The 144,179-nt window shown below is 41.9% G+C and overlaps 5 protein-coding genes and 1 long non-coding RNA gene across 8 annotated transcripts in view; 2 read left to right on the plus strand and 4 right to left on the minus strand.

The window, feature by feature from the left end:
• Window positions 1-738: 738 nt before the first annotated feature.
• CYBB (cytochrome b-245 beta chain) lies at window positions 739-21,775 on the minus strand. 2 transcript variants are annotated; one of them, XM_083438944.1, is made up of 13 exons: window positions 20,735-21,775; window positions 19,066-19,161; window positions 16,751-16,861; window positions 13,646-13,730; window positions 11,407-11,552; window positions 9,332-9,522; window positions 7,831-7,960; window positions 7,245-7,337; window positions 5,410-5,663; window positions 4,486-4,648; window positions 2,743-2,889; window positions 1,552-1,676; window positions 739-1,470 (listed from the first exon to the last, which is right to left on the minus strand). In XM_083438944.1, the coding sequence occupies exons 3-13, from the start codon at window positions 16,808-16,810 to the stop codon at window positions 1,344-1,346; spliced, it is 1,521 nt and encodes a 506-aa protein (XP_083295070.1). In that variant the 5' UTR covers window positions 16,811-16,861; window positions 19,066-19,161; window positions 20,735-21,775; the 3' UTR covers window positions 739-1,343. The 2 variants fall into 2 exon arrangements, with proteins under 2 accessions (XP_083295070.1, XP_083295069.1); XM_083438943.1 differs by having other exon boundaries at window positions 20,829-21,247.
• A 5,679-nt stretch (window positions 21,776-27,454) lies between these two features.
• On the minus strand, window positions 27,455-39,116 carry XK (X-linked Kx blood group antigen, Kell and VPS13A binding protein). The gene is made up of 3 exons (XM_083438945.1): window positions 38,696-39,116; window positions 36,079-36,341; window positions 27,455-30,374 (listed from the first exon to the last, which is right to left on the minus strand). Exons 1-3 carry the CDS (start codon window positions 38,938-38,940, stop codon window positions 29,545-29,547), a joined length of 1,338 nt encoding a protein of 445 aa, XP_083295071.1. The 5' UTR covers window positions 38,941-39,116; the 3' UTR covers window positions 27,455-29,544.
• A 1,011-nt stretch (window positions 39,117-40,127) lies between these two features.
• On the plus strand, window positions 40,128-52,270 carry LOC310676795. Its single transcript, XR_014510753.1, has 3 exons — window positions 40,128-40,373; window positions 49,594-49,700; window positions 52,008-52,270. It is a non-coding gene; the product is annotated as an uncharacterized lncRNA (long non-coding RNA).
• LANCL3 (LanC like family member 3) lies at window positions 41,468-70,799 on the minus strand. 2 transcript variants are annotated; one of them, XM_083438946.1, is made up of 5 exons: window positions 69,740-70,799; window positions 53,319-53,442; window positions 52,015-52,224; window positions 50,515-50,722; window positions 41,468-46,870 (listed from the first exon to the last, which is right to left on the minus strand). In XM_083438946.1, the coding sequence occupies exons 1-5, from the start codon at window positions 70,301-70,303 to the stop codon at window positions 46,711-46,713; spliced, it is 1,266 nt and encodes a 421-aa protein (XP_083295072.1). In that variant the 5' UTR covers window positions 70,304-70,799; the 3' UTR covers window positions 41,468-46,710. The 2 variants fall into 2 exon arrangements, with proteins under 2 accessions (XP_083295072.1, XP_083295073.1); XM_083438947.1 differs by having other exon boundaries at window positions 52,027-52,224; window positions 69,740-70,792.
• A 24,171-nt stretch (window positions 70,800-94,970) lies between these two features.
• On the minus strand, window positions 94,971-111,883 carry PRRG1 (proline rich and Gla domain 1). Its single transcript, XM_083438953.1, has 6 exons — window positions 111,862-111,883; window positions 110,928-110,998; window positions 103,777-103,814; window positions 101,116-101,276; window positions 99,032-99,645; window positions 94,971-98,707 (listed from the first exon to the last, which is right to left on the minus strand). The coding sequence occupies exons 3-5, from the start codon at window positions 103,793-103,795 to the stop codon at window positions 99,145-99,147; spliced, it is 681 nt and encodes a 226-aa protein (XP_083295079.1). The 5' UTR covers window positions 103,796-103,814; window positions 110,928-110,998; window positions 111,862-111,883; the 3' UTR covers window positions 94,971-98,707; window positions 99,032-99,144.
• Window positions 111,884-128,545: 16,662 nt separating this feature from the next.
• Window positions 128,546-144,179, plus strand: part of CFAP47 (cilia and flagella associated protein 47) — a 178,948-nt gene continuing 163,314 nt past the window's right edge. Inside the window, exons 1-11 of the mRNA XM_083438942.1 lie at window positions 128,546-129,181; window positions 129,694-129,845; window positions 132,374-132,489; window positions 133,825-133,963; window positions 134,286-134,514; window positions 137,043-137,203; window positions 138,003-138,139; window positions 139,391-139,626; window positions 141,011-141,203; window positions 142,412-142,622; window positions 143,989-144,141. Of these exons, the coding sequence (XP_083295068.1) occupies window positions 128,957-129,181; window positions 129,694-129,845; window positions 132,374-132,489; window positions 133,825-133,963; window positions 134,286-134,514; window positions 137,043-137,203; window positions 138,003-138,139; window positions 139,391-139,626; window positions 141,011-141,203; window positions 142,412-142,622; window positions 143,989-144,141 (1,952 nt within the window). The 5' untranslated portion in view covers window positions 128,546-128,956. The remainder of the gene's footprint in view (window positions 129,182-129,693; window positions 129,846-132,373; window positions 132,490-133,824; window positions 133,964-134,285; window positions 134,515-137,042; window positions 137,204-138,002; window positions 138,140-139,390; window positions 139,627-141,010; window positions 141,204-142,411; window positions 142,623-143,988; window positions 144,142-144,179) is intronic.

Raw genomic sequence — 144,179 nt, forward strand, 5'->3', positions numbered from 1 at the left:
TATTAATGTACTGTCTACATCAGGTGTGTGGCATGTAAAAATCATAATAATCTGGCAGAGCCAAAAGGGGATTTGCAAGCACCGCTGATCAGTGATACCCACAAAGCCCTGTTCAATAACATCAAGTGACCTTTGTAGCTGGTAGTCTGATGTTGCTAAGACCCCCATGAAGCACTCTGCAAAGCAGCACATTGAAAGGGGCTTCACAAGACCAGACAATCAACTGAACAGGTCACTTGATGTCATTGTGATGGTCACTGTGATGTCAGGTGACTGACTGGTGGGTGACCCCGCTCACATGTCAAATTTGGGGTATGGAAGAACAAGTCACTTTTCACTTGCTCTCTAAAATCTGAAAGGGAGATGGGACTGGACAAGGCTCTTGGGGAGATAGCTGCAGAACCTAGTAAAAGATGAACTGAGTAATAATAAGCATCCTGTTTGACATATGCAGGACCCAAAAAACTATAAGTCATGAGCAACATGAACATAATTAACAGTTGCAGATGCTTGAAAGTAAGAGATGATTGTACCACATAAATCGCCTGCCACACTGTGATAGGGTCAAACAAATAAGGTGTGCCTGAGAGAATATGGGATTAAGCATGACACTATATAACAAACTTGTATCATTGTAGAATTTCTCCATGATGTAGAAATGAGAGGAAATCTGTGAAACGTAATGTTTATTTTCATTTAAATTTGTTCACATCAAATCAGAAGGCTAAGAGACAGAAGGAAGTTGCAGGAATGTTTATTTATGTGGCTTGCCAAAAATAAACTTTAGTCAAGTGGAACTCTTGCCACTTTCAAAAATATGCAATGTCTCAGTTGAGCAATATGTTTGACACTAGACACCACATCATGCCTCCATTTTAATGATTAAGGGTGATGGTTAAATAATAAAAACAAAAGTGGAATGTCTCTTGAAACTAAGACCTGAGGAGCACCTTTATGAAGTTTAAAACATAACCGTGACAAATACTTAAAATGTTCTAGTTCTTTGCAATTCAAACTTTTTTATACAAAATAAATGAGAACAGAAATATAAAACCTGCAATGCAGTCCTATGAATGCCTACCCATTACAAAGTCCCATTAAGTTAACTGGAGCTTACTTTCAAATAAGTATGTATAGGATTATAACCTAAGGCAGTCTAATATGCAATATTTGGTTTCTGCCAAATTATACAGAATGCAAAAGCCAAGGCAAGCAGATGTGGAACTTTTGGGGAAATTCCAGAGAGACAAGAGCTCAATGTAGCAAAATTAAGATCCATAGTGCCCAAATACAGAGGATAAGATGTAGCTTTTCGTTGGAAACAAACAAACATTTGAGTGTGTTTAAAAATTCTCTTTGTTGAATATGAAATGTATTCCTCGTGGGTCAGCTTCCGAATTGCTAATACACATCTTATTTAAGGTGTCAGCCAAGGCTTCAGGTCCACACAGAAAAACACCAACCCTGGAACTGAAAGCAAGAGGAATTATCAGATAAAGTATAGCAGCAAAAGTGAGGCCATAGTCTGCAGGCACTATGGAACAAATTTACCTTGGATGCTGACTTGCAATTGTTTTGAACTCATTCTCCCAATTTGGTCTCCCATATAAGGTTTTCTGTTTCAAGCCTGTGATCACATCTTTCTCTTCATCATGATGCACCATGAAATGAGCAGCCTGGAAAAAGGAAGGCAAAGAATGTCCTTATTAGATAGTTGTAGGGTCCAGAGGGTAATAGCAAGTGTGTGTGTGTGTGTGTGTGTGTGTGTGTGTGAGAGAGAGAGAGAGAGAGAGAGAGAGAGACTGATAAAAGATAGAGACAGAAACAGAGACAGACACACACACCCCCCCATACTCCTAAAACAGCAGAGTGAAGTTCAACACTGGAACAACACAGCTCTAGCAGATGAACTAATATGAAATTGGAATAACTGAGTGGGGGGGGGGCTAATATGACTTGCAATATTTTGCATTTCCAACCATATACTTTGAGTGGAATTCAATGTAGCACTAAGGAGATTGTTCCATCAGGCAACCCTCCAGAGCAGATTTCAGGGAGATGTGGAGCCACATGCAGTGGGGAGAGGCTGGAAAACCGCAAATCTCCACTGGGAGTCCTTGCACTATTTCCTGCTAGTGGAATGGGGTACTTGAATCTGGCCCATGCATTTCCTCCTTCAATTACCACCAGGCAGCTCTTTTTCAGGAACTAACTGCATGTCATGTTAACTGTGTCCTGGCTCATTATATGACTTTCTTTTTTCTTTTTCTTTTTGTTTATTTAATATTGAGTGTACCCACCCCTATTTTTTTTGTGGCTGCATGCAGAGAGCTGTGATTACACACCTGAGATTGCAACAAAATCACCCCATGCTGCAATTACTGATGGGATGGGGAAGAAATCCCACTGGTGCCACAAATGAATGTTAAGAAAAGGCAGTTAATTTTGGTTCCCAGTCAAATGGGCAAGCAGGCCACATGACCATTCCATACACGATTCTGCTTTTGGTGCGCCATTGCAAATGCCCCCTTCAAAGATTTGTGGTGGCATCTCATAACTAGAATCCAGCATGTGGCAGCCAGTAAAAGTGGAGTTAGATCTGACATCACTGTGAGAATAAGGTTTGCAGAAGTGTGTCCATGGGGTTTTTACTTTGGGGTGGGTGTAGGCAGAAGGATTGCTGTAACTACATTGTCTTCCCAAGAATCTAACTACTTGGAAAGGACTACAGCAGGAAGTTACCTGAAATTCATCCCAACCAGTCAGATAAATGTTGTAGCTGAGAAAGTCTGGATTATTCTTCTCCTGCAGTTGAGTCTCCACTGATTGCAAGAGGTCAGCAAACCATTCAAAGGCGTGAGTGTCCCTGCAGAGCCAGTAAAAATAAATCTGGAAGGGACAAGATGGAACTGGTTAGCATATTAGATTATGTGTTTAATTAGGCAATTTCATTCTCTTCCTTTTCCCCCGCTCCAAAACTCCGAAGACATAAATGTAATTCTCTGGATTACCTCTGATGATCACATTGGTCAACAGTAAAGTATTATTGTAAGGCTACAATAATGACCACCTTTCATTGTCTAGGAAGAAGTAGAAGAAGCCCTACAAAATGAACTGATTCCATGTGCACAGTGCAACTATGATGAGTAGACGTCCTTTCTTCTGCAGCATGAAGGATGACCTTCAGGCAAGGTGAGGGCAAAACTCAGACCTGACTCCAATGAGTAGCAAGGGGTAGTAGGCATTCTTCAAAATATTTTCTGCTGCTCTCGTAGCTTTCAGTCATAGTATATTAAGGTCCTATAAAGCATTAATTAAATACTAGCTCAACCAAGAATGGTCTTTGCCACCATAAGTTTTTCTGGAATTACCCTTAGCTAAGTAATTCTACTGCTTTATGGGAAAGACAAATGGGAACTGCAATAGTTATTAAAGTTGAATTTGGGGCTGTCATTCTATGATCTGAAGTATTTGATAACAGATATGTAACTATGATCCTAGGTTTTTTACCCCTGTTAAGATACTCTTGTTTATAAATGCCTCCCAAGGCATTTATATACCAGCAACATATATTATTGGTCACTGTAGGAAGTAGCTAGCCATATTTCTGTTACTTTATTGATATTATGACATTTTATTTACTGTCTTTTGTATGGGGCATGTTTTAATATTTTGTGCACTTACTATTTTTGAATGTAAGTGATATACACACATTTTAAAAATAAACATGTTGATACTCATCCCAAAACAGCACTCTGGTTGCCTGCTCCAATAGATCTTGTAATTGCAGAGATTAGATTTAAAATGATAGAGGATGTCACTGTGCATATAAAGAGGGACCCACTGTGGATTGGGACTGGGGTAGAGATGCTGCTGAATCTCTGCTGTTAGTTCTCCATGCTTGGATGTAGAAATGAAAGTGCATCTACATGAACTAAGAGTAGGGAGAGGGTTGAGTGTCATACTTTAATGCAAATTCACCTAAAACATACACGAGCTGAAATGCACCTGTCCTTTGAAATTCACTCGTCTTTGAATTTTGCAATACCATACTTCCAGACAAATAATGTACCCAAAAATATGTATATTTGGGGAAAGTATTGTAAATATGTATGAATTAGTAAAAACAGAAAATGCATAATTTTAGTGAAAGTTGATTGCAAAAAAGTGTACATTGGACAAAATTACATACAAAAATGTGCATATTGGGAGAAAAGTGCACCAAAATGCTGATAATTTTTTGAGACTGAAAAAAAGAAGCAAGCTGATGCAGGAGTATGGAGAAATGGACTTAAGAATGGGAAAGGGGCCAGATTTGTTTATATGGACATAAAACTAATAATTTATAGTGTTTCACAGCACTATTTTCACACATAAAGATCTGAATCAACACTTGTCTTTATATACTTCCCAATCTCTGTTTCCATGCACTTTTCAGCACTAGGAAACAAGTGTCACGTGCTTTGGTATATGTCAGGAACAAACCTTTTTGAGCTTTAGGTTTAAGGCATCATTGCAGTATTTGTACCACACAGACTTGAGGACTGATGCAAAAGGGGTGACCCCAATGCCAGCTCCAACCAACACCACGGTTTCATAACTGAATACATCTTCACTGGCAGTGCCAAAGGGGCCATCGACAGCTATCCTAGAACAGTGAGAACACAGTTAACAACAGCAACTGGGACTGGCCCATGCATACTCTAATGATCCAATGGTTGCACAGGTCAGAGTCAAGCCAATCTTGCAGTGGCACTGTTCAGGGACTAGTTCCATTTGGTAGTCCTGGCCCATGAATGCAGAGACAGGGAGTAGCCTATGAACTAGGAGTTAGAGCAGCTACAAAAATAGCCCAAGGCATGCACAGGAGTAGGTTGCATGCACACTTATGCCAGAGTGAACCCATCTTGTAACAGTGCCGTTTTAGAAAACTGGTTTTTATGAACAGGCAAGGACCAAAAGTGACTGTGGTGTGTGGATCTAAGGTTAACAGACCACTAAGCCTAGCAACTGATAGCTCTCTCTGCTTGGTTTCTGTGCTGGCAGGTTATAAAATCTGGTGTAAGAACAAGGGCATTGTTGTGCTCATCTCCCTGAGTCAGTCTGAGGCCTCAACCTCAGCACCAGGACTAACTGACCTTGTACAGTGTAACTGAGCCACTTGAGGGAGATTATGCCATACTGACAATGGTGGGCAGCTAGTAGGAACGGTGCAAGATCCCCTTCCACCCCATTGTGTTGCATCCTATGGACCTTTTGTGTCCCTAGGAGCTTTATGGGCCAGCACAAACACACACTGGCTATTCCCTATAGTGAAGGTGATGCCACTACTTGCAGCACATCAGCAGCTTGAGCCAATCCACATAGAGGGTTGCAAACATTTTCACAGAATGTTTATTCTGCACATACTTGGGCAGTTTCCAAGCATCCTGAAATTCTTGCTTGTCACATCCACAGACTTGAAACAAACGTTCTGTCCAGTCCCCAACGACCCGTATGTGGATGCTGAAGTAATCCTCTTCGGGGGCAGAAGTCAATGTGAAAGGGTGCCACTCCAGCATGGACACTGCAGGACATTGGACAAAAATGTACTGCCCAACTTCCATCTTGAAGCCCTTCTTCTTCATCTGGAGCTCATAGGTTTGGAAAGGATGCGTGACAACCTAGGAGGCAGGAAGTAAAGCTCTCAGAACACCGGAAGGATGGGATGGTCTGAGCTTGCATTAAGTAATCAGGATGGGTTGGCCGATGGAATTGTGAAAAATGGTCGCAAAATCCTAAGCCCATTTACTCTCTAAAAATAATTATCTGAGTGAAGAATTTAAGACAAACACTTTCCAAGTCTTGCGCTACATATATGATTAACTGTAGAGCTTTAGATATAGTAAATAATTTATAAGCAAGTTATATCGATGGTTTGTAACATTTTGAGGTATTTTTCTAGCATTGGAACATAGCAGGCTCCCTCAGACTGTATGATGTGCATTGACCTGTAGTAGCTCTCCAGGGTCTCAGACGGGGAGCTTCCCAGCCCTACCAGGCAATGAACCCGGGACCTCTGGCATGCAAAGCAGAGGGTTTCCCACTGACCTATGGCCCTTCCCCCAAGATGGGATTCATTTTCTCCAGAGGATAAATAGGGATTTTTTCTTCTTTCAGATATTAGTATCAGGCTGTGTCCAGGTGTCAGCTGCATGTTTGAAATTCATTCTGATTTATTTGCAGGTTGGCTATATGACATCCTCTCAAGCATATTTCTAAATGCAGAAAGGCCAGGGGTTTTTGTTGCTGTGCAAATCTTCTCTAGTTAAAGAACCCACATTTGCCAGTATGCAAAAAAACCCCACCCACGAAATAGCAAAAGTCTGGAAGTGCCTTTGGTCCCAACTATTTATTTTTCATGCCTACCCTTTCTCCCATAGGAGTTCAGGACAGCTGACAAGAAATAGAAAAATGCAGCCAACAGCATTAACAGTTAAAACAGCATCAACAATAAAATACTGCACTGCAGGCAAAACTCGGCAATATCTATATATATTAATTTTTTAATATAATTATTCTATCATTGCATTAAATACTTGGGGAGTAGAGGAACAAAAATAATTGCTCTACTATAGTTTTCTATGGAATTTACTTTAAGGCTTGCCTGGAAACAGTGGAGACTGAAAATGCCCTCCATTAGCTGACAGCACTGTGACATCACAGTTTAGTTTCCCCAGTGATTACTGACCAAACTGCAGCCATTCTGCTGGGGTCTCCTTTCTGCCTTTTTTGATACGTGCAAACTTTTAAAGAAATAACTAATTGGTGATGCCATAATCCTGTTAGCCAATAGGGAAGTTTTTTCTTTGTCTCCCATACCCTCGAACATTTCTTTGATAAAAATATGGACGTCCTTAGGAAAAACTGGACATTCCGGGATCAAGTCAGAAACTGGGATGTGTTCTATAAATCCAGGACTGTCGCTGGAAAATAGGGACACTTGGAGGGGCTAGTCTCTCACCAAGACTGTAACTTTCAGATAAATTTAATGAACATTTTAATGAAAACTATAATAGAGCAGTGGTTCTTTTTTCTACAGATATTGACTGCGTAAATGCAGATAACAAATTCTGAAATTTAGGAGACATTCCTATCAACTTTGGGTGACATTCCTATCATCCTGGAGTTACTCTATGGTAACTCCAGGATGAATAACACTTTAAGTGAAGTGAAACATGCAAGCTGATTTATATCACTCTTACCTTTGTGATAACAACTTTTTGTTGGGATCGCCAAAACCGTACCAACCGTTCAAAGACGTATAGAATCATGGGGCCTATTACCCATTTCCAAGTCTGTCAACAGAACAGGAAGAATTAAGGAAGCAAGGACAGGAAGGAATGTATGAAATTCTGTTAAATAAATATAAGGTTGCATTATGCATGCAGGAACTGGTTTCAGCAATTAACTCGGAGGGCTCATTGCACCACAGTCAATGTTCACAAGAACTTCTGCAAGTGCTTTTTCTCTTTAGAAAGTTACTTCGTTCACAATGGGCTGATTTCTAAAATCTATTCCTGTTAAGACAGTTCTTACCCTTCATCTAATGTTTAGAGTTACTCTTGAAAGTGCCCATCTATTATATCTTTCCTTTTCATCAGTAAATACATACAAATTTACTGAATGTGTGAGAATGACTAATTCTTGACCTGGCTGGTCCCTGATTTATTGACATTACTCTTGCCCTTTCTGGTGGTAATCTGACTGCTAAACATTCCCATTAAGATCTTCAATGGTCTCAATGCCTAGATTTTTACAACAAGCAAGCAAGCAAACAACAGATCATACCATAGGAGGATTTCCAGAAAACTGTGGTTTAGGACATGAAGGTATTTCCCCCCAGAGGGTGTAATTCTTGGCACAGGTATCTGGATCATGGACACTCAAACTATCGGGAGTCTGTTTACGTACAATTTTTCTGGGAACAACAGCAAAAATCAACATGAGCAATGTTGATAATGGATAATGACCAAAATTAAAAGTAATTACTTTCATATCATAACATAAAATATATTCAGTTTTATTTTGTCGGCATGGCATGTACGTTCTGCTTTTTGTAATGTGTAATTTTAGGAAGGTTAATTCTGAGACACAAATCCTAGTTCAAATCACCTGCAGTGTGGATGCATTCTTTGATTGATGAAGAATATAGACTGAAGAAGTTCATTGGTAGTAGACGATGGAATATATCAACACTGAAAGATGAGCAAATGAATGGACCTCTGAGGTTGTGGATGACATTATTACATTCTCCTTCCACTCTGGCCTTTGAGACCTGAGGCAGGGGTTTTCAGAGCCCACCCTGTTCCTATTATCAGAATATGTTTTGATTTCTTTATAATATTGAATTTTTGAACTGCTGGAACCCATCCTGAAACCCTTTGATGAAGGGTGAGGGAAATAATGATAATAAATAAATAAATAAATAAATAAATAAATAAAATTTCCTGTAATGATATCCCCAAGTCTACTCTGGCAACACTATTACAGGACTTAATAATGTCACCCACGAGTTAAGAGGTTCATTTGCTTGCTCATCTGCCAGTGTCATATATGCCATTATCTGCCAACAATGCTCTCTTGCATTCTAAATAGGACAAACAGGTCATTCTCTATGCAAAACAATAAATTGACCCAAATCTGAAATCAGAAATGGCAATATCAAAAAACCAGCAGTGGGAACATTTCCACCTCCCAGGACACTGCATCCTGAACAAAGAAACTTCGGAGGGGTTCTATCATTTGTGGATTAAGTCAAGGCAAATAATTTATCTTTCTACACGTGTTGTCTAACTTGTATCAGAATGTCAATGGCTGTTTTTTGTGTGCCTGTGAATTGCCACTGTTAGTAGCAGAATAAAGATCACTATGTGTGCTTTCTGCATTTCATTTCCTTCTGATCTACTGCAACCATGTGTATATGTCTGATGAACTGGACAGCTCCTTATGTGCCAACTAGAATAAAATATTGGGGGGCCCAAGCAAACCCCACCTGCATAATCAAAAGACACAGCACGCCACCCCATTTGAATGGCAATGCCCATCAACTTGGGGTGTGTGTGTGCCCTCCTCAAATATTTTGTAGGAGAGACCGAAGGGACCTTAGCCCCTAGGAGTTGGTTCCTATGTCTGGTTGTTAACATTTAGCTGGAAGAAGAGTTCTCTGACTGAATCCTGAGAACAAGATCATTGTTCTGTGATCTTTAGCTACTCCTAATAAAGGTATTCTGACTCCATCTCCATCTAGTTATTTAGTGGAGTATCAAAATAAATATTGGTAAATACTTACCCAACTCCATGGATGACAAGACCAGCAAAAAAGAAAATGAACAGATGATGGGTGAACCAAAATACTTCAAAGTATGACCTTCGAATGGTTTTAGTAGATGATGTGATAATTAAGATTAGACACAGTGTAATGATAACACCAGTGAGGCCGGCCAGGGTTGTGAATGCTACATAGAGACAACCCACAGGGCTCTGTGAACAGAAAAGTATGGGAACGTAAGCAAATATTTCACCACTGAATTGTGCAGCATCTCTTTCTTCAAGACAGCTGAGGGAATAAAGTTCTACATGAAAAACAATTGATTATGCTTATTTATTACATATATTTCCCGCTGTTCCTCCCAAAGGAGTGCAGAGCAGCAAACATATCCACAATCGTTTAAAATAAAAAGTATTCCAAAAAGCTACAGTTAAGATATCTGAAAATGGGTACACTTTAAAACATTCTCTCATCCAGTAATCTCAGGGATGCCTAGACAAACAGGAATGTTTTCAAATTCCTCCTGAATGTTGGTGACAGATACACTTCACTAGGGAGGGCATTCCACAAATGGGGAGCCACCACTGAAAAGTCCTTGTCATTTGTCAGTGCCGTGTGGGGAGCCCTTGGAGGCAGTACCATCAACAAGGCCCCACCTTCTAACTGTAGGGTCCAAGATGACTGATATCAGTGGAGGCGCTTTCTTAGCTACTTGGGTCTCATGCTATTTAGGGCTTTATATGCTAACACCTTGAATTGGCCCCAGTGCACTGGTAACCAATGTGGTGTTTTCAGAACCAGTGACACATGCTCCCATTGAGCTGCCCCACTTATCAACCTAGCAGCTGCATTCTGCACTAGCTGTAGCCCCCATACAGTCTTCAAGGGCAGCCCCATGTAGTGTGCATTACCATAGTCCAAACAAGGAGGTCACTAGAGTACGGATACCTGAGGCCAGGCTATCCGGCGACAGCCACAGCTAGAGACCCAGCCTAAGCTTAGCATAAGCACTCCCTAGCCACTGAAGGCACTTGAAACTGACAAGTGACAAGTTAGAATCCAGGATTACTCCCAGATTTCAAACCTGTTCTTTCAGGGAGGTGCAGAACAGACATCTAATTCCCAGATATGCCCACAACACTTGCATCTTATCAGGATTCAGTTCCAGGTTATTGCCCCCATATGTCACTGCTTCCAGACACTCGCTCAACATCTTCACAGACTCTCCTGGGGTCTGGAAATCAAGCCTTATGAGGAGTGGTTGAAGGAATTGGGTATGTTTAGCCTGGTAAAGAGATGACTGAGAGAAGATATGATAGCCATCTTCAAATATGAAAAGGGCTATCACATGGAAGACGGAGCAAGCTTCTTTTCTCCTGTGCCTGAGACTATAACCCAATGGATTCAAGTTACAATAAAGGAGATTCCGACTAAACATTGGAAAGAAATTTCTGACTGTAAGAGCTGTTTGATAGTGGAACAGACTCCCACAAGAGGTGGTGGACTCTCCTTCCTTGAAGGTTTCAAAGCAGAGGTTGGATGGCCATCTGTCAAGGATGCTTTAATTGAGATTCCTGCATTGCAGGGGGTTGGACTAGAAAACCTCTGTATCCCTTCCAACTCTACAATTCTATGATTCCAGTGGAAAGGAAAGATACAGCAGTGTGCCACCAAAATACTGATGACAGTGCTCAAAATGCCTGGGTGACAGCTCCCAATGATTTCATAGATGGTAACTAGCAGATGAGACAGAAGGAAACCTTGTGGGACCCCACAGTCCCCAAGCCATGGTGCTGATCAATGGTCTCCTAGTGCTACTTTCTGGTAGCAACCCTGCAGAACCAGTGTAATAAAGTACACCAAACTCCCATTCCTTGAGTCGTTCCAGAAGAACATCATGGTCATCAGCATCAAAAGCTGCTAAGAAGGAAGACCAACAGGGTCACATTCCCCTGATGGTCATCAATCAGAGTGACCAAGTCTGTTTTGATGCAAACAGCATTATAATGGAACAGAAGTAGTTGCAGAAGGGAAAAAAAGTTATCTCTCTGCAACCACCACTAATTAATTGTTTCTCTAGAAATGTGATTGCTTACCGGAAATTTAGATCGTGCAAAATTCAGGTAAGAGTCTCCAGGAATATCCCCCAAATCAGACAGCGCAGTCTTAAGGGTTCTTTGCTCTTCAGTGCGAGCATCCACCAACCGTTCAACATTAAATAAATGTGCAATTGTATGGATTGCTTAAAAATAAAAACATAAAGACATATCCAAAAGGTGTTAGAATAATGTGGTACAGGGATAGCCAAAGTGCTGCTCTCCAGATGTTGTGGTCTACAATTCAAATTCATTTGTTTGTATCTGGCCATCAGACAATCACAAAACATAAATTTATAGCAATATGAAACAAACAAGGTGACATCAACAGAAGTTTAATCAGATCTAAATAAACCACAAGACAGTAAACGTCAAATACCTATTTTTCCTGACAGAAGTTATGACATGCCCCTTTCAAAAGGAAAGATTGCTCCTATTTTAAATGATTTTTTAAGTAAAATGGGAGGAGATGAAATAAATTCATGCAAATCTGATTAAACTTATACAAAACTTAAATGAATGGAAGCATTAAAACCCCTCAAAATTCTGACAAGGCACAGCATTCTCTTTTAAGAATTTTCTCCTCTTATCAGTTACTGCAGGTAGAAAATGTGCAGCCTTTTATCTTGTCCACAAAGTAGATGCGTTCCATGAGTTTGTAATTTAATTCCTCCATCCCTGACTGCTGGCGATGCTGACTGTGGCCCTTCAACAGATTAATTAGTTAAACCCTGTGCTGCAGTGGCGTTGCGTGGGTTGTCAGCACCCGGGGCAAGGCAAGTAATTTGCGACCCCCGCTGCACTGTCCCTCCCCCAGATAGTCCCTCGCTCTCTCTCCGCACCGCACCGCATGCCTGGCACCCGCCCCCCACAGTGGGCGGCGACCCGGCGGCTCGGATCGGATTTGCACAGCCAGCACTGCAGTGAGAGAGAGTGAGTGAGCCAGGTAGGGGCAGAGAGCTGCAAGTGCGAGCGTGCCCCCCCCCAGATGTTGCGCCTGGTGCGGCCAGCCCCCCCTGCACCCCCCACGCTACGCCACTGCTGTGCTGTAAGGATTGAGGGACAGCCCAAAGACCATTTGGGCAGAATAAGAATATTTGGTGTTAACTTAGTCCTTAGTTCTGGAAAAAGTACAAGTGACAAACCTTGGTATTCTTAGGTTGCATTCACATGGCTGTTTATTCCGTTTTCACAATGTTTCCCTAACTGTGCATTTCCACATTATATTTAAGTTTTTGCACAACCATAAAGCCACTTCCAGCAAGTTTAGCACCCATTTCGATACTATTTGCAAACAAGATTTTTTTTTTCCTGGAACAAAGTAGCACAGAAATGAGCACTAAACTTGCACTATCTTTCAAAATAGTTCCATAAGTGGCTTTTACATCATGTGATGGTCCATCATGTGGAATTTAACAGGGAGAAGTTATGAAAACAGAATAAACAGACATGTGATTACAGCCATTGGTTCTTAAACTGTTTCTGCTCTACCCCTCCCCTCCACATCTGCTGCCCACCACAACTGCCAGCAACAGCTTTAATTAGACCTCAGCACTTAATAATATTCAGTGGGACTTTCAGGAGTCTGTCTTAGGCAGAAGTGAAAGGAAGTAAGAATAAGAACTTTCAGAGACAACAAGTGCACTTACTGTGCAGGGAATATGACATGACAAAGGTAGGGGAACTGATTTTACCAGTTTAGTGCTAAAGTACTGAACCCGCTGAACTGTAAGTGTGAGAGTACGGCCTAGTGGGCTTGTATCTGGGTCCCTACCCTCTCCCTCCCCCCTTCATTTTGTATTTCTAAATGTGATGGACAGTGGCGTAGCGTGGGTTGTCAGCACCCGGGGCAAGGCAAATAATTTGCGCCCCCTAACCCGTGGATTTACGCCCCCTAACCCTAACCCCCAGATGTTGCGCCCGGTGCGGCCGGCCCCCCCTGCACCCCCCCACGCTACGCCACTGGTGATGGAAATAGCTATGGAGGGTCAGGATTCCTATGTTTTTAAAGGTTTAAATCAAGCTCTGGTGACTTGCAGCACTTAATAAATAAATGTCCTTATTATTTAGAAAACACTTACTTTCTTCCCAGCCCCAATATTTTCTAGAAACGATTCCACTGACACCTTCCTTCACCTTCTGACCCTTCACTTTCTGAACCCTTCCTGCAAAATGCTACACTCATAGGAGTCACTAAAACCAACCGTGCTTCTTCCTAATTCAGTTTCAGAACACTTACTGGTATGGAGCGCAATCGCCCAGGCCACCAGCTTGTGAAATGTCAGGTTCCTGTCCAACTGTCTTCTGACACGTACTGAGCAGCACTAGCGATTTAAAAGAGGAAGTGTGAAGAGATTAACCTAAGCCTGGAACATTCTGATGAGATGCTTATTGGGGGAAAAGGCTACAAACCATTTGTTTACCTGCCTTTAACCGATTACATACATTTATTTGCATATTACCAAGTTTCAGCAGAGATCCCGTTGGCGAAAGAAGTGTGAACGTACAATTTGATAAACAAAGCTATTTCTTGCTAGAATAATAACAACAAAGTGGCTAAAAACCAGCTTGGTATGTTAACAATGTAATATGGAGATGAAGTTGTTGCAAGAGAGCATGCTTGCTTATTCTGGATTCCAAGCTGGGGGTTCAGAAAAAACTGCATTCACCAAGCCAGAGAAGCTAACAAGTGTTCCCTTGTCCTCTGACTCAAATTTTTACTATAAAAACAGTGAAGAAGCAGTACATTCCCACCTTTTCAGAATAAATTATTCTGCCTTGGCGGGGCAGGGGGAGTGAAGTAACCAATACATACCAGCGACGTTATATCTTAATTAAAAGAAGATGCTTTGTAAAATCAAATACTGAAGTAAGAAAATGAAAGCCTATATTCATACACTATTATTCAGTCTTGAATTAGATTATATTTTTTCCTAATGAGCTCCAATGGGGATTTTCATCACAATGTAGAATCATCCCTTGCTGGGAAACATAACAAACTGATATTTCACTCATAGCTGATAATTGTTTTAAAGTGCATGTTTGCATTAAAGGAGTGCCTTCTCCCATATGAACCTGCTAATGGACAAAGACCATCCTCCAGGTCTCCTTGCCTCCCGGTCTGAGGCTGGAGACAGAGGTTGAATAGACATCTGTCATGGATGCTTTCATTGAGATTCCTGCATTGCAGGGGGTTGGACTAGATGATCCTTGGGTCCCTTCCAACTCTATGATTCTGTGATTTTATATATCAGCCAATTTCTTGGTGTTTTACTGTCTGAACTGTATTTTATGGTTTTGCATGTAATGGTTTTTGTATTTCTCTCTGTAAACTAGCCTAGAACCTTTTGTTGATGGGTGGTATCAAAATCTAGTAAACAAACAGACAGGGAGCTGAATGAACGGCCACAATTTGTCAACCCATGCATTGTAAGGACTGAGCAACAAATGAGAATCTGAGAGGGTGGATATTTGGTGTTAATGTAGCCATTGTTTCTGCTTTTGTCTCATTCAGTAAAGAAAATCTTATTGGAAAATTTAGAAGTTACTTGTGAAAGTAGAAGTGAAATTAATCCCTAAGATTGGGAAAAGAGCTATTTTCCCCATAGTTCTGCCAGTAAAGGAAGTTCCTTGTTCCCTGATTTAGCTTGGACAGATATTGAGTAATACGGCTGTTATGGTCAATGGTATTAGAAGCTGCTTTGCTAAAACTAAGAAGAATCTTATTCCATGCAACCCTGTTAAGTTGAATGCATACTGTGTCTTTTTGAATTCAAGATGTCGCTGGAAAAATGAAGGCTTAAAACAAACAAACAAACAAAAAAACCACACACAGTGCATGACTATCTCTTTCTTTGCTACGCTATCTTATAAAGAATGGACATATTTGATCCAATCCAGTAATTTGTTGTAGCCAGATCCTAAATTTGCTAAGTGTGTTCCTCTGTATGCAGAGCTGATATCACCACTTAAGTGAATGAGGAAGCCCACTTATGGGGGGCAGTGGAGCTTGCATTACCAGTAGCTGATACAACTAGTATGGTCTTGCTGATCTGACTACTGTATTTGCTTTTGTAATGAAGACATCATTGTTGATGAACTGAGCATGTGTGCTTTCTTATATATGATTTCTTAATTTATGTGTGTCAGTCCTGGGTTAATGATAGATTTAACAAGCTCAAAAGTAATCAAAACAATTGGGGGGGGGAATAAAGTGAAGAAAGAGTGATGAGGCAGGAATACTATTTCCTATAAGAACCACAGTGGCTGGACTCCCATGAGATACTGGGTGCTTATTACATTACAGTGCAAGTTACAGGCAAATGTTGCCTAATTATCAGGCAGAGAATTTCTTTTTGCCCAAGAGAAGAATCCATCAAAGCACACCACTCTTCTGGAAAGCACTGTAATCAAAACAGTCCAATGTATTTTCCTTACCTGTTTCATATTTCTGACTTTAAGGTCACCCTTGGCATTCCAAAATAATGTGACAGAGAATTCTCACTCTAACATTTAAAGGTATGTATATAAGTTGTTGTTTTTAAAAAACTTTGCATCCAAAAACATAACTTGTGAATTCAAAAGTTTATTATCAGTAGTGGATGGCACACTGGGGCAGCGGGGCTCATGTGACCTCTGATTTGCACTGCACCAGCCTCATTGCTGCTTCACCACTCCCTCTCTGCTTCTCAGTAAGGTTGAGTGATGCAATCTACTGAAAGTCAGGTGAAGATTGGGCCACCACCCCACCTTTGACTTCTGCTAATGTTTAACATGCTGGTGCACTTGCCAGCAAAGTGTGATTGCAGCTTCCCTTTGCATACATGCTGGCTGCAGGGCAATGCACAGCTCGTAATAGGCCCAGGGCAGATGGGAAATGTAGGTCCCATTTCAATAATCTTTACTAAAGGGTCCCCCTTTGCCTCTAACCAGGAGGACTCATAGAATCATAGAGTTGGAAGAGACCACAAGGGCCATCGAGTCCAACCCCCTGCCAAGCAGGAAACACCATCAGACTCAGAGTAGGTCTTCTCAAAATTGTAACCCCCCTGCCCCCATTCTGCCCTGGCTGGCTGTCAGTGTGTGAAGCCAACTGTCTAAAAGCAGTAATATCTGGAGTTTTTCTTGACAAGGAACAAACATATTTTGAAAGCTCTCCTGCATTTTGTGTCAACAGGACAGAAAAAAATATGAATCAACACTGAATGTTCTCTTCATCACAGAAACAGATCAGGTGAATATGTTCACAGATAGTTCATTCATTGTAACAAAAGTTGCACTGAACAAGCACAATTTTGTAGGTTGCTTACTATCACTAACAATGGAAAATACTTCTCCATCTTACCGCACTGGAGCCTCTGAGGAAGGAAAGCAGATTTCTACAGACGGGAAGCAGGATCAGCATGCAGTTGAAATTCAGGCATGCTGCAGGTGCCCGAGCCAGGGCCAGGAAAGGCTAAAATGGAAGACAACAGGATTCAAATTAACTAAGCAGCATTATCTGAAGAATGTATGGGAAGACAGGTAGAAAACTAATCTGAACCTTTATGTTCCAGGTGCACCAACGTTAAGGATGCCAGACCAGTATATATGAACGTGAAGAAAACAAGAATTGGACTAAATGGAAGGACAGATCGTCTATTGTAAAATGGTTTATAGAAAGCTAATTTACATGATCAGATTTAGCAGAAGATAACACATATCTAGTCAACTGGCTACCACAGGTGAATTCCATACCTCTAATGGAGGCAAGAATATTACCTGGTAAATTGCCACCTTAACTGGTGGGGTGAATTCATTTTAAGTGAGCCCAGAATGAAACATTTCTTACAGTATTCACCTCAAAAGAAAAGTTACCTTTCTTTTGAGATGGGAAGGGAAATAACTAAAAACACATGCTTAAGCAGAAGGAAGGGTCTTACCAGGCTCCCCCCAAAATCCATTCTCTTCTTTGCACTCCATTTTGATGTACCTTGAAGTTCACCCCATTGAGGTAGTCCAATACATTTTGCTACCTGAGGCAGAAATGCTCCTCCTGACACCCAGGCCCCAAGTCAAGGTATACAGTACCCAAGGCAGGCGAAGTTACTTTTGGCACTTGAGGCATAAAATTCCAAAAGTTACTCTCACTGTGAGTGAATACATAATACAGTGGTACCGCGGGTTAAGAACTTAATTCATTATGGAGGTCCGTTCTTAACCTGAAACTGTTCATAACCTGAGGTACCACTTTAGCTAATGGGGCCTCCCGCTGCCGCCACACGATTTCTGTTCTCATCCTGAGCAAAGCTCTTAACCCAAGGTACTATTTCTGGGTTAGTGGAGTCTCTAACCTGAAGCGTCTGTAACCCAAGGTACCACTGTAATAATAAAATAATTAATAATTTGCTTCCCTTTCATATTGCCCCAAATAAGCAACTTCACTCTGCTTACCAGTGGGGCCAACCCTGCTCTCTCTACACACACACACACACACACAAAACACACACACACTTTAAAATATAACTTGCGTTGCAAGCTTGGAATGAGTGACTACGTGAAGGAATTTTATTCTCTCTGTGCTTGGTTTCTTTTTGTCCCACTGGGGAACTTAAACCTGTTGTAATGGCATAGACACTTGGACAGGAAATATTTTCATATGCTAAGCATGATATTTCTTTTTGTTTAGTTGTTAATTAAAAACTGTTTTGAAAGATGATAAAATTGAAAAATACTGTCTCCACACCAAGGATGGGGAACCTGTGGCCCTCCAGATATTGTGAGACTACAACTCCTATAATCTTTGACCACTGGCCATGCTAGCTGAGTCTGATAAGAGTTGCCTAGACCAACAACATCTAATTTGATCTTAGAAGAATCATGAAGGCGAACCTTTGCATAATGTTCCTACAACTGATCTCTGGAGGCCTTGCCAAATCACCACAGTCATTTCCAAATAACAAACATCTTTTTGAGAGTCATAGCTGACTTGGTAGTTGATTCTGACAAGAAGTGAGAGAAGAAAATGGGAAATGGAGGCAAGGAAGGGAAGTGGCCATACTGGAACTTCTATGATTGCTTAAAGTGAATGGGTGGGAACATACCAGACTGCTGTATTTTTGAATAGTCAAGTTGAAACCAAGATTGCTCTAGGATTACCTGTTTATTGGTCATTTATCCCAATTTGTTTACAGGGAGGTTATATGATGTCATGTCAATCAATTTTTCCTCACATTTCCCATGCATTCTCAGAGTTGCTTGGAAACCAACTACAGTTAGGGGTGGGGGAGCCATTACTATTTTAAAAAGTATGATACTGCTTCATATGTCTAGTGTGGATGGGGTCTGTGTCTAACTCAGCAGTAGGTCCTATTGAATTCAATGGGGCTTACTTACTCCCAGTTAAGGAGGCCTGAGATGCAGCATAAATTAACATTCTTTTGACAGAGGTACAGTAAATATACATCAGTGTACAGTAAATACACAGCATTTCCGTGCGCTGCTCTGGTTAGCCAGAAGCGGCTTAGTCATGCTGGCCACATGACCCGGAAGCTGTACGCCGGCTCCCTTGGCCAATAAAGCGAGATGAGCGCTGCAACCCCAGAGTCGGCCACGACTGGACCTAATGGTCAGGGGTCCCTTTAACTTTACCTTTACAGTAAATACGCATCTAGTACTTACCCCAAGAAGTTCTCTTGTATAGATGTATTCCCTTCCAAGGTCATATACCAAGTAGTACCACCAGAAGAGGAAGATGTTTATAGCCAGCCACACAATCTGAAGGAAAAAAATGTATGATCTTAATTTATTTTCAGTTGCTGAGAAATCAAGAGTTTAAACTGGAACACTTTTGAGTCCGTTCTTCCTAGGAAACAGAGTGTTTTATTATAATTATTATTTATTATTTATTATTTTTTTATTTTTTATTTAATAATAATAATAATAATAATAATAACAATAATAATAATAATAAACCACCCACTCTTTAAAAAAAGAAATCATGGCAACTTACAATAAAATAATTGAAACAACATAAAATACAGAACAAATGATCAGAACTGGATCAAATTAATTTTCTAAAATTATTTGGCAAAGGGAAATGCTCACAATACCCTTGGGAATCATCTAGGATCTCAACTGCACTGACAACTGCCCTAGGAGCTGGGACAGGGGGTGGTGGTGGTAGCCATTTGCATTTTCAACAATGCCCAATGACACAGCATCGCCACATCAAGGGTGTTATTAAATGCTGGTGCCAACTTTCCTGGCATGGAAGGCCACCCTGCTGCCACCCTAGGAAGCCCATTGATGCAGAAATTTGTTTCTCCAGAGAAAACTTTACAGAAGTCTTGTTAAATGTGGAACTAGCCCTGAAACACTCATGGTTATGAGGAAATCTTCCATGTTCTGGTAAATATCCCTTTCTCCAGTCATAAATCATACCAGTTTTTAACATGAGACGAGCACAACTTTTCAAAGATTTGTCAAAACTAGTTTGAACATCTCAGGAATTTTGATCAACTTTTGATCAATTCTTGTTCAACTTAATCTAAACAGTCTGATAATTATCAGTTCCATGTGATCACTGTGCATATTAAACAATGAGATTGTTATTTAATAACATTTTTTTAAATGTAAGTGGTAAATTGCAAATTAGGGATAGTATATATTTCATGTGCAGTGTAGCCCCCCCCCATTTATTTATCACCTTTGTAAGATTTTTTTTATTAGATGTTCAGTTCCAGAACATAGACAAAGGTTACTTATATTTAAAACCAAGTGCATAAAGAAAATACTGTACAATAACATAAAAATTGTATTTAAAGCTACTCATCCGTGTACAACACAGATTCTAAAAGTTCATACATAATTCTACTTTCTGAGACTCTGAGACGCTTCTATTACCCATGGCTAGATTAATCGCATTAATGGATTTTTGGTTGGAAGGTAGCATCAAGAACATCGTCAGAAAGGTGGAAAACTTCTGTAAGACTTCTGTAAGCTGTGGTTTCCATGCCTGACATAGTTTACCGCCCCTTCCAATTGAATATTTTGTTATTTATTGATTGCCTTCGATCAAGCTAAACTGACTAAATATTTTTAAAAGCTACAATATTTTCTTACATTTCATTCAATGTTGTTGTTTTTTCACAGACCAAACATTCTTATGCAAGCCTTTTGATGAATCTCCTCGTTCTGAATGCTTGCTTTCCATCACATTAAGGATGTGTATCTGATGCTGGTCACGAACAGAATAGATCCACTGAGGTACATTAATTTCAGAGTGGAATGTAGTTGGATACAACCCAATGCCTTTATTTTAATTTTTTATATATATTAAAAAAAACACCTTTTATTGATGAAGAGGTCTGCATGAAAATAAACCAATGGCAATCACTGAAAGAAAGGAAAATAGTCTTATTAAAAATTATTATTGTACTTACAATGACAAATATGGAAAGTCCCTCATTTTCTATCCAGTTGCCCATTCTGATCGCTGCTTGAGAGACACTGAACAGATCGTTCTGAGGTATGCGAGTTTTGGGGACTTTCCCCCCACAGGAAGTGAAAGCTTACAGGCTTGCCACAGCCTATTTCCCTATTTCGGTTTGCATGCAATTAGCTAATCATTTGTACATCATACATGTTTCTAATGTCCAGCCTTTTCACATTAGTAAAATGAATGAAAGGAATTGTTGAATGAAAGGAATTGTACGAATTAATGTGCTTGTTTCTTCCTATAGTCAATGGCTTGGATTGTGTTGCTCATTTGGTGTGGGGCAGGGGAGAGGATTTCCACCAACTCCACCCTCCATCTGCAGCCTTATGCACACCATCCAACACCATCCAACCCCTGCGCTAGCCCCAAGCAGATTTTGATATAAACGTTTGAGTACAACACTGGGAACTGCTGTCACCTGATAATTTGTTAAATCAGGCAAGTTCACTGCTTAATTCCCTGTCTCCCTCCACCCTGAGCTTCAGAACAATGGTGAGATACAAGATAACTTAATCTCCTGAATTCTGCTTTTGTTGCACCTTCAAAGGAATTTTTCTTAGTGTTTACTTCCCAGAAATTTGAAGTAGCCTCCTGCAATACACACACCCATATAAATTCAGCATCAGCAGTTGTGGAGCCTGAATTGCCCTAGGTGCCAGGTCTGGGCCTCCAAGACATCCCATCCCACCCACCCCCACCCCCCGCATCCAGACAACTGCCCCAGCCAGTGCTGTGATGGACAGGAAAATGCAATGCCTAATTCCTCTGCTGATCTGGAAGCATCAGCTGAGGAGCAGGTTAAGGGGACTCTGCGCCTGCCTGTGTATCTGCTGTGATGTGTCTGTCAGCAAGATATCAGATCTCTACCCCTTTCTGCTTTGAAAAAGACATTAAAAACAAAACAAAACAACAAAACAAAAACAAAACAAAACAAAACATGGCCTTTAGTGGCTAATTATGACTTTGGCTGCAGGAATGTATTGTAGTCTGGCTCTGAAATATTATAATTATGCTGATCATTATGATTGTATGACTCACACTGTCTTTTAATAGTGCTGTGGAGGAAATGGGTGTATAAAATAGCTTTAATATTATATTGTATCGTGCATGTGTTAACAAATAATATGGAAACCGCTTCGGGGGGCATATTTTGCCTGAGAAGCAGTCTAAAGATCTACTGCACATTATAGTCTGCCTGTAGAAAAGCTGGCACACAGATGCAATTTTGAGATCCCATGTAACACTTGTACAGTGTTTGTCCTGAGCGTGCAAAACCCCCCCCCAAAACCTGCAAGAGAGCAAGCATAATGGTTAACAGCATGAGGCAGAAGATGTTACAATTTTCAACTGGGCCGTAAACTTACTGCATCCAACAACCACTATCCTCGCTCCTTCCACCCCAGGGTTTATTAGTGAAGAATTTTGCAGCACATTAAAGAGTGAACAAATGTATTATTATTGCATAAGCTCCCACTGACCGCAATCTGCTTCATCAGATGCATTATCTGACAATATCATGTAGTTTATTTGATACACTATATAACTGGCCTAAGTACATAGGTGCATTGTATGGATTACAAAGATAATGCATGTGAGGCACACAGGGTAGTATTCAACTAAGTTTTACTCAGAATAGACCCATTGAAATGAACAGACCTAATTTTGACATGTTCATTAAATCCAGTGGGTCTACTTACTATGAGAAAAAGACAACTGAATACCGGCCATGGAGTGTTAAGGAACAGCACTATAAAACAGTGAAATTAATGTAAGATGCTGATCTAGCAGCTCATTAAATGATTCGCTTCCTATCCTCATTTTGCTGCATGGTTCTACTCTGCACTGCCCTCCACTGGTCTACATGGATGGTTGGAACTACAGGGTATTCAACGGGAACCAAAGTTTCAGGGCAGTGGGCAGGGGATGGGAGGCAGCAGAGCACACTGCCTGTCTCCAGGACAGCTCCCCTTGTTTCTAGCTGTATGTTACTGTGTTCATCAGGGAGTCACCATCACATTGACTGTTGTGTTTCTCTCTCTCTCAGACAAGAAGACAGCAGAACAGAGTCACACACCACAGAGCTGGAAAAAGAAAGCCAGATGGCAGAAACTAAGCCGCCAACTAAAAATATCACTCTCGTTTCAGACAATGCTTGAAATGCTTTCTCGTGTCAATTTAACATTCGTTATTATTAGAGCACCTAAAATTGATAGGCACCGTACAAATGTTAGGGGCAACACATAAGCCCCATAAGCTTGTGGTCTTAAATCCAAAGCCTGCCCATTAAAATATTGTTTTCAACTTCAGTATGGAATAAAATTGAAATCATGAAATTATTAATTTATACTAGACTGGTTGTCAAAAGAGTGCTTCTGAAATAAACAGGCTCTATGCTACTGTTCAGAAGTTAGTTCTAGTAAAATCAATGGAATTTGCTTCAAATAAATATATTTTTAATTTACTGCATTTCCATCCTAGGGAGATTGAGGTGGTCTACATGGTTCTCCTTGTTTTATCCTACAACAACCCAGTGAGGTAGGTTAGACTGGCCCAAGGCCACCCAGCAAGCTTCATGACTGAATCGGGTTTTAAACTCTCCTCTCCCAGGTCCTAGTCCAACACTAACCACTACACCACACTGACTCTTCATTGGGATGCAATGATCAAGTTTGATGTATGTCAAAGAATGTGCTTATTTCTTGTTCCCACCTCTTTCCAGCTCTGTCTGAATGGCAGCCACTCCCTCATAGTCCAGAGAGCAGCATATCATGTGTAACAGTCATAAACCTATTCATCAGAAGGTTTCCCCATCTAACAAATGAGATGTGGTGATTGAAAGTTTTGTGTAACAAATGGAAAATTCACATTGATTTTGCAACACTTTGATCATATGAAAATGCCTGTCAGAGGGGTATTGCCAAGATTTTAGTTCATTTAGAATTTCCCCTCCTTTTCTTTTTCTGGTTATGTAAAACCAGAGTTTTCCTGTATCCACAGACAATCTTTTCAGACTTGACTCCAGCTCCTCCTGGCCTCTATCTACACTAGGGATAAGGAGAAATAGGATTCAGTTTGCATTCAAAAGCAAATCTACATAATATTCCAAAAGATTATTTGCGCTTTCCTGAATTTTGCAATGCAATTCTCTGACCAAGTAATGTGTGCAAAAATGCAGATATTAAAACAGCACACAACAGTGCATTCCATTTGGGAAAACTGCTTTGCAAAGATGCACATATTGAGCTTTGCAAAGAGCACATATGTGTATATTAGAAGAAAGTCACACTAAAACTCGTGAATTTTCATGAGGTCTCTACAAATATATATAAAAAACTGATGCGAAAATGCAGAGAACTGAGCTCCAGAGTGGGAAAATGAGAAACTAAGAAAAACTGAAATTGACAAATTCACTCACCCCTAGTCCACACAGAGAGGTCAGTCTTCACTATCACACCTCCTTGAATCCAGATTATGTTAAAGGAGAATACTGAAGAAAATACACATTTCAGAGGTAAAATGTGTGCCATGTATTTGTGTTTGCATTTAGTAAAAAAAAGTTGAATACAGCCTGACCTAGAAAAGAAGTAGAGTTTTAAGGTACATCATGCATAAATAAAGTACATGATCAGAAGCAGTCAAGAAGAACAGTTTGACAATTGGTGAGGTTTTGGCAATAGGCTGCATGAGTTTAAGCAAACCCAGCACTGAAATTTACAATGCTGCTGATCAGATGTATATCGTGTAATGTCTTACCATTTCCCCTCTCTCCTGCTCTCCCTACTAATTCATACAATGTGTCCCCTTTTTGTTTGCTTTTAGAATTTCAAGCACGCCCTGCTACCTCAATAAGACACACAGGAAGAAAGCAGTGAGCCCTCAATCTTTAACCTGGCTGAGTTCCCATAAATGATTTATAAGAAACCAAATGGCTAGAGCGGGGAGGAGGTGGGGAGGAACACAAAAGAAAAGGAAACAGGACCTACAAATTGCAGGAGGAGATTGTAATGTGTTTCCACACCAGGCATGAAGAAAGAGTGCCATTGGTGAACAGCAAGATAGGGACAGGGGCTGCACACATTTTAAACATGAAACGGAGATTGCTTTCCCCCACTTATTAAAGGCACAAATGCCAACCAAACATATTGGAATATCTGGAGGATCAAGGACAAGTCTGGCAGCCAGATTCTACAGATCATACTTGGGAGGTATGCAAGATTGTGTGCCAGAATTGGGTCTGAACTTCAGTTTGCACAAATGAAGACAATAGTGCCCACTATGCTGAAATATGCAGAAAGGAAACGATACTCGCTGAAGCATACCTGAGAGCTCAAGTTAGCGGGGGTGGGGGGGGGGGGCAAATGAACCGATTAAGGAGACAGAACAACATTCAGGAGATCCTGATGGCAGCTTTATGAGCTCTAACACTGGGACTTATGGGGGAAAGCAGATTTTAAACATTTTGAATAAAGCATATAGTATATTTTTTGTTTCCAGGCTCAGAGCAGAACTCACAGTTGCCATGTGACAGCAACAGTCCATCGGCAGGGAAACCTTATTTGTGTAAAGTTACCTTGGACTTTGCTTTACAAGGTTCTGTTGTTTGTATAACTGAATGTCACATTTAGTTGGAGTTCTGTGCACTGGAGATTATTATACCTGTTCTTGTGATGTTGCTGTAAAGACACTAACCCCCCCCCCCCAAAAAAAAAACCCATTAAGATGGTGCAGTGCCTAAATTTGAACTCCTGTAAAGCAATTATTCTTCAATTAATCTTTATTATAGTCATCTGGAAGCTTGAAACTGCATTTTGATTACTGAGGAGTGTGTTTCTCGTTGGCCTTTAGCGCCTTAAATTCAATTTGTTTCTGTCAGCCTAGGAGATTGAGGTATGAGAGGCACAGATGTAACACATAACCTTTGGATTTTTGTTTTTGTAGTGTTAACATTATGAAAAGCTATATGGAGAAGTCAGGCTTAATATTTACCATCACTCTTCATGATAATGTCACTCCCTGAATAAAGCACTGATTTTTAACTCTTGTGCTTTATAACTTGGAATTTCTATTTATTTATATGATACTTGAATCCTAAGAGGAGGCCTGTGATAGGTTTTAATGGGCAAGTACAACCCACAGTATGCTGGCATGAATATGATGCCAAATGATGGATTGCTGAAAACCAGTTAGTAACCAGTTAATCAGTAGGGGAGGGAAGGACGGAGCACACAAGTCTGAGACTTCATCCAGGCTTGACCTCATAGAACCAACTTATGGTTTGGTATTATGTTCAAATCTTGGTGTCAGATTGAACCAGTAAAAAAAATCTGACCAATGCAACAGCACATTGGCCAAACACATCTTGACATGTATGACTCACCTGTTTGACCCTCAGTACCTCCTATTTGAGAGACTTGAGCATTTCATATGCCACAGTTTTTCTACTTAAAGATGATCCAAGCATAGGAAAATCCCCATTTATGAAGCAGACCTAACTGAAATTGAGGTACATAACTTGTGTGTATGATACTCTTGCTTACAAATGCTCTTGGTTTCTAATGTGAAGGTAAAATATGTGCTAGCCAGAATTCTTACAAATTTATCTCTTTTACTTTCCCTTCGATTTTAACAACTATCAGATATTCACTTAAATAGCAGCACAGAGGCATGAAGATTATTTAAGCCTTCTAACACGGTTAAATATTCTCAGAGATGCGTTCTCAGGTGTTATGTTTGATAAATTAATTTCTTGGCCAAAAATATAATAAAATTGAATTAACTGTGCCACAGTCATATGGTGCTTAAAGTATGCTTCAGATTAGTGCTAAAACAAATCCATAGTAAAATGAGATCTAAGACAAATGTGATAAGCACTAGAAATCTCTAAACCCATTGCTTCCCAGCCAATCCTTGTTCCTTTCTCCTTCTCCAACTGACAAAATTCATTGCCAATTTGCTATCAAGGTCTGAATACTGCTGTATAAAGCCCTAAACAACTGGGGGGGGGGGCAAATATCTGAAGGAGCACCTCCTCCTCCATCACCCTGCCTAGGGAGAACCGGAGGGGATAGCTGGTAGTGCTGCCACCCTCTGCGATTGGCTGGGCAGCAGAGCATGAGACAGCCTTCTTTGTGATGGTCCCCCAAGTAGAAGAATACATGCTCTCCAAGGTGTATCTTGTGCCATCATTGTATGCCTTTCAACTATTGGTCAAGGCACATCCCATTACTCAGGCCTTTTGGTTTAGTGGATATATTCCCTCCTACTGTATTGCTGTTCTGTGCTGCTGTTTTGATATTGGTTAGTTTACTGGTTTTCTGGCTTTGAGCTTGTTTTAATTGTGACATTTTTGTAACCCACTCCCGGATCATTTGACAATGGGCAGGCTATAAGGCCAGTATAGGAATACTTGTATAAATAAATAAAATAAGGAAGTGAAAATAATAAATAAAATCACCAACAGCTCAACTAACTTCTCCTACTGACTATAGCATTCTGTGTTCCAAGTGATGTGCTGCCCTCCCCTCACAACTCAAAACTCAAAGAAGGTAAATTACAAACACCCATACATCATTTTCTCTTCAGAGACTAATCATTTTATTCTGGGAACAAATCAGCTTTCCAGATATAAAACAATAACCACCAGGTGTTATTTCTTTTTCTTTTTTAAAAATAAGAATATCAAGGAGGGGGAGTTTGCTACATGTGCACAGATAAGGTGACCGTATTATATTTTGTATAAAAAGATAAAGATACACATTTGTCATGCTAATTCACGCTAAAACTTGCCCCCTGATCCTGCTGTTACATGGCTGCACTGTTCAAACACACTTAATTCATTTTATAAAATTTATATACTGCTTGGTTGTAGAACTGGGCAAAAGGCAGCACTTTTTTATGTGTGTTTCAATAAAAACCAGAAGCAAGAAACCATGACTCCACCTTGCACCAGCTAATTGCACCATGGATTTCAGCTACCATGGTGCCAGCTATTGTCGGCACTGCAGTGGCAAAGGTCATTTTAAATATTATTTATATTTCTATAGAACTGGTTCGGTGTATTAAGTTGCTTTACAATTCTTAATTTATCCTCACAGTAACCTTGTGGGGTAAGTAGAGTGTTGATCTTGGGAGTGGGAATGATCCTGGCCAGCACTGATGTGGCCTTGGAAAAGATACTCTTGACCAGTCAAAATTATTGGGAGGTTAAGACTTCAGTTCTTTCTTGGGAGTACACTTTCCTGGGAATAAGCCTCATTGAACAAAGTAAGACTTACTTCCAAGTAAACATGCATAGGACCAGCCTGCAAATCATCACTTTGAGAAATTTTGAAGAAAGGCAAGATGCAAACCCAGTAAACAGTTAAATATAATTATTTGTTCAAAACTCGCCCAATGGCTTTTGCAGCTCACTGGCTTTTGGATCAGGTCCTCCCATTCTCAACGTCCAAATCCACTCTGCCAACCAGGCCATTGTTTTGGAGACCTAATCACTTTAATGTAATAATTCTAGCAAATAGTCCCCCCTCCCCCGCATTTTCAGTAATATCAGTAGGTTTGACTTAATGGAAACATTTGGAAATATTCATGTAAAAGAGTGGATATCAACTGCAAGACATTGCTAAAATTTTCATTGACTAAATGCTTCCTTAACTACTGCTACATTCACCAAAGCTTTCTTAGCATCATACAAAGCAGAAATGTAATTGACCAAGACAATCAGAATCCAACAACAGAAGCAACCTAAAAACCAAGTGTTTAAGCTGTTTGGAGAGAATCAACACTTGTGGCACTTTGAAGGAAAAATTGACAGGACGGGGCCAAGGCCTGAATCAACAGCAAGTTATTTTATCACTTTCCATTGTGGATTCAGAAGCTCCCAGTTCCAATGCACGCAGTCAGGATGAGATCATGTCATACGTAACCCAGATAAATTCGGCACTCAATGGCAGGTGAAGGAGCCCAGTTTGTATAAAGCTTTAAAGCACATTGTTAACCTGTGAGGTTTTGAACGCTCCTTTTCACTAATCGATTTCGGTCCTTGCATGAAATAAGAAGTTCCTTGAGTCAGCCACTTTGTCATTGCCTTGCCTTTTGTTTCATGGCTTGCAGAGGTCCACCTGGACAAAGGTTACAAATACCTGATCTAAAGTCAAGGTGCAGTGAAGCATCCTATCCATAAGGGGGTGCTGTCTGTTTCCAACAGTTAAAATCCCAATTATCTTCACACACTGAACTACCATACCAGCACTGCAATGCTAGGACTTAAATGTGCCTCCTGCCATGGCGGTCAGAGGGATAATCAGAGTGCATCCTTCTTTCTAAACCACCCAAACTAGGGGTGGCAACCTGAGGCTCCAATATGTGGCCCTGCAGACCTCCCCAATCCACATCCCCACCCAAGTCACACCCACCTTGAATGTTTTTGCTTGGCAGGAATGTGCCCTTGAACTCTGATTATGCCTCTTGCTTGCCTGGATTTAGGAAGGAGAGAGGAGTATGTGAAGAAACTAGCCTTCTGTACAAAGGAAAAATTTACATTTGCTGCTCCGCCCACTTTTTCCTCTGGACCCGCCCACCATTGGGATGTTTCCCATAAAGGTTTCCAGACCCAGGGGCTAAAATAAGCATGTCTTGAGAGTGGTGGCTCCTTGACAGCAGTTCTAGGCATTGGACGAAACACTTTGGTGGGCATTTCCATTATAGGATTCATTTGCCTTGCAGCTGTCCTGGGCATCGTCAACAGTATCGTCTGGGGTCTTCAAGTCTGCCTTTTCCCCAGAGTTGCTGGGTGCAAGAGGTTTGCATACATAGCAAAACAACTTGAAACACAGTGCCAATCCTTCTGAAATATTGGAGGAGAAAAGTTTTTTGCACGGGTGGCAAAACTGGTAGAAGACGAGCATAAAAAGAACAGCTATGCAATAGCCAATCAGCAACTGTAAGACCAGCAAAGGGGCACATACATACGTGTAGACATCAGTCTTGTACATATACCACATCAGCAAGAGGAAAGCATTCTCAAGGAACCTCACAATGTAATATAAAGCCAGCCTGTACCAGTTTTGGGATTTGTCAATTAAGTCGGAATCATTCAACTTCAGCTGCACAGCTGACCAGCAAAACATATTAATACCGGCATACAGGAAAGTGAGAAGGCACAAGACAATGGCAGTGCCCACTTTGCTCAAAGCCTTCTCTATATTTTCCGGCAAAGTGCACTTACTTTGCCAGAAGAGAATCCACGGGTGAAAGAAAAAAGCAAAGAAATTCACTAGCACCACTGGGAGGATCCAGATTTGAAGGACAGAGCTGAAGAGGACCAGGACTATCACCCTAGTGGCAATCTCAAAGCTTCTCCAGAGGAAGATGCAGAGGTAGGCAGCAGGCTTCACACTGATGTCGTAATCGTCATACTTAATCTTAATGGCCAGGATGTTGCATCGCAGTGCTCCATAGACAATCGACAGGAGAGAAAGGACCATGAAGATGCCTGAGGAAAGAGAAGGCAATCAACGTTTCTGAAAGCAGCCAGAGAGCATCGTACGGCAGGAACATGTGGCTGACTCAAGTGGCCTAAACTGATGTGGCTTATATTATCTTCTTAAGCACTATCCCAGTACGCACTTTTCCTAGTCCATGTGCCTAAACCATGTAGAAACAATGAGTAATGAACTGGGGCCCTCAAATGCATGCATGTTCCATGGCAGCTCGAGGACAATATTTTAGCATGTTGGGGCTTGAGAGAAACATCATTCTCATCAGCGTCAGGTACAAACCACAAAGCTATTCAAGTCTCAGCAGCTGTACTGAATTTGCTGCAAGAGCAAACTCAAGGCTTTCAGTCACTGAGCTTTAAGTGTGCAAAGTGCTAACTAGCAGCATTTCACTATTCCTCATTCAATAATACTGTGTTATCCCCGTTTTGCCCACTTGGGGGAGGGGCCACAGCTAAAAACGAAATGATAACAACTTCCTAACTCTGTGGTTGAGATAGGCGTTGAGCCAGGACCTTCTGGGATGCTTCTCATCTTAATAAACAGAGGGTTACTGTCTTAACTCAGTTCCCCTTCCACAGTCACAAATGTTTTTACTTCAATGAGTAATACAGGCTTCCTCAACCTCAGCCCTCCAGATGTTTTGAGACTACAATTCCCACCATCCCTGACCACTGGTCCTGCTAGCTAGGGATCATGGGAGTTGTAGGCAAAAACATCTGGAGGGCCGAGGTTGAGGAAGCCTGGAGTAATACATGCCAGTTGCTTCCTGGGATTCAAACTGTGGGCAACACTCAGGTGCCCAATTCCCTCAGGGTTTTATTTTAAATTCAGTCAGGGTGTTGCAATCAAGAGGGGTGTCTCTGCCACATCCTCTGGTTCTCCACATCTTAATTACATCCTTTGAGGTGCTTTGCACTGAATGGGCAAACAGGGTGGCAGGGAGAGAGATGAATGACACAGTACTAACCATCACAGTATTTGGGGTGCCTCTGTGTGGGTAGAGCTTTGAATGATGACCCACACTCATGAAATCTGTTACCAAGCCTTGCAAGTTCAATACAATCTAATATAGTGTTCCGCATACACTGTAGTCTTGAATCTACTCTCTTTGGATTATCCTGTTGCAATGTGAATGAAATTAGATCAACATGTTGAGTCTAGCCATTCATATCTAATGCTTGCTTTCTCCTAAAATATGGGTCCTTGACTTGTTATGGGAAAAAATGTGCAAGTGCTTTCACAGAATAACAAGACCTTACAAGAATGTATTTCATTTGTCATTCAGGTGCTCCAAATATATCTACATACAGCAATTATCTTTCAGTGGAGTGAAGAGCATGGATATTATTTTGATGAAGTCTTAATGCTTGGATTTTATGTTTTTTTTTAATTGTTGCTTTGCAGGTATTTGGGTTTTTGTTATTTTTGAAAGTCACACATTTGAAGGTCATTTTTTAAAAATACAAGTACTGGATTTCTTTTGCCACTCAAACTGGTTTTTCAATGTATTTTTAAACCAATACTGGACTTGTTCCAGACCATTCATTTCAGCGATATCCTGCCAGAAACTGCTTTGTTACCTTCCCATAGCTATGTCAGGTGGAGATTATTTCAGATTACAACTCCCATTATTACTCAAACCGTACATCAAAGGAGCAACCAAGCAAGGCAGCAGCACAGGGCTGTCACTTGGTTGGGTCGGCTGTGCCAAGGCTTTGTAGGCAGGGTGATAGGAGACACACTAGAACAGCCTGAGGGCCAAATCTGGGAGTGGAAATTGTATGGCGAGTTGCAAATCCTCAAGAAGCAAACTATACCATCATAATGATGCATTACAATAACGAAACCAAACGTGCCTCCTTTTTAAGGTACAGGAGGGGAGTGAAACTTGGCCCCTCCACCTGCCACTAAAGCTGCAGGAATAGGCAAATCACTCCTTCAGTCCTCCCTACACTCCTAGCCAAGGCTCAGACAGGAAGCAGGGGCTTACGGGACCCCATTCCTCAGCCTCTTTCCAGCAAATCCTCCACCAGTGGCTGGGAGAGAAAGAGGAGATGCTGCTTTCTCCTCAGCCTGCCGCTCTGGCAAGGGCCACAGAAGGGAGGGTTCCCGTCCCCTCAGCGGCTCTTCCGTTGAGGGAGTCTTGGCAGGTGCAGGTTCCCGCCCTTGTCCCATTGCTGCAGCCCTGTGACAGCCTCTCCACCACAGAGGCCGGTCAACCTGACTGACTTGCACAAAGGAATCCTGAATTTCTGCACGTCCTGCTAAGTTACCTTCTTTCGACTGTGTCAGTGAAAATTTCACACTTTGCTCCATACTTGCTAAAGACTGGCAACTGACCACACACTCAAAACTAAACGGAACAAATGACATAAATTATGAGTATAGCAGAAGAGCCAAATTATCAGAAGAGGCACAATTCTGAAGCCCTTCTGAATTTAGGACCTTAAATTCTTAACCTTAAAAAATAATTTGTGTGTGTGTGTGTGTGTGTGTGTGTGATGAGAGATTTAGGAGGGTGGCAAGATTTAACCTCCCTCTCGCTCTCTCTATATATATACACAATAAACAGTATCATTAAAACAAACATAAAACAGTAGTATAAAATAATATTAAAACAGGAATTCCGTAGATTTAAACAAATAAAAACAGGGTCTCACGGGGTCACAGAGGGAACTCAGGACTCAGCAATCTTTTTCTATTATTTTGTTTCTGTTTTGACTATTTATTTGTGCTTTTATCTTGTATTTTTATCTTGTGAACCACCTTGAAGGGTGGTACATAAATCTAATAGATAAAAATAAATAATAAAATAATGCCAGCATCCTAAAGCATTTCACTGTTTTGTAGCAAGACCAAAGTCTCAACTGGATCACATTGCATTTCTAGCCCACCTCAGCTCCATGACAGAACTCAAGATAGCATACATTGGTTCCTGGGTGATTTCCCATCCAGAGACCCCAAACTGCTTACCTACAGCTAGCTTCCCATATCATACGTTTTCTGACCATAACCACTCAAGGGGGAGGAAAGGAGTAAATGGAGGGGAGGTTGCAGTGGGGAGAAGGAAGGCAGGGCATGTCTCTGCAGAGCTACATACAATCTGGGTTGGTGGGCCAGTGAAGAAAGAAACAGTAGCTGGGGATGCAAATTATGTGCCCCCCCCCCAGTGCCTGCTCTCTGAGGTACCGCAGTTGTCTCATTTTATGCAATGCATGTATGGGGAACTTCAGGCCTAGAACCCTCAGCAATTTTCAATGGAAAAAAAGAAATTGGATCTAGTCATTTAATCTTAGTTTCGGAAAGGAAAGTGTTTGCTAGATGCTCAATTGGTTGCCCTGCGGAGAATGAAAATGCCAATTTACACATTATGCGGCAGCCCAAATCCATTTTGCACAATAACTGGAAGTTCCAAAGAAGTGGGTATGTGAGTGATCCACACTCTTGGTTTCTGATTTTTTACATTGCCCATGAAGAGGATACTTGCACTGCAAGATATGCAGGCTCCAAATGTATGTATGAGAATTTATGCATCTCGAGGAAATGGCTGGCACATGTAGAAGGTCCCAGGTTCTTCAGTCCCTGGCATCTTTGGGTAGGCTTGGGAAAGACTTCCTGTCTGAAACCCTGCTGCCAGACAGTGTGGGCAATGCTGAGTTAGATGGACCAAAGGCTGACACAGAACAGATGTACACGATTGGCTATTACAATAGGGCATGAGTCACCTGCACATCAACTTTATGTTGATGTTATGTTAAGCTTTATGTTAAGCTTTATCTAAATCTACTTACACTGCCTGGGGGAGGGGGGGGGAATGCAAGATCAGTCAAGTGACTAGCTCATCACAACTGCTCCATTTATTTTAATTTAATACTTAGCAACCATCCACTTGTCTGCGGTCATCAGGATTTTTGGTTTATTAATCTTTCAGGGCCACATTCACTGCTATTTCAATGTACTCCTGAAACTTGTTTAACTTTAAAGCAATTAATCTCTGGACATGAGTCTGAAAGTGCTAAAGTTAATTTCAGACCTCTAGTAGGATTTCCCACACATATACTCTTGTAACTCTGGGTGTCTTCAAGCTGCTCCTTTGAATTAATTTTCACATAGAATGTGTTGCAAGAAGTTGTCTCTATATCCAGATTCCCCAATGTAGATCTGGAACAGTTTACTATATTATATGTATTTCTGATGCGAGACAAAATTACGCTCTTTGCTTGTTTGCAACATCAGCATTCTTAGTGACTCCTCCCCAAGCATCACTGCAAGCAAATATTTTAAACATAGTTTTAAAAATCAAGTAGCCAGCTGTCTGTGTCCATAGAAGTTTGTTAATGTTTGAAAAAGGCTAAGACAGGGGTTGGCAACCTAAGGCCCATGGGCCACAAGCAGCCCACGGGGGTCATTTAAACACCCCATGAGCCACCCCAAAACCGAGCCACCCGCTCAGCAAGTGTTCCCCCCCCCCCCCAGCACGGGGACTCACTTCCATGACACTGAAAATTGCATCTGCACGGACGCAGATGCCGGAAATCATGGGTGTGTGTGCAGTCCGGCCCACGGAGAGATCTCCTCTGGAGTGAACTGGCCCAGGTGAGGTAAACCTTGCCTACCCCTGGGCTAAGTGTGGTGTAGTGGTTAAGAGCGGTGGACTCATAATCTGGTGAACCGGGTTTGATTCCTCGCTCCTTCACATGTAGCTGCTGGGTGACCTTGGGCTAGTCACACTTCTCTGAAGTCTCTCAGCCCCACTCACCTCACAGAGTGTTTGTTGTGGGGGAGGAAGGGAAAGGAGAATGTTAGCCACTTTGAGACTCCTTTGGGTAGTGATAAAGTGGGATATCAAAGCCAAACTCTTCCTCTTCTTTTTCTAAGCTGTCCTGTTAGTATGCTCCAAGCAGCTAAGATTAGGGATGAGATATTACAGAGTGGGGAGTCTTGGTCTCATTGTTTCTACTTTTATGAATTAAGCACTGGGGGGGGTGCATCCCTAGGGATGGGGAACCTGTTATCTCCGGGTGTTCCTGGACCACAGTTCCCTCATCTCTGACCTTTGCCCATGCTGGCTGGGGCTGACAGAAGTTGGGAATTCTCCCTGCTATAATTTGTAGAAGGGCTTTCCGCTTCTTATAACCTAGTCTGTAACTCTTAGTAGAGAAACAGTCTGCTTAATTTATTTGCTATATTTATGTAAAGCTACTCAATACGGGCCTCTTGAGTGAGATGGGCGCACAACCCTAGAGTCTGTCAAGACTGGCCCGTACGGGCAGGGGTACCTTTACCTTTACCTTTTACTCAATAACATTTTTCTCTGGCTGGCTTTCAGCACAAAAATGACAGTAGTACAATCAAAAACGTAATAGCCTACATTAAATAACAAATTGCATCCTAAAGATTTCTGGCGCACACATTTCCAACAAGGAGTAGAGTAAAAGCAAATAAATATATATTTACAGCACATACACAGAGATTCAGAAAGCTAAAAGCACGGGTTTTCAAAAGGGTTGGGGGAATTTTAATAACTCTTCACCCGGTGCCAAAACAACCATAAAGTAGGTCATTAACCATTTCCACCTGCATCTGGTTTCCTAAATAGCACATTAAGTGAGAGGATATAGCTATTACTTACCCATAATCCCTATCTCTAAACAATCACCAAAATGGAGTACTGAAAAATGTACCAATTATACATACTTCTGGCTGCCGTCATCTCCTGCTGGAGGACACATATGTACAGCTGAAGCGTCAGCTGCGGTGCAGAGCCTAGGAAAGCTTGGATCACCGATGCCCGACTAAACGCAGATCTGTGTGTAAACAGCTTGCCCTCAGCTTGGCCCACTTCCTTCTCAACTTCTTCCGAATGTCCATCTTTTGGCATCTGCCTCTTCTTGGTGATGCTGACATAAGGCTCCTCTATTCTGCCTGCATGAAAGTAAATATAGAAAACCTCCACGCACCTGTGGGGCGAAATGGACAAGAGTAGATGTTGCTTTAACATAACTTTTCTGAAGTTCACAATTGCTTTTAAGTAGGATGTCCGATTAGAAAGAAGTTAAGGTGGGCATGAGAAACACCCCTTTAGCCCATTCTTAAGATTCTGAAAATCATGGGTGGAATTCAACCACCATGCCTCACCAGCACAAGGGTGTCCACTTGCAAAGGGAGAAGAGGGGAAGAGCATTCCATTACGCAGGTAGAGATCCTTTTGCTGATGGAATATTTGTGTTGCACTAAGCTCTACACAACTCCACATAATCCTATGGAGAACACATTCTTGACAGGTCCCTGCTCAAATTGTTCTTGAGAACATTTAAGGAATGACATTCTTCAGCCTGCTTAGGAAGTTAATATGTATTATTGTTGTACAATAACATTTCAATCATTATTATTGTGCATCAGAAACACATAGTATAATAGTGTATAAACAAGATGTGTAAACTTGATGGCTAATTCACTTAACTGGCTTTCCCTATGTCAAGAGTTCCTACAATCACCATGGCCAGTTGAGAAACCATGGAATGATTGCTCTGATGCACTACTACCAAATGCTTCTGGTTCAGGCTCCTTATGTGCAGCTGTGTATATGGACTTACTCTCTGAAGTTACTTTATTGAAACATGGTAACTTTTAGGTCAACAGCAGAATACCTTGGGAGACTGAAATGTTTTTCCAGAGCTTAATATTTATTAATTAACATTGCATTTATACCCCACCTTTTATTTAGAAAGCAAGGAGGGGATTGCTGGCAGGTGATGGCATACATCCAATAATATTAGAAAAGTTTTGGATAACAGTATTAGGCCCTTTAAAACATTGCTATGTTATCCCTCCCTCTGCTTTCCCCCCAATTTGGTGTTTGATTTGCATGTACAATTTTGCTTCAGGAACAAACTGATAAGAAACTTGATACTGCTCATGCTTCTTTGCTTGAAGGGATAACTGCCACAATAGTTAATGATTTATCAAATTTATTTATTTCTGTTAAAGTGCATAACCTGCCTTTCTAGGCAAAAAATTCCATTCTGGGTTGCTTACAATGTCGTCAAAGTTGAGATATGATATATTCAGAGAGCAATAAAGGGTAACAAAAGCAATAAAGGGTAACAAAAGTTTAAGTCTTAAGGCACCCTAAAGACTAAGACATTTTTATTACGCCATGAGCTTTTCTCTCTTTTTTTGCTGCAACCGACCATCACAGTTACCTCCCTGAAATTAAAAACAACAAAAACAGAAAGGAAACCGATAGAATAATTTGTTAGGAAAATACTTGCTGAAACAATACATGCTGAAGCATCACAATTTACCTCTGGGTGGTGAGAGAAAGAGAGAGAGACTTGAAAATGGCAAATTGCTTCCAGGATGATGACGTGTGTGGGTGGATATTTTAAATAATAATAATAAAATCAAAGCAGTTTGATTTTGGCATTACTACGTTATTATTCTGTTAACAAAAAACAAGGTGCCTGAAGAGGAGGTTATAAATATTTTCAGTAGATAAAAATAGGTTTGAAATATCCACAGTTTCTTCTGCTTCAATTTTCAAAGAGCAATTGTGTGTGGTCCACAAGAAACTCAGCCTCCTTCCTCTTTATTTAGTCTTACTCACAAGCTGAAATATTTTCACTCAACCCAAAAGGTAGAGACTACTCAAGATGTGTGAACCTGTTATATTCTCAAGACCAGCTCTCTCACCACTGCCTCCCTTATTCCAAATCCATAAGCACACTCTACAGATGGGCGTGCCTGTGACCAAACGCAGGCATGCTTCTCTGCCAGTTATTGCTCACAGGCAAAACTGGAGCAGGCAGCTGTGCAGCTAGGAAGCATCACAGACCCTTAACCGCACACAGTACAGACCCATTAACAAGCATGGGGAGGGAGGGAGATTTCCAAGCATATAAAAGGAGACCACGTCCTGATGGATGCAGCAAACAGCTTAACACACACAAAACCCCAGGACCTTTAATTCACTATAAACAAAGTGGTCCATTATCTTGCACATCTGACCCAACAGAGAGCCCTTGCGCTATCTTAATGGTCACAATTCCCTATCCAGATCTCTCGGCATAGAATCCACCATTGAAGCGATCAGCTTTCTTTAATTAATAATAAGGCTGGAACTGGTCCCCAATTCAGACACTCGAGTGTGTGTCCAGCATTCCGAGATGTCTGACAGCCATTGTGGGGCGTTGCTCTTCCAGCGCAACTGGGGCGGCGACCCCCTTTCCGCCCCCGGCCAGCCCTCCCCGCTTGGGCGGTCCCTCCCCTGCAGGAGCACCTGCGGGGATCGGGGCCCACGCCCCCCACCCACCTGACGAGGGGTCCCAGCTGCAGGATGTGCAGGAGCAGCACGAGCGGCCTGTCTTTGCTGAGGTCTCGGTGGATGAAGACGAGGCTGAACTGGACCAGCACGCAGGGCAGCAGCGCGAAGAGCAGCGTCAGCGACTGCCAGATGCGGTCGCCCGCCGAGCGGTAGGTGCTGCTCAGGTACAGCGCCAGCGCCGTCTCGGCCACGAAGAGGAAGAGCGACACCAGCACCGAGCCCGGGAATTTCATCGCCGCCGGCGGGGAAGCCAGCCGGGCCGCGGCTCAGTCAGCGGGCAGCAGCAGGGCAGGGCTGGCCACGCGCGGAGCTCCGCAGCCGAGGCCGCCAGCTGCCCATCTCCCGGAGCCCAGCGAGGAGCCAAGCTGCTTGGCAGGAGACGCCCGAGCCGCGCCTTCGCCAAGCGCCCGCTAGGGGGCAGGCCTGGGCGAGATGCTGCTGCGGCGCCGGCCGCCCAATTGGACGAGGCTCGCTGTCTTCGGCGCCGCTCGAGGGGATGGCGGAGGAGGATCCACGAAAGAATCCGAAGTGCCGGGCCTGGAGTTGCGAACGCTGCCGTTGTCTCCTAGACCCGGATCCCTGGGGGATGGCTGGCTGCTTGCTTGCGGCTCCCTCCCCAGCTGAATAGGCCGCTCTGTACATGCGCAGGTGCGCTCTTGTTCACCTGGCTTCTTAGATTCCAAGGCCTGGGCCTGGCTCAGGTTAAGATCAGGGGTAGCCCATCCTAGTCTGTACCAGCAGCAGGACAAATTTGAGTAAAATGTCGGGTGAGGGGGCAGGTGAGCCCTGCCACACATAATCATTCACAAGTCACAGCACATGCTCAGCATTCGAATGGCAATGCCCATCGACCTTGTGGGTGGCAGCCCCCTGAAATATTTTATTGGGGACTTGGACCCTTAGGAGTTGCCTGGTATGTTTGCTACTAGGATCGCCATCCTCCCACCAAACCAGAGACATATTAAATATGCTTTTAACTTATGCCTGACAGGCAGAAATTCAATGGGTGGCCATTGCCTGTATTTTCCTAGAGATAAGATACTCCACCTGGTGTATTTTTTAAACACCAGATGAGCCTCGTCAGAAAACAAGCTGGCAACACCACTTACCAGGAGAAGATCCAGGTTCAGGTATCTGCCCAGGTATGAGGCACACTGGACAGTCTCTCAGGCTTGGCCCCACATGGCTGGCGTGGGGATAAAATGGGTGGGGTGAGGTCCATGCACACTGTTCCAATTTGAGGAAAGGCGAGATAAAAGTGAAGCATCTGGTGGGCCACACTTGAGAACAGGGAGCTGGACTAAATGGTTCATTGGTCTGATTCCACAAGGCTCCTGTATACAAATCTTAAATATGCGGTCTATTACAGAGCACAAAGGTAAGTCCCTCTGAGTTCAGTAGGACTTAATCTCTAATAAATGCTAAGGTTTGGAATTGTTCACTAAACATTCCAATAAGGTGTTTTTAGTGGACATGACTCTCCACTGTTTCCTTGTTCTGCATTACAGAAGGTTTGCTCACTCCCTGGTCCTATTAACATATTTGAACAACTACCACCTTCCTCACAGCTTGTATTTGAACTTTATGACCAGCATTTGGGTGGAGCTCTCTGTGCCAAGGAATTACCTTCTTATAGTGGCCTGACAGCTCAGGCTGTAGTACAAAGGTAAGCCAAAGGTAATTGTTTAGTTTCGACTTTTTAATACAAAGAAATGACACCAATCAGGAGCCCTATGTATAGTCACCTCCCACGCCAGAACAAATAGTTCAACCACATATACAGACTTACAAAAGAAAAGCAAACACTCAAACTACAAAAGACAGGTTTTGTTTTTTAGGTATAGAACAGCTGGTTTTTAAAAACATTTTTTGTAAAGAAGAGGAGAAATGTAGTTGACATTCCACAAGCACCTACCTTGGGTGAGATTCAACATTGTGCCAGAGTGGAAACAGCAGGGCTCTCCTACTTCACCTCCCCCTGCAAGCTCCCCAAGCTCTCAATCTGCTCTGGAGGAGTCCCAACCCCCTGGAAGAGATTTTAGGGGGTACAGCAGGTTCTGGGAGAAGCAGAAGACCCATTTGTACAAGCAGGAGTCCATTGCACAAGGGATGTCTGGATATCATCACCCATCAGTGTCACTGGAAACCCATTTCCTTCCACTCTGAGAATTGTTTGAAGTGTATGAAACTGTAAGCTGCACAGGTGTGCATTCCCCATTGTCACCAGTGGCAAATGGTCAGTGGACTAGAGGGGAATAGATAGGCTAGTCCCTTAAATGATCCTGGTAAATTAAGAGTATTAAAGCATTAAAGCCTGGTGCTTCCTTCCCAAAGCCCGGGAAGCTTCTGCCCAGCTTAGGGAGGGAGGTGCAATGCTCACACATAGGACATCATCCCCCCCACCCCCACATCACCTTCGCAAGCTGGTGCCTCTGGTCCAAACTGTTCCCCTACAAAAAAATTCACTGCATGACACCCTGCTGACAGCACTTCTGCCTGCCTCACTCTGTTGGTGCATTACTTTATCCACAAAGTGGCTTGCAAACAGGTCACGGTGGACTTCCAAAGTGTCTAAAAATTCATTCCCTGGAGCAGCTAGTGTTATGCAAATCTCACCATCCCTCTTCTCTGACCTTGCTGGCTGGAGCTGATGAGAGTTTGAGTCCAACAACATCTGGAGGGAGAGAGGTGCCCCTCTCCCAAACCACAGTTTAGCATTGTATCTGTACTGGCCCGTTGTTCCAATAAATACAAAATAGCCACAATACAGTTATACTTTATTTGAATTAAGGCAAAATATCACATAGGTTAAATATAAATAGCATGGATACATGGAGTTCTTCTCTCATTGCTAAGCCAATATTCTGATCACTGCTTTTAAAAGCTAAAAAACAACCCTATTTTAACTATCCCTCCAGTGTACAATACAAAACGAGTACAAGAGACACGCTTTGAAATATCACAGTGTTTAAAACATAGCATGGACTTTTATTTAAGGTGCGATTCTACAAGAATAAATCAAGTTTGTTTGGTAAAGAGACGATATATGACACTGAGCAGGTATCAAAGCAGAGGGTTTTCAATACTAATGAAATGACTACCATGTGCTGAAAGACATGGACAGAGGTAACTAATAAAGGGTACATATCAGCAACATGAAAACATTTCTTCTTGCTCTTTGCTGGTTCTCAGATATACACATTACTTTAAGACTACCTCATGCGCATTGCCACCAGCTTGTGGCTTTGCCAGCACATGAACTTGTTAATGGACATTTGCGAGCAGACCTCTGGTCTTTACTAATATTTTGAGCTTGAATCTACTTCAGTCAATGCCAACATTTATAGTGATAATGCTGCGACGTCTGTTTATTGAATTCCTTCCCTCTACAGGTGCATTGATACCCTTATTTTGTCACTAACTGAAGTCACTACTTATTCACCCAGGCTTTTGGTTGATACTGAGGTATGGTCAGGGTCATTGTGTGCGCTGGTTCTGTGGTCTGCAGTACTCATGTGGGGAGCTGCAATCCTCTGATTTTAGTTACTTTAGTATTTTTTTGTATCCAGTGGTTATTCTTAAGTTATTCTGTTCTTTTATTGTTGTATTATGAACCCCTTGTCATCCTATTTGGATGATGGGCGCTCTAAAACAAACAAATGACAAAATCATCCTCAAAGGCATGGTTTTCTCTAGTCAGGGAATATTCATTGATAGGAAGCTGTATAAATGTAATCATCTTCATCTTTACAGTGATGTGCTTAATTCCAAGTAAGTGTTCCCTGACACATCACCTTTTAGGATTGAAGACCCCCTCTGCACTACATATTTAAAACAGCATTATACCACTTTCACTGTCATGGCTTTCCCCTAAAGAATCCTGGGAACTGTAGTTTGGGGAAAACAGTGATGGTTTAAAGTGGTATGATACTGCTGTAGAAGAAGAAGAAGAGGATGGATTTGATATCCTACCCTAAGGAGTCTCAAAGCGGCTAACATTCTCCTTTCCCTTCCTCCCCCACATCAAACACTCTGTGAGGTGAGTGAGGCTGAGAGACTTCAGAGAAGTGTGACTGGCCCAAGGTCACCCAGCAGCTGCATGTGGAGGAGCAGGGATGTGAACCCGGTTCACCAGATTACGAGTCTACCGCTCTTAACCACTATGTGTAGTGCAGATGAGGCCTAAGTGATTTTGTGGAAGTCTTTGTTTGTATTTCTGAGCTCCTGCCAAAAATAGCCCCAAATAGAGGCTCAAGCCCACTATCACTGTATTCTTTCCCCTCCATCAGGGAAATGGCAACAAGGATTAAACACTGAATGTAATGGTTGAGATTAGTTTCTTTCTACATGTAACAGAGGGATTTAAGAATATTATCCCCACTGTATATATTATACAAATATTGTATAGAAAATATTTTTGGTCTATCACTATATAACCTTACTACATTATAAATATTTTTGATCAGCAAGCAGCACTCTGCTTTGTAAAATAAATATTAAATATCATGGTCTGCTATACCATATTGCTTTAGTTAAACTTAACTGATAACCAATTACTATCAGGGTTAACATGTGAAAACTACAATTTTCAAAACATGCCAAAATGTGAGGAGCATGCACAGAGACCTAAAAGCAATAATAACTTTGATAAACTTCATCCAGAAGTATAATAACAGCTCTCTTCAAATAACATAGCTATGTTATCTACAGTTTGTAAACACAAGAATATATTTTTTTATCACAATATTGTTCACTGAAAATATGCACTTAAGTATATATACAAATTGATAGCACGAGGGACTACTAGCAAAGTCTGTATGAACAGAAATTATTCACCAGTACACACAAATTATGATAAAATCCTGCTATAATTGAAGTTGATATTCAAGGCAATTCAACTCTTTAAGTGCAGTATATGGGGAATAAATAGTTGTATGATGAAACAAGATTTGTGCTGTTTTGTTGGAATACGCCTAGCCACATCCCTAAAAATGCTGTATTGTTTCATGGGCCCTGAGTATTGCTGGCTTATGGCTTTGCAGTATGTATGCTTTTCTCTCAGCAGTATAAGACTTTTTTTGGTTATTTTCTAAGGCCGCGATCTTAAACACATTAAACTTTGAGAGATTCGCTTCTGAGAAAACACTCTAAGGATTGCGCTTTAAGGCTGTGATCCTATGCATACTTACTTGGGTTGGGAATAAGTCCCACTGAACTCGCTGGAACTTGCTCCTGAGGAAATGTGCACGGGATTGCACTGTAAGTTTCTTGCCTTGAAATTACCTTCGCGCTGGTAGCTACTTAGCCAATTGTATTGTTGCAAGAGCAAGACAGCGTCAAGGGCTGCGATATCAGACTGAGACAGATATTTGTTAGACTTATGTATTTCTTTGCTGAAATTTTATTTTCTGTATACCCAACAGATCCTGACCAAGGTATGCATTCTATATTCATGTCACAGAGGTGGGAAGCTCACACTCTACTGAATACACCTGGGGCAATACAGTTGTACCTTGGAAGTCGAATGCAATCTGTTCCACAAGTCCGTTTGACTTCCAAAACATTCGAAAACCAAAGCGCGGCTTCTGATTGGCTGCAGGAAGCTCCTGCAGCCAGTCGGAAGCTGAAGAAGCCCCATTGGACGTTTGGCTTCCAAAAGAACATTCAAAAACTGGAACACTCACTTCCAGGTTTTGATCATTCGGGAGCCGATTTGTTTGGGTGCCAAGGTGTTCGAGATCCACGGTATGGCTGACTTCAGAAAGTAAGAAGTGGAAGCATAATATGTAATTCTTCTAAGAGCCTTCCTTTTTAATAAAGACAAATCCATACAATGATTTTACATCTTCGTCATCTATATTTTTTTAATGTGCACTTGGGCCTCCTTTACTTGACCACGTGGGATTGCCTTAGGAGATAAGCTGCTGGACTGGACACATTCCCTGTAAATTCTATTTTCTCCTCCAGTCAACAATTTGAATATAATATAGTATAGTGGTGGCTGTTTGCCTTGGCTGAGGAATAAGAGTTCATACACAGACTAGTACTGAAATAATATTATGTAAAGAGGCGGAAAGTGGCACTTCTCCCTGAAATAAGTTACATGGCACAACATCAAAATGCAGAGAGATCAAGGGGGAGAAGCTGCTTTCCCAGCCCCCCCAGAATATTTGTAACATTTAAAAACAAAGTGTCAGGGGAGGACATTATAAGCAAAGCTAGGACCACAGTATTCCTAGCAAATTTTAAATCTGTAGAAAAGCAATAGGTATTTACTAACATGGACATATTTGGTACTAAAACAATAGCTCAGCTCTAATAAAAAATGCTTGTACAATATTTCATACTTTTACTCAATAATTCTACATTTAGTTAAAATAGCTGGCTTTACTATGATCTGAAGATTGTTCCTCATGAGTCACAAATGGCCATAGCGCCTTAGGGGATGATTAACACACCAGGGTGCAGGAATTTTACATCACAAATAGGCACACAATATATGGCAAAGACTAATAACCCATTTTCTTTAAGAAAGCATAATTAAAACACATTATATTACTTAAACTTCTATTTAACTACACAGAGAAGCAACCTAGTACATTTAAGAATTTAACCTGGGCTGAAATCCTAAACACGCTTTATTGACAGCGAGTCCTACTGAACACAAGGGACTTCTAAACAAATGTGTAGGCTTGGATTCCTACAAGATCTTGCGTTGTTTCAGTCTGTTTATGCAATTTTAGGTAGCTGTTACCCATTCCTGAAAAAACTGTACAATATATAGTTGTTTTATAATTAATGGTGGCGGTGGGGGCGGGGCACAATTTGCACCAGTTCTACTTCGCTCCCTTAGCATCCTGAGAGCAGAACATCACCCACAGGGAGCCTTAGATTCAACCCAAGGGGATATTGTTTAATATATTTTATGAAACCAAATGTAGCTCATCAGCAAAGATTATTTTCTTATCCGATGAGGACCCGTGCAATAAGAAGCACCCATCTCTGTTGCAGGATTTTGCAATTTTACTGTAGCTGAGGATTAGAATGAGGGGAGAAAACCTGTTGCCAAAGAGGTAAGCAAAGGCAACAATTTCACCTGCCTACACTGGGAAACAGTGACCTAGAACTGAAGTGGGGAACCTCTGGCCCTGCAGGTGTTGATGGACTAGCACCTTTCATCCCCAGCCAACAATGGCAGAGTTCCCATCTCTTAAGGGCACTATGCCATTATGAGTTAGTCCTTGCCAGGAGGCTACAATGGAGCTTGATTCCTGCAAGGTACATAAAATGGGCTTTATTTTAATGTCTGCTACCTCCTACAACCATCTTAAGACTCTTGCTGGGCAGCTTTCTCCCAGGTTGTTGCCTCATGACCTAACCTAACCTCATGAAGAATTCTGGGGAGCTCAAAACCTGGCATGCTCTTTTGTGGCATTTTGGTTGGCCTAATAAAGACATTGCCCTAATATGAATTTCTGGAATATGTCAAACATGTTTGACAGTTTTACTTTTCTTATTGCCTGCCTTCCCCAAAGGAATGTGCCAATGTACCATAAAAATATACTTTTCGTGTGCTTTTAAATAATGCATTGTTCACATTTCTCCCCCACTTGCACTTCTCTGAAATCCAAATTTGCATTTTTCCTTTAACCAATCTACCTTGTGGAAGACAGAACGCTGTCAGTTTTTGTGAACTTCATTTAACTTCCCTTAATTCATCTGAATTTTGATTCCTTTTCAGTTTTGTAAAAATGCCAGACCCTTTTCTAACCTTCGAATAAAATTGCTACCTATTATTTATAAACCACATGCTTCCCTTCCCAAGCCCCAGAATATATATGTGTGTGTGTGTGTTAAACTTGCTCTCCCCACCCCGCACCCGGCAACGTTAAGGCTATCTCATTAGTGGCAATGCAGAAATGGACATATTCTAAAATCGCTTTCCTTGATAGTGAACTGAAACAGTGCCTTTATCCTGTCCCGGCAGTGGAACATGTTCCATTTTACACAAAGACACTGAAGAGGGGGAATTCAGCTTGGTTAGGCTGTAGCAAGTCAACCAGGAAGCAAACTGTCCCTGAGAAACCTTCATACAGACTGTAAACACTTTCCAGTTCCCGGGATCCAGCCTTAAATTCTTCAGTAAACAAGAATTCAGCAAACCTAAGGGAAAGAAGAAACCAAGACAAAAAAGAGAGAGTTACTCTGTACAGTAACGTCAACATGTTGCTATTTCAAGCCGGATTCAAAATTGTCCTCAGTTTGGAACCAGATTTAATCAAATATGTTCTTATGTGTTATGGACAGATTCATTTCCTGGCTGTGTGGTCGGCGGCATCCAGACCATTTTTAAACCACCCCTGACCTCACACATGGAGCGAACACTGGCACTGCTGCATTGTTGCAAACTCCTCAGCCCACCAGAACCCACTAACTTCAATGAAAGAGTATGGCAGCAATATAACTGCTAGCACATTTACAAAGCTAAGCTATGTCTTGGTATGGTTTCAAATTGGATGGGGGACCACGTGTTGCAATGTGGAAGTTGGACTAGGTGACCTTCTGGATCCCAACTTGAGCTCCATAGATCTGGGCGGGAGGGGGGAATCACAAAAATCCATTAAGGATAGTGGTGTCTTGGTTCCCATGGGAAAAAACCTCAGGTTGCAGTTTCTACCAAAACCTTTACTACTCATATCTCTATAATACAAAAGCAAAGTAACACACATCCCCACCCACGATGAACCAGCAAATGTGTGATTTGTTTTTAGGGTTTTTGGTTTTTTTGCAATTATCATGAAATGCATCCAAGACCAAGCCTTCAAAGGATGACTCTCTTTGGGATGAAAAGCTGTCCTAGCTTCCACAGCTGTGGTGCAACCTTCAAAAGCATCCTTATGTGTCCTTCCAGCCTTAATTTGATGCAGAAATTAAGAAGGTGCTCTTGGCTGATCGTAGAGATAGCAAGAAATAAGAGTCAAGGTTTTCTGTGGTAAAAAGAAGCCTATGTCTTCATATGTTTATTAATACTCATAGCTACTTTCCAAAGCCAAACTACAAAATACTACTTCAGAAACTTTAAAATACCAAGATGTAGATAACAATCCATCTCTCTCTCTCTATATATATATATGTATATGTATATATAATTTTCCAGTGTCATTCCAATAGCCTCATTATAACAATATCAATTTTATCCAGTTAATACAATTATTAATACCAATTAATCAAGTGTCAAATTATATAATTTAATTAAACTGGCCCCCTCGCATGCTAGAGTTAATGAGTTCATTCTTCTACATTTCTTCTGCATTCCAAAGTTTTGATAATTTCCATCACATTCCATTCAGATATAATAATCTCTTATATAGCAGCTTCAACCTTGTGATTTCTATTCATGTTGGTATAACAGATAATTTGTAAAGTTTCAAGTGAGGAACTATAGCTATAATCCTTCTTCTTTCCTGTGTGTGAAAGTTTTTGCCATGAGGTTTCCCCATCCATATATGGTGTTGTATTGTTCATTTCTGCAACTGTTGATGGTTCCCATCATGCCCCAGGAGAAGCTGTTATCTCACAGTTTCTAAAAGTCACTGCATCGCTTCATCCCGTGATTCGACTTCCATAAACAAGCCAACTTCACCATTTTTCCAGCCTAGGAAGAAGGGTCTGAATCCAGACTGCAGATAGTTAATCCAAAAACATCTATAGTGGTACCTCGGTTTAAGAACAGTGTGGTTTAAGAACGATTTGGTTTACAAACTCCGCAAAACCGGAAATAGTGTCTTGGTTTGAGAACTTTACCTTGGTCTAAGAACAGAATCCAAACAGTGGAAGGGCACCGGCAACAGGAGGCCTCAGTTTAAGAATGGTTTTGGTTTAAGAACGGACTTCCGGAACGGATTAAGTGCGTAAACCAAGGTACCACTGTATTCCCATAGCTGGTAGACTCCTTTCCTCCCTGTCGCTGATTTATGGCCAATTATCATGATCTCGAATACATTCCTTTGTGGATAATGGAGGTTAGGGAGGACTTTGCTCTATAGTTTCAAAGCATATCGTTTCTCTCCCCCTTCCCTCTCAGTTCCTTTCTCTCACACACAGTTCCAGTTTTGTTAAATTCCATATTATATTTCAATTTCTTCCATCCTCACTTGTGCGGATATTTTTAATAAAACTTGCATTCTGGGGAGGATTGCCATATCATAAATGTAGAAAAAAGCTTTACATAAGCAAACCGTGGGCTCCCCTGCCTCTTTCACCGAATGAAATCCGCTCTCAGTCCAAACCTTTTACATCCTTGGAGCTGGGTTGTTTTCGCTGTTTTTAATTTCATCATCTCTGGCACATGTCTGTAGTGTACTCCAATTAAAATCCAATTAGCAGGAAAACCTGTGCTTCCAGGAACAGGATGGGGGTGGGGGTGGTCACGGCAGCCAGAGTGCTCCATGCACTCAGTGCCTTTGCTTGCCCTCGCATTCCATGGGGAAGCAAATGCCAGACCACCAGGCAAACTGCGGGTGAGAGCCTGGTTCCTCTTCCATTCAAAGAGGAATGCAGATAATGAAATTTCCCCATCCATTTCTGATTATCTCTGTCTGTCTGTCTCCCATGGTGTTGGGGAAGACTCCATTCGTAGCGCACCAGAAACAGGAAGCTGTAGATAACAATCCTTTGTCCTGTTTCTTCCGGCTTATCTGGCTTCCTAGTCCGTTGGAGTCAGAGGGCTCTAAAAGCCTCATGGAGGAGCTATTGTGCTATTCTGAATGACACCAGTAATTGGGTCTATCACTTTAGTTTTGCTTAAAGTGACAACTGATAGGAGTCAGCACCTTTGGCAAAAGAATGTTAATGTTGTTTAATAGCCGTGAATGTTTCCTGAATAGGCAATTCACCTTCAGAGGAGGAAACAGAGAGAGCTGTGAATTGGCAGTTTTGAAGAGACCACAGAGACAGAGGCTGAGATGGAGAATGAGCTGTGAGTTGGCCCAAGGTGAAGTACTTTGGGGTGCAGGGTGAGGGATCTGGTGTGGTGACGTGGATCTACTGACTTGGAGGAGTGCCTGTTTGCTTCCATGTGTATGCTCTGCTTTTATATTTTTGAATAACGAAAATATCACAGAAATGCCGTAACACCCTAGTGCTCTCTCATTCAAAAGAAACTAAACAGTTGCTCCTCACTGCTTGGAGTATTAGGGCCAAGCCACAGATGACATTAAAACTGTGTTATTGCATTTTATTCGCATGATTTTTCTTTATTTAAAAAATGGAAATAGCTGCCGTGCATGTATGTGTGGGGGGAGGGGGGAGAGCAATATCACTACCTCAGAAAGTGATCCTACAAATTGTCTTCTGCTGTGATCCCAATGAAAAACATGTTCTTCTACCTCCCATGTTGCTATTTGCATTGGGAGGAAAAGCTCCTATTGATGCCAATTCAAAATAGCAGTGCCCAGGGTTTTTTTTATTTAAAAAATAGTATTACAGCTGGGGGGGGGGAGTTTATACTCTTTCCCCACCTCTGCTGCTAGGAGACCCCTACAGCAGCTATTTCCATGTTTTAAAAAATTCACAAGTCCATTAAATGGAAAAATGCTTTTAATGGTACATCTAACTTGGTCCTTAGGGAGGCATTTTAGGTCTCTTCTCTTCACTGCAGAGAAATCAGTCTGAATACAACAGGGACGTTGTTACCTCCAAGAAGCTTAAACTTAAAGGAGCATTAAAAAGCAATATGATCTACAACAAAAAAGTGTGCCGAGCAAGGATTACACCAATATTCAAAGAGGTTCTGTTAAAGAACAAACCTTTGTGCTCTGTAGATGTACTTAGAATTTCCAGTTAGCCTGTATAGGAGCAGGAACACGTAAGCACTGCCAGCCACTCCATGACATATTCCAGGTCCTTTCTTCAGTAGTCCCTTCTGCCAAGTTAGTTCTCCACAGCGGATACAACTGTCTAGATATTGGGGCTTCTTAGAAACTAAGTATGCTTTTGCAAACATGTATGCAATGCCTAGGAAAATAGCAAACCAAAGAAATGTTGTAAGTACCAGTGAAGAAATGAATAATGGAACAATTACTACATAAGATCATATGTATTCTCTCCTTCATATTTATAGGTGTGAAGTGCAGGTTAGTTGACTGGTAACAGGAATAATCACTGTTTTTCAGTTTTAAAAGCCCACCCCTGCCCACTCAGGTATCTTATTTTATGACTGAATGATATAATTCATAGTAGGATGGATAGATAGATAAGATATATTCTGAAGACATGAGAAGAGCCAAGCAGGTCTAGCCAGTTACTGCCTGGGAACCATGATTCCACAAGAAAAGAAAAGCTGAATATAAATGTAAGAACATAATTAAAATTAAATCAAATCCCCAGCTATCCTCACTAAAGTACTCTACTTCACTAACCTGCTTCCCTATTGCAGCCCTCCAAGTGATGCTGAACTACAATGCCCATCATCCTTGGCCATTGGCCATTCTTGCTGTGGCAGTTGGGAGTTGCAGTTCAGCAACATCCACAGGGCGAAATGTTCTCCACACCTTCCCTATTGCCTACTGCAATTAAGGGGGCGGGGGGAACACCTGCCAAGATGCTTGTTTGCAATCTAAATTATGGGCAGGAAAAGGTGGGATGATAAGGAGGGGCTGGTAGCATAGATGATAGCAAAGATCACTGGTGGGCTTTTAAAATAAATAAAAAAGGCTTGGGGGGGAGACACTTTGCAGAAGGTGGGATTTAAAGAATGTATGTGTTGCTTACATTGCTGCAAATCCACTAGACATGCAGCAGTGCACAATTAAGCAGTTTATCAGGCTGGTATTACATTCTGAGCTGCATTACTATATACAGAGGGGATGTTGTAAAAGAATGAATAGGGCTGATCACAAATGTGATTGACCCTGTTTGATTCTTCATGAGTAGGTTTTAGTCCCAGAAGGACCATGATGCTCTCTGCATCAATTTCCACCAGAAAGAAGTCCCTCAAAGGATGCTCCGGATTCTGGTAATGCAAGTAAACTGTCATAGTCACATGAACAAGTTACGCTGCACTGCATTCAGATTTCTAATGGCTGCAGTAGCAAAGGAATCTCCATGTGTTTTGAGAGCTCCCTCCATTGTCTGATCTTCTAGTCACTTCAGTAATACAAAATATTTAAGTAAGAGCGTAACGTTAAAAATGTGGCAGCCTCACATCAAATGTTACGAATAGAATTTGGCCTGTTTCTCAGCAAAACAGCACTGGGTGAAATTGTGTTTTAATGACTAATTTCTGGCATCTACTTCACAGCATCTACATTGAGAAGAACCTGGAGCGCCATGACACCAGTGCACAAGCTCATTCTCCCGTTCAATCATCTCTCCTAGTTCTGGAGGCCAGTTGCAATTCTGCTCTTGATCCATAAGAAAGTCAACACTCTGCCATACTAGTTCCTGATCAGCAGGCGGAATATATTCATAGTAGGAAAGCAGCATCTGTAGGATGGATGAAAGGCCGTGAGCAGCTCCTGTGAAGAACAGAAACAGTTACAATAAAGTAGGTAGCGGTGCACTGAATTTTTGCAGGGTTTTGCATCTTGGAGGAAACCTGCTGTTGGGTGGCTCAAGCTCCACTCAAAGGCAAGCCACCTCTTGCAAAAGAAAAGGTACATTTTGTGTCAGACACTGCACAGTGTGAACCCTCTCCCTCCTTTGACAAATGATTTAAACAAGAGAATGGAAGGGACACGGATCAGCTCCTGGCAAAGGGCTTTCCAACAGAGATGAGGAGGATCCTTCAGAGTATCGTGCAGCGAGTAACCTTCAAAGTGGCTTTTGTTATTTTAAAAAAGAGCTCAACATTTTCACCCCTGTCCTCGCAAGACTGCTGATATGGTGCCCTTTTTTGTAAGGGTGAAAAGCTTTGCCTAACAGAATTTACCCTGTTCTGGCTCACCACTAAAGACAAGATTTCTGCTTGCATATATATCAATTTTTATACAATATTTCCTAGTATGTCTTTCAGGACAAAACCCCCCCCAGTTGAATGTTTCTAGATCTGACTATTTTCGAGCCTCATCCTCACCTATTGCTCATGTAGACCACTTCATAGCCAGGTTTGTTGTTTTGACTCCCTAGTATAAAATAATTCTTACTGGTGATCCATCTGAACACTTGACAGTGAAAACAAAGGATGTGCATTTGGTCCATACAGTACTTTTTTCTGGGGGGATGCAGGGGTACGCATACTCCTAAACATTTTGTGAATCTAAGTTTGGCCTCATTGAGGAGCAGTATTTCAATATGAGTAGGAAAATGAGAGTACCCTTAAACATTTTTAAGGGAAAAAAGCACTGGGTCCTCATAGATAGATGATAGATAGATGATAGATAGATAGATGATAGATAGATAGATAGTCTGTATATTATATTTCTTGGGTGCACAGATTTGATATCTCATAGTGGAATTCTATGCATGTCTCCTCTGAATCAAGCCCTGTTTAGGTCAATGGGACTTACTCAGGCTTACTCTTAGATCCTGCACCATTAAAAATGCAATGGAAATTTGCTAGAAAATCAGCAGGAATACACCTAGAAGCTTTAATTTTAAGGTCTCTACTCACCAAGGTATTCTGTTCCATAGTAAGAGTACATGAGTGGAACTGGTTTTCTCTTCCTCAGAGCATACTGTTTCCCAGACTCTAACATTGCTTGGCAAATTGACTTGATTTGTGGTGGAGTCAACACCTAAAGGGAGAAAAACCCATCAGACGTGGTAGGCGTGAAATGTAATTTCTAACATTTCATCCTGAGGTATCCTTTGAAAGGTGAAAGATCCCCCAAATCCTTAAAGAAGGTTGATGAAACTATGGCCTTCTAGATGTTGCTGAACTCCAGCTTCCATCAGTCCCATGTGTGAGGGTGGCAGCCTGTCTGAGGGGGTGAAGGGAAGGCTGTACAACATTCAAAGAGAACTCTGCTCTCCAGCACCTTGCCGCTGCTCCTTACTTCCCAGTAAACACAGCCTACGGGTGTTCCTTATCACTTAGAACAATGCTAGAAAAATGGTAAACAAGATTGGTGGATTTTGTGTGCTGCTAGAGATAGATCACTGCAAACAGGGTAGAGATGTTTTGTGGCAACAGGATGCATCATGGGAGTTCCATGTTTCATCCAGAAGGATGAAATGAAATACACAAAAGGTACATTTGAAGGAGCCACCAGTTTCTTTGTTTGAAATGGGCTTTATACAATGATGGAGAACATGCGTACAAAATGAGTGAATAATATCCTTTGCATATTCTTAATTAGACTCCTAACGATATGCACTTCAGTTAATTAAACCATTTCCTCAGTACCTATCCAATCTATTTTTCTTCATTGGTAGGCTTCATATCATTTAGGAAGAATTTAGAGGGGGAATTTACAGCAGAGAAAAGGTCTCTTGTGTGAGGGGAAGGCATTTCTGCTCACGCAATTGCCTACCAATGATTTCTGCTGATTCCTCTCCTGCTGCAGCTGCCCGCAACCTCCCATTCCACAGCAATCCACAGGCTCTCCCTCAGGAGAAGCTTTTCAGGGCATGCAATAATGCGCAGCAGGAAAGCCTGTTGCATGGGTGGAGTCCCACTCATGCTTCATTGGTCCAAGCCTATAAAAAAACCCCTCACATGATTATATAAACAGCAATATAAAGCCCCAAATGTTACAAAATACTTTTATATAACATGGAAACCCAGGTGGAATCAACCTTCAGTGTCCTTCATCACAGCTGAGTGGGCTGTCAAGCAATATCCCATGTCTGATGCTTTCCCCTAAATAGTTAGAACACTCATAACTTTGGGTTATTGCACTACATCATTATAGGGCAGGATACTGATTTATTTATGTTCTATTAAAAGACAGTTACTGCTTTCATTCTCACTGTCACACTCCAGCATGGCCAAGAAATGTCACCCAAGGCATGGCTATACACGTAAGAGTGGGCTTGATTCTCAAGTCTTCTTATTGAAGTTCAATGGAGCATAAGAAACAGGCTGCATTCAGGAAGACGAAACCTGCTCCCTTCCACCAAAGTAATTGGAGCAACACCTGAATAGTGTTCCTACCTTCACTCCTTCACTTTTGCATATACAGTGGTACCTCAGGTTAAGAACTTAATTCGTTCTGGAGGTCTGTTCTTAACCTGAAAATGTTCTTAACCTGAAGCACCACTTTAGCTAATGGGGCCTCCTGCTGCCGCTGCGCGATTTCTGTTCTCATCCTGAAGCAAAGTTCTTAACCCGAGGTAATATTTCTGGGTTAGTGGAGCCTGTAACCTGAAGTGTATGTAACCCGAGGTACCACTGTATGAAGTAAATATTCCCCTAAAGAGCTCTGAATAGTTTTGGAGAACTTGAAAGCTTGCCACAATTTTGTGGTACATATTTGGGTTGGTCCTAACAAAGGTATTCCCCAACTCTGAATTTTGGAGTTTCATATATACTGCCATAAAAGAAAAGAAAAATGCACACACACACACACAAACAACAACCCACAAGAGCTTATAATCTGTAGGATGAAGAATTAACAAGCTGAATTTATTAGTCGGCTATGTAGATTTGATTTATTTCTTATGATACTTGTTTGTAAGGACATCAACACAAGGCATTCATTTTATATCTCACAACTGTGGAGAACGAACAGCAGAGGGAGCTTTTGCAGCAGCTGCGGTATACACAAAGAATGCTATGAAATGAAGAACACAGTTTGTATTCAACAGGCTAACTTAACTTCAGCATTCAGAGGGTTTTGGCCCAGTAGAATAGGCTTCTAAAGCTGTGCTGCAATGCAGCACATCAAAAACTGGTCTTGAATGCCATCAGGTCAGTTTCTTTTTTCCTGATGGAGCCTATAGGAGCAGTGATTTACTCCAAGTCTTTGTCATGGAAGGTGATGCTTTGTATGTTTTTTGTTTCTGAATTTTGCCAGTGATCTCAAGGAGCAGGGATTTAACAAGCAAGCTAACTACTTTTCATGATTCAGGACTACTTTTTCTTTTTCTTTAGCACATTTACCCTCTGCATCAAAACACACAAAATGATTCTCCAACTCTCATTCTTAAAGATCTATTTGAGGGTTTGGTGGGGAGATGCCAAAAAAGGCAAAAGACACAATAGAATACTTTTGCAAAAAACAAAACAAAATAAGAAGTGAGGCCGATATACTATTACTATAACTATTTCACAGCCAATGCAGCTATAGAAATACCAGGTATAGGAATTGGGTTACTGGACACTACTTACAATTTGGCCCCAACGTTTGGGGGCTGCCCCATTTCCAGTGCAAATTGTATTGCTGCATTTAATACAGTAAAAGTGTTCACCCAGTCTTCCCACCAAACCATAAATATATAAATTAGGGAAAGACAATCAAAAGCCTACACTCATCACAAGTTAGGCAGCAATGGTTTCATTTTAATTTGTACCTGATGCCAACAAATCATAATATGTTAATCTAAAGACAATCGTTCCTCACCCCTTAAGATGATGAAGATAAATCACAACGGCTATTAATCTAACCTAAGATCAAAAAATATATTGCACTACGCCATCGTTACAATGTCATGCACGGAAAATCCCCCACATCTGTTGTATCTATGTGTAGCCTCTTTATATGGAGAAGCAGGTTACCCCAGAAACACACTATCATTAAAGCACTACGGTCACCCAAAATAATCTTTCTTATACTGTAGCAATGGTATGACTTGCAGGACTGTGGGACAAAGTCACCATGTCCTGCTCTGGAAACTGTCACAACAATATATTTTTAAAAAATAAACTGGAACAGCTATCTGCAACTCTTGGTATCAAACAGCAAATCATCTATCCATTTATGGGTGTTATTTTGCCAAGTGGGAAAAGAGAGAAAGAGGGAGAGAGATGGCACACTGTTACAGAGTAGTGGCTGGAGATAGACTTTGAGTTTCTAAGAGTGTTGAGGTTTTGTCGCTCTTGTTGTATGCACTCATTTCTGGTCTCTCCGCTGTTGTCTCTGTTCACAATTATTTTGGAACCCTGAAAAAAATCTGTTTACCACTTTTATTTTGCTCCATTATTTGTAATTTATGCCTCATAAACAGCCCCTAAAATGGAAGCATCAACTCATACTACAGAAGAATGCTCATAGCTAAAAGAGAAAACACACAGCAGGCGATGATGGCTCTCTCATCCTTTTTCACAACTCACTGTAAAACAGAACAGAATTAAAGGTAAAGGTAAAGGGACCCCTGACCATTAGGTCCAGTCATGGCCGACTCTGGGGCTGCGGCGCTCATCTTGCTTTATTGGCCAAGGGAGCCAGCGTACAGCTTCTGGGTCATGTGGCCAGCATGACTAAGCCGCTTCTGGCGAACCAGAGCAGCACACGGAAACGCCGTTTACCTACCTGCTGGAGCGGTACCTATTTATCTACTTGGACTTTGACGTGCTTTCGAACTGCTTGGTTGGCAGGAGCAGGGACCGAGCAACAGGAGCTCACCCCGTCGTGGGGATTCGAACCGCCGACCTTCTGATCAGCAAGTCCTAGGCTCTGTGGTTTAACCCACAGCGCCACCCGTGTCAGGCGACCTCTAAAAGTGTATTTGACTGGTGGAAGAGTCAGCTAATTAAAATGTATATCTAGAAGAGCTATGATTAAATAAAGCAAGCCACAAGAAATGCTCACTCCAAAAAAACACCTTGTCTGTTTTTCTTTAGTGGCTCATTTTCATATGCTCTCAGCATTCCTAATATTCCACTGGTGCTAACAAGCAAGCACAAGAGAAGAGAACTCCACATTGGCAAAGAGCCACTTTTATTTTGCCTGCTGATTTGCAATTTGTGCTGCATTAACAACCCAATGAATGGAAACATTAGCTTAGGCTACAGAGGAATGCTGATCTGTAAAAGAGAGGAAGATCAAATGAAGGTTGTGAAGTCTCAAGACACTTTAACTTTACAGTATTCTATGCCCTCCCCCATAAATGAGTGGTTATGATTTTGACCCTGTAGCCTCCATGCCAGATCCATTTTCATTTCTTATATAAGACACACACTCTCTCTGACACACACACACACACACACACACACACACACACACCATAGACAACTACAAAAGGACAACTAGAGAAACTCCTGTGGCATAAAGAGACAGCTGTTGCCATTGCCTGGAACCAAGCACATGAATCCAAGCACAACTGAAGTCACATTCTGAATGCAGACATCACATAAGGCTCGATATTGCTCTGTTTCAAGAACAGAGAGAGAGAGAGAGACAGAGAGAAAGAGAGAGAAAGCAAAAACGAATTGGAAGAACAACGGAAGTAAGAAGCACATTCTCCCCATTCAATCTGCAGTAGCAAAAGAGCAGGAAGGTAAATTCTCCTCATTAAACATTTAGCATTTGAGTCTTGGATACAGGCAAGGTTAAAGCTATGTTAGTCTTGCCTTCCTGTGCCTCCTTCTCAGCTGTCACTGCATATAAAATAAGCATTCCTTGGGGGAGGAAAAGACTGTTTTGTCAGAAAATGTGATTCAGTCAGTATAAAAATATTCCCAGTAGGTAGAAAGAAAAAATATTTCTTCAAGACAAAGACAAGCAAGAGCACCACTAGAAACCAAAACAGTATGTCCTTAGTATGCAAGGTGGGTTTTTTGCAAGGCACTGTTTTTTGATGGAAGCAGCTCATTACATGGTTAAAGATTTTCTAATATTCAAATACTTAATGGTGATGCTTTCATCCCACCTGCATTCAAATGCTAAATGCTAAGCACTAAAATTGTTCTAGGAAGGGCAGATAGATTCTTTTCACACATTACAGTGTAAAGAAGACTCCCTTTTCCCTCAATGTGAGTCTATTACATATTTTCTCTAATCTTTAATAGACATTTTGTGTCTGAAACATGATCACACAGGTGCCTCTTCAGTTGAGTCGCAATTGCCTAGGGTGTGTTCACGGTGTGTTTTCAGCCACAGGAATGGCTTTCAAATATTAGGTAAAAGCTGACTATAACAAGCCCAGCACAGGTCCACCACCATTTTGTGACTGGCTCCACCCTGTGCCACCATTTTGTGAGAACCCATGATGTAACACACAAAGTCACCCTCAGGCACAAAAAAGATGTAGAGAAATAACATGGCATTAGGAGATAAAAAACCCATAAACTCCTGATCCAAGAGTTATTGCTTGAAAATAATCAACAGGACTTAAGTTGCAACTATTGTATTTAGATTCAGAGTGCTATTAGTTATTTTGAGAAGTAACTACAGCAAGGGTAGTCAATGTAGTGACCTCCAGATGTCGTTGAGCTCCAATTCCCATCAGTTCCAGGCAGCATGGCCAATGGCAACGGATGATGCCAGCTGCAATCCAACATCTGGAAGGCAACATGCTGGCTACCCATGAACTAGCAGTAGTGTGCACTGTTATCTGCTGTATATTCAACTAACAACCCAACGGAAATAACCCTCAGCCAATGTAGCTACCTTATACTGAATCAGATCATTGGTCCATCTAGCTCAGCACTGTACTAGCAGTAGATCTCCAGGAATTTAGAAAAGAGACTCTCCTATCATCCCTACCTGGAGATACAAGTGATTGAACCTTGGACCTTCTGTATGCAAAGCACATGCATTTCCACTGACCTACAGCCTTCTGGAAATGAGGTGTAATGTAATCACACAGGAAGGCAATTCTGGAGTAAGTGCCGGAAGCCCCACTCACCCCAATTTCACTTTGCAGAAGATGGCACATGAGTTACTCAGAAGAAGAAAACTCCAGCGACCAACTGGCTGGCTGTTTAGCTCCCTTCTTTAGCATGCACGTCATTGTGTCTGCAAAGGGACGCTTACAAAAATAGTCTGCTGAATTTCAATTTGCAGGTCTGCTCCCCTGTGCCAGCACAACATATTGGAGCAGCTCAGGAAAACAGAATGTGAAAATAGATTGCAAATGAAAAGGAGGCACTCTGAGGAGACAGCAGATGCCTGGTGATGCCTGGGAGACTGGACAAACAAAGCCAGAAGAGAAGGGCCAGAAGGACAGATGCAGGCAGCATGTGGCAAAAAGAATGAGCGTAGTAAGCAATACAGTAGACAAGATAGAGCAGAACCAAAAGAAGAACCAGAAGGCGAATGCTGCTCCAGATTGGGTAGAAAAGGCAGAGGAATGCAATTCTGGGCTTTTCAGCTGAATAGCTGCCAAAATATTAAACAGAAAAATCTTTAGGAAGTCCAGGCTCAAATAGAAAATCAACATGCAGGGAGCTAAAAGGGGAAGAAAGGCATATCTGAAATGTCACTTCTTGAGTTTATGGGAAATTGCTATTATTATAATTTTAGGGTCATCTGGTTACAAGAGCCTTAAAAGGACACAGTGAAACAATTCATATAATTATTTTATACCACATAGCCATGGTCATTATTTGAAGTGCTACAAGCAAGCAACATGGCAACCTTACTAGAAATTGACTTGTCAATTGTTTGTGTCAATTATCACTGTTCTTTTGCTGCTGCCTGAGTGCTGGAAGAAAGACCTGCTCCCTGGGTTGGGGCAACTGGCTAAAATGTTTTAAATGGTTCTAATTTTGGTTCCTCTGTTTCATTTTTTATCGGGTTGTTGTTGGTTAAATATTAAATTGGGGTTGGCGGTTACTTCCATTTGGATATAACTGTAAACTATTTATTATTGTTGTTGTTATTGTTATTGGTTTTTGTTGATTTATTGGTTTGTTTGTTGCTTGTATAGGTTATCTTATTTTTTTAATGTTTGATGGTTTGTTGTGTTTTATATGTTGCAAGCCGCCCAGAGTAGATGGGGAAACCTAGATGGGCAGGATAAATAATAATAATAATAATAATAATAATAATAATAATAATAATAATATTAATAATAATACATTTCCATCTAGTCTTGCTCCTCTCCACCACCCACGTGTGTATATAATCCTGCCAGTTTATGGTTATACTTCAATCATCTGGGGAACTGGAATTTGGCCCATGAAAGCCTATGCCACTTTAACTTTCTGGAATTGCCAGAAGTCTCTTCCTTGTTTTAGCTGAAACAGCTAAAAGAAAGAAAGAAGAATTCCTGGAAGGAGTGCATGCCTCCTTCCGCAATTCTTGTAGCCAAGCTGGTGCCAAACATATTGCTTTCCTTTCCTTTGGGCCACATCAGTGAGGCCAGGGTGGTGGTGGGAGTATCTTGTCATCTGGGCAGGTAAAGGTGAAGGGATCCCTGACCATTAGGTCCAGTTGCGAATGACTCTGGGGTTGTGGCGCTCATCTCGCTTTATTAGCCGAGGGAGCTGGCGTCCAGGTCATGTGGCCAGTATGACTAAGCCGCTTCTGGCGAACCAGAGCAGCGCACGGAAATGCCGTTTACCTTCCCACTGGAATGGGACCTATTTATCTACTTGCACTTTGACGTGCTTTCGAACTGCTAGGTTGGCAGGAGCAGGGGCCGAACAACGGGAGCTCATCCCGTCGTGGGGATTCGAACCGCTGACCTTCTGATCAGCAAGCCCTAGGCTCTAAATACACACTGCCCAGGCTTGCACCCTGGGGAGGTCACTTCAGTGCTGCTAGCGCAGCAGTTTGACTTTGCCCCTGGAGGCGCACTCCATTGTCTCTTGATGCCTACTCTGTTGATAAGATTAGGATAAGTCGTTCTTTCAGATACAATTAGTATGTGTGAATCGAGAAATGGAATTTATTTCATAAAATTTGTTGTGTGGCGTTCACAATCAGGGAGAGAGGGGCAACAGTACAGACTTCTGTCCTATGTGGGAAAATTTGTAGATCTGGCACTGGCTGATCTTCAACAACTTCCTGCATATGTAAGTATGGAAAACCTTCGTTTGAGTGGTAAATCTACTCTACCCTTTTCTCAGGTGAAGAGCTATAGGGTATGGATGTTACCGCAGCTCTACTCCCAGGAAACTATAAAGGCCTCACCATGAGCTACTCTCTTGTTTCCTCCTAGGGGTATGTGGTTAGAGGGTTGTTCTGTGCAGAGGGAGATATGGGTTTGCCTCTGGCTGTGCATTCCATTTTGTATATAAAATTACCTTTTCCAAGTTGTCCCCTTCCAAGACAGAGCTCAAACTAATGCAAGAGTCAAGCAATGTGGGACTCATTGTTCAAAGCAGCAACATACTGGTGGATCATCAGCATAACCAGAAATTAGAGATGGTTTTCTATTATGAATTATAACTTTGCATCTTCATTCTGGGGCCCTTGGTTGATGCTGTTTTACTGAAGCAGGGTGACTTTTAAGCTCAGCAGCGAAGTGAAATGGTTTCCCACTGCTTTCTGAATACTGCTGTTTTTAATTTCTAATTTGTTTCAGTTTACTGTTTTGCGTAGAGAGTGACCTATTTGGCTTACATAAATAGCAGAAGGATACTGTTGACAGGTGATGGCATAGATCACATTGGAGAATGTACAGCTGGATGAACACTTCATAGTAGGCTGATGTTATGTAGTCCAATTTGTTGCCAGAATATATGTTGTAAGACTATACAGTACATGTTCAAGGGAATGAAAGCAGCTTGCCATATTGTGTGTGCAGGCTCCCAAAATTTTTGTATTCCTTAGCTCAGAATATTTTTGTATATGAAATTAGAATTGTAATTCTTCGACAGATTAGCATCCCTGAATTCACTAAGTTAATGTAAGATTATATTTTGCTCAGGCAGAATACAGTGTGCATAAGATTAACTGAATGTCAGCAAGCATTTGGATGACTAGAAACAATGAATGGCGTTTAATTATGGCTGAATTTTAAATATACCTCCAAGCTACTGAAGACATTTGCCTGATTTTTCTTTTTTAAAAAACTTTTCATCTTTCACAAGCACAGTAGATTTGCATTAAGTAATTGTAGCTTGTGGCTTATATTCTCAAGGAGAATTATGCTGGCCTCCCACAGTCCCTAGTACACAAGAGTCAGGAAGCACAAGCATGGGTGCACATCAGTATCCATGAATGCAGAATAAAAGCTATTCAGAATAATTTTGGCCTGGGGTAGAAGAAGCATGAGGGATTGAATGGATTCCTAATATTTCAGTCTTCTGTCTAATCAGCGCACAAAATGCTGGACATTGGCTTCATTTTCTGCATGTACTAGTAGTGTACCAGTGTGTGTGTGTGTGCGTGTGTTAGTTATATATATGTGTACACACAACATTGGTGTGGGGCAGAAATAGGTTGATCAATGCATCCCTAGTCCTTGCAGGGCCTCAACTTGGCAACCACGCAGGTGGATCAATCTTCCAATAGGTATTCAAGCTTCCAACAAGGAGGGTTGTACAGGTACATGTAATATTTAATTAATTTAAATGTTTGCCCTCTGTCTCAAAAGGCATAATATTTTAGTTTACAACAGCAATGCTACCAAGCAGTACTACGTATACAATTTTTGAAGCGGCTTAGTTCTTTAGGGGGTATTATAATTTTAGAATCTGCATGCCACACTTGCACATTCTTAAGGAAAATAAATTGTGCTCTTGACACTTCATGAGCTCTGGTACTTAATCTTCTATCCTGGAAAAAAAAATCCTGACAGCAGCACTATATCAGCACTTCTGTGATAAAGTGACATTGTATAATGGTGCTTCTGTAGCAGCCATATGGCTCAGGGGGAGTGCTAGGTTTGAAGTGCTCTCTGTATGCAGAATAGAATCAGCATGGAAATCTGTACTCCTCTCTTCATGCTGTTCTCTTGTGATGCAGAGCAAGATTGCTGAGGTTACCTCCTTCGAGGACTGTCAGTCTTTCATTCTGGGGCTGAAACTAACAAGTGGCAAAGTAGAACCTAAAGGTGCTTTATGGGAAGGTGGCTGCAAATAGGTGTGCAGAGACTGGGCTTTGTGCCTTGCATGCCATTATGAAACTTTCAAATGTTAATACAGTATTTTAAACTCTGCAATATCTCCCGCAGAGTTGCTAAAATTAGAGCGTTTGTCCATGATCAGCTTTTGTCCTGGGATACCAGTCCTTCATTTTGATAACAAGCCATCTGTTAAGATTAGCTTTTCGAATTCCTTGTTCTTTCTCAACTGGTCTCAGTGCAGGATCTAAGAGCGGGAAAGGGGACATGTTCCTCAGGCAGCAGGTTAGGTGGGCAGCAAAATTACAATATTGCTAAAAATTGAAATTATTGTTTCATATACTAACTGTCCTACCTTAAATAGTGTCAAACAGAATTCAGTTTAAGTGACCCAAATTTCAATTAACATTTCTTCTAGTTTTTAGGAAATGGGTTTTATCATATGCTATAAAAATATTTACAACATAGTTTTTAGGAAATGAGGAATCCCATAACATTAATTTAACCAACTCTCATTATGAATTTTGATAGAATTAACATGCAGCCACAGGATTGGTCATAATTACAATAACATGTAAAAGCCAACATGTCACATTTGTACCACCGAACTGGGCTCACAACATTGTTAAAATATAGAATTTGCTCCCACAATAAGTCAGTGATGGCCACCAACATAGCTCCAAAGGAAAGGGTGATGGGGGGGGGGGCGATAAGTCAGGCAGCGCTGTCAACATTAGGAGCCTCACTCCCACTGAGAACCTCTACATTTGAGGATTAAGCCTAGAAAACCACACTTTCATTATTCCAAAATGAACTGTGTTGATGGATAATCACTTACAGATATTCCTCACTGGAAATTTAGTAGGCATGCAAGGAGATACAACGTATCCAAAAGACAGAGGCATGGGGAAAGAGATGCATACTTTTTGGCTTTAGGTAACAGGCCCCTGCAGACCCTTTCAAGCATCCCTATTTTTGAGAGACAGCCCCGGATTTACAGAAGGACTCCCGGTTTCTGACTGGATCCCAGAATGTCCCACTTTTCCTTAGGACGTCCCTTTTTTCCTAGGAGAAATGTTGGAAGGTATGGAATGGGATGTCCCTATTTTTATCAGAGAAATGTTGGAGGGTAGATCTGTACAGACATGGCCAAACCACGCATGATAGACTGGTGCCAACAGCAGCTTTCCTCCCATTGTGAATGGTAGGTTCAAAAGGCCTCTATTACAATATGGACTATAGCAGGGGCAAAGGGTTAACACCCTCTTCCTCTTGCACCGCCAGTGTCAATCCATCTTGAGGCTCCAATGCCAGCTATGCAATTAAGTGCAGGGGCAGCGGCAGAGGAGAGCAGCTATGCAAATGTCACACCTAGTTTGACCCATTGTTAAAAAAAAAAAGGAGCATTTGCCTTTTACACATGATGGAGAACATACTATGTACCTACTGATACTGTAAGGAAGCTGTCCAGAGATGGGCAGCCAACATAGCATCCTTCTGGAGTTGGTGGACAAAAGTTCCAATCAGCCCTAGCGAACATGGTCTGTAGTCAGGAATGACAAGAGCTGTAGCTCAACAACAAATGGAGGTCACCACATTGGCTACCCACCCTGCAGAGAAATCTGAGCCAGATAATGTTGTAGATACATGTCTTTATAGTGCTCAAAGCACTTAAGGCACATTATTTCAGTCATCTTTACCCTCTAAGATAGGTACCGTAAGTAACACTATCCTAACAGTTGGAGGGGAGCAGGGCTGAAGGAAAGAGACACAGCCTTATCTAAAGGTTATCTAGTGAATTAATGGCTAATGTGAGTTTAAGCTCAGACTGCCCCAAACCAAGCTCCCCTCCTGAGCCACTGCACTGCTCATGCCCCCGACTAGCTCAAGGGCAAAATGGCTCTCTACACTGGGCTTAATGATGTACACTGCCAATAATAAACCACTGAGCTCCTGCTGCTTAAAATTTACAGATGCAAAATGCTGCAGTTATAAAATATATTATGCTGTTAATGCTATAAGCAGTACAGTAACTTAAACCAGTCATAAATGTTAGAAAGTTATTTTTCATGCTGCCCTAGACCGGAGATTTTATGCTGTCAAAATTGAAGCAGTTCTGCTGGTGCAATTCCCTGGTGTGAATGCAATTATATTGGTATTAAAAAGTCTATTATGGCATATGGGATGTCTAATTTAGATGAATAAAATATAAATTCTCATGTTCAGCCTTCTCACAATGTAAAATCAAATCCCCTGCAGACCACATTCTTAGGGCTGTGTGTCCTAAGTGGAAGTAACGGTTCTTAACAATATGTGGGTTAAACTGCAATTTCCATTTAAAATTAATGCAGTTATGTGGCTGGAAAATGGGGAAAATCTTAGTAAGCAGCTCACACATCCTAGTCTAAGGTCTAGTCACAGAACATCATATATTTTTTGGGGGGGGAACATATGCAAACATTTCTTGCAATGTTGTCAGTGAATAGTTTGGTTAATATAGTCATGCACACCACATACCAAAGACAAAACCTAAACCTATTTATGTGTGTTAAATCTGCCTTTGTAATGATTTCCATGGTCTGCAACTTCCACTGTTTATTTCTTCCTCTAAAGCAACAAGTTGGGAGGAATTGATTAATCAGCACCCAACATGCAAGTGGCTGTGTTGATACAAACTGTTAAAGTAAAGGGCAATGCTTTTATTAAATTCTATGCTCACAGTTATTTATTAGTCACTTTTTAAAGAATTAAACTCAAAGTGGTTTATGAAAACAATCTATATGAACTAGAAGAACACTATTATTATTAGTTTTGCTAGACTGCAGCCTCCTGAAGTCATTCCTTTGTTTTGACAAAGGTTGATATAAACTGAATAAAGTGCCCAATGAATTATTTGATTTATTTATAACCAAGCCTCCTATAAAATAGAATCCAAGGAGAGGGAGCAGGGTATAGTAAACAGGAATACTGATGATGACTTGGAGACACACAATCTTAATCATTATCATGGAAACCAATAACCAACTTTATGCAGAATCTGTAGTTAACTGTTGTGAAGTCGCTCATCCCTAAACCACTTTCATCCAAAACCAAAATCTGAACCTAAACTGATCTACACTTAGCTTTAGAATATATAGCACAAGTGTACACCTATTTTAAACCTAGTGTTCATTCACTTTCTATCAGTTTTTTTATGGTGGTGGGAGAGGACTTAAAAGTACATTTAAACAAGAAAGATTTGAAGATGTTGTGTAAGTAAACTTTGTTGATTCTTATATAACTAATTGACTTTTACAATAGTAGCTGAATTACTGATTGAGTGCTTCTCAAACTAGGAATATTTCATCCTGCACACACTAACATCAGGAAGCAAGACAAGATGAATTTCCAATCAAACATGTGTGTCACAACACAGTGTCTTGTATCTTGTAATTTCAGCATGTGATATCAAGAGGGTGATTCTCACATCACTTATACCACAACTACACTTGAATATGGATATCCCATATTTCAAGGGCTACCTCTAAATTTATAGCAATGTCCCATATTTCAGAAAAGCACTGCTCCGAGACCAAAAACCAGGTGTCCTTAATTTCACATCCTGTTCTCTCCATGACCTGTCAGTTCTACTTATATATGAAACTTCCATCGTTGTAACACTAGGTTTCTGCTAAAATTGAGCCCCTGAGATGAAGAAAAGTGAAAGTGATCAGCGAGTCACCATTTCTACATCCAAAAAAAGGGTTAGCCAAGTGTTCCCAGTATAATCAATCTCCCCTCAAGAATGGGGTAGAAGAATAGGCTACCTGGTACAGTTGAGAAACACATACCAGCCCAAGCCAACAGAACAGAGATGGGGGACCTGTGACTCTCCAGATGTGGTTCAGCTTTCCTCAGCACCAACCAGTATGTCCAACCATGAAGGGTTATGTGAGTTGCAGTCCAAGACTTGGAGGGAGACAGATTCCCCATCTCTGCAACAGAGGCTAAAGAGTTGCTGCCCTAGCACAGATGGAAAAAGTCCATGGGTGTAGCCAGGCTTTATGTCAGGGGTGCAGAACCTCAGATAGTTAAGTATTTAACTGCCCCCCCTTATACCAACGAAAAAGTCCAGGGGCTGCTTAGGTGAGCTGGAAGAGAAGTAGCCCCAAGCATTTTTCAAGAAGCATTGAAAGACACTTCCCTGATAAATATCTGGAACCAATTCACTGTGCAGCTTTTTCCTTTCTGTTTGAAGCACTCTTCACTGCTTGCCTCCAGACAAACCCTTCAGATAACAGATTTTGAGGCTTTAGAGCAATTGTGCCTCTTGGCTTTTCTGAATGAAGCCCCTTGCACCTTACCCCATATTAGGTCAGAATATCCATCCACCTGTTTGTGGAGCAAGGAAATAAGAGGTTGCAAATGCAAAATTGCTTAAGAGATCACAATTCCTTCCCTGTCCCAGATGTTGTCACCTTGAGGAGGAAACAACTGCACCCTTGCGTTCAAGATATTAGGGAGGGGAAGCAAGATTAAGGCAACAAAATTAAGGCTGGAAGACACCAAATTATTTATTCTGGAGAACCTCTAATAAGAAGGAAAAGTCTTTTCAGGCACTCATCATCATATAGAAATGGGCATGTAGAGTGGAAGAGTTGAATCATGCCCACCATTCCTGTCGCCAACTACCATGGGGTCTCTTGAACCTGTGCACAAAACCTACATAAGTTCAACCTGTACACATATAGACACTATCCACAAGCCCTTTAAAGGATCCAGATGTGGGGATTCCAACTCCCATCAATCCTAGTCAGCATGACCAATGGTCAGGGATGAAGAGGGCTGTGGCACGGCAACATCTGGAGGGTCGCAGGTTCCCTATCCCTGCTTCACAGGCATGCTGCAGTACAGAACAAATGCGTGTGTGTGTGCATGGAAGGGGGTGTAGTAGCAAGTTCTGCTACCAACCTACGTGCCTATGAACATCAGCATGTCTATAAATCAATTGGAAGTGCATAGAGCTTGGAATAATAGAATAATAGAGATGGAAGGGACCACAAGGGTCATCTAGTCCAACTCCCTGCAATGCAGGAATCTCAACTAGATCATACATGGCCATCCAATCTCTGCTTAAAAACCTCCATGGAAGGAGAGTCCACCACCTTCCAAATGAGTCTGTTTCATTGTTGTACAGCTCTTACTGTCAGAAAGATCTTCCTGATGTTCAGTTGGAATTCCCTTTCATGTGATTTGAATCCATTGCTGCTGATGTTCAGACAAACACACCTGTTTCAAGGTAGCATCTGCCTTCTACAAGGTTAGAAAATCTTTAAAGAGCTACAAGTTTGGCCACCTCATGAGAAGAGAAGACTCACTGGAAAAGACCCTGATGTTGGGAAAGATGGAGGGCACAAGGAGAAGGGGACGACAGAGGACGAGATGGTTAGACAGTGTTCTCAAAGCTACAAACATGAATCTGACCAAACTGCGGGTGGCAGTGGAAGACAGGAGTGCCTGGCGTGCTCTGGTCCATGGGGTCACGAAGAGTCGGACACGACTGAACGACTAAACAACAACAACAAAGTTTGGGTAAATATGGGAAAGTCAAGAACAGAGCATGATCTTGCACGCACCTTGCACACCTTCCATTTCTACAAGGCTAAACGCATGAACCAAGTTTCAGTGGTTTGTAAAGACAAAAAGATCAAATATCACATCCAGAACTGTGAAGGCAGGAGCAAAGAACATCCCAAAAGAGTGGGATGACCTGTGTGGAAACAAGCCAATACCTTCTCTCTTGCGTCCAGGAAAGTCATTTTACCCTTCACCAAAGCTCAACAGAGAACCTTGGTGCAGCTTATAAAGGCCAATTATTTTTAAAGTTGGTATAAGCTTTCCTGGATGAGAGTCCAGTTCCTCAGATCTGATGAACTCTAGCCCATGAAGGCTTATGTGTTTATAATGTGCCACAAGACTCTCTGCAGGTTTTGCTGCACCAGGCTCACATGCCTACTGCAGGGAAATGAAGGAAGGCCGGGTTTCCCAAACTTGGGTCTCCAGCTGTTTTTGGACTACACTTCCCACCATCCCTGACCACTGGTCCTGCTAGCTAAGGATGATGGGGGTTGTAGTTCCAAAACCAGAAGTTGGGGAACCCCTGTACTAAGGCAAGGCAAAGGGCGAGTGTGGCGCGTGACAGGGACTCGAGACTACCTCCAATCCCAGCTTCTGCTTCAGCACCAGGGCGGCGCACAGGTAGCCGGCGCGGCCCACGAAGAGCTCGTCGGAGCCGCAGTCGAGGAAGGTGAGCGGGGCGCACAGCTCGCACAGCTCGCGGAACTTGCCCAGCGGCCTGGCCCAGTCCGGCAGCCCGAGCGCCTGGTAGACGAGCGCGGCCACGGCATAGACGCCGGCGCCGCCCAGCAGGAAGGCGGCGCGGGTGTCGGCGTCGGCGTCGCCCCAGTCCTCCTCGTAGCGCACGCAGGCGTCCACCAGCTGCTTGGCGGCGCGCAGGTACGAGTCCCGGGCCGGCGCGAAGAGCGGGCACTGCGCGACGTGGTACAGCATGTAGGCCACGCCGGCCACGCCGCCGTACAGCCCGCCCTGGCAGCCTCCCAGGCCGCCCGCCGCCTCGGCGCCGCCCAGCGGGGGCACCTCCTTGAGGATGCGGTCCACCGTGGCCGTCACCAAGGGCGCCACCGCCTCCTTGCCCTGCCCGGCCAGCAGGCTGCCCTTGTAGTCGTCGAAGCGGTTGGCGAAGCAGCGCTTGCTCTCCATGCTTGGCGCGGACCCAGCCGGGCTCCCTCGGCGCGCGGGTCGCTTGCGCTCTTGGCCCGCCGGCCCGCCCACCCACCGGGGCTCCGAGGCGCCGCTCGCTCCGCAGCCGGGAAGCCCAGCGGAGCCCCCTGGAGGAGGTGTGTCCGACTCCCGAGCAGCCCGTTCCTCTGCCGGCTCGGAGCAGAGAGGCGAGGGAGGAACTATCAGGTCGTGGAGTTCTTCCCTCAGCCCAGAGCAAGGCGGCTTCTCTTCGCCAGGGCGCCTGGCATGTTCTGCCCGTGCCTTTCGCTTCCTCTCTCTCTCCAGTCCTGCCTGAAATGCCTGCAAGAGACAGCAGCCCGCCGCCTCCTCCTCCCGCTATTTCCTCTGTGGTGTGAAGAAGAGGCGGCCGCTCTCCCTCAGCGCCTGGCAGTAGCAGCAGCCGCCGCCGCTGTCAAGAATGCGCCACCCACCGCCACGGCGCCCCTCCCACCGCTGCTCCTGCTGGCTGAAGTCTGTCGTGTGCGCGCGCGTGTCAAGGCGGCGGCGTGGGGCGGCGGAAGAGAGAGAGCCATTGTTTCAAATATATGCAGCTCTTTTCCAAAGCTTACTGTATTCTTGTCTCTCTCCCACACGCCCGTCCATCAATGAGTGCAAATTTCATTATATAGGTTTTTTAATAGGGCTTCATGCAGTCTGCCAAAATAACGCTCGGATAGTGGAGGCGTGTACACACACACACACACACAAAATATAGAATGGCAAATAAGAAACAGATCCTTTTCTTTTAGGAAGAGGAAACTTTAAAATAGCAAAACGCCTTATCACCCTCTAATAACAATAATTTAATGTATTGGGTCTCACAAGTAACTTTCGATGGCCGTGGTTTTGAATGTAGAATGTGTTAAGATGTTTGAAAATGTGTTTTTAATACAAAAAGAGGTAAGTAATAATAACCTAAGCACGCACACAGCCAGTTGAATTTCCATGTCAATATACCTTAGTGCTTCTTTTCATCCTCAGCAATACATTACAATACCTGAACAGGGCAAGGAATTTCATCTTGAACAGAACAAATGAAGGAGATGCAGTACCAGAAGCTCTACTGCTAGCACAGGTGCACTTCCTCTGCAAATTGCTACACTAGGCAGCTCTTTCCGAACCCACAGTGGCAATGACCTTGCTGTTATTAGAGGAAACTGTAAAGTCGAAGCAGATTTTCACTGACTGCAGCCAACAGTGTCTGGCTGTGCTTGCTATGAGACATTCGTTTTAGAAAACTGTATTAGGTAGTGCCAAAGAAACATACTATGTTCCTATTCCCTGGTTTAGTGTCCTTTCCCCCATTACATTTTCTTTAAGTTGCAGATCTAGATAAAAGCATGAGCTTACCAGCATTTATTCCCTGAAGGCAATTTGTCTATAAATACTTCACAAGTTATCTGACTCGGCTCTGCTAAGCTTGTGCATTTGCCAAGGTTCACAATGAAGTGCAGATATAGGACTTAACGGACAATGTATCTCCTTTAAATACATTTAGAATGTATTAATTTTAAATGCATGATAGTTTGTGCCAAATTTCATTCACCTCTACTTACAAGAGTGGTAGGAAACTTTATTGGAGCATGGGCCACATTATCCCAGTGGAAAGCTGTTAAGAGCTGCATTCCAATAGTGCGCAGGGAGAGACCCGTACATAATGACTCTTCCTAACCCAGAGAGATGCATACCATCACATACACACACAGCTGTTTCCCAGAGGCATATGTTTACTTTTTAGTAGCATCCCTTAGTTTTCACTTTTAATCTTCTCCCTAGACTTTTAAGAAAGAAAATTTGCTTTACAAAATGAAGGTCTTCCTTTATTCGCTTCGAGCAAAAACAGCACCCAACAGAACAATGCAAAGAACATCAGTGCATGGTTGAACTGAAAACCCTGCCTTACACCTCTTCAAACTTGAAAATGCACTTGCCAGTGGCGTAGCGTGGGTTGTCAGCACCCGGGGCAAGGCAAGTAATTTGCGCCCCCAACCCGTGGATTTGTGCCCCCTAACCCGTGAATTTGCGCCCCCTAACCCTAACCCCCCAGATGTTGCGCCCGGTGCGGCCGGCCTCCCCTGCACCCCCCACACTACGCCACTGGCACTTGCATCTATAAAACTCCATGCATGCAATTGCAAGATGCACAATCAACTTTTGCATATTTTAAAATTTCAGGATCAATATTCATGCAGCTGGAGTTTTTCTTACTTCCTAAACCACATTACCTTGCAGCGGGAGCAGCTTCCTATGCTGTCAACTCCTTTCTCTTCCTGCACTATGTGTGCTACTAGACAGTTACTGTTACAGACACCTTGGCTATCAAGGTTGTTTGCATTTCTTAAATATTCTGCTTTATGAAGTGCTTCCTTTTATCTGTTCTGAATCTTCCAGCATTCAGCTGAGGCAGGAAGATTTCTCTCTATTTTCTCAAGACCTTGTATAATTTTATACACCTCTCCCCTCTCTTCCATGACTTTTTTTCTAAACTAAAAAAACCCCAAATTTAACTTTTTGTCATAAAGGAGTTATTCTAGCCTCATAATCATTTTGCTTGCATTTTTCTAGTTCTACAATATCCTTTTTGAGGTGTGACAATCAGAATTGGCACAGTTTTCCAAGTGCAGTCACACCACAGATTTGTATAATTGCATTAAAATATTGCCGGCTTTATTTTCAATCCTTTTTTAAATGATTATTAACATGGAATTCGTCCTTTTCATAGCTGCTGCATGCTGCATTAACATTTTCATCAAGGTATCTAACATGATCCTGAGGTCTCGTTCCTGGTCAATCTCCACCAGTTCAAACCTTGTAAATGTATATGTAAAGTTACTCCTAACTCCAGGTCCCAGTACTGATGATTGTGAGAACAATCCATTTATTCCTACTATCTGCTTCCTGTTCTTTAACCCCAGGGTAAAAAAATATTTATTTATCATTAGTATTGATAAAGCAATGTGCTCCTCAAATTCTTTTGTGCATGTGTCTGTTTACTCACAAGTAAACCACACTATGTCCAGTGGGTCTTATTCCCTTGTAACTTTTTAAGAATTGCAACCTCATATATTTGTACTTACCAGGTATTTCCATTCATTTGCTCCTTGCAGAATATTTATTCTTTTCACCACTATTCTGATTATAATCTTAACAGGCAAGTTGATTAGCAGCTAAAGAACCACAAGGAGCGATCTTGTTGATGCAAAAGCATATCAGTTTAAATAAGTAATTAAGGGCCATTTATTTGATTGACTGAGTGATTTGTGGCCAACTCATCTGTCCAGTAGTCCTTAGCAGAGACACTCTCTTGACTAACTGACATAGACAGCAACACATATCTCTGAGGTCCTTCTGTGCATTAATGACAACTATGGTCAGAACAGGGATGTATTTAATGTCATGTTTCTTTAGCTAAAACTGTTTTTAATTTAATTCAGTTTTGGCTCATACAGTGCTTTTAAACACTCTTAAGAACATGAATAATTCATTGTGAATGTTAATTGTGTGTCCAAGTGCTTTATGGGATCAACATTAGCATTCTAACCTTAGGCTAAGCCAGATGTGACAATACATTACAAAATATATTTACCATGGTGCTATATTTTGGGAATATATTAATTGGAATACAAATTCAAATTAGTGAAAATGAAGTCTAAAGCCTTGCAATTAACCCTTTTGCTGTGATTTCTGTGAATATGCTGAAGGAAATCCTGTAAACACATGGAATGCTAATCTCTCATTTAAAAAGCATGAGTTTAATTATTTTAAGATAGTTATGTAAGTGAACTGATCCAGATTATGCTGGGTGCTGCTTGCTTAAAAGTTACATGTAGATGGTTGCAGGGGGTGGGGGGAGCTACAATTCAGAACTGGGAAAACAAATATGGCCACACTGAGGATTGTATCTAAAGCAGCACCAAAGGAGCTCTGTTTATGCAATGACACTTTCATTTCCTCCCACTGCACACATACACAGAGAGAGATCTTCTCCCCCAAACCCCTAGAGGCTAGAACTGACTTTGAGGGCTTGTGGGGGCTGAAAGGGAGAGGCGAGGTGGGGAAAATCTGTTTTGCTGGTGTATGCCTCTTAGGAATAGATGCACTGGATACCACCCTTAAGAAATAAAGTGGGCAAGTGTACACAGACTGCCTGTAAAGCACAAAGCCAAAAGAACTACCTAGGAAAGTTTTGCATCCTCTAGTGCTATTACATCTGGGATTCATAAATATCTCTTCTTCCAATAGTCTCAGTCCAGATGGCCTGTTTATTAAAACTCACCTCTAGTTGGTCTGTTGTTTGCAGATCCTTTCCATTTCATTGATATTATGTGCTGTCTTTTCTAGACTCATCATTCTGCTCCCCCACCTCCCCAAATAATTATCTAGTCTTCTTCTGGATAGCTTCTAGCATAGTTTGCATGTTCCTTGATAAGGACACGGATTGCCCACCTGCTCCCATTAGGGCAAATTCATATATTCTAGTAGTTGTGCTGCGGCAAAAAAGAAAAGAAAAGCCAGGAGTGAAGAACTGTCATGGATGAAGAACTGTCTGTGTCAGATCTCAGAGGTTTATCATATCATTGCCCTGTCAAAATGGTTGTGTCAATTCTACTTCCATCAATCCTGTGGATCATGTGTTAACAAATATTGCTAGCAGATACAATAAAACAGTCATCTATTTTTCATAGCACTATCTTTTTCCTGACATAGACTCACAAAAAAAACCTTGTCCCAGGGGCTACATAGCAGTGAGAGCCTACAGGCACAACACATATTTTGCCTTAGTTACATTTTGATGATAAAGGCAGCAGAATGAGAAAAAACAAAAAAATCAGGTTTTGGACTTGTGCCTTTTCTGAGAACAACAACTCAAAGTGGTTTTAAATCAGTGGTTCCCAAACTCCCCTCTTGTGCCACAGGCCACTTGAAAATTGCTTGAGGGTCTTGGCCAACCACTTTTACTGCCTTTATTGCTTATTTTCATAGAATCATAGAATCATAGAGTTGGAAGAGACCACAAGGGCCATCGAGTCCAACCTCCTGCCAAGCAGGAAACACCATCAGAGCACTCCTGACATATGGTTGTCAAGCCTCTGCTTAAAGACCTCCAAAGAAGGAGACTCCACCACACTCCTTGGCAGCAAATTCCACTGTCGAACAGCTCTTACTGTCAGGAAGTTCTTCCTAATGTTTAGGTGGAATCTTCTTTCTTGTAGTTTGGATCCATTGCTCCGTGTCCGCTTCTCTGGAGCAGCAGAAAACAACCTTTCTCCCTCCTCTATGTGACATCCTTTTATATATTTGAACATGGCTATCATATCCCCCCTTAACCTCCTCTTCTCCAGGCTAAACATGCCCAGCTCCCTTAGCCGTTCCTCATAAGGCATCGTTTCCAGGCCTTTGACCATTTTGGTTGCCCTCCTCTGGACACGTTCCAGTTTGTCAGTGTCCTTCTTGAACTGTGGGGCCCAGAACTGGACACAGTATTCCAGGTGAGGTCTGACCAGAGCAGAATACAGTGGCACTATTACTTCCCTTGATCTAGATGCTATGCTCCTATTGATGCAGCCCAGAATTGCATTGGCTTTTTTAGCTGCCGCATCACACTGTTGGCTCATGTCAAGTTTGTGGTAAACCAAGACTCCTAGATCCTTTTCACATGTACTGCTCTCAAGCCAGGTGTCACCCATCTTGTATTTGTGCCTCTCATTTTTTTTGCCCCCCAAAATTGTACTTTTTATTGTACTACAATTTGTATTGCATAGAAGTCTATAAAATTCATACTGTAAGTGTTCTCCACTGACATGCCATGAGCCACCGCTGGACCACAGGTGGTTCATGGACCACAATTTAGGAATTCCTGTTTTAAATCAATGTACTTCGCATTTGGTGGAAGTGCATTCAGACTGACATATAGATTCAGACAACGCAGTGACAGATTATAATGGCAAAACATGATTGCAGGGGCACAGCTGAATAATTTAAAGGCACTTTAAACTGACTTCAGCCAGAAAGGCCTTGGGAATACACACCATCAGACTAGAAGAGTTGGACAAGGTGGCAATAGTACATTGCATTGGCAGTATGGTGAATTTGTACCAACTTAGCAAGACAAAAATAAAACACTTGTTACAAAAAGGTGTGTTGTAGGCTAGTGTTGCTATAGTGGGGCAAGGGTTCAGGGAAGGCAGGTACAGTACACCCACAAACACCAACACACAGCTTGTTTTTCCTGAAGGAAGTAAAGGTCTGGATTGTGGATCTGGAAAAGGCAAAATCCTCCAACTGGGCAGCATTGTAACAGAACACATTTGATCAGGCAGGGAGGGAACAGCCTGAGAATGCCTGACCTAGACTGAGAATTTCTCACTTAAATATTTCAAAAGGTGTGGTTATGTTTGCAATAATACTTTTTGGTAAATTATTTCATTTTTGATTCTTTCCCCCCAGATCTTTTACGTACCTTGCATGCAAGGTAGAACATCTATCTATCATCTATCAGCTATCTATCTATCATCTATCTATCTATCTATCATCTATCATCTATCATCTATCATCTATCATCTATCATCTATCATCTATATCTATCTATCTATCTATCTATCTATCTATCTATCTATCTATCATCTATCATCTATCTCTATCTATCTATCTATCTATCTATCTATCTATCTATCTATATCTATCTATCTATCATCATCTATCATCTATCTCTATCATCTATCTATCTATCTATCTATCTATCATCTCTATCATCTATCATCATCTATCTATCTATCATCTATCATCATCTATCTATCTATCTATCTATCTATCTATCTATCTATCTATCATCTATCTATCTATCTATCATCTATCTATCATCTATCATCTATCTATCTATCTATCATCTATCTATCTATCTATCTAATCTATCTATCTATCTATATCATCTATCTATCTATATCTATCTATCTATCTATCTATCTATCTATCTATCTATCATCTATCTGTCATCTATCTATCTATCTATCTATCTATCTATCTATCATCATCTATATCTATCTATCATCTGTGGTGCATAAATGAGTATCAATTCCCTGTGGTGGTTCTCTAACAGAAGGTCAAAATAGTCAATTATCTTTCAGCAGAATCTTTTCCTGTATTCCCACTTGAATTTATTTTTGTTCTTCTTACACTGTACATTTATTCTCTTGATACATGTACTGTACTTCTCAATAAAGATTAAATTTAGACAACATCTATATTCATATAAAATGTGAATAACATCTATAGCTATTTTCAGACTTTGATATGTATTTTATTTCAAATACTGTACAATGATAAATATATTTGTAGTGCATACCATGAGAGCTTGTTTCACTACAAAATACTTGAGTGCTGTGTGTGTGTGTGTTTAGTGTTATTTTTCATCATATTTGGAAGTATTTCAAATTACTCAGCATTGAGAAGTGCTTTTTTATCTCAAATATCTACCTGGATATTCTTCTCCATACTTTCTGCCTTTGTCTGTTGGCATCACAACTAAGCAGTCCCTGGCAGAGCCTTTTAAAAACAAAGCACATTTCTACATGGTGTCCTTGGCTATTGTCTTAGGAAACTGTCTTTTAAAGTGCTGCTTTACAAAATGGATACCGTGCTACTAAACTGGTATGATCATCTGAAACAAGCTGATCCAGAACTATGCCTTTTATAATGTGTCACTCAAAATTAGAGGGAGCAGAAGGTGGCCAAATTGTTTATGTTCCACTGTGATATTTCCCCTATCTCCAGTAATAAGTATACACATTAAAACAGAGGTGATTAAATTATTTTTCTCCCTTTTCTGGCAGTGAAACAAATTTTGTTTAAAACACTGATTCATAAGGCTCAAATTGTATGGATTCATTTCTCCTAAACCTAATTTGCAATCCAACGGCTAAACCTGACATCGGTGTTTAACTTCAGATGGGTTCCCTATTGGGCATTCTCCTCAGCCTCAAGTCAGTCCCTGTGCTCTCTCTCAGCAGGTGCTAGACATGTTTGGCATTCAGACCTTCTGTAAAGCTTTCTAAATGTGGAGGCTTTTTCATACTAGAGAAAATTGACAAGTTAATACTCTTGTGCTGAAAGAAGCAGCAAAGCTAACATAATTTTGCTTGGTTTTTGGAACTGGCTGGGGTCAGGAAGGGGGGGGGCACTAGGTACAAGATGTACTGAAGAACTGAGAGGAAGCTGTGTATAGCTGTTTAAGTGAAGAAACTCTACTATATAGTGCCATCATTTGAAATGCCTTTCCCTGGTCACCACCTGCCCCATTTTCCAGTTTCAGCTGGGCCATCCTTAAGAGATTTTACAGCCTGAGGCAAGGGATAAGAGGACGCCTCCATGCCACTTTGGACATTCAGTATCAACTCTAAGGCATTAGGACAGTGTCCTGGTTAGGGAATGCAAGCAGGGCTCACACAGCTCTATCTTCTGTCACCTTACCACTTGTATTTTTACAAAGATGCTGCAGAGCACCTGAATTAAGCTTGTGGACCACTCATGGTTCATGGACCACAGTTTGGGAATCCCTGGTGTACATGAATCAAATATATTGATCCTCAATGTACACAACCATAATCCTAACCATACACAGTCCGTGATCCAGAATCCCAGTGCCTGATATGTTGGGAAAGGTAAGGAAGCACCTGGGGCTTTTTAACCTTTCCACAGCTGACAGCAGGCTAAACAGAGCATCTGCAGAGGATAGTAGTAGTGTCTCTCGACCACATAATTTGTCTCCCCAAATTATAAACATCCTGAAAAAAGGTCTGTGAATATAGTTTGCCTTAGGTTTCCTGAAGGCCTTGTCTGGATGGCTGCCAAGAACATTTCCAAATCAATTTTTGTTCACATGTATTTACTGCTCCTGTGCTAAGCACTTCCTGGCCCCATGTTATTGCTACAAGTCAACTACAGGACCCTTCCAGGCTGCTGGAATTTGGGGGGTGGGATTCTGGCAATTCAGGCTGCACAATTAAAGCTGATTTGGAGCTCTTATGAAACAAAAAGACTGGGCTTCTTGCAATAATAAAAGCAACGGGGAAATGCACTGGAAACTGGGATAACACTTGCTTGATGCGACATTGTCTAAATCTCACCGCCAGCAAATCAGACAGAATACTCATTAAACAGGCTGCCTGGAAGCAGCCACAGTGTGCAGAAAGTGTCAAGGACTGGGAAAAGTTTAATTTGTAATGATTACAGCTTGTGTCAATGCTTTTGTTCAGAATTCAAATAAACTACAAACACACCCCTTACTCTGGGGTGCATTTTGTGATGGCAGTGGAAGCTTCTGCTTGCTTGGCTTTTCATTTTTGCAAAATATGCAAGCATCTAAAACTGGTGGTGTAATAGACCTCTCGCAGATTCTGTCAGGTATATTCTGTTTGAAACAAATTGCCTTCTGGGGTTCTTTACCTCTGACTCAGTCACTGCATATGTATATATATATACAGAAATGAATCACAGAATCATAGTTGGAAGGGACACCAAGAGTCATCTAGTTCAATCCCTGGCAATGCAAGAATCTTGAATGAGCTGCATTTCAGTAAAATATACCAGCTTGATGGAGTTGGCAGAATCTGAGCATCCAATGGCATAAAAATAAATATAGCAACTTTTCATTTTCTAAGTACTCTGCCCTGATTTGTAGTACCTTCAAAGTCAGAGGGTAAAATAAAAATAACCCACCCAGCATCATGAATTATGTAAGAAAGCATCTTGTTCTTCATTACTATGGCAAAGTGTTCACAAACTGTGACCAAGCTCTGGCTATGATGCTAAAAGGAATCTTTATACAGATAGGCTTTTGTCCAGGAAAGCACTTAAGTCAATCAGTCTGACTCATGATGTAGCTCCATGTTTTCCCAGCTTTGGTACCTGACTGTGAACCTCATACACAATTTATCTTGAAGTAACTCTCATTGAGCTCAGTTCCTGAGTAGACATGCATAAGATTGTGTTGTTACACTTTTTTTCTGGATTGAAATTGGCAACAAACTCCACTTTTACACCAGAGAAAAACAAATCACTTCACTGACCAAACACCTCTTTAAATAAAAATGTTTTTACTTGACAACAGAAGACTATCAAGAAGGGAGCTAGCGTTGCAAAGTTTAGTAGGGAGTTCCAAAATCTGGGTGCAACCACTAAGAAGGCTCTTGCTTGAATTGTTCACCAGGACATATAACATCAATCTTGGCATGACTGCACAGGCTGCCGATTTATTTCCGGCCCAATGCAAAGGCCTATATAAAGCCTTAAACAGCTCAGGACCACAATACCCCAATGATTGTCTCTGTATGAGCCTAGCTGGCCTCTGCAATAATCATCTGAAGTCCTTTTTTGTGTGCCTCCTCCACAGAGGTTTGGTGGGTGGCAATACAGGAACAAGCCTTTTCTGCAGTGGCTCCCTCTGCCTGTGGAATCTTTCCCCAGGGAGGCTCCCCTGGCACCTTCATTACATATCATTAGGCACCAGGTGAAAACATTTCTCTTCAACCAGACGTTTGGCTGACTAACATTATATGGCTTTAAAATGTGTTTGTGGGAGAGGGGATCTTGGTTTGTTTTTGTTTTATTATGTATTTTGTGTTCTCATTTAGTATGTTTCTATTGTCAGCCAAGCTGGGATCTTCAGATGAAGGGCAGTTGACTAATTAATTAATTAATTAATTAATAACAATAGCATTGCCTGTTGAGGCAATAGGAAAATCTTCAAGACCTATCAGGAAACCATTTGAATCCATCAGTCTCTTGAGGGGGGTCATCCAAAAGCTCTGCTGCATTGAGATCACCATCATTCCATCCAACACAAACCAAACTAAAGCAGATCAAGAGTGTGCCCCGCTGAGTGAGTGGCGTCAGAAACTACTTGGGGCATATCCATGGTTGCCATATAAACCATGAAATCCCGAGACATTCCTGACAGGGCAGTTTGCACATGTGCGTTAAAATCCTGGGGAACACCACCAAGACCACCCTGGATAGCTCAGGAATGAAAACTGCTAGGCAGCATGATGGACAGTACAGTCATACCTCTAGTTGCTTTAGGTTCAGGTTGAGGATTTTCGGGTTGCAAATGCAGCAAACCCAGAAGTATATACTTCTGGGTTTCACAGCACATGCACGTGCAGAAGTGGCGCTCTACTTACGGACTTTTCGGGGTGCAAACGGCACCCCGGAACGGATCGCGTCCATAAGTAGAGGTACCACTGTACACCAACAGGCTCCCTATTCTTGTTCTGATGCAAATACTGACCTCAGCATAGGTATGGCTACCTTGGACAGCTCCCTGCAGGGCTTAGGATAAATAGGGTACTGCATAAGAACAGGGCTCAGATGTTACAACAGCAGTTGCTCTCGGACCTCTATAGGATCTTGAGCTCTGCCTCAGTAGCCAGCTCCAGCTCCGTTGAGAGGTGCCTCTTCATTTAAAGGGCTCCAGCCTTCTCAGCCAGATGTTTTCTCATATGGAGCAGAGGAGATTTATGTTGCAGTGGTGTTCAGGGATGAAGCTGGAGTCAGAGGATGTAATTGGGCTGGAGGGGAACTGGCCCTGTGATTTCTTCTTGCAGAAGTGCTTCCAGTAGATTAGGAGTTTCTCAGCCTGACCACGATAGCAATTCCCTCTCCCAGTTCTGAATTCCAAACCTCATTCTCTGAAGAAGGGGAATCTGACACCAGGGTCATGACAATTCTGTTCTGGGCACCCACTGTCAGGAACACACAGAAGAAGAAGAAGAAGAAGAGGAGGAGGAGGAGGAGAAGGAGAAGGACGAGGAGTTTGGATTTGATATCCCACTTTATCACTACCCTAGGGAGTCTCAAAGCGGCTAACAATCTCCTTTCCCTTCCTCCTCCACAACAAACACTCTATGAGGTGAGTGGGGCTGAGAGACTTCAAGGAAGTGTGACTAGCCCAAGGTCACCCAGCAGCTGCATGTGGAGGAGCGGAGACGTGAACCCGGTTCACCAGATTACGAGTCTACTGCTCTTAACCACTACACCACTCAAACAGGAAGACTTCTGGATGTGGGTTATTGGTCAGGGGAATGAAATCGCAGTAGCCTACTGCAATGCAGAAAGAGCTCTTAAGCTCTCTGCATTGCTTACCAGGTTCTGGCAGGCTCTTGCAAGATCTCAGATGGCCCCACAAGAAAGCTGTACGCCTTGCTGGGGTGTGTGTGTTAAGACCTGTTTGGCGTGCCAGCTCTGGAAGGTAAGATTGCTTGTGTGTGTGCGGTTCTGGGGGCAGTTTTGACAATACTTGATTTCAACTTTACATACCATCCCTAGAACGTAACCTCTGTTTGAGATGAGAGTGATCTGTAGTGTGACTCTGTCCTATAATTGCTAAGCAGACTCTCCCACTTCAGAAGCAATATGTGTCTGAATACCAGACCTTGGGGGGAAAGGGCTTGATGCTCTCAGTCCTTGATTTTCTTGCTTGTGGGCTTCCCAGTAGTATTTGGCTGGCTGTTGCTGGAAACAAGAGACTCTTCTAATGTTTTTAACTACTGCCAGCCAGCTGCATAATAAAGACATGACTCCATTTCTGCCATGCTGAAGGGCCCTTGTGGGCAACGCTTGAGCTGTGCTGCATGCTCTTGTCACACATTTTTCCACATGGAGATGTATTCTGTCAGATTGCTAATGTTGTGTCAAGTGAATTGCCTTAAAAAAATCTAATATGAAAATGTATTGTTGTAGAAACATATTTAAATGCCTGGAAGACAGCAACGGAAGTATCATTTCCCCCACACAGTTTGTATCAAATTGCATTGTTTTGATGAATTTGAGGTGTTAGGGTTTTTTTTTTTGCTTTATTTACAGTATGTGCTACTTTTTATATTATAGTGATTGCAATTTTGTTATTTTTAAATGCTATTATTGTGAGCTGCTTTGAGCTCAATATTTATTGTTGAAGAAGCAGAATACAAACATTATATCAGATAAAAAAAATGACAAAGCATGACCTCTGCATTGGCTCTGACTGCTTTAGTAATCACTAAGGCTGTCTTGCTTATGACACTGGCCTTGCAATGTTTTGTGTATTTTAAAGATTTATATTCCACCATATCTTCAAGAAGCTCAGGACAGCTCCCCCTCTGCCCAGCATTATATCCTCACAGTCACTTTGTAAAATGGGCCAGGACACTCAGAGACGGTGACTGGTTCAAGGTCACCCAGTGAGCTCCATGACTGATTGGGGATTTGAATCTGGGTCACCCCACTCTAACACTAGTATAACTATTGCACCACATTGACTCACTAATTTGGTTCACTCTACTCAGTTCAGATTCAGATATGCTGATCTAATGTACCAAAAAATTGAGCCCATCACCTACTCTTTTCCTTCTTGTATTTATTTTTTTATCCAGCTGTATTGTGTCCTGTATAAGGTTACTATCCACTGACAACTTTCCATCTTGCATCAGGCTATCAACATGTATCAAGGCAGGATTCTCTTTTCTGATGTGTGTATGACAATCATATGTATGCATTTCATTCTATGCATACATAGTGCGTACATGCTGGTCAGTGATGGCCAAATTATTGACAGCTCTGCCTGTGATTCTATGCTTTGTTGCCATTTCAGCAAAACATGGGTTATTACATGATAAATTGTGCGAGTATCTGGCCAGAAAAATGCCCCAGGAATCATGTCAATCAGAAATGGAAAAGCTCCTGCAGTGCAAGGTTTTCTTAATTTACTCTCTTGAGTATTGTTTCTGCTGTGGATATGACAGAATATGGAAGGGTGGAATATGTATATGATTGACACGCACTTCAGTACCCATTTTCCCTTAGCAGCACTCAAGACACTTACTAAAATCAGCATGAGCTGATTGTTTCCTGTAGTGGGAAAATGCACTATACATTACTTTGCAGGTTATACATAGACATCCATTTTTATCTTTTAATATCACAGTATTATGCAGTGGTAGGATGTTGACTGTGTTGTGTCAGCATTAGATTGAAGAGGGAAAAGCAAAGGCAGCGCTTGGTGTGTGTTCCTTTTGTTGTTGACAGGATACTTTCCTGAAAAAGCAACACTATGTTCGTCTGCTAACAGAAATGAAGGTAACCATTACATTGGAAGCTATTACCTGTTTTGTTTAAAGGATTTTTGCAGTGGGTTTTTCAGATGAGGTGTCTGTGTAATTTTAGCCCCATTCATGCATTCTCTGCATGCAGAACCTTTGCATGGGGAAGAGGGACAGTGAGGTTGAACTGCTGGCACGATTCCCAGCATCCTACATGGCCTTGCCCCTGCCTTCTGATTACTCATGTCTTGGTGCAAACATTTGCATAGGGGAAAGCAAGGACCTCAGTACCTTTGGAATTCATGATGCTGTTGGCATTGGGTGGAACCCTACACAGGAGCAGTTGCTCAAACATAGGTTCCCCTTTGCAGATGCCTACATAAGAACATAAGAAAAGCCTGCTGGAGCAGGCTAATGGTCAATAATCCAGCATTCTGTTCTCACAGTGGGCAATGATCAATACACAAACATTCAGGGGACCATGCCAGTGGCATGCAGATCCTTTGCATGGGAAAATAATATATGCTGTGAGGTGCCTAGAGTGGCTAGGGAAACCTAGCCGGATGGGCAAGATATTTATTATGATGACGATGCAGGGCAACCAGGGCAGGGAGTTCAATCCTGCTGCTTTCTTCTCTGCTCACCACCACCATAGGAAAGCTTTGAGCAGTTGTTTTGTTCATGGACAATATGTAGATAATGGGCTCGAGCTGCAGTCAAAAAGACTGAGCCTGGCCTTAGGACTGCAGCTGAAGTAGTAGAAGAGGAAACTGCTCAGGGGTGTGGTGGAATCTTCATCTTTATTTTTTATTAAGGTTGGGCAAGACTTTGGTTGGATTTGGTAAGGTAGGCTAAGTCCTCAAAGCCACACACCATCCCAGCCACACCCGTCATGCTTTGCAGGCTCCTTAAGCATTAAGTATTTCTGCCTGGCTTGAATGTGTCCTTGAACTCTGATAATTCTTGCTTGCCTGGCAAGAGGATCGAGAGAAGAAGACGAAGACGAAGACGAAGAAGAAGAGTTTGGATTTGATATCCCACTTTATCACTACCCTAAGGAGTCTCAAAGCGGCTAACATTCTCCTTTCCCTTCCTCCCCCACAACAAACACTCTGCAAGGTGAGTGGGGCTGAGAGACTTTAGAGTAGTGTGACTAGCCCAAGGTCACCCAGCAGCTGCATGTGGAGGAGAGGAGACGCAAACCCGGTTCACCAGATTACGAGTTCACTGCTCTTAACCACTGCACCACACCGGCTGGGTGTGTGAGTAAATTAACATGTATTGCTCCGCCCACTTTTGCTTCTGTCATCACTCATCACCAAACTGTGGCCTCTAAAAGTTGCCTGGAAGGAAACACAACGCTTGGGCTGACCTCACTCTTTACCCCCAAATCATGTATATCACCTGTAACTTGTGACAACACTTAATACATCTGATGATGTGGATTGTAGTCCACCAAAGCTTCTGTCAAAATGAAAATAAATATGTTATGCTCTAAGGTTCCAGAATGCTATTCATTCTTTACCTACTTTATTGAAACTCTCAGCTGTGGAATCTGGTTTGTGTGATTCCCTCAGCCCTACTTACTTGGCTATTTTCCTGAGCAAATTATGTTGCTCTCTGAATGTTTGCTCTCTCTCTCTCTCTCCAAATAAATAGGAGGTTATGGTTTTAAATTTGCAGATAAACAATGAGGGCAAAATTACATGTTGTAATTACTTAAAAAGCATATTTATATTTGTTTGTCTGTGCAGAGAGAGAGAAAAACGCACACCCTGATATGGATCAGCACCATGGCTTGAGTGGAGGGAATATTAACCCTTTATCCCCCACCCTAATGTCTGAATGACACCCCTTACCTCACCCTAGCTCAACTGCTGCCGTACCTCAACAGGAATAAGAATACCAACCCCCAGTGCATTTATCAAAAATGTCTGTTAAAAATTCATGAATGCATTTTGAACCAAGAGACCTACGTTGATGAAAACAGAAGGAATGTGATTAGACTGAATGCAATCACCTTTTTAAGATGTAGCCCTGCTATTAAGGAAACTGATATGCTTAGTAACAGTAACAGAAAACAAGTTCCCTGTAATGACTACATTAGAAATTAAAATAGGAAAACTGCTTCAAAAACAGCATCCGTAATCAAAGAATGACTGTGCAGTAGAGTTTCAAGAGTCACATGCAAATGTTGTAACTGGGAACCAGGATGAGGAGGGATGCGGTGATTTGTCTCAATTAGTGAATAAGTCTGAATTCATGAAATGTGTATTTTTCTATGAAATGCAAGGGGGACACCTGGTGATAGAATGAAGTAACGCCGCCAAGAAGAACAAGAAGCATGATTCAAAGGGCAGCATGTAACTGAATGAGAAAAACTGAGAAGAGCTATGTCACAATAAATCCGTTAGTCATTGAGTTACCATATGACACTCTGTATTGTTATCCTAGGCCCTACTGGGCTGAAGGAGCCACTGACTGCAGCCAACAACGAAGTAGCCATGTTGGGCCAAAAATGATGACAATAATACAGGGATAGGCAAGATTGTGCCCTTCAGATGTTGACTGAATCAGGGATGATGGGAACTGTAGTCCAGCAACTTCTGGGGAGCACCCTGTTGTCTGGCCCTGCTAATGGATTTGTATAGCTCTGTGCCACTTTGTGCAAGCTGAGTGGAACTTTGCTGCATCACAGCACCAGTGAAGTGAAACCTTTATGCATTCATTCATTCAATTTATTTCCCACCCCTCCTGTTGAAGGATCCCATCTCCATCATTTGCATCTTGTTGATAAGAACCAGATGGTAACATTAAAGAAAGCACCATAGGTAATAAAATGACAACAGTGGCCCAGCAAATGTTGACTCATAGCATTACTGGAGAAAATGCTGCAATATGTCAAGGTGACCTGAGTAAAGAACTGCCCAAAAGCAGCAGTCCCAGTTGCACTTTCCCCTAGTTAGAATATGGATAACCATAATCTACATCTTATGCGGATTCACCTATGTACATAATTAAATTGAAGTATATATAAAAGATGTCCACTGACTCATTCTTCCCCATTTCATTCCTATCTAACTCTCCTTCATGCACTCACATCTAGCTGAAAGCAACAGAATCCTAGCCTCAGATGAACTATTTATTAAAAAAAAAAATTAGGAAATTTATACATTGGAGTATTCTAGGAAATATTTCAATGGTTTTGTAGAAGAAGGAATTTCAGACATAGACCGTCATGATGGAGATGTCGTACTGGGGGGGAGAGAGAAAGGGTTAAAAGGATGACCAATAAGAAAGCCCAGGGGCGGAGCCTGTGTTTAAGGCTCAACACAGGGGTTTTGGCAGTTGGTTTGGTTGGTTTCTTGTGGGTGGGAGGCATAAGAGTCAGAGTGAGTTAGAGACAGAGGGCAGACAGAGAGACTGAATCGGATTACAGTGTTTCAAAGTATTTAAAACTTGTTTGTGTTCACAGTAAACTGGAACCTTTGTTAATACGTTACAACCTGAGTCTGAATATACGTGGTTGGTGGCAGTGGAAGAGATAAGCCGTGGTGGTGCAGGGTCAGTAGTCCGTGGAACGACCGGGGGCCCTATGCGAATGCCACACATGTACTGAAATATCATCGTCTAGACAACAATTAAAGGCATCAGAGCTCTGTCTTCTTTTCCCACCCTACAAGCTAGTGTCAAGAAGTCGAGGGGGGAGGGAACAGGTAGAACTCCATTGGCTCTCTAGGTCACCTAATTTTGTGGAGGTGTTAATCTGCAGTAGTGGTACTGTGTGTACCCAATGTTTCACTCTGCTAGTGGCATAGGCAGTAAGAGATCTGAGCCCACTTAAAGGCACCCTGGAGTCTTACATGCATTGGTTTAAAAGCAAAGCAAATTCTTTGGTTGACTGAGCCCATCTGGCAAGAACAGAAAAGGTGCGGAGATCATAAGCATATGCCTTCCATGGATTTCTGCCCACCTTTTGGTTTCAAGGGTGAAATGGGGAGGGGTGGGGCAGGGTAGTCACATTACATTCTGACTCGAAACTGGAATAAATGAAGGTAGAAAACAGGTTGCCTAGGTAACCAGTGATCCAAAGATGATTTCATACTAGATAGAAATGGGACTCAAATCCTTCTTAATGCTGGTATTATACTGTTCTAGTTTTCAATCTATCTGCATATTGCAAGGTAATACAAGCTGGTAAGAAACAGATAAGCTAAAACTCTTGCTTGCCGTTTCCTTCTATGAAAACATGTTCTGTACTTTCCAGGCATTTAATCAAAAATCTGCCTACAACAAGCATTTGCTTTCACCAGTCATTTCGGGAGTACAAAATACACTTGAGAACTTCTCTTTTAAAAGTACTCTGGCCTACTTTCATTCAGGTTTTAAACATGCAGTCAACAGAGGGGAAATAGTGAACAATTGCACAGAAAGATGGATGGTGACAAGCTCTCAAACAGGTTTAAATAGTTCTGGTGAGCTGAAGCTGGTTTATGTAGTCAGTGTGAAGTTTCTTTTAGATTTAGTTTGCAACAAAGATATGGGATAAGTTATATCCAGTGTGTTATGTGGAGAATCTCTCATTGTGTGACAGGGAACCACACACTTCTGCCTGTTGCCTTGTGTTTTGCCTCACTGCAGTTTGTTTCCATGACATCCACATTTTCCCTCGCTGGCTATCCTGTATTTATATACTACAAGGAAACTTAGGTACAACAAACAGAGGAGAAAACTCTGTGCATCACTTGCTTCCTTCAGAAGGGCCATGATCTCTTCTTTAATCTGGAGCATGCACATTTCATCACAGGAGAGATGTTCCAGGAAGCAATGGGCTTCCCAATGCATTCTTTAATTTGTTCCTGTAGTGCTAAGCCTGCTGTTTTGGCTGTGTTCTCTCTTTTTCCTTTCCATACTAAAATGGTAACTCTAAATTGGTTACAGGCATAGAAGCAATTGAGATCTATAACGTGTCTTGGATTTATGATCCAAATTAATGTTATTTCATATTAACTTACAGCAGAAGAAAGATGGCAATCTTCTTTGAAGATCAAATGGATAATGAGATATAGGAATGCTTGTAATAATGGACTGCCTTCTTTGAGGATGGTTGGCTTCCCAGGTCTTTCGAGAGTTGTGATCTAGCTTAAGATTAACTCTTTAACAGCAACTGCTAAGGAAATCTTATTGATCAATTCTAATTACAAAGCACACACAGTTACAGCTTCAAAAATAAATGTGATTACATAAAGCTTTGGGGTTAATTGTTACAGTATCAATGATTAGGAAAAGTATACCGTACTTGTAGACTAGACAGCTACAGCGGCTTTTACGGCAACTGAGTTTCTTGTTTAGTGTTTGCTGAATTCATCATAATTTTTACAAGCTGCTGAGAAGGGTGAAATAACTTGCATATATGATATACCTGCTAGCTAACATAAAATACTAAGATCACATACCCTTTCTCTACATTGCTTAATCTCCAGCCTCATGAAGAGTTCTGGAGAATTTGAAAGCTTGCTCATTATTTTGTAAAATGTTGGTTGACCTAAGGCAGACATAGCCAATGTGAACATTGAGCCAAGTTGTTGAGCTACAACTCCCATCAGTTCCAGCCAGCACAGCCAATGGTCAGGGATGATGTGAGTTGTAGTCCAGTAGCATCTGATGGGCACAACATTGGTTACACCTGTACCAAGGTATTCCTCTAAAATGGATTTTAGAATTTCTTATGAGGCAGCATTCAAGTAATATATCTATCAATCTGTATCTGTATTTATTACTTCACTGCCTAAGAAAAAAGAAAGCTATACTCTGCATGTAGTTTGGCAAAGGTATGAGGAAAAAACCCACAGCATGAATAATTCAGTGAGATCAAAATAACTTATGTGCTGCAAAATAGAATAACAGAATCATAGAATCATAGAAAAGGGTGAGTTTCCAGCTGCCAGCACTTGGGAGGCAAACTGTTTCAAGCTGTTCCCAAATTTTTACTAACTTATGCTCCCCCCTATCCCGAACTGGAGTAAGCTATGGCCTTCCAGATGTTACTGGACTCGATTCCATCATCTCTGATCATTTACTATGCTGGCCCTTGCTGATGGGACTTTGAGACCAACAACAGCTGGATGACTCCTCCCCTAGAAAGTCCACATTGTCTGTGCATCATATACATCATTGCTGCTATGTAATAAATCTGCAAATAGAACTGCAATGTGGGAATTGTTCCATGGGATTCTTTATGTGAAAAAACAATGGGCTGCAATAATAATGATAATTGAAGACACAACTCCTCTGCGTGTACGGATTCAATAGTCCTGATGAATTAAAAGCCATGACTCATCTCCCATGCGCTTGCATCATTCAAAAAGATGCTATTTTTAGTCGTGGCCCATACTGTATCTGCTCACAAGTGGAATCCAGCTCACAACTCTTTACTTTCAAACCTAGATGTTCTAGTAAAAGCTGCATACTGCTTGGTCATTTCACTCAGGAATCACATGGCTTTGCTACCTTGATGTTGGTCAGCTAAGTTGCAACATCATTTCTGTGCCAGAATAATGTCCAGCAGGGCACCCCTACAATGCCTTGTATTGTGGCATTATGCTGATGCAGCAGCTGTTGGAAACAAACAGCTAGCACATACAAATAAATAAATTAAAAAACCTACTACAGTAGACAAAAGCTAGTTCTGAAAAGTTCTCTCTGACACAGTGAGCTTTTGTTTTCCTGGCATGCCCGTTTCATAAACAGCTCTCCATCTAAAACTAAGTGCTATGATTCCTGTGTGAGAATGGTGACATGCCATTATTATTATTTTTAAAATTAAGACCCTGGTTATTTGTTTTCACTATAGTCACCCACCCGAACATTCAAATTACGCTGCATTGGCCAGCTATTCATGGAAAATCATTTTCCCTCTGTATCTTAGCTGAGGAGGTAATTTATGTATTAAAATAAATAAAATTCCAAATCACTGAATTGGAGGCAACAAGATCCAACCTATGCATTTTGCTATAAAGTACAGTGGTACCTCCATTTACAAACTTAATCTGTTCCTGAAGTCCGTTCTTAAACTGTAACTGTTCTTAAACCGAGGCGCACTTTCCCTAATGAAGCCTCCCACCGCTGGTGCCCTTCCACCGTTCGGCTTCCGTTCTTAGACCGAGGTAAAGTTCACAAACCGGGACACTATTTCTGGTTTTGCGGAGTTCGTAAACCGAATCGTTCTTAAACAGGACTGTTCTTAAACCGAGGTACCACTGTATAATATTCTGTGGTAAGATGTCTTGATTGAATCGATGTTCCTTTCCAAGAATGAATAGGATGACAACTGTGACACTTAATAGGGTGACATTTAAAGCAGTACCATACCTATTTAAGGAATCACAGCTTCTCCCAAAGAATCCTGGGAATTGTAAAGGGACTGAGTGTTGTTAGGAGGTCTCTATTCCCCTCACAGAGCTATAATTTCCAGACTAATTTAACAACCAATCCTTCTTCCCAAGCGTTTCCTAACAGTTCCCAGGATTCATTGGGGGAAACCATGACTGTTTAACATAGGTGCCAATTCCATGGGGGCCCTGAGCACCCACAAAATTCCCCATGAAGGGCCCAGACACCTGCTGTTTAACATGGTACATTGCTGCTTTAAAAGTTTAGTCCACATGGGGCCTAGGTTGGTTCCTTCTGTCTCCCTAAATTGTCATCTATTAGCAGCCCTCCAACCTGGTTACAGAAGAGGAAGAGGTGGGACAGCGTCTTCATCTTCCCTTTTATATCATGCCTTTCAGCCAGCCACCCTGTGGTCAGGGACTGCCTTGCTTTTTAATTTGTGTACAGCATCTAGAATATACTTTCTAAGTGAACAAAAAAAGGTGACACCTTCAGCATCCCATCCAGCCTCTATTAAAATACACCACCTCAGATGGACTGAGGACACATGCAGGACAAATGTTCTCTCTGTGTTTAGGAGAAAAAGAAACAAACTGACAAGAAAAACATTAAGGAATTAGGCTAATGCAAACAATGACAAAAGCTTTAAAAGTCAACCTTGTTTTCACAGCATTTCCATCTTCAGGCTGCAGCTAGTTCTCCCTCTTGCAGATCAGCTCCCTCTGTATGGCATGCAATGACAGTAATTTCAAGAGATTGTAGCTGAAGCTGCAACTCAACCGTTAGTTTTACAAGCACTCTTCAGAAATGCAAGTCTTTGAACTGGGTTTCTGTAGCTCAAAGATTCAGGCTAATGATAGTTATTTCAGACAAGGGCATATTGGTGACTCTCCAAATGGCCAGTTACTCTCTTCCACACCAATCACAAACGAGTTTGTAATTTGAATGAGTGGAGAATAATTGGGTCCTGCAGCAAACATGTTACTTTTAAATAAACAAAATAAGATTATTTCTCTAAACCAGGATCTCATTAGTTGGGTCAATCTATGCTAATTGCAGGACATTTATATTTATTTCAGCCTCTGCACATTGTCAGTGCTAAATGTTTACGAACAGATGAAACATGCTGTTTCAGCAGAAATGGGTGGAAAGTCTATACTGCTATCAGTAACAAGGTCACTTATAAAATATACTTTCTCGTGCACCACCTGTGCCTTCTCAGGGTATTTATGAATAGCACTAGAAGTATTGTAGCAGATTACCAGTGCATTGCCTGGGACTGAGGAGCCTTATGCTGGGTCCAAGTCAGGCAGGGTTGCTTACAGCTTTCCTGGTAGGAAAAGGAATTCTCAAGGAGAGAACACTTTCTCTAGAAGCTCCCAGCCCCAAATCAGGCAGCTCCACAAACACTGGAGGTGGGGAAAGTATACATATGCACCACAGCCCAACCCTCAGATGCTGGCTGCTCCAGATGAGGAAACTTCATCACTGTAAATCCTCTTGGCCCAGTTTATTATTGGTGGGTGAAACTAAACACTACATGTAAAGGTGCATTTTGCCACTTTCTTTCACAATAATAGACATGGGAGGGCCTCAATGAAGAACAAGCTACTAGTTGTTGTTTTCCTGTTCAATCCGTAGATTGAACAAGAGATTGATTTTAGATTAAGGAAAACATAGGTCATTCATAGTAAATATAACAGAAGTTGTGCTAGATAGATATATTTTGTACCTAGTAAAAAAGGTAAAGGTACCCCTGTTAGGTCCAGTCGCGGATGACTCTGGGGTTGTGGCGCTCATCTTGCTCTATAGGCTGAGTGAGCCGGCGTTTGTCCGCAGATAGCTTCCGGGTCATGTGCCCAGCATAACTAAGACGCTTCTGGTGAACCAGAGCAGTATACGGAAACGGCGTTTACCTTCCTGCCAGAACAGTACCTATTTATCTACTTGGACTTTGATGTGCTTTCGAACTGTTAGGTGGGCAGGAGCTGGGACCAAACAATGGGAGCTCACCCCTTCGCGGGGGTTCGAACCGTCAACCTTCTGATTGGCTGATCCCTATACTTTGCTTTAGTGTAATCTGGAACCAACAGTCTTCAAGCATATCTTGTGAGACTGTATTTTTCAGTTTTAGGGTGCTTATTTTAAAGGAAAGACCAAGTAGGCTGATTGTGGTATGAGCTTTTATAGCAACAGAACATTTAAAAAGTTGGTCAAGTGTAAAGTGAACTTAAGCCTTCCTATTAGAGGGAAACAGTGAAATACTTAAAAGGAGATGGTGCATTTTAAACTCAAATATACCAAACATGAATTTTGTTGTTTTAAATCTCCTTGGAGAACAGATGCAACCCACAACTCCAAAGACCACCAGTGAGATTTTAGTGGGAGTGTTGACCAATTACATTACCTATAGATTACATTTCCTGAAAGCTGTAAACACAAGAGTTCAAGACAGACTACAGAAAGCATTGTTTCCACATCATTCAACAGTCAAGCGTATTAGCACACACATTCAACACTCACCTTTGTGGAAGCAACTTGGGGCAGGGGGATAGTTTCTACATGCAGTGTGTGATGATCCCATTCATTTAAAATAATTGTTTATAAGGATGCTAGGGAACTACAATGTGGTATTGCATCTGATGTGAAACCTGAAGATTGACACTGAAATCCCTGCTAGATAGGCCAGGGCAGAAAGAGAGAGCATGAGAAAACCACCTCCCTAACTCCCTAAAGGAAGGGGCAGGAAGAATTGTAACGTCAACGTGCCCTATGCTTCGTCAAAACGTTTCTTGTCCCCCAATGCTAAGAAATATATTCCAAATTTGTTTTACATTTTATTCTGGCCTTACAAGATGTATACAACTGAAACTGATAGCCAATTTAATGAAAATGGACTTATTATTACTGGCTCAAGGTCCTGAAGTAATTTGGAATTAACTGACGGTTATTTTCCACTACGTACATCCATTTCCTTCAAATAAGCTCTTTGGCCTCTGGGAAGGTGATAACAAGTAATGTTATCCTATTACTCTGGTCTTGGCAATGACTCAGTGATGGTCCTGTGGAATTCTCAAGTTAGGCAAAGATGAATGTATACTCCAGGGGGAAATTAGCAGTGGTATTTCATTTTGAACAACACTTAAAAACAAAGTAACCTAACATTACATACTGCAGCAAGCTTTGATAATCTTTTGGACTTTTATTAGTCTTACAGTGCCAATATATCAAAACTTGTTCATAACCTTTTGTTCCAGACAATAAAAAAGCAAGGCTCTGACAGAACCATTCTGCTCTGAGTAAAATACCAAGGCACCAAGAATTTAAAAATAGCTTTATTGCATACCAGGATCCCACCCCCCAAATGTTTTAAAAATAGCATTAATTTAAATGTAAACCATATTAAAAAAATATTTAATACTGCAATAAAATTGGGATTATTTACATGCACTGAACAAGTTGTCACCAGAGTCAGGATAACTGTTATGGACAACACATGGCTTCTCCATTCTTACTTTTTTTATAACATAGAAGTATTAAGAACTTCACAAGGTAATGGCATTGTTATACTCCAGGTGCAAAATATATCACATTGCCTATTAACAGCGTAAAATACACACATCCAAAACATTTATAGGCGAGGTTATGTGTTATATTATCTACTGCAAGGCAACAACCGTTTAAAAATAGTTAACCATATTTTGAAAAAATAAACATTCTGTATAAATCATTATGTTAGTTGGATTAATACGTGATCAATTCAGGAACAGCAACACACAAAAATCAAGCTAATAGGAAGCCTCACTTTTATAGGTTATATAATTGGAACCACCGCAACACAGGACTAAATTTATACATGAGATGAGGAAAATCTGAGATTCAACAGAAACTGGGGAGCTTCTCTTAGTGTGCATCATGCGTGCGTTCCTTGATCAGCAGCAACAGAAAGGCCAACAATAGAAGTAATCTTAACAATAGATTTGCCCCATCCCAAGTGATTTCTGTAAGTCAGATATGAGGCACTTTATCACAGGAATGATTCACTCTGGCTGTGCATCAAGGTGTTTTGAGGTAAAGTAAAAACAGAAGCATCTAGAGAGGCATATTATTAGGAACTTCCATCTATAAAGGTGCACAGAAGGAAACAGTCTGGCCTTGAAGGCTGTGCAGTCTCATTGCATTTATCTTTAGCAGATATTAAAGTGAGCCCTTTAGCAGCAGACACTGGAGATTTTCCCATCACAATGCACTAATTTAAAGTCAAGGGAAGCAAAGCTAAATATCTTGCTGGAGAATACAAGCATGTTCTATTTGCCACCCAGATCACAAAGCTGACTTTGCTGCTCTACAAGCTATGATTTCACAAGCTTTTTGGGGTAACCGGGGTGTGTGTGTGTGACATCTGACCAAGATTATACTAATAAATGCCTTGTTAACAGAGATATGAGATGGTTTTCCAGCAGAAAAAGGCAGGACTGACTGGAGATATTTTCATACCCGAAGCAGAAAGGTAAAATTATCCCCCTACCATGGTGGTTACTGCTGCCAAAAAGCAATGCACCTTGCTGGAACCCAAAAAAGGGATAGACACAGGCCCCTTCTTGCTCTGCAACAACGCTTCTGAAAAATACACACTGACACAAAGGGCCGCTTCTTGATTCTGTACTCACATTACCACTGTGGCACAGAATCCAGAGTCCAAAAACTGGGGAAATGGGTGCAAACACAAAATGGGAACACACAGGGAAGCAAGAAAGGAGATATAGTAGCCAGGAAAGAAAATAGGGTGTGGGGAGGAGAATGTGCACATGGGCCTACAGCTAATCACCCCATTTTTATTCTACTTAGTACACTTGGCGTAACCACACTTGGCATAACCTCGGTGACCTCAAGTTTAACACCATATGCACCTTGCGAGTTGGATCTAGACTTAAGACTCATTGAAGTCAGTGGAACTTCAGTCACAGCTGAGTCCCACTGATTCCACTGGCTCTGCTTCAAGCACAACTATGCTTGGATCCAACCCATTGTCAATAAAACACCTCCCACCAACATGGAAGCTGAAGAGAGTTGGGGGGGGGGGACCACGATTCTATTTTCTAACAGGTTCAACATTTTAAGCTTTCTTCCATTCATACGATATGCTAAATCCAAATCTGAAAGTGTGCCTGTACTGTTTTAACTTGAAGAATACATCAACCAGTCATTCCTAAAATATGTGTTAGCGCAAACTACTGTGACTGTGAGAGAATCACAAGTGTGCTGAGAGAAATAAGTTGTTAAAAGCGTTCCTTTGAGACAGTGGCCATGTCTTCTTGCCAACGACCCTGTGTGAGAGGCTAGTAATTTGCCCGCGGTTCTGCGCTGGGGGTGTAGTTTTGATCACTCTGATGCTCTTGTGTAAAACACACTGCTCTTGGGTCTCTGCATAATATTTATTTAATAACAGTGGATGAATGATCCAAATAACACCCATAATGCAGAAATGCAGTAGAGGAACCTGCCTTCAGAAGAGATTGCTTTCTGGGTAAATCTATGAGAATCACCACTATAGAATGCCTTCAATTTCAGCTTAGGAAAACAGGGGGCCAAGTATGAGAAGGTTGCCAGAGTCACTCTTGTCTGATTAGCCAGACTGAAATGCTTTAGGGCAGCACTGCACAATCTGCTGCCCATCAGATGTTTCCGACCACAACTCCCACCAGCCCCAGGCAGGCTGGTCAATTGTCAGTGATGATGGAACTTGTAATATGAAACACCTGGAAGACACCAGGTTACCGGGGGGGGGGGGGCGGGAATCACCCTCTTCTTACCTTCATGCACTATTCTAGTTCGCCATGAATGGCTCAAAACAATTGGTTTTAAGAGATAAATATGTACAGGCAAGGGTCCCCACCTTCACATTTCTCACTCATTTTCCTACCCCACCCCAATTGACAAATAAGAGCTGCTATTAAAAAGGGGGAAAAACCTGGTAAAGGGGTGGGCGAAGAGAAGCAGCACTTTCTCATCACTGCTTTTGGAATGAAGTTTCTGGTTTATAGATTTCTGGTGACTTAAGCATCACCTCTTACCTGCTTTTAAAAGCCAGCATGCATAAACAAGAGACCAGTCAGATCTTAACAGCATCTCTTTGAAGTGAAAAAGCACAGACGGGTCAGAATTGAGTATTATAACTAAAAAAACAATAGGCCATTTCATAGTGTGCAAAATATGAAATGAATACAAACGTGGAACAATTCATTGAACTGCAACAAATACTGATAAGGTATACTCCCACTGGTCATGGGATAATAAGTACACTGGGCTCTCAAGTCAACACACTTCCCACAGAAAGTAGGAAAGAGAGAGCTTCTGTACAGGGCTTATCACATCTTATGTCAATCACAGAAAAAGCTCCCTTCCCCTGTAATCTATTGTCTCTTAACCTTTACTCTGGCAGATAGGTTGTTATAGCTGCACTGAAGACAGGAACAAAATTAATTACTATCAGTATGTGTTTCTAGTTTGCATAATCGGAAAAATATATGTAGTACTATACGCCACCTCAGGAGCAGAGGCCTTTTTTTTTTTTTTTGCTGGAACCTACAATTAATCAGTAGTTTACCACATTTCTCACAACTGTACTAAGTGTTATTTGTCAAAACGTTTCAACCTTACTTAGGGCAATGTGCTCTCTTTGGCAGAGGCAGCTATCACCATTTATGCCAGCTGGCCTAACTGGTTTCTGTTAGGTGTGGCTTATAAAGTACAACAAGCAAAAGGACAAAAATTATTGGCAAGATCACTTTCAGCAATATAGGAAGACAGAAATTGCACCTCTGGAAGTATGCACAACCGTATCAAAGACTTGCATTGTTTCCAGGGTTGGGGGAATATGTGGAACAAAAGTAATCTGGGATGGGGAAGAGGAAGTGGTGTTAGCATTAAAAGGTAAAGGTACCCCTGCCTGTACGGGCCAGTCGTGTCCGACTCTAGGGTTGTGCGCCCATCTCACTTAAGAGGCTGGGGGCCAGCGCTGTCTGGAGACACTTCCGGGTCACGTGGCCAGCCGTTTACCTTCCCCCCAGTAAGCGGTCCCTATTTATCTACTTGCACCTGGGGGTGCTTTCGAACTGCTAGGTTGGCAGGCGACCGAACAGCGGGAGCGCACCCCGCCGCGGGGATTCGAACCGCCGACCTTTCGATTGGCAAGTCCTAGGCACTGAGGCTTTTACCCACAGCGCCACCCGCGTCCCTTGGCGTTAGCATTACCAATCTTTAAAATGTATAATTAAGCTGCAATAAAGTGCTAAAAAAGTATTAGGCTTCCCTCCTCATCCCCTTTAAAAGAATGGGCCCAGAATTCTCGCTGCTTCATTTAGTGGTAACAGGATTTACTGAAATGCTATTCACAATGTCTTCATATTGAGGCGGTGGATCCAAGTGATTTGCCGCTTCCTTTCTCCTCGGGCCATTTGCACCAGCCACTTCCTCATACGATGGCGGTGGGTCGTAATTTGACAGCCTGATTGATATTGAGTCTGAACGTCCGTCTGTGTAGCTCAGATATCCTGGAGAGTGTCCATTGCCTTCAAACATTTCTTCCTGGGGGGAATGAAGAATGCTGAGTGGCTGAGGAAGTGGACTGCTTCCATCTGCAACAGTTCTGTCAACTGCGGCTTCTCTGGTTCTGCTATGGGCATACATGGAACGTCTATGCATTTTCTTTCTTAACAGGCACCTCCATGTGATAAATATGATAAGGATAATGAAAAAGCCAATGATTAATGGAATCACAAGGTAAAATGGATACCAGTTATGTCCTCCATTGATTTCCCCATTGAGCCTCTTCGTGTAGTCCTTCCAGAACTCCATCTGAAAATATGACAGAAGAAAATAGGTTTTCTGAGAGGTCTTTCCCCTGTTTCTGATTGGAGAAATGAGAGGTTTTATGGCTGCACAAAAATACTGCTTCAGGAGTCAGCAAACAAGTATTCTGGCAGGTTTCCAGTATATGACCTCTTATCAACCAATTTTCATTTCAGTTCCATTAGACGCTCTTTTAACACTTGTGCACACATTTAAGAGTAATTATGTTCCTTTCTCATAATTGCAGGGAGAAGAGGTAGAAAAAAAGACACTATTTATCATATTGATATAAAACAGCAAAATATCTTCCTAATAATAATAATAATAATAATAATAATAATAATAATTTATTATTTATACCCTGCCCATCTGGCTGAGTTTCCCCAGCCACTCTGGGCGGCTTCTAATCAAATCTTAAAAATAATACAGCATTATTACATTACTTTGTGACATAGCACGGCTCATAAGAGCATAAGGACAATAATGAGCCCAGCATCCTGTTCTCCCAGTGGCCAACCAGAGGTCTGTGGGAAATAAGGGAGCAGAACATGAACACAAGAGACCATCTCCTCCCATGGTTTCCAGCACTGCTGCCTCCAACTGTGGAGATAGAGCACAGACATTGTAACGAGTAGGCATTGTCTCCTTCAGACACAAAATGTACTGTGGAGGCTGGTCCATGTCAGCAAATGGGCACTCCCCTACCAGCCCCAGTCTGCCTCAAACTGCCTGTCCTACATGCCTTCTTACTAACAACCAATACAAGGGACAGGGTGCAGTGGGTAGGCGGGACATTGGCTGCCAGTTTCCTCCTCCTTGGTTTGTTTCTCTGGTACGATTCAGCAGGGAGGATGGGGACAAAACCGTAATCAATTTGTCTGTCACTGGCTCTGATTCTACCTACTGTTGGCCTCTTGAGTTTCTACCCTACCTGGCCCAATGAGCACCAGCCACCACTAAATGTTTGTGAATACTGGGCAGTTTGGCACAGTATAGCAGTTCCCTCTTTCAGCTTGGACAGCTACTTGTAACATTCAAATTTCAATTTATGGCTCAAATGGCTCCACTTTCTATTGCCATAATATAAATCCAACAGTGAGTGAAATTATCTGAGAAACTAGGGTACAGAGATGTCACAAATTTATAGCTTATTCAGAAGTTAGTCCTGAGTTCAGTGGGATTCACTTTTACTCACTGAATTTAATGGGCCCAACCAAGTAAAACTTAGCTGAACACCACTCAATGATTCCATTACCCAAGTGCTTGAGATAAGAGAGACGGAGGCAAGAGTTTCTAGTAATCCAGGTTCTCTTTTTTTCTTGCTTTCAATTTGCTGCAGTTTTGAACTAACTTCTCGTTCAGAGATTAAAGGAAGTTTTGTGTTCATTATGTCGAAAAGAAATATAAACCAATCAGTATCATTAAAAAGAAAGTTAACCCAGGAAGCATACATTTACAACTGCATAGCTAACTTACCGTCTTCTCATCATTTTCAAAAGCTTCTCTTGCCTCTTCTCTGTTACAAATTTCTTCAAAGCATTCGCGTTCAATGTTTCCTTGCTTTAATTCCTCCAAAAACCCATTAGCCCGCGGATATCTTTTCAGGACAGAATTGGCTTTAGTCTCTGAGATGAACACTGCAAAAAAAAAAAAAAAAGAAAAAAAAAAGAAGAAGTCAGTGGCAATTTAAAACAGAAACAATAGGTTTTATTTATTTTATTTACCGTATTTTTCGCCCTATTGGACGCACCGGCCCATAGGACGCACCTAGTTTTCAGGGGGGGAAATCAGGGAAAAAAATACTATTTCCCCCCCGCAGCTCTGGGAGCAGCGGACAGGCTTCACGCAGCCTGTGCGCTACTCCAAGACCTTCTCCCTGCTTTTGTGGGAGGTGGGGGAATTCCCGCAAAAGCCCATAGGAGCCGTGCGCGACTCCTGCGGGCTTTTCGAGCAGGAGGGAGAAGGGACTGAAATGGCCAGTCAGTCCCTTCTCCCTCCTCGGGGAAAAGCCCCCAAGAGCAGCGCGCTCTTCAAAGGGTTCGTGGCTCCTGCTGCCTTTTCTACGAGGTGGGGGAATTCCCCCACCTCCTAGAAAAAGCAGCAGAAGCCAGGGAGCCCCTTTAAAGAGTGTGCGGCTTTTGCCTCCTTTTGCGGGAGGTGGGGGAATTCCCCCATCTCCCGCAAAAGCCCACAGGAGGGAGAAGGGACGGACTCAGCCAGCCAGTCCCTTCTCCCTCCTCGGGGAAAAGCCCCCAAGAGCAGCGCGCTCTTCAAAGGGTTCGTGGCTCCTGCTGCCTTTTCTACGAGGTGGGGGAATTCCCCCACCTCCTAGAAAAGGCAGCAGAAGCCGCAGAGCCCCTGTAAAGAGCGTGCGGCTTTTGCCTGCTTTTGCGGGAGGTGGGGGAATTCCCCCATCTCCCGCAAAAGCCCACAGGAGGGTTGGAGAGTAGTGGGATGGCGTCGCACGCCTTCCCGCTGCCCCCCATCCTCTGGGGCTGGCCATGGGGGAAGCGCTGCTTCCCCCCCCACCCCCGCCAGCCTCAATGCCGGGATGGAGAGTAGCAGGAAGGCGTCGCGCGCCTTCCTGCTGCCCCCCATCCTTTGGGGCTGGCGAGGGGGGAAGCGCTGCTTTCCCCCCCGCCAGCCTCAATGCCGGGATGGAGAGTAGCAGGAAGGCGTCGCGCGCCTTCCTGCTGCCCCCCATCCTCTGGGGCTGGTGAGGGGGGAAGCGCTGCTTTCCCCCCCGCCAGCCTCCAACCCGGGTTGGAGAGTAGCGGGAAGGCGTCGCGCGCCTTCCTGCTGCCCCCCATCCTTTGGGCTGGCGAGGGGGGAAGCGCTGCTTTCCCCCCCGCCAGCCTCAATGCCGGGATGGAGAGTAGCAGGAAGGCGTCGCGCGCCTTCCTGCTGCCCCCCATCCTCTGGGGCTGGTGAGGGGGAAGCGCTGCTTTCCCCCCCGCCAGCCTCAATGCCGGGATGGAGAGTAGCAGGAAGGCGTCGCGCGCCTTCCTGCTGCCCCCCATCCTTTGGGGCTGGTGAGGAGAGAAGCGCTGCTTTTCCCCCCGCCAGCCTCAATGCCGGGATGGAGAGTAGCAGGAAGGCGTTGTGCGCCTTCCTGCTGCCCCCCATCCTCTGGAGCTGGCAATGGGGGAAGCGCTGCTTTCCCCCACCGCCAGCCTCAAAGAGCAGACTCTCCTGGCTTCAGCGGAAGCAACGCAAAGCCTCCGGAGCGCAGGCTTCGGAGGCTTCACGTTGCTATCGCTGAAGCCAATGAGCCTGCATTCGCCCCATAAGACGCACACACATTTCCCCTTCATTTTTGGAGGAGAAAAAGTGCGTCTTATAGGGCGAAAAATACGGTAATTCAGGATAATTCTTTTTCAAAGGTAAGAATATGTAAACTTATTTCTAAATAAAGCACGTGTGGGGAGTGATTATATGATTATCATTTTTAACTGTCCCAAGCACAAGAACCTGGAGCAGTTAACAACATTTCAAACATTACCAAGCCAGGTGAACAGGACATTCAATGCATTTTAAGTGTCAACCTCATCTCATCCCTGTAAGATTTGAACATGTTTGAATTGTCAGCACAGAAACAATCCAGCTTCCGAGGCTGGAATATAATAGCAGAAGAAGGGATGATAAATGATTTGTGGCTTTTACAGATCAAGTCAAAACCCAAGTTTTTAAATACACATCTTGTAGTGCCCAGATTCAAGGTTCGTTCAGCTGCCACAAGTCCTCTGCATGTGCCAGATGACCATGAGCTCTTATTGGGCTTTTAAGGTTACGCCAAACCTGCTGTGCATGATCTGATTTGTGGAAGCCTACTCAGTGCCCCTAATGGATATGCAGTTTAATCTAGGGATGGATTCTTGTGATTTCCCCACTACAGGTACTTCACATGAGCCCTTTTGTGCTAGAGTTAATACTTGACTCCTGTCAGACAGTGACGATTCTTTATTGGGGTGGAGAAAAGGAAGGATCTAATAGCTGACATAACAGCAGATATAGGCATGGAAAGGAGACAATGCCCCTTGCTCCAACACACATACTCTGACACCAAAGATCCTGGCAGGGCATTACACACTCTTCCAAGTGAAAACACAAACTACTAGAACATGCACACAAACTTACCACCATCCATGTTTAACATTGCTGTCTGGAGAGGTCAGCTGTAACATAAAAAAAGAAGGCACCCATTGTTAAATGTGAGGAACATCTCTTATTCGAAGACGTACAGTGGTGCCCCGCAAGACAAATGCCTCGCAAGACGGAAAACCCGCTAGACGAAAGGGTTTTCCGTTCTGGAGGTGCTTCGCAGGACAAATTTCTCTATGGGCTTGCTTCGCAAGACGAAAATGTCTTGCGATTCCTGGGGGTTTTTTTTCCGCTCCTTAGTGCCTTTTTCTAAGCACTAAGCTGCTAATAGCCTTTTTTCTTAGCACTAAGCTGCTAATAGCCTTTTTTCTTAGCACTAAGCTGCTAATAGCCTTTTAGCAGCTAATCCGCTAATCCCTTAAGCCTTTAATAGCCACTAATAGCCGCTAAACCGCTAATAGCGCTAATCTGCTAATGGGCTTGCTTCGTAAGACGAAAAAACCGCTAGACGAAGAGACTCACGGAATGGATTCTTTTCGTCTTGCGAGGCACCACTGTATATAAAAATGATTAAATGTTGTCAAGTTGATGGCCAGCAAAGTTTGAAAAGAGAAGCAGCTTTGTTGTTCAACTCCAGTATCTTGTTTAGTAGCACTAAACACAAAAACTGTATTTTTATTTAGAATAATTAATATAGTGATCATCATTAACAAAGACTGGGACTGGTAGAGAAGTTCTACTAGGTGCATAAAGCACAGGAACTTTACACAAAGGTTAGGCAATGACCGTTCATTCCTTTCAAAACATGGGAAACCTTTTTGTTTTCATGATTTTGAATACATGAACCACATTGGCAGGATGCAGACAACAGGAGTGCTAGGTCTGGATGGGGGTTGGGGTATTCAAATTCAAACTTCTGCTCAACCATAGAGCTCATCAGCTTTTTAGAGGCTTTAAAGAGTGCTTCTCTTAATGTTTTAATTTTGCTTACTTTCTGGAGCATTAAAGATATAAATCACTTTCTGGCGTTTACTTTCTGGAGCATTAAAGATATAAATCTTGAACTAATTTATGGCCTTGGACAATACAATATTCCAGTCTTATCCATCTCACATGGCTGCTTGGAGGACAGTAATCTGGTTTGTACACTGGAAATACTGCAGACTTGGGCTTAAATGAAAACCAGTTTCACAAAGCGCTGTTCCCATTCAAAGGAAGGCAAGAACGCACATGGCTCAGCATTGTGCGAAACACATGCCTTTCTCCCACATGAGATTTGTGGATATGGGAGCAGCCCATGAGAGAAGCTGAGGAATGCAGCTCAGTTTTTCCTGGTTGCGCTTTCACATGTTGCTCTCCAGAGAAGATCTAAGCATGCCCTTCACTATAGTGTAAACAAATATCTTGAACAGAAGTAAATAAATAGTGTTCTTGAAGGTAATGAATTGCAATGCCGATACATAAATTTAGGGGATATGTGGGTAATGAAACAGGCTAGACAGCATCTGGAGTGCATATGGCATACTGTGGTCTAGTGGTTAGAGCAGCCTCTCTCAACCTTGGGTCTCTAGATGTTGTTGGACCAAAACTCCCATCATCCCTAGCTAGCAGGCTCAGTAGTCAGGGGTGATGGGAGCTGTAGTCCAACAACATCTGGGGGACCCTAAGGTTAAGAAAGGCTGGGTTAGAGTTTTAGACTAGGACCTGGGAGATCAGGGTTCAAATCCCCACTTTAGTTAATTGTTAAATCCCATCCAAATAAACCACCCATCAGAAGTACACCCCATTTTGTCAGGACTACATTTGTTTGCTGGCTCTTATTCTCATTACTCATCCTAGAGAACTCTCTGCCTTGCTTAAACCAGCTTTTAAAAAGTTCAGCGTCATCAAGCATACAGACAACACCCAACTCCTCAGATGACCTCACTCAGCAGTTTCACACAGAAGTTAAAAAGAATGGGACACAGAATCGGAGCCTGTGGCATCTCATGGCAGACATGCCTCAGGGCCAAACAGTTGTCCCTCAGTGCTCCCTTTTAGAAATCAGGCACGCAGGTAGGAGCAGAACCACCTGAACATCATATGGTAAACGTGAAGAGTCTATCCAAAAGGATATTGTAGTCAATGACATCAAAAGCCACTCCCTGAAGGGTCCAGGAGAATTAACACGGTTGTACTCCTAGTATTGTTTTTTCCGGCATCAGGAGGCATAGGCTTTCTGAAACAGCAATAAAAGCAATTTCTAATGACAAACCCAGGTTTGAAGCTAGATTTAAATGAATCTACATTTAGAAAGCATTAGAAAATTATTTGACGACAACAAAAAGACCCTGTCTGCCCTTTTTATTGAAACAATGCATTTTAACTGGAATTTAAGGATACCTTAAAAGGATACCTTGAAAGACCTACATTGCTTCCAGTACGTTTCTGAGCACAATTCAAAGTGTTGGTGCTGACCTTTAAAGCCCTAAATGGCCTTGGCCCAGTATACTTGAAGGAGCGTCTCCACCCTCATCGTTCTGCCCAGACACTGAGGCCCAGCACCGAGGGCCTTCTGGCAGTTCCCTCCCTGCCAGAGATGAGGTTACAGGAAACCAGGAAGAGGGCCTTCTTGGTAGTGGCGCCTGCCCTGTGGAACGCCCTTCCATCAGATGTCAAATAAACAACTATCTGACGCTTAGAAGGCATCTGAAGGCAGCCCTGTTTAGGGAAGCTTTTAATGTTTGATGGACTATTGTATTTTAATATTTTGTTGGAAGCAACTCAGAGAGGCTGGGGAAACGCACCCAGATGGGTGGGGTATAAATTATTATTATTATTATTATTATTATTATTATTATTATACCTCCCTTTTTGGAGGAGTATTAAGAGTTTGGCCTGAAAAGCAGCAAGCGTCCTAAGTAATGCACATCTAGAACATGGAAATCCTCTATCTTCTTTTTAAAACCTGGACGCCACTCAATAGAATGAAGCAACAATTCACTGCAAGGAATTTCAGTACTGCACACCAACATAATAAAACTAGATAAATCACAATTAAACAAAAACCACAACCATCAATTTGACATTAAACTCCAGCAAAATCATGAGCAAAAATGCACATCTTTAACTGGCACAAGAAGTTCAACAGCACCGGTGCCAGCTGTATCTCAGAGAGGAAAGTATTCCAAAACTGGGATCCCACCAATGAGAAGGTAGTGCCCTGTACTACACTAAGCAAATTTTAGTTAATGGTGGTACTGGCAGGAGCATTATTTATTGTCATACATTGTGTATAAGCTTCTTTGTGTAAATCATTACTATCGAGTGTCTACAACATGGGTAGGCAAACTAAGGCCCGGGGGACAGATCCGGCCCAATCGCCTTCTCAATCCGGCCCATGGACTGTCCAGGAATCAGTGTGTTTTTACATGAGTAGAATGTGTCCTTTTATTTAAAATGCATCTCTGGGTTATTTGTGGGGCATAGGAATTCGTTCACCTCCCCCCAAAAATATAGTCCAGCCCCCCACAAAGTCTAATTGCATTGTATTTACAATGCATCTCCCCACCCCTCAAGAGAGCTAGAATTCAAAACCCAGCCTTTTCCCCCAAACTATACAGCAAATGCCAATGACAAGTTTCCCTATCTGATAAGGTACATGTTTTGTTTTTTAAAAAATCAATACAACAGAGTCGTTTTGTGCATGTATACAAGACATGTGAGTTTTATGAAGCAACTTGTGGGTGTTTAGAGAACTGCATGAAATTATTGTGGGGTGCAGAGTATTCTGCAAAGCTTGCTCCTGGCTGGTTTGAGGGAGGGCAAATCCCACAAACACACACGGACATTCCTCTTAGTAGTCAACACTGAAAGGTGTTGCAAGTACTGCTGAGGAGGGAGAGATATGGCTAATCTAATCTTGGGAGTGTCTGCAATGTGCGTATGGCATGGTTCAAGTCTCTTTTTCTTAGCCATATTTTTAGTCTACTCTTCATGCAAAGGTACAGAAATGTGTAGAATAAAAAGCAGAATAAAAAATAACCAAGCAGCAGCAACAATAAAAATAGAATTCAATATAGCAATGTTACATGCCATACAAGGTTATGGTGCCAGATGAAAGTCAAAGAACCTAAGAGCCCTGCAGGACCAGGTCAAAGACCCACCTAGTCCAGCATCCAACCAGATGCTTATGGGAAACTGGCAAGCAGATCCAGAACACAGCAACACTCTTGCCGCATGTGATTTCCAGCAACTGGTATTTGGAAGAATACTGCCTCTGACTGTGGAGGTAGAACATAGCCATAATTCACGACTAACAACCATTAATAACTTTATCCTCCATGAATAATTCTAATCCTCACTGAAAGCCACCCAAGTTGGTGACCATCCTGTGACAGTGAATCCCATAATTTAACTACGTGCTACATACTCACTTTTCTCTGTCTGAGCTAACTGTCCTAGAAATGATATCACTCATATCTGAACCAAGGCACTAGGATATTTTAAAACATATTATACAACGGCCCCAATCCAAAGTTAGCCATACTATTGAATCCCACTGATAATTTGTCCAATGGAAATAGTCATAAGTAACTTCTTTTGACCTCAGCAATAGGGCTGGATTGTGGGTCAGATAACAGAACTCTGTATGCTACTCATTTATTAAATAGATATGTAAGTAAGTAAGTAAGTAAGTAAGTAAAAGGTTAGCAAAATGCTTCCAGCACAATATGATGTTTTAGTAATGCGCCTTCCGAGGTAAAAAAGGAAATATTTATGGATAATGGCCATTGGACTGCAGGGATAGGGCTTTCCCCAATGTCAGCATTGAATTTTATATTAGAAAATATTGTTATTTAGAATGTACCTTATAACAACATAACATTTGGAAGTGGAGCTTGAGGGTGTATGATTTTGAATAAGTTACAGATTTTATATTGTATGTGTCCGGAGACATATCTGCACACAATCATATGCATTACTATGTAAACCTAATTCACTTGGGGGGTTCTTGGGATGTCTTGTAGCCTAGATGCCCCATGAAGTTGCTATTTCATAAGGCAGTATGTACACATACAAGCCCACCTCCTGCATCTGACTAGGTGTGAACACAAAATAGGTAAAACGGCCAGAAATCTCGGACTACAAAAGTTGCAATCCTTTACCTACTTACTGAGAGTAAGCCCTGTTGAACTCAACTGATCTTATTTCAGAGTATATGTTTATAGAATTGTACTGTAAAATACACAGCTATTATCCTATCATTGGAAATCTGGAGCTAAAACATTTCAAGCAGTGCAGGGCTAGGAAGCCTAGGGTCACTTTACATCATGGAAAAATGGCATTGCTTCAAAGCAGGAAAGTGCATGCATCATCTGCACTCTGCTGCTGTGGGAAATTCCTAATGCGTGCAGTGGCCACAACTGAGATGCAATTATGTCTGATGAGCTGCAACTCTGCCCACACAGCCCTGTGACATGTCACTCTTAGGTTTTGTCTGGGGAGGCTGTAATTCAGTGGTACAGCATCTGTCTTTCATGCAGAAAGTCTCAGGTTCAATCCGCAGCATCTCCAGGTGTCTTCTGAGAGAAACGTGCCTGAAATTCTGGAAAGCTGCTGGCATCGGTGTAGCTCATACTGAGCTAGATGGACCAATAAGTCTGACTCCTATAAGGAATGTTTCCTGTTTCCTGTGTCTTTCCCCACACCATAATCATCATTATCATCTATACAACATGCAACACTATCAAGACCTTCACATGCCTGATCGGTCATCCTTTGCTACATTTGGAGCTAAAGAAATCGCTTTGAACTTTTGTTGAAACTGTCAAGTACAGGCTCAGAGGACTACAAATATTGCTGCTCCTGCTAATTTACTAATGATTTCTTCTATGGCAGGCATTTGAAAATGTTTACTTGTTCACTTCTCTTAGGTCCAAGCATATTATCTGGTCTTTGCCAGGATGGTCCATTGATTTGACCCACTTTGTAGATAACTTACCGGTAATTGTCATCTTCAGTTTTCCTATATTATTCAGTTCCTTTTAAACTTTACATATTAGTGCCACTGGAACCCTGAGATCCATGAATTACAGGAAGGCACCTAGTACTTCCTTGAGACTTATTATTTTAGTCTGTATTGGCATTCCATTGATTTTCCAGGTCTGTTTCTATTAAGGACTCTTTATGCCATTTTTAAAGTTAGTCATGACCTTTAGAACTTTCATTCACTGTTTCCCAAATTTACATATGTGTGCTATTTCAAAAGTGTCTATGCTTTCTTAACTCGTTCCAGTAAAAATCAAACTGCTGAAATATTTAAAAACAACCTGCAAAATTCTAATACTCCGCAGGCAACAAAAGTCATTCTGGTCAACAATGCAAACTGCAAAAACAGCTTACTAAGCAAAACGTTAAAGCCATAGTCAGGAAGCAGAAGTTTCCTGTTTAAAAGCCATCCACTGGGCTTTGTGTTCAACAACTACTGTCTGTTGAAGTCAACCCCAGGATATTGATTGCTGATGCATTTGACAGATAGCAATTGTTGAACACAATTGCATTCTTTCCTTTATTCTTTCCTTTACCAAGATTATCACCAGAGGCCCTCCTCCGTGTGCATAGGGTAGAATACCCTGTCCAAGCAGTTCTCCCCCTTTCCAATTGTATTTCACAGCAACCCTGAGGGGTAGGTTAAGCCAAGCTCAAGGTCACCCAGTGAACTTCAAGGCCAATGGAGAATTTGAACCCTGATCTCCCAGATCCTAGGCCAACACACTAACCACTACACCATGCGGGTTCTCAAATATTTGTGTGCTAGCATCTAAACAGCTGAGGATATTAACATGTGTTATCTATGCATTTTAAACCCCATTTCACACTAAAATATCTGCATAAGTAGGGTCAGCCTACTTATGTGTACTTCAAAACAGAAGGAGACTAAATACATGCATGTACCTTTCATATTTAATGCACAGGTCTGTGCTTGGGCCCTCACATAGCCAAATCAAAACATGTGAGATCTGTGCCATCACCAAACACACACATCCAACGCAGCCGCAAAATTCGAAGTCTCAGACAAGAAACTTTAAAAAGAACATTTGGTTCTGCATTGCTAGCGCAAGCAGAGATATATTAGACACCAAGTAACCAAACACAGCCACTTGGCAGCGCACATGCTTTCTGCAGCATACTTTGAAGTACAATACCTTCTTTTTGTAAAAACCGCATGGCAGGTCAAAGATGCCTATGACACAGAAAGGGCTGTAGGAGGTCAAAGCTCATTGCAGAAAAACAAAGATAGTGCAGAGCAATTTCCTGATAAATTAAAAACGGGTGAGACTGCAAAGCGAGTGCTTGATGCTGCGAAAGGCAGGGAGGTGGTGGGGGACATAAGGTTACTTCGTGCAGAGAAGCCATTTCACAGGGAGGAAGCAGGCAGCTGCCTGTGATCCGAAAGCGAGGAGGACAGGCCATACTCTCCCCCTTCCGATTCACGTCAAACGCTCTTTTGGAGTACTTGGAGCCAGCTCCCTTCTCGGGACGCAAATCTCAGAACTACTTTTGTCTTAAAGGAATTAGATCACTTGCTCCTAAAACTTCCCATCATCTCGGCTTCCGAAAACAAAAAAACCAAATCGGACAATGGCGCCTCTCCCAAACTCGGGCTACGACCCTCTGAAATAAGTCCTGCCGGGCACAAAACATCAGCCCACAACAAAGCAAACTCCCTGCGCCCTGATCAACATCTGGCTGGCTGACATCCAGCCAGCCAGCCACCTACCAAGCAACTCCTGCGGCAGGCAGGAAGGAGACCTCCCCTTTCCAACAGCGAGGATCACCGGATACAGGAGGAGGGGGCGCCCGGAGAGCTGCCCAAAGGAAACCCCGCTTCGTTATTGCCAGCAGCAGCAGCACCCCCGCGGCCCCTACCCAGGGAAGAAGAGCCAGGCTCCGGGACTTCTCTGGCCAGCTCATCTCCCGCCGCCACCTTCCCAAAGCCGTTCCCAGAGCCAAACAACTCCCTCACTTTAGGGTGAACCCCGACGGCGGCGCCCAGCCGAAGTCATCTCCCCCCCCCCCCGGTAGTCGCCAGGGCCCTTCCTCCCCCCGCCAGGCGCCGGGAAGCGGCCCAGGAGCCACGAACCTCTCCGCGGCAAGAGCGCGCCGCAGCCTCCCTCCTTCCCTCCGACAGCCGCGGCGAACTTCCCGGCGCTGCAGCGCTCCCAGTTCAGAAAGGCGCATGCAGCGCAGGCGCAACGCGCGCCTGACAACACCCCCGCGACGTTAGGAAAGCTGGGAAAAAAGGAAAGCGGCGCGCGGGGGCGGGGAGACCCTCGCCCCTCCTACGACAATGGCTCTCTAATCCGGTGTTGCTTCTTTCCTCTGTGGGGACACAGCCAATTCGCTGGAGGCCAAAGGCTTGGCTCTGTGCGTCCCAGCTACTAGCCGAAGCAACCCTTCTCAACCAAGAGAGGCAGGCCTTCCGTGGAGAAAGCAGTGGGCATGCCGAAGGAACGCCTGGCTTCCATATGCTACTAACTTCGGCTTGCTCACTCCGATCTTGGCGCCGAAATGTCTGCTCCCATGGCTTAGCTCCCTAAACGGCGTGACCTGGCAAGGGAACATACAGCATATTTGATTCCCCCCCCCCCCGCCTTTAAATGTTAAGCCCGCGGGAACGTCCATAGCTACGAATATTCACCACCCACTTGAGGCATCCTCACCCAAACTTTTCTTGCTATGGGCCCGTTGCAGCTTTTTCTCTACTGCCCCATGGTGCACGGACACCAGACTTCGGAAAAGCAAGGAGGCTGTGCAGAAAACCTCTACCAGATTTGAAGGTTTCCTTCGACCTTATTTGTCGTGAGAAAAATAGCTGGCTGCGTATTTATTATTGGACAGTTAATGATTGTGGGCCCCGCCCCCAGTAAATGAACAATAAATATACGATCGACAATGTATCCTTAAGCACACAAAAACATTTATTGTTTGTCACATACCAGGAAAACATTATGGGTGGAACTCAACCAAGTTTTACTTGCTGGATCTATTGAAGTTACGTTTGTTAACTTCAAAGGGTCTATAGCTGTCGTGGGAAATGGACTGTGAGGGGCTTAATAGACTCTTTAATGCTTCACACACAGATTGCTTTAACATCTAGCTTTTGTTTTTGAAATAAATTAGATATTTCAACACCTTCCCTTGTCTGGTCCATTAAATGTGTCTCTTCAGTTCCAGCACCAGAGCAGCAAGTGAGATCTTGTCAAAATTCCCCATAATATTGCAGCAGAAACTATGAAAAGCAGAATTAAACTTTGCTGTTACGTTTTTTGCACATATGTACCAGTTTGGTTTTATCAAGTACAAACCTATGTACACATTGCTATTTAGTCCAGCTCCAGTGCAGCCCCACTGTAGCTGTTTGATGTTGAGTACACATGACATTATCTGCAGTCTATATCTGCTTCCATATTGGCACCCATGGTGGGTTTGCTCGCACTTTCTGGGCACAGTTTCTTAAGGAAATTACAATCGTTATTGGCCATTCACTGGTATTAGATCCCAAACTGGCTTCTATTTTGTCATAAATTAATGCTGACCTGGCTTTAAAACGTTTGGTAATTTTCCTTTTAGTTAGACTGGGTATGACATGGGCATGGGATATGTTTCTGTTATTAATGTGAATTACTGGTATAAGAAGCTTTGTTATAAGAAGTTCTGATGGTACTGCAAACCATTGGAGTTAATCACACATCCACACACACAAAATTCAAACCAGCTTCTATCTGATTTGAAAAATGTGAACATTTCAGGTACTCGTTGCACCTGCACAGATTATGGCTTTATTGCATAGGAGTTTGAGGAGCAGAGTTGCAGCTGTGGGGGAAACAAGCCAGGCAATATGCATTGAGTGAAAGCATCCCCATCACTTTCTCGTGTGTACAGCAGCGTAAAAATGCACCTTAAAATGCAGTGTATAAGTGAGAGTGTGTGTGTGTGTGTGTGTGAACAACCTTGCTGCCTTTGAGCCACTAATATGTATGTAGCCCAAGAGGCAGCAATATTATAGTGCAATCCTGTAGCTGTTTACCGAAAAGAAAGTCAGATTGAGTTCAACAGGGCTTCCTTCCAGGCAGGTGGATACAGTAATGCATCACTAATCTATAATATAAAGTGTACACCTTCTTAAAAACTTGGTCAACAGGAAGGAGTGAAGCACCTTTACTTTTGGGTACTTTATCTGCCTAACAACTTTATTCTGTAAGCAGAGGCATACCTAGGCTCCCTTGGCAAGGAGTTGTATCCGTACCTCCAAAGCCAGGAGAGACCATGCACCAGAAACTCAAAAAGTTTGCTTTTCATCGGCCATCGCACTCTGAGCCATGGTGGAGAGGTTCAATTTTGAGCCCCCTGTGCCTCCATCCTTGTTGGGAACCAACCTTATCAACCCCTAGGTAGGATCCTGCCTGTAAACAAATTACAGTCAATTGCAATGCCTGCATTAATTTAAGAGATTGAGCATGTCACCACTTGCAGGCATATTACAACATTGCAAAAATAGCTTATCAGGTAAATATCTTCCTTAGCAAACTAGATGGGGGTTGGGTGCTGCGTGCTGTTTTATCTTGCTTACAGATAATCCCTCTTAAACAAGGTTCAGCCACGTTGGCTAGGCGCTGTATATTGCATATTTACCCTGTTGATGTCTGTGCTACAGTTGTCATTACAAGCCCAGTTTCCAGGGCTACCTGATACCTATTAACCTGACCTGATTTATTTCAGGCTAGTCATCAATTGCAATTAAACAAATATGTAGATTGACAATGTAGAGGTTCAAGGAGGACATTATTTGCACTTAAATTCACACAGTAAGAAAGATGTACAGTCCAATCCTACACATGTTTGCTCAGGAGTAATTCCTATGGTTCAAAGGGTTAACTTCCATGTAAGTAAGTGTGCATAGAATTGTACATAGAATCATTTGCCCAACTGAACTAATAGCACTCATTAAACATACATACATTCAGAGCTCTTGTATTCTTTCTACCCTACATGCGACAGAGAGAACATGCACTGAGGTCTGATTGGCATTTGGCTCTGGAGCAAATTGCATTTCTTCCTCTGATGCCTGTTACCTTGTACAGGAGCCTACATGCCTTATCAGGTATATATGTTGACCTATATTTGACCTCACTCCAAGGGCAGCACCAGTAATTTAGAGTTAGGTTACATTTAAGTTCAGTTCAGCTTGCTTCAGCTGCTTTATAAATCAAGCTATGTGGCTTGTTTCAAAAACAAAATTGTTCAATTTTAATGAAATTAATTCAATTATTAGTTCAATATATGTACACAAACACTTTTAAAAATGTAGCCTTGAGTCCCAGAAATCTATAAAGAATGATTTTTCACAGTGGCAGCTCATGCAACAGTTTCATTGCATGGCGCTGTGACTAAAAGTGAGCTGAGCTGGCCAAAGTTAACAGCCTGGGGGAGCTGTGAAAGGGCTGGTATTTCTGGTGCTTCCAGACAGTTACTGCAAGTCAGGTGGGATTTAATCACACACTGGTAAATTCAGGTTGCACAATTAAAGCTGGCTTGGAGTTATCGTGCTACAAACCTGGTTCTCCAAAAAATAGGACTATCAGTGATAAGGAAAATGATGAGATCGCGCTTGTTTTGATACATCATTGTTTAGCCTCCTTGCAAACAAACTTGCAAACATTTGTTGAGTAAACGTTCAAGAAACCAGTCTGAAAGCCTCTTCTGTTTGCAGCAGAGGAGAAAATGCCCCAGCTTTGATCTCTTGACTCTCTGGGTAGGACTGGGGGAGACAACACTTCTTTCTGAAGAGCTGCTGTCCATTAGTTTGTAGGCAATGCTGAACAGATTAACTTGGCAGGAGGCAGCTTTGTATTGTTATAGGTTTGGGGTAGAGGCTAACTCCCAATCACCTCTAGATTCAGCAAAAGGGTTAGAGTTTGAGCAAACTCATAAATCCACAAGTTAAGTAGTTTGGTTAAAACTATGAAGAGGGAACAGTTTCGCTCCCTATCATTCCAAACCTGCTATAATGCTATAGCAGAGAAAGGGTGCTTTCCAGTGGTGGCACTGCTACAGGAGAATTAAGTCGGGGGACTGGTTTGCCACATCAGACCCACAGGCTGCTGATTCACCAGCTATGATATTTGCTGTGGCACAAAATTGATGATAAGGTGACTTGTGTTGGAATAGCATTGCCTAATGATTTAAAAATATGCACATCTCCCATCTTAATACAAATTGCAAACATGCACTGGATTATGGAGAAAGCTAGAGAGTTCCAGAAAGACATCTACTTCTGCTTCATTGACTATGCAAAAGCCTTTGACTGTGTCGACCACAGCAAACTATGGCAAGTTCTTAAAGAAATGGGAGTGCCTGATCACCTCATCTGTCTCCTGAGAAATTTCTATGTGGGACAAGAAGCTACAGTTAGAACTGGATATGTAACAACGGATTGGTTAAAAATTGGGAAAGGAGTATGACAAGGCTGTATATTGTCTCTCTGCTTTTTTAACTTATATGCAGAATTCATCATGCAAAAGGCTGGGCTGGATGAATCCCTAGCCAGAATTAAGATTGCCGGAAGAAATATCAACAACCTCAGATATACAGATGACACAACCTTGATGGCAGAAAGTGAGGAGAAATTAAAGAACCTTTTAATGAGGGTGAAAGAGGAGAGCGCAAAATATGGTCTGAAGCTCAACATCAAAAAAACGAAGATCATGGCCACTGGGCCCATCACCTCCTGGCAAATAGAAGGGGAAGAAATGGAGGCAGTGAGAGATTTTACTTTCTTGGGCTCCATGATCACTGCAGATGGTGACAGCAGTCACGAAATTAAAAGATGCCTGCTTCTTGGGAGAAAAGCAATGACAAATCTAGACAGCATCTTATAAAGCAGAGATATCACCTTGCCAACAAAGGTCCGTATAGTTAAAGCTATGGTTTTCCCAGTAGTGATGTATGGAAGTGAGAGCTGGAGCATAGAGAAGGCTGATCGCCAAAGAGTCAATGCTTTTGAATTATGGTGTTGGAGGAGACTCTTGAGAGCCCCATGGACTCTCAAGGAAATCAGCCCTGAGTGCTCACTGGAAGGACAGATCATGAAGCTGAGGCTCCAATTCTTTGGCCACCTCATGAGAAGAGAAGACTCCCTGGAAAAGACCCTGATGTTGGGAAAGATTGAGGGCACAAGGAGAAGGGGACGACAGAGGACGAGATGGTTGGACAGTATTGTCGAAGCTACCAGCATGAGTTTGACCAAACTGCGGAAGGCGTGGAAGACAGGAGTGCCTGGCGTGCTCTGGTCCATGGGGTCACAAAGAGTCGGACACTGCTAAACAACAACAACAAAGTGCATGTTGCTAAATCAAAGTGACGTTTCTATTCTTCTTCTTCTTCTTCTTCTTCTTCTCCTCCTCCTCCTCCTCCTCCTCCTCCTCCTCCTCTTCCTCCTCCTCCTCTCCACAATTGCTTCAAAATAAAAAGGATGCACACCACTTATCCCAGCAGGTCACCTCTGGACTGCCTTTCCCCCTGATATAAGATTCCAAGCGAGATCTGCAAGATCAATAAAGCAGTGAAATAAATGCATTTAGCCACCAACTGTCACTGGAATTTTCTTCGGGTCCAATTGCAAATGCTAGAGCAGCAGTCAATAGGCATTTGGCTGTTGTACAAGGAGGAAGACTGCAGACAAAGTAAACAATTTTGTCCCAAGAATACAAGTTGTGTACGTACAAGGTATTTTTTGTGTGATTCCTTATTAAACTAATGAGTAAGTGTGTATGCAATTTTTGCATAAATGTATGGAGATAATGATATGAGTTATAATATTGTCTTTAAGCCAGGGGTGGGAACCTGTGACGCTCCACATGTTGGACTCCAACTTCCATCAGCCCCAGCCAGTGTGGCTAGCAGGCAAGGATGGGAACTGTAGTCCAGGAACATCTGGAATGCTGCATTCTACATCCTGGATTTAAATAGCCATATACCTGCTATAAAATGATAAAGCAACAATTTAAATTTGGTTGCAGTGCAGAAATGCCTCATCAGACACACCCTATGGACTTGCATATCTTTTCACAGAGCGGCAGCCTCTCCACCACTCGCAAACTGTTTTGTAATTCACCCAACAAGTTTCAAAAGCTACTTTGAAAATGAAAGTCTGTGTCTCAGTTGGTGATGCCTTTCATGATACTTCACTGACACTGCAATTCAGTTCATATCTACTGAATTCTATGGAATTTACTCCCAGGTAAGTGCATATAGATTAGCCTGACTGCCTAAATAGTCTGGTTGAGAGCTAGCAAGCTAATTACAAGTGTACTATTTTATTGTTGTTAGCCGCCCTGAACCCGGCTTTGGCTGGGGAGGGCGGGATATAAATAAATAATAATAATAATTATTATTATTATTATTATTATCATTTGTTATTATTATTATTACAAGTGACTGCACAGATGCAGTGAGATATCTGACAGCACAGCAGCATTCAGTACAGTACATAAATGGTTGTTTTCTGAGAAATAATTTTAAAAGGCAAAGTATGTACGATGACACAATCTGTATGCTCTCCTGAACTTTGTCAGTTGGGCTCTGAACTGTGTGTTTGCTCTTTAAATCACTAATTCCCAAGCAGCCAACACTGCAATGCCAGCACACTGACTGTGGACCAAGTCCTACTGAATGCAAAGGAACATTTCCTAGTATACAGGCACAGAACTGGGCTACTAGTCAATTTGCAGTGATAAACTTAATAATTATTTTGATTTTCCATTCTGATTTATAGATGAGATCTGTACAGCTTGGTCTTCTGATCAACTTCATTAATACCGTTATGTCAAAATATTTAATTGTATTATCTTTGTGCTGTGCCCTTTTGTCATTTTTTGTGCAAATATTTGCGTGACAAGGAAGATCTGAGATAGTCACATTGTATTGAGTACATTGATCCAAATAATGTTTGCTTATGTGTTTATAGGTAATAAATTACCATACTGGATTGCAACGTACCTGGTCAATTATATTTAGATCTTTGTTGTTTACTGAAATAATATTTATATTCTTTTCAGCAGCAATGGAGTTTTTATCACCTCATTTCACAGTGCCCAACCTCACAAATTAATTGCAGCAGGTTCCATCCATTGCAATGTGCTTTGGTTCTGCATTTTGTATTACTCACATGCTCCCTATTGCTGTTTAATCTTCCAATCACAGTGCAATTAGCACACCAAAACAGCATCTCCCCTAGAGAGTGTGAATCATTATTACAAGAAAAAAATAATATTATCAGTGCCCTATTATAGACAACCAGGGATTAAGTTCTCTCTCTTGGGAGTTATGTTTAATTATGGTGTATAACTTATAGGCCACAAGTGTTAGAAACCGATAAGAGAAGGTGAAGCTAACTGTGCATATTTAGTATTCAGACAGCACTGCCCTGAGCTGTGGCCTGTAACAGACTGAACAGGGATGAAGAACAGTTTAATCTAGCTGAAATTGGGCATCTAATAGATCCTGCCCTGCACATTAGATGGTTAACTACTTAAAAGTATTTCAATAATATGTATGAGTTCAGGGATGCCAGCCAGACTCCCCTAAATTCCTGGACCCAGTAAGATTTTAAATAAGCCTTTTGAACCCCTGGATTCAGCATGGTTTTAAAATCTAAACCAGGCTAGCTTCCTCATGAGGATGGGGAACAAAGGAAAGGCGATGGGCCATTAAGAAAGCAAAAGGGAGGGGACTCTGTCCCAGACAGCCAATGGGTCGGGCCCCTCCTCCAGCTCTTAGATAGCTAGCAGGACATAAGCCAGAATTTAGGGCAGAGAAAAAAGATTGCAGGCTAGTAAAAGCAGCAAGCTGGAGGGGCAGAATACAATCTTTCTGTCTGAATCCAAGGCGGTAGCTATGGGAAAAACAATACCCTTTTGGGGTGTTGATGCTGTGAACTCCTCCATTGCAGGTGCAGGGTGTATATACGTGTAAATAAACCACATATCATAAAGACACCACAGTTTCCACTGTGCCTCATTGCCAAAAGGAAACACAAATGCTGGATAAGTGCCTGGAACCCCTGGACTCTCACGCTGCTTGGAGTTTGGGGTGCAACAGTAAGAAAAAGTGATTGCACTATGCAAGCAAGCAAGCTTGTTATTTGGGTCTTGATATAGAATTCTGTGTCCAATAATAGGCAACCATCATTTCAATGATATATAGCAATAAACAAAGAAGTTCTATATACATCAAGTTATTTCCTCCTTGAACGTATAGATGCATGTTGCTTTGCTTACTACATGGGGCAGTAGTTACAATGCTACCCAGTCACCAACAATCAGCAGCAGGTCTGGGCTCAAGCTTCCAACTCTGCTAACCATGGTTTATTGTTTTCCCCCACTGATACCTACAGTGGTTGATACTGATAGCTTAGACCAGGCACGGTCAAACTTGGCTCTCCAGCTGTTTTGGGACTACAACTCCCATCACCCCTAGCTAACAGGACCAGTGGTCAGGGATGATGGGAATTGTAGTCCCAAAACAGCTGGAGGGCCAAGTTTGGCCATGCGTGGCTTAGACCAAATCCCAACTTCAAAACAGGAGGTTCTTGGTTCATCTTCTATTTCCCAAGCCAAGCTTGTATCACAGTACTAGAACGGTAATTTCTGCCTAAAAGAAGGCTCCTAGCTAGGACTAGGACCAGAGTTCTTGTTCCAACAAAATTCAAAGATATACAGTCTAGGGAAATATCATGCATGCAAATGGCAAATGGCAAAGTTACAAAACAAAGTGGGATACAGTACATCTATAATTCTTCTGTATCTTTACTTCTGTTGGAATGCCAAGGATTCATAGTTCATACAGCCTGCTCCTGAAATATGCTGCACCACAGTGAGCTCAGGCTCTGTGGTCAACATACTGTAGTTAAAGCTGGGGTTGGCTCATCCGTGTTAGTGGACCTGAGTGGCATACGCCTATTTCTCTCTCTCTCCATTACAGATAGTTAACCAGTGGCTGTATGTGAATGTGCTTTACTGTGTAAGGCTCCAGGTACAGAGGCAATTGAAAACCTGAAAGGACATCAGTCTGCTGCCTGTAAATAACTGACATTTTTCATGTGCTATTTGGGAAACATGCATTCTTATTTCAAGCCAAAAATTAAATGCATTCGTCAATTGCCTATTACATGAAAAAGGGATAGTGGCTGTCACTCCAGCCTTGATCACTAAAAACGCAAGGATAAATAATATGCCAGTAGTCCTAATATTGTTGGAATCTGACGGTTGTCAGGCCCAGCCAGCATGGCCATGGTCAGGTATGATGGAAGTTGGAGTCCAACAGTATCAGGAGGGCAAACCATTCCTTTCCCTGCTCTAAAGCAATGCATTTTAGCCAGTGCTCTTTTTCTAGAAAAAGAGGTGCCAGAACACACCATGAACACCTTCCTCATTCACCTGAGAGGTGCTGGAACTGAGTTCCAGTGCGTTCTGGCTGAAAAAAAGCCCTGATTTTAGCTAGGGTCATAGTGAGAAACCAATACTCAACAGTAAAATCTTTAGAAACTATGCAAGAGCTAATTTTTGCAATTAGCCAGTTAGCATAATGCATATACCACAGTTCCAGACACTATGTTCATAATATAATACTGTGAAACCTCAGATAAAATATTTCTTTTAATACAAAGCACCAAAGTCAAAGTGATTTTTATTTACTGGAGTGGAAAAAAACGCCAACTTTCCTCTACTTAGCAAAATCGATTTTGATGCCATGGGAAAAACTCAATGGAGAGTTAAAATATCCATATCATTAACAACAGTTTGTCTAGTCAACCGTCTCACTTGAATGTGCCTGCTCTGTTACAGCTGAGTCTTGTCTTTTACAAATTTAATTTTTCAGACTTTGATCTCTCTGATCCAACTGTTCTCAACTCTCTTTCCATGAAATTCAAAGGAAGGACTGTGAAATGAACAAATATATTTAATATTTGTTGAGTGAATGCTCCAGACTATTCCTGGATGGTTGGTACTTTTTACCCTTTTTGAGGGAAGTAGCCCTGAGAAAAAGCTCTGCAGTATACAGCCACAACACATGGCACAATCACAACGACCAGTAATGCTTGCAATTGTGGATCATGAACTGCCATTCCTGAGCAATCTGTGCTTCTTGCTTCATTTGTCACAAATATCACTGTATTTGTTGCTGTGATAATTATAATTAAAAAAAAGATGGACAGAGAAACAAGATATACCAAGCTCAGCTGGAAGAGTTACACATGCCCTTAATAGTATTTCAGTTGGGCTAGTTTGTTTTCATAGTGGTTAAACTGCTTGGGCGAATCCACAGTTAACCCACAAGCCATTCCCTTATATAAGGCTTAATACTTCCTCTGCCTATATTGCTTTAATATTATAAGTACATCAGCAGTGTAGTGGTAAATTTTAAAGTGCAGGAGCTCTTCATGAGAATCCATATCACAAAAAGTCAAATGAACTCATTACCTTTTTATGTTACTTGGCAACTATTTATTTCATATTATGTGGCATGAGGACCATATAAAACAGTTGCCCAAGACACATGGCAATATGGAGAGATTTATTAGACTAAAATGCCGGTCAGTTTTCATATACCTTCTCCTAGATCTGCTTTGTGTTTGGCTGCTCTTTGCGGAGAAACTTTTGTTAGCTGCTTTCGTTGCTCGTATTTTATTGCAAAGTTTTGAAAATGCACTAGAAAATACTTTGAAAAACAAAGAGTCAAAATGACGAGGGTAGCTTTGTTGATCGATTTGCTCATACACCCTTGCCCACTAAAGAGCAGCAATACAGAACATGATACCCAATTTATTAGGACCAGCTTAAAGTTGTAGAATAGTGAGCTGCCCAAAGATGGTGTAATGAGCATCATGTTGGAATTTGGCTGGCTGGATCTAAGTTACATCCCTGATGTGGCATTACTGTAATCCTATGCATAGTTCCATGGGGGTAAACTCCATGAAACTCAGTGGTGCTTACTTCTGAATGCATAGGTTGAACTTGTTGAACTTTAACAACAGAGCTGAAATGCAACATTTAACTTTTCATTAGATGCACAAAAAGTTTTGCAAATGCTCACTTTTATACTCTGTGCAATTAAATAACTCAAGATGGATGTGGTTATGATCTCAGATGCTTCCAACTGTGCAAAATGCTTTACTATTAACTGCAGCAAATTGGGTGATAAGGGAGCACTTTTCATTTTATGTGGATAAAGGGAAAACAGCCAGTCACCATCTGTTATTGTTTTTAAAACAAATCTGAGTTAGAGATAAGTTATTGGTGTATATTTTAGGCCAAGTAAACCAGAACAAAACTTTGTTATATACATACTATGAATTGCAAAAGTGTATGTATTTCTATTACAATGTAACATAAGAATAAACCAGTCTCAAAGAACACTTGAGAAGAAATATAAAGAGATTTATATTGTTAACAATCCAAAGTTTCTGGTTTTACTTATCTTCCAACTTCAATGGTTTCTTCCTTCTTTGTTGTACAAACCATCCTGCTCGCTATTTCTCTTATGGTCTTTATCTCTTAAGAGAGGCAAACCCAGTTCTACCAGTTAAAACTTTGATACTGCCTCTACTGAAATATAAACTTTAAATCTTTAAACAATAAACTTTAAGAGCATAAAAACTATAAAAAGGAATGTCTGAGATAAAACAAAACAAAGGAGTGCTGGAAGAGAGACACGTGCTGTCTTTTAACATGGTTCTATTTAGACCACACACCCTTTTATACCAGCCACTATGCACATATGGAAAAGCAGGCTAAACACCCACCACTTTCACTTCACCATTTCCATCCTCTTTTAACCACCATGCATTTAAGAGATACAATAAATAATATCTGATAGAAGAAAGTTATTTTTTGTTTTATAAATGTAGTCAGGATGGTCACCATATTTTCAAGTGACTTACAACTAAATGAAAATGCATTGTAAGCAGCACAGGCCACATGAAGCAGTATATATAGTTTTGACATGTCTGTTTCTCCTTTTTATCATATAGGGTCTCTGAACAGGCCTAGATTCAATAATGGATTGGATCAGAGTGAAGGAACTTAAACTCAATCTAGAGTTAATGATTGTAGAGGACTCAGAGTGGTAAGCTGGGGAAACGTTCATTCTAGATGAAATTGCTTTTTAAAAAGAGTTGTCTGTTAGATACTTCTTAGCTGCTTTTCAAAATAAATATATTCCCAAAGCACCATAAAATGTAACAAAACCCTTTTTTTAAGTTCACAATTTAGATACGAAAACAGAAAGAGCACTAGAACCATCTGATCTCAAGCTGGTACACTCTGGCTCACAGCCAACAGAAACACATAGTAAAAGAACAATTCTAATTAAAACCAGATTGGGATTGAATCATATTCAGAAGCCTATCAAAAAGAAAACAGAAGGGAGCCAATTGTACCACTTGTGGGAGATGCAATGCTGGAACTAAAAAAGCAGCTGTAGCGTTATTTTAGCTTAAGCTGCCTTGCCACTACATCTGCTGCTGGAGCGTAGCCTGGCCGCTGCAATGCTTACCTTTTTGACTTTCTAACTAAGACAGTTGTAATGCGCCTTAAAGACTGCCTGGAAGCATACTTCAAAATGCTACTGCTTAATTCATTTAAGCTGCTGTCAGTTTTTGATCAGTGAGAACTTACTACACTTCAGTGGCTACCGGTGTGTTCACAAGCAATTCAAGCAGCTGCTTTTGACCTATAAATCCCTATATCGTGATGGGGAACCTGTGGCACTCCACATATTGTTAAACTACAACTCACATTACCTTAGGCCAATAGAAGTTGGCATCTAGCAATATCATACCCTCCAACAATTTTGTGCCAAAACTGAGACGTCAGGTGGGGCACACCTTCCGGTCCAGCGCTCTTTTAGTCCGATGTTCACGCCAGAGTGCTGGACCAAAAAACAGGACACTCCAGGATCCAAACAGAAGCTAGGATTGGCTTCGGTGATGTCCCATTTAAAGTAGGACACTTGGGAGGTATGCAATATCTGTAGGGCCACAGCCTGGCTCTCCAACCTTCCTGTAAATAATTTGGGGTATTTAAAGGAACATCTCCCATTTTAAGATCTAACAATGAGATCCTGCTAAGCAGGTCCATGTAGAGTGGGGGGCAGCCAGATACACTTGACCCAGGCCTTGGAGTACCTGCTGGCCTGTTACGGACTGGCTGTTTTTTGAGTTTATAACTGAATTCCAACAAGGCTTCCCCCCCAGGCCTCAGACGAGCTCTGCAGGGCCTTGCTGCTAAGTGTACTACCTTTTCTGGATGTCTGTTTAGCAGTGTGCTTTCAGTAGTTTCCCCAGGAAACTCATTCCATCCCATTTCTTTCAGAAAACAGATATATTCTTCTTCATTTTTATTTTTTTTAAAGAGAATCATACCCACAAAACTGAGGTAGGAGTTTGGAAACTGAGCTTATTTAGGCCTCCTATTTCTTCAGTGGTTTTGTTGACCAGTTTTATGGGCTTTGGTTTCACTATTTTTGCTATTGTTAAATTATTCATATATGGTTTTAAGTTACAAACTGCTTTATAAACAGATTGAAAATCAGTATATATATTATGTAAAGAATGAAAGTAAGAATCCACAGGTAACCTGTGTGACGTCTGAAAAACTTTATTTGCTGCATATCTGAGAGCCAACTATGCATTAAGCTTAGTGGGTAGTGGGCATCTATTTTGCCCTTTTAACTTTCATTAATTATGAGTGCAGTGTGTGTGTGCAATTCTTACTGGAAATGCAGTGCTCAGGGAGAGGAGACTTGTTAATTTCCTCCTTGGTGCAATCAGAACTAAAACCACTTCCTCACATGATTAAAAAGCTTGTTCTAATTGTTCTAACTGTACGGGAAGGTATTTTAGCGGCTGGGAGTGAAAGGAAAGAGGAAATGATATCTTGCCATGCACCACATTCCTGGTAAAGATCCCACCTAACCGGAATTCATAAAATAAAAAGGAGAGGTAGCTGCATATTACACATTAAACATAATGTGTCATTTTGTCCTAGCCCAGATAAAAAAACAGATGAATTCAAAAGTCAGACATTGCATGGATTTATCAGAAACCCCACTTGTGCCCTGAGGAACAGGTCAGGTTGTGCCAATGATTAAAGTTGGGCAAATGATAAAGCTGAGAGACAAAGTGTATCAATGAAAAGGATATTGTATAGAACAGCTTAATAAGAAAAAAGAATGTGGGAAGCTAAAGTGGTTCATTTAAGGGCAGATCTTAAGTTGGAATTTCTCTGTCACATACAGGTGAACTGTACCTGAAATACTTTTCAAAGAGCCACACTGAAGTCCAGCACAGGTGAAAAGTAGTTAATTGTTATCTTCTGTATCTTGTCAATTCAGCTGTCTACATAGACAGAATGAGATATGTTCCAGGTCTGAAAGGCTGTTTTTAAGTGTTGTGTGTAATTAGATATGCTATTATGGCAATATAATCTTTGTTTGGTTTTCTTGTTTTAGTGCATTTTAGTGTTTAAACCATCTACCCAAGTGGTGTAATCAAATATTGCTAAAATGCAAGAAAACAAGAAAACCAAACAAAGACCATATAGTACAATATCCAGAGAATGTTATGGGGTAACAATAAATAAATACTTTGTTCATAGATGACAGCAAACACTTTCAGAATTTCTTATGAAAATGAACAAACAAATCTTTAAAGGAGGCAGGTTAAAAGACAGATGGTCTGCTTATGTTGCCACACCATCAAGCCAACCAAGGGCTAGTATATCTAGATGCTTAGTCTAGTATTCTTCTTTCTGCTTCTACCTAAAGCATTTTATAAACGAGTAGAAAGCATTATGCCCTTTCTTTGTAAAGTATCACTGATGAGGTTCTCAGGCCAGTTACACCTCTAAGTTGCTGGTGAAGCCAATGGGAATAAAACAAATCCCACACCCTTCCACAGTTACAGCTTTTTCTTAATTTGTAAGCATGCACAAGTCTCACAGAGCTAAAAGAAGCTTATGGCCAAAAAACTGTGTGCAAGATTTCAACTTTAGTACACACTATGGATTTATACATTAGTGAACATAAAAGAGCTTTTCAAAATAAGAGCAAAACCAAAGGTTTATTCACTAACCTATGTAGCAAAATATTGTTCTAAAAAGAATAAAAATGGATAATAGCTGAGAGATAGAGCTTGTGCTTTTCAGATTAAAGGTCTCGATCCTGGTCATTTTAAAATAAAATAACAATCTCAAGTAACAGACTGCAAAGATCTACTTCTTAATCTTAACAGTTTCCTAAGGCTCCCCAAAAGAACACTGTATGATAACTGCTGATTTACAACTCTCCCATCCGCCAAACACATAGCTATTGCATGCTAAGAGGAAGTCAGCAGGTGGCACTATTATACACATATTCTGCATATTTTTCTTTATCAAACTCATTCTTTTTTTCAATATAGTTTTTATGCATATTTCTGATACTAAAAAGCATTGCGCATCTACCATATGCTGTACACTTATATTCCTTTCCACTTCGTAAGGTAAGAAATAAAGCATTCCTATACTGAGTGTTTTTGAACTTAGGACTCAGCAACTGATGAAACAGTTTGAACTGGGAAAACTACACAGCTCATAGTAAAACTATAATCCAAACCTATGCATGTTTAGTCCAATGCAATTCCTATTTTTTACAGTGGTGCCTACTCCTAGATGAGCAAGTTTGGGATGTACATTTATCTATCAGGAAGAATAATTTAATTCAGTGGTGCTTAATTTCAAATCAACATACTGTTTATAGAAACAAAGGAAGCTGCCTTATATCAAGTCAGAGCATTGATCGATTTAGCTTAATATTGTGATTTGTGGACACCGATTGTCAGCAGTTTTTCAGACAGGATTCTTTCCCAGGCGTATCTGACCATAACTTAATGGAACTCTTCGCATACCAAATATGCATTCCGATACCGAGCTTCAGTCAGTCACCACATGTAATGAACGATTATTCTTTTTATTTTATTTTCCATTCCCTCAAGGAGGTATAGAAAAACAGTTCTTCTCCTGGTTGTATTACTGCAACCACCTCATTAATTGCGGATAGGCTGAGTGAGAAATCCCCCTGCATGCGTGGGATTGGGATCCAGCAGTTCTCTAGCTGAGCCAAGAGGTTCTCAGCACAGCAAGGCTATGGCGGTTTAACTCCCCTATCCTTGGTTTCAGCCAGGATCCCGCCAGCAGTGGCAAGCCCAGTGAGGATTGCAGCCCGAGTCTCCCTGCCTCAAAATTTTTCTCACTGAACAGTGGCTACAAATCAGACCGCTTTCCCATGCTCGCTGTTACAAGACCCAGCAATGCCCCTTTTTTTGGCTCTTGGACTATCATATCAGTTGCTAGGAAGTGGGGAAAACAACAACAGGATTTCAATAAAAGAAGAACTGTGCCTGGAGGAAGAACTGAGGGGAGAGACTCCATCAGGCAAGGCCTCCTTCCACCTGCCTTACCCCATTCTCTGCTTCTCAATGTGTATTGTATTGTTTTATGTACTGTGGCTTGCCACAGTGTTTATGTACTGTGGCTTGTTATTGTAACTGTTGAGTGGATTTCTGTTTAACTTTTATATATTGGTATTATTAATTTATACAATTGTAATGATTGTTGAATGTTACTTTTTTTGATGGAGGTTGCCTATTTTAAAGTTATGTTTTATTATCACATTTTTGCATTGCATTAGATTGTTATAACATGCACAATTTTGGTTTCTTCAGCTTGTAAACTGCCTTGAGTATTCTAAGATAGAAAGGCGGTATACAAATTAAAAATGATGATGATGATGAAGAAGAATAACAACAACAACAACAACAACGCAGCAAAGCCTTTTTGTTATGCATTCAGCCGCAGTGGCCACTGCCCTAATAAAGTCATTTTTGCATTTCTGACTTAACACAGAAATGCTTAACATCAGCACAACTCCACTCTACGCTCCCGTCTCTCTATGGTAAGCCAGGAAGCTTCCGCCACAGGCTTCGGAACGTTCGCTCGAAGCCTCGCCTCCAATCAACAGCGCCAGTCCCGTTGCTAGGTGACCGTTGCCAAGCTGCGGCGTGCGGAAGGAAGCTCGAGTCGCCTTGGAGACAGGGACGCTCCAGGCTGGGCGCTGGTTTAGCCAGAAGGCTGCCATGAGTTCCCGGGGCAGCGAGCAGGAGGGTGGCTGCGGCGGCGGCTGCGGAAGGATAATGGAGGCTCCCGCAGCCTCGTGGCACGTAGCCGGGGTGCGCATTACGCCGTCCGAGGTGCGCTTCGTGGACGCGGTGCCCGGAGGGCACTACCGGGCGCTGCTGAGCATCCAGAACCTGCAGTCTCACAGCTGCCTTCTTCGCTTAATGCCTCCGGAACAACCTCAGGTGGGGAGCCCAGAACTGGCCCTTGAAACCCCCGCCTTCCCCTTTAAAAACGCTCCTTTGCACCCTTCGCAACGCTCCTCCTCCTTCTGAGGCTACTGTTAGTAGTGTCCACGTCCCCATCTTGCACTTTCCCCTCCCTCCAGTCCCCTTTGCTGCTTCACTTGTTGCAAAAAAAATACAAAACACCCCTCCCCAGGTTCGTAACAATGTAAATCTTGGCAGATCAAATAGGCGTTAAATAAAACCAAACAAACTCAGAGGCAGAGCGTTTGCCACTGGAGAGTTACTGAATAGTGTTTTGAATCAAAGCCCATCACTTGTCAATCATGATCATAATAATAATTTTATTATTTATATGCCTCACCCCAATCTGACTGGGTTGCTCCAGCCTCTCTGGCGGCTTCCAGCAAAATATATTTCATGGATGGGCAATGAATATACTGTATGATCCTGCTGAAATCAAATGACAGTTGAATTGGAAATCAAATGGTTTATTTCTTCTTCTCTTGCAGTTCAAACTAATTGTTGAAAATCAAAAGAACTCTGTTGCTTCTGGGCTTCACATAACAGCCATTGTGGAATATCATCCTGATAAAGAGATAGACCTTCAGGACAGGTTACTCCTTCACATAGGAAAAAAGATAATTGAGATTCCTCTAATAGGGTATGGCATTTCAGCGTATTGCTCCACTAGTTAACTTTTGTTAAAACAAGGTGAAATTTCCTCCATATGATTATTGTGACTTAAAATTGTTATGTGTGAAGTGGCCTTAAGGGCCGATCTACATATTAATTGCTTGTAACCAATTAATGTCCATAGTTTGAAAAAAACAACAACAAATAGCTGTTTACACAATAGGTGTGTAAACAGGATGAAGACCATGATTCTGGCAAAAAATCCAACACTGCCCCCTGTACTCTGAGAGGAAAACTTAAACTGATGCCAATAGACATTTCTCTCTTAGCCCTAATAACAGCTTGCATGGGCTATTTATTTTATTAAAATGATAATGCTCCAATTTTACTCTTTGTGACATAGTGTTGCCACTTGACTGATGTTTTTTACTAGATTAGTGCTTTTTAACTTTTTAAATGATGTTACAGATGTCAAAGAGAACAACAACTACCAAACTTTTAGAAGACATCTGAAAGCAGCCCTGTTTAGGGACGCTTTTAATGTTTGATGTATTACTGTATTTTAATATTTGGTTGGAAGGTGCCCAGAGTGGCTGGGGAAGCCCAGTCAGATGGGTGGGGTATAAATAATAAATTATTATTAAATGCATTAATTAATAGCACAATCCAAACCAGTGTCCACCAACACGGGTTTGCATTGTAAGAGCCACCAACACATTTGCATTGCTCACTTGGTTAGAATCAGAAAGCGGGAGGGGGCAAGCAAAAGTATGCTCTATGCCACCTTGGAGCTGACTTAGTGATTGGGTCTGCTGCTGTCAAGGGGTGTTAGTGGAGCTGTCTTAGGATTCAGTAGGCCCTGTTTTGCCTTAGCCCCTCCCTGCCCCATAGTACTGTATTTTGGGGCTATATGTGAGGGCGATCTGGCTGCGACATCTGTCACCCCATTGATCGCCAGGGTTGATTCGGCTGATCTGGCCGGCTAGGCGGGTGTCCCCTTCCTCCCTCACCGCTCCATGTGCGTCCCTCCCGAAGCTGCGCGCTCAGTGGAAGAGGACGACCATCCCAGATAGAAGGAGTGTACCGTTCTTCGGTCAAGGGTATACGATAGCTGCGTTCCCCTGCTAGAACCTCCAAACAAGCTCAAGGGGCTATAATTCACCTGCCCTCTCAGTGGAACAAGGAGCTCTGCACTGGTGGAGGGATGCTAGTATCACTCCATGAGCAGAAGCTAGTGATGCTGTTCTGGTCTGGGTGCAGGGAGTCTTATCAGGTATGATACTGACATCCTTAGGAATTATGCTACTGTTGCGGGAGTGGCTCTACCAGTTCAGTGATGAGTTTTGACCCAGGCTGCAGTACTATTAACCCTTTATTGTGCTGCTTTTTTATTTATATCTGTATAATTTTTTGTATTTTGTATTTGTACTATTTCATTTGTGTCCTGCTTTTCTTCCATGCTGGATCTACCAAGCTGTGAAGATCTATCAAGCGCTAAAGGTCAAAACTAGCGCTTTGAATTGGGCCTAGAAATAAAGTAGGGCACCAGTGCTGTTAGCAAAGCACCACCATAATATGTTTCTAATTTTTAGTTCTAATTAGCAGACTAGCAGCTATATTCTTAACTAACTGCAGTTTTGAACTGTCTTCAGAGGCAGCTCCATGTATAATGCATCACAGTAGTATAAATGAAGTCACTAAAGTTGACCAGGTAGTTAAACATCCTATAGTATAAAGTGCTTTGGGCTATAAAGGAAATGTTCACCTCCAGAAGTTTCTTGGTTCATGGAGCACCCTCAAGGTTTAACTCTGGACAGTTTGCTATCCTTATTCATAGCTGCCACTAGATTTTTAATCTTTCCATTTTGTTTTGTTAGCTCTTTAGCAAAATGTATTAAAACAGCGAGATTTAGGACTCAGTGATGTTTTGCTGCTAGGCTATATAATGGGCACATTCTATGCAAAATTAGTCATGATTTGTAATGTGAACTAATCCATGTTTACTTAGAAGTAAGTTCTACTGAGTCTCAGCAGTGCTTGTTTTCAGGCAAGTGCATATGGGATTTTCAGCCCAAATTATATTGTTCTTACTGTGATTTTATCTTTTTCTCTTACTTTCTTGTACTGAATGTCTGTTACAGCAGTCATCATGAGCTCATACAATATTGAAACTTTTATAATGTTATAAAATTGTTGGGGTATTCCAGTGTACTCATTGTATATTAAATTGTGATCAGTGTTTTTTTCTTAAGCGTAAGTAGACCAGATCCATTTTAAGAATTTATAATTTGATGAAACAAAGATGTTCAAGCTAATTAAAAATATAGTTGCAACTCAATGTGATTAAATTGTCCTTAAGTTCCAATAATTAAGAAAGCAAAATGACATTTTAATAAACCTCTTATGTTTGCTGATGTTGCTGCTAAATGAGATTACATAATTAAATTCTCTGTGTGTTGAAAATGGGAGGAAAGCTTTCTTTCCTAAAGCATCTTTAAAAAATGCAGCCAACAAAGTAATGTCAGAAAGCCAATTAAAAGTGCAATTGTTTTCCAGATTAATCCCATGCTGCTGCCTAGAAATTGAACCTGAGATAGATTTTGGCACAGCGATTGCAAACAGTAACGTAATTAATAAAAATCTAAAAATTACTAACTATGGATCATCTCCAGGTAAATATTTTCTGTGTAGCAAATTATACCAGATTCCTTTTCTGTTAACATGGTATATTGATGGGTTTCCTAACTACAGTATACAGTGGTACCTCAGGTTACATATGCTTCAAGTTACAGACTCCGCTAATCCAGAAATAGTACTTCGGGATAAGAACTTTGTTTCAGGATGAGAACAGAAATTGCGTAGTGGCGGTGCAGCAGCAGCGGGAGGCCCCATTAGCTAAAGTGGTGCTTTAGGTTAAGAACAGTTTCAGGTTAATAACGGATCTCCGGAACAAATTAAGTACGTAACCAGAGGTACCACTGTATAATGAAATATTCATTTTTGTCTCACAGTTCTTAGACACGTCAAACTAGGGTTATCAACTCCTGGGAAAGCTACCGCCCTAGATGGTGTCACATTTTGGTAGACAAATGTAGCAAAATGGTTTTTCTCTCCTTCCTCGTTTTCCATTAATTTTTAAAATTTTGGGAGCATGTCATTGTATTTTGGGATAGCGAAGACAGAGAAATAGGTATGTGTGCATACATCACTGGGCAGAATTCAAGTTGCTGCTTCCACATGCCATGCTTGTGATTTGACTTGCAGTCTGTGGCTAAGGGTGCAATCCAAGCCTACTGTGGTGGTTCTGTGGAGCTCTTGCCACCTTCACAGCCCTGCCATTCACAGTGCAGAAAGTGAAGGGCAATATGACTGGGCCTGGTCTTTGCACCAGCTCTAGGCAAGCACAGTGATCAGGTCTGGTTTGAGATCTATGTCTTCTGGCAACAGCTGTAAAACTGACTTAGGATTCCTCTGAATGCCCTGTTTTGGGGGTTTCTGCTGGGGTCAGCTGGTGGGGATCCCACCAATGGACTTACTTTCAGCATGTTAGGCAGATGTAATGTACCGTATTTTTCGCCCCATAGGACGCACCGGCCCATAGGATGCACCTAGGTTTTTTTTGGGGGGGGGGAAATAAAGAAAAAAATATATTTTCCCCCCAGGTGCGGGACTGGGGTGGGGGAAGCCTGAGCTTCCCCCGACCCCAGCCCCCAGAACAGGCAGCTCTCTGCAAGCCTTGGGAGACCGGCACGACTTCCCGCCAGGCTCCCACGGCTTGCAGATATTTGTCTGAAGCCCAAACCAGGTGGGGGGATAGCGGGAAGGTGCGCTGCGCCTCCCCGCTGTCCCTGGAGCTTGTGGGGCTGGCGGCGGGGAGAAGCGCGCTGCTATGTGAAGATAGGTGTGGAAGTAAAGTGCATCTCTGCCCACATTTTGTGCTACCATGTATCAGACTGGAAATAGTTAATTTTACATGCAATGCACAATATTGCTTATATATTTTGTAGGTACATTTGCTATAAAATACAAAGGAAATGTCTCCATTTTGATATCACCAACCAGTGGAGTGGTGGAACCCCGATCAGAACAGTTGATTAATATGGAGATTTGTACAGATGTACCCAGAACAATTAATGAGACAGCCATGTAAGTTGCAGTCTTCCTTCTGCTCAGAATGTTGTGTGACACTGATACCACTGTCTACAGCACTGAAGCTGTAAATATGTTTAATATATTAGTGACATAGGCAGGTTCCACCATTAGTCTCCCAGTAAAATAATTTGTCTTTCAACCCAGCTTGGAATGGTAGAAATAGGCAGCTTCTATAAGTTTCAACTGTAGATATGTGTGTTGTACAAATGCTCTAGTAAAATACTGAGTTCATAAGATTAATTCACTATTGTAACACAGTTCTTATCTGTTCATATTTTCCCCTTTTGTTCCTTCTTACCTGTTGTTTACTCAAAAGTGTGAAATTGCAGGGACGGCCCAAAGCTCAGATAATCATCAAAGCCAATATAGTGGAGCAAATTCTTGAGCTTTTAGGTGTGCCTCCATCAAACAAAATAAAATGTGTCAATTTTGGATGTGTCTATTTTGGAACCACCAAGACTGAAGAAGTTCTTCTTCATAATAAAAGCCCAGAGCCCATGGATTGGGTGGCAATCCTGCAAGACAATGCTGTTGGTGGAGAGATGGTAAGGAAACCTTTTTTGAATTATTTTTAAAAAGCTTTTCAAATGTAAGGAAACCTGATTACTTTACTCCTGCTTTTCTGTCTGTTTTTCAGCAGGGTTTCCCTTCCATAGTTGTAGTCTTGTAGAAGAGAGTTTTTCTTTTGGTCAATATTGTGTGTTTTTCTTGTCTATATGTATCTCTTCCAACTGTGCGGGTGGTAGGATACAAAGAGCATTGAGGTCAGCATGTGGGAGTGTTTAAGCCAGGTCTCACAGGGAAGAAGATGGAAGGGGATGGAAGTAACAGAAGAAAAACATAGAAGCAGAGAAACCAGGGCGCTCTGGAGGACGAGGAGAGATTCATGAGCGAACAAGAAGAAGTAGGTAGAGGGAAAAGACGTGGCTCAGTTTCTCACAAGAAGGAGAAAGAGGAATAGGACAGAAGACTCTGGGGCTGCCATCCCTAGTGGCTCGACAGAAAAAGAGAAGGGTGAAAAAGCTAGCAGGAAAGGAAACTACAAGGGGCATCAACAGAAGAACTGTATAAGGAAAGATGGGGTCAGGTGGAATATACATTATGAGAGACTGAGGAAGAAGGGAGTATTTAGCAAAAAGATAGTGGAGTCCTGGGATGCAAGATGGCAGTGGAATTCTTTGAGTAACTTTCCCACTACGGACAAGAGACCACCTGGGATTCTGCAGACACCTAATACCAAGGGCAGGGATAGAACTGACACCAGCTCTCACAGCATTGTGTCACACTGTAGTATGAATAACAAGAAGAATGTGCATCGCAAATGTATGCCATCTCTGAAAGGTGGGTAAATAGTAGTAGTAGTAGTATACCATCTCATCCTTATGTGCCCAACTGATGACTGTGCTGTGCAGGAGAGGGCCTCTTGAAGATGTAATCTCGTCAAAAGGGTTATTCTATACAATGTTAGTATTAGGTGTGGTGGCACCTACCCTTTGGAACGCCTACCACTTACCATTTCTGTTATCTTTTTGGTGCCTATTGAAGACCTACTTTCCTTCTAAAGCCTTTTAAGTGGGCATTTTTTATTTTTATCTGTATTGGACTTGACATGGTTTCCAATATGTGTGTTTATTGTTAAATAGCTTCAGGCTGCTTTATGGGAAGTGATCATTAAGTTGAAAGGAAGAAAGAATAAATAAAACACTTGTGTGTGGAAAAATACAGCACTGCATTTGGGCCTAATGTTGTGATAGAACCAAACCCTTTCCATTACCCTTATGCTGTGTGGCTTGGCCTCTGCCAACAAGGCCTGTGTTCACACTCCTGTTTACTGTGCGCTTACTGTGTTTCCTGTGTTGGACTTTTCATTGATGTTCATGTGATGTCATCTAAAATGGACATATATTCTGTACTTTGTTATTACTATTTGATGTGTTGTTTCTCAACATGTGTGTAGGAGAACCAGTGTGGTGTAGTGGTTAGTGTTGGACTAGAACCTGGAAGATCAAAGTTTTGTGGGGATTAAATGAGGACAGGGAGAACCTTGTATGCCACCTTGAGCTCTCTAGAGAAAAAGGTGGGATAGAAATGCAACAAATAAGTAATAAATAAACCAGCTTCACACCAATTGGGGTCCTTAAGTCACTCCTAATTTATTTCCAACCAAAGTGTGAACACCTTTGCATAGGATAAAGGCATCCCTGCCTGTCAACACCCCCTGGTGAAATAAAATGAAGTCTTATGCGGTGAACAGCTAAGGGGGAAAGAGCTATGAAAGGTACCAGAGAAAAAACAATTTTACTGCACTCTAAGGAAATCAGCCCTGAGTGCTCACTGGAAGGGCAGATCGTGAAGCTGAGGCTCCAATACTTCGGCCACTTCATGAGAAGAGAAGACTCCCTGGAAAAGACCCTGGTGTGGGGAAATGTTGAGGGCACAAGGAGAAGGGGACGGCAGAGGACGAGATGGTTGGACAGTGTTCTCAAAGCTACTAGCATGAATTTGACCAAACTGCGGGAGGCAGTGGAAGACAGGAGTGCCTGGCGTGCTCTGGTCCATGGGGTCACAAAGAGTCGGACACGACTAAACAACAACAACAAGGCAGCATTGTGAATACACCAAAGGACTCCATGGGGAAATTCTAATGCATCTTTTTGTGTAAGCACAAACTGCATCCTCTCAGGGTTCCTGCAGTGTAAGGGCCTTCCAACCCCGCATACTCCACCTGTCAGAAAGATGCATATTTGCTAGGGCATAATAATTCTGTAGAAAGTTCTTACTTTTTTTTTTTTTAAAAAGCTATATTATACCAGTTATGTCTAATAAATACAAACAAGGAGTGATCTAGTGCTAGGGACAAGTTTCTTTCACATAATGGCAGTTTTTCCTTGCCACTCTTTCAGTATTAGACTGTGATATTTTATTTTTATTGCTTTTCTATATAATACAATCTAGGCTTATTCAATATGCATAATGTTTTTCTGCTTTTTTCTTTTTTCTGAAAAGCCCAGCATTAACAACTGAGAAAACTGAGTGGCTTTTAATATATTTTATACCTCACTTTGTTTTACAGGGCACAGATATTCAGAAGAGTACCAATGCTGTTTTAAGAGATTTACATTACACTGATGGAAAAGCAGAACCAGATGTTTCCGCTCTAATTGCCTGCATTCCCAATGAAGGAACACTACAGCCTGATCAGAAAATGATGATCTCTATTTGTTTTAGCCCAAAGTAAGCATGGAATGTGAACTTAATGATATTATTTATTAAATTTGTATACCACCCCCATACCTTTAGATCTCAGGGCAGTACACAACAATATATAAAAATATATGATACATATGTGTGTGTGTGATTAAAATTACTAGAAATTGACCCCAAATATGATGCACTCCTCTCTTTTTGATATAGGATTCATTCACAGCTGAAAAAGCACTCCTCTAACTTTTGTAATTAACTTATTTTGACTAACTGTTCTCCTAGTTATGGGAAAGGTTTCTGTTTTCAAAGAAAATATGGGGTATGAATGCCCTCTTTTAGCTGCAGTGGGTGACAGGAAAGGGTATACCTTGTCTGGAGACCAATCACTTCTTGTCTCAGTTGCCTAGCTGAGGCCAGAGGAAAAATTGGGGGGGAAAGTGTAATACAAGAGGTGCAGTTGGAATTATTGGAAGCTATGCAGGCTCAAGGGTTGTGACAGCAGCAACTAGGCTGAATGGGCAGGGGGGTGGTATCAATTCACATGGAGCGTTGTGAAAAGAGTTGTATATTTAGATGATTTGGAAGTTGGTACATAGGGAACATTCTTAGCATAGTGACAAGTCAGAAGTCAAGAACCACGTATTTATTATCTTGCACAGTGAGTGAGGTAATGACCCTGTAGAAACACCCCGTTAATTAGTGTTGCTATATTGATGTTGCATAAGAAACCTTAATTGCTCTAATTTTTCTGTTTAAACTTGTTAAAACATTAACAGCATATATTCTCCCTCCGCGCTTAGAAACATAAATGTAATTGTGAATTTTTCAGAATGGTGAAAAGGGACAGGGGGGACCTTGGCAAAACTCCACCAAGGCAAGATTATGCTCTCTTTCTGAAATTTGAAGCTATAGGAAGCAAAAACGACTTCTTGGAAGCAGTGGCTGGTGGTGACAGACCTACAGATGGTATGGCATTTATAAATACTGAGTAAATGGAATGGAATTAGAACTGTACTTTTCCCTCTATAAATTTCCAGGAAGGGTAATGGGTTTTGCATAAAATAATCTATAATTTGAATACCTAAGTTAATTGGAAAACTCCTACCTCTGCATGTAATAAGGAGGTGTGAATTACATACCTTGAGGCTTGTTTTAGGTGGCAAGAGTGAAGCAACAACAAATTAGTTCCCCGGTTCCCCACTCACTCCATTCTTGGGCTGGTTGGCTCCCTGAAGAGGCAAGGCTTTCCACCTCTACCTCTTCCCTGCCTGAGCCTCACTCAGACAAAGGGCCAAGGGCGTCCTTCCTCAGAGTAAGACATTTTGGGCAAGATGGCCTGTGTCTCTGCCATGTTTTGCTGTGATGAAGGCCAGCTCACCAAAAATGTTTCACTCTGAGAAAGGCTCCCCTTGGCATTTTCTGAGAGTAAGGCTTGGGTAGGGGTGAGGTGGAATCTCTGTGCACAGCCTGAATAATTCAGGGTCTCGGCACCTTCTGTGGCCTGCATGTCAGGGATCAGGCATACCTTGCTATCTCTCCTCCTTTGATGACTTCTTAGGGATGTCTGAGAGATCCCAATTAATTCTGTGCTGGCCGCAGAAGGTGTAGTGGCTGCTAGGTACCAGCATGCAGTAAAGACATCATACATTATTCTTACCATGTAAGGATTTCTGGTTAGGTTTAGCATGACAAGGCAGACCTCCAGAACCTGATAGGTTTTCCACTTCCTTACTTCAGTGCCACCAATTTCTGGCTGAAGGGCTGGTTATCCTGCAGGAATCTGACTCATATGTTTGGGGTCTGTTATAGTATGAGGAATTTCCCCAGGTGTTTTCACCAATTTCTCATGCTTGGTGGCTGCCCACAACAAAGACACTTTTCTATCCTGGATACTAGTCAAATTTTGAGCCCATGTATGTTCAGAAAGCAATGACTTTTGGAAGCTAGGCTGGGGTTTTATGATGATTTTGTGTCATCTTTTTTTTAAAAAAAATCTGATTACAATAGGGCATTTTATGTACATTTATCAAAGAATGTGTCTTGCCTGAAATTTCAGGAGGTAGACTGTACATTGATACATGTATGACTTGATCATATAAAATGGGGGCAAATTATATGAAGACAGTCTTTCATGATCTATAAGTAAATTGGTTGCTATATTATCTGTCTTTCGACTGTAAATTATAGCATATCCTTTTATCTCAATGCTTTTTACAGAGAAGAATCGTCATCAGGTTGAATTGGGTTTGATAGGCTCAGGGCTTCCAGTCATTCTGACATTCAAACCAGGACCAGTTGTTAATTTTGTGGAGTGTTACATGGGTGAACATACAGATATTGTTTGCACGCTCAAAAATGAATGTGATATTCTTCCAGTATCATTTGCTTTTCGTAAGATTGCACACTATAATATTTGTCCTGAAAAGGGAAAAGTAAAAGCAAAGTCTACACAGGTACTATTTTGTATTTTTCTTTCATCTTATGCAGCATATATGTAGTTAACTTTCAAAGTGCTTTATATTGTGAAGTGTTGCATAGTACAATAACATAAATTTAAGTTGCTGCTAAAGCAGTATTACTGTAATGATGGCATGCATGAATGATTGTTACTTAAAATAAAACAAAAAAAATAGAGCTTTCTTTTAAAGTATTTATTTACTAAATTTATATACCACCCTTCATCCAAAGAGCTCAGGGCGCTTCACAAGATAAAAATACAAGATAAAAGCCCAAATAAATGGAACCAAAATAAAATAAGAACCCTCCCCCCCACAAGCAGATTAAAAAAGCTGTAGAATATTAATCAGCCAAAGGCCTAGTTGAAGCAGAACATTTTTGCCTGGCGCCTAAAGATGTATAATGACACTCCCTTGTCATTGAGAGACTGTTTCTGAGATGTATGAAATTTTACTCCTTTTTGCTTCTCTTGTCTTCCTGCTTCAAAGCAGTTACAGAATTGTTGCTTTATCCATCTCCTATCCACAAGAAGCACCTTTTACATACACAGATGAGAAACATTCTCCTCTCTCTGGCTAAAGCTAACTATCATAACCACCTTCTTTCAACCCATCCATTCATCCATAACCCTCCATGAGTATATAATGAGAACGCACCTGTTACAACTTTTTACTCTATTCTATTAGCTGTCATTGCCCTTCTTCCTTACATTGGTTACTTGTCAAACTCCACATCAACTTCAAGCTTCTATTCCTTATTTCTAAAGCCACATATATCTGGTTGCATCTTCCCTTATTTCCTCTTCCTCATCTAGTTTGCTACCTATTCTGCTGCCAAACTCCACTCCTATCTTGATGCCTTCTTCTTTGTAGTTCTTTCTCTTCAAAATATCATGTACTTGGCCTTTTGTGAGAACCTTCCTTTGCTGAACCCTTTTACTGAGCCATCTTAGCAACACACAGAAACTTTCTCACTACCACCTGAGCCTCTCTTGTCCTTCTGCTCATTGGCAACCGTTGGCCTCTGTTTCCTCAACTTCTCTCTCCCAGGCCTCTACACATCTACTCAGATGCAAATCCTGTCAAGTTCAGTGGGCTTATTCCTGGGTAAATGGTTACAGAATTGTAGTCTTCAAGTACATTGTAAGGAACCATGCTTGCTGTATAGTCTATGAAGCAGTCAACAGACTGTGAAGCCTAAGTAGTTGGATAGGGATGTTTAAGAGAATTTTACTACTTAAAGTTCAAGAAATGAAAACTATTTATTTGAATGCTGGGAATTTAACATCCTGGTGGTTTGTTTTTTTAAAGAAACAATGAGTGAGCATGATGTACATTTTAAAATGCCTAAACGTCTGTATTTATTTATTTTTGTCTTTAGGATATTTTATTTTCATTTATTCCACGTCACGTAGGAACCTTCACAGCGAAGCAGGTGATAGATATCATTGGTCCAGTGGCAAAAAAAGATGGCTTACCAGCACTGAAGATCAAACCTTTCCATCAGTTATACTTAATTTTTTCTGGGGTGTGCAACTCTGTAACCAATAAAGTGGTTCTGAAACCCAACCTTGGTAAGTTAGTAAGAAAAAGGGGCTACAATTTTAACGTGTTTGAAATTACATTTCTGTCAGTTCTTTTGTGGGATAATTCAGACAAATGGTAGACAGAGGCTGAAATGTTAGAACTAGTATTTGGTGACTTTGGCATGGTAATTGGTTCAAATGCTCTGATAATTAATTGGTGAAGTAGCAAGTTAGTCACATGTCATCCCGTGGCTAGGGATGGGTGAACAGCCTCCTGCATGCCCTGAAAATGAATTGGGCCCCCTTGAGTGTTCCAGTTGAAACTCAAAGCTTCTTGAGAGGAGCTGATGTTTGATTAGTCTCCACCTGTGGCTCTAACTCTTCACCCATCTGCCTGCCCACCAGCACATTACACCCGCCCCAGTGGAGAAGTGACCTTGAAGGTCAGGACCAGACCTAACTGACAAACCCTTTTCTTGAGCTTGAATGGAGGCTTTTAAAGAGCAATTTGAGAGTTCTGTCAGGTAACACATACCTGTTGTATTCAGAATGTGCGTGGTCTTCTTTGATCCCCGCCATTGCCCTCTTTCACATGTAATGCTAATCCAAACCATGGATTAACACAGGTATGAGGTATGAGGAAACTGTGACTGCCAAACTACAACTCAAATCCTTCCTGGCCATCGGCTGGGGCTGAAGGGAGTTGTGCTTCAGGAGTCCCTAGAGGGCCAAAAGTTCCCCACACTGACTTTGGATGAATGAGCAAATGTGCACACTTTGGGAGAGATCACTTTGCTCCTCCCTGGTCGTTTTGCTGATGTGCTGTGCGATTGCCTCATGTGGCACATGCTGGGATGTAGCTTGTCTGTTCCTCCAGTTGTTCTGTGCTGGATGATAGAGCTGTGCATCCTTTCTGTCCTGCCCTGTACTCCTAAGCTAGCTTCCAACCTGAGGTGCAGAGGACATTATCTGGATAGCAGTGTTGAAGTAAAATCCACCTGTCACAGTCCAGTCAGCTTCTCTGTGTGGAATGGGAGGGTTGTTGTCATGTTCTTTGCTTCAGGCAGCAAAATGTCCTGAGCTGCCCTTTTAAAATAACTTGTATAACCACACTTATAAAACTAGTCTAGGAATGTAGCCCTTTATTTTTAGGGGGGGGGGGAATGTAGTATTAGGAATTGAGTTTTCTGCAATTCAAGGAATAAAGATGATATCTGATACACATATAATTTATTTTTATTTAAATTCTGACTAAGGTATAACACCACAGATTTCCAATGAAGTGGGAGTATTTGTAGCTAGGAAGGTGGAACAAACCACTGATGTTGCTCCAGTGGCACTTCTCAAATCCGATCGGACACAAATGCATGCCCACCGGATAAAAAAACACCTGAGCAATGCATTGGTAGCTTTTCCTAATGATCGTCAAGCCAGCACAAGACCTCCTGAACTGCATAAGGATTACAGGTAATATTGAAAAAGCGATAATGATTAATAACCGTCAGAGCTGGTTCAGATGCAGGTCAGTAAAAAGACACAGAATTAGGCAATGTAGTTAATTCTTTATTTAAGAAAATGGCATACAGCTTAGCAATACCTCCCAACAGGACTTGCCACTATAGAGCAGTTGCCAGGACTGATGGTCCCTGCCTTTTACTTCCTCTAGGTCTCATTTTCTGCTGAATGTTTCCCAAGCAGCTTCAGACTACCTTGGGGAACCCGTAATCTCTGCCCCGCTCCACCCTACGGATTGCCCTGTGTGTTTGTGGAGTCAACAGAGGGAACCCCCCATCTTATTCAGCCTCTGAGTCTGAGCTGCTCCCTGTCACAAGCTCCCTTTGCTCATTAAAGCCTGTTTTCTCTTCAACATTCAACCATTCCTCTCCCCAGTCTCCCTCTGACCTCTCCTCAGTGTCTCACTGTCACCACCACCAATCACTGGGCTCCAAGCCTTCCTCCTTTGGGGCTCCCCTTGGGGGTTCCCCAGCGGGGACCTCCCACCCCTCATCATCATCTAGCCAGTCCCGAACAATAACAATAATTAAAATATCACCTTGAAGGTGACATCGAAGACTGCCCATCGTATAGCACAACAGGTTTTTGCTTGTATAACAGGACATCCCTTTCCTCTCTTCCCACATGTCACTCTCCAAGTGCCCTCAGATCTGTTCCAAATAGCTGCCCTAACTGCCCAGGCCAGATTATTTTAATCAGTGGGAAGAGGAGAGGAAAGGGGAAGATTCATTGCATGCATGGAAATCTCTTGTGACATTGGGTGCTATTTTAAATATTTCATTTTGTAGCCTTTAATGTTTGTCCCTGTGAATTAAATATATAGTGAACCCTAATTCAAGTGCAAGTGATTACTGTTTGTGTTGAAATATATTTTGCTAATATTGGATTGGCTCCAGAGTGATGGTTGTGCAAACAAAAGGGCTTCTGTTCAGGGGAGAAAGGGGCAATATTCTCTCTGCAAGCCATCCCACTGGTGCTACAGCATGCTGCTCCAGAAGGGCCCCCAATTCTTGGGAGCAGCTTTTGAAGAGGCCCAGTAGAAGGGGGAATCTGCAAAGATAGCTTACTGCAAAGATAGCCTACCTCCAATGCAGAGTGGAACTCTGGGCTCAACCCACAATTTCCCTTTTTTCATATCAAATTGCAACAGTCCTATGTTAGGGTTGTCTTGGCGAGGTCAAATGCTAGTAATGATCAGTGGAATAATGGACGTATGAATAGCACATTTATATAGCAAAAGTGGAATTGTTTTCAGAATCCAACGCACATTTAAATGGCTCTTGCTCTACTGAGGCTGCATTTCTTTTCACACATTTAGGACTATTTTCACAAAGGTTGCCAGATACAGTTATTTGGATCCAGAGTTTTCTTACACGTTATTTGAAGAAATGGAAAAGCAAGTGAATAAGGATTACTATGCAAGCTATCTTCAGAGTTTAAGACAGCATCGTTTGCATAAAAAAGCTGCTCGGTAAACATTGTTTCCAAATAAACTGCAAAAATGCTCAA

This window comes from Podarcis tiliguerta (assembly GCF_965153285.1).
Source record: "Podarcis tiliguerta genome assembly, chromosome: 4".
NCBI lineage: Eukaryota > Metazoa > Chordata > Lepidosauria > Squamata > Lacertidae > Podarcis > Podarcis tiliguerta.

Coding starts and splice junctions, on each gene's coding strand:
- CYBB (XM_083438943.1), bottom strand. CDS start 20,873: ATGGGCAACTGGATAGAAAATGAGGGACTTTCCATATTTGTCATT. Junction 7,338..7,830: donor TTTCTGGAAATCCTCCTATG/GTATGATCTGTT, acceptor TTCTGTTGACAG/ACTTGGAAATGGGTAATAGG. Junction 2,890..4,485: donor TAAACCTAAAGCTCAAAAAG/GTTTGTTCCTGA, acceptor TGTCCCTTCCAG/ATTTATTTTTACTGGCTCTG.
- PRRG1 (XM_083438953.1), bottom strand. Junction 99,646..101,115: donor TTGAAAATGATGAGAAGACG/GTAAGTTAGCTA, acceptor TCATATTTTCAG/ATGGAGTTCTGGAAGGACTA.
- XK (XM_083438945.1), bottom strand. CDS start 38,940: ATGAAATTCCCGGGCTCGGTGCTGGTGTCGCTCTTCCTCTTCGTGGCC. Junction 36,342..38,695: donor CAGCTGGGACCCCTCGTCAG/GTGGGTGGGGGG, acceptor TTCGCCCCACAG/GTGCGTGGAGGTTTTCTATA. Junction 30,375..36,078: donor GGAGATGACGGCAGCCAGAA/GTATGTATAATT, acceptor CTCTTTCCTCAG/GCATCTTCATGGTCCTTTCT.
- LANCL3 (XM_083438946.1), bottom strand. CDS start 70,303: ATGGAGAGCAAGCGCTGCTTCGCCAACCGCTTCGACGACTACAAGGGC. Junction 53,443..69,739: donor AGCAGAAGCTGGGATTGGAG/GTAGTCTCGAGT, acceptor TTCTCCCTTTAG/GTGTTGACTCCACCACAAAT. Junction 46,871..50,514: donor TACATCTACAGAGCACAAAG/GTTTGTTCTTTA, acceptor TCTTTCCCTTAG/GTTTGCTGAATTCTTGTTTA.